The sequence below is a fragment of the Gavia stellata genome, chromosome 31 (assembly GCF_030936135.1).
Source record: "Gavia stellata isolate bGavSte3 chromosome 31, bGavSte3.hap2, whole genome shotgun sequence".
In the NCBI taxonomy this organism is placed as follows: Eukaryota; Metazoa; Chordata; class Aves; order Gaviiformes; family Gaviidae; genus Gavia; species Gavia stellata.
Genome location: NC_082624.1, coordinates 966,416 through 1,110,594, shown reverse-complemented (window position 1 = coordinate 1,110,594; position 144,179 = coordinate 966,416). Strand labels below are relative to the sequence as shown.

General features: G+C 42.6%; 3 protein-coding genes across 3 annotated transcripts in view; 2 read left to right on the top strand and 1 right to left on the bottom strand.

Annotated features, from left to right (window-relative positions):
• The window catches only part of GKN2 (gastrokine 2), a 3,529-nt gene extending 2,638 nt beyond the window's left edge, over positions 1-891 (bottom strand). The window contains 2 exon segments of the mRNA XM_009812734.2: positions 276-329; positions 880-891. Coding sequence (XP_009811036.2) covers positions 276-329; positions 880-891 — 66 coding nt within the window.
• Positions 892-13,357: 12,466 nt separating this feature from the next.
• Positions 13,358-18,336, top strand: GKN1 (gastrokine 1). Its single transcript, XM_059831563.1, has 6 exons — positions 13,358-13,369; positions 13,972-14,025; positions 14,397-14,537; positions 14,763-14,873; positions 16,891-17,032; positions 18,242-18,336. Exons 1-6 carry the CDS (start codon positions 13,358-13,360, stop codon positions 18,334-18,336), a joined length of 555 nt encoding a protein of 184 aa, XP_059687546.1.
• A 7,637-nt stretch (positions 18,337-25,973) lies between these two features.
• ANTXR1 (ANTXR cell adhesion molecule 1) lies at positions 25,974-131,768 on the top strand. The gene is made up of 18 exons (XM_009817077.2): positions 25,974-26,145; positions 35,309-35,380; positions 36,089-36,160; positions 38,724-38,805; positions 40,016-40,049; positions 41,984-42,063; positions 43,827-43,895; positions 46,012-46,092; positions 53,265-53,325; positions 56,893-56,991; positions 67,631-67,700; positions 67,989-68,067; positions 84,789-84,884; positions 94,850-94,891; positions 103,016-103,111; positions 103,577-103,744; positions 111,111-111,191; positions 131,496-131,768. The coding sequence occupies exons 1-18, from the start codon at positions 25,994-25,996 to the stop codon at positions 131,766-131,768; spliced, it is 1,707 nt and encodes a 568-aa protein (XP_009815379.2). The 5' UTR covers positions 25,974-25,993.
• The last annotated feature ends 12,411 nt before the right edge of the window (positions 131,769-144,179 follow it).

Here is a 144,179-nt window from a genome sequence, read left to right as displayed (position 1 = left end):
AGACTGGCAGGAGACTGCAACAGTCTCCAAATTTTAGCTTGAGCTAAGGGGACCTATGTCCCCCCAAATTTCTTGTTACTGTGCACCTGCACAGAACTGCCTCTTTGGCTTAGATGACTGTCACCTTTGACAATGCTATTTTTCTCTTACACTTGGCAATAAGCATCTTGTTAGTTTCTTCTGTGCTTTTCTTCCTATTATATTCACCCCCTGCCCAGGGATTCAATACATTTTAAACAAGTACATGCAACTAGAAGGCTTATCTGTCTACTTACCTCCAGAGCAGAAGTCTGAGTCCAAAAGACTCCCAGCAAAACAAGAACTGCAGCCTGCAAAAGGAATAAGCATTCTCACTCGACAGAAACACCAGGCAGTGCCATACAAAAACCCCAGTTCATGAATTGAGGGAAGCAGCTCTAGCATCAGTTTTTTAAATTACCCACTTAACACGTGTATTAGTTGAAAACAGTTACAATTCTTCATTGTAAAATTCTTGCTATTAGGCTCTTTTGCCTGTAACTGAAAAAGCAGAATAATAACTTAACCATTACATTTCTGTAATTTTCAAAAGTCCCTCCTTGATGCCGTGTTACTTCTTGATTTGCCTCTACAACTGTAATTACTAAATCATAACTAAATCTCCCTTCTGAATCTTAATCAAGTTCTGCACTCTTTGCTCAAATGATGCTTCCACTCACTCCAAGGGGGTTACTGTACACGCAAGAAATGCAAGTTTCCCACTGAACAACCTGAAGAAACAATACACAGATCATATTAGTCCCAGTACAGTACCACTTGAGCATCTTCTTCTCTGTCCTTTTGTTTTTAAAAATAAGGAACTTTTAATAATATAAGTTCAACAAAAATGGATATACTCACAAATCCGTTCATTTTTCTTTCAGATAAGAACAAGAGGCTGCAGAAAGTAAGAATGCAAGAAAATCCCAGAGACCTTCAACTTTTATATCTTGCTGGAGGTGTGGGAAACACTTGACAGAACTTTTCTTCATGACTCGAACAAGTCCATATCTACATGCCACACTGTGGTAAGCCTCATATCTGAATTTTGGGTTGGCACAGATAACCTGACCCCGATATGTTAAAAGCACTCAGTAAGTCAGTTTTTGTAAAATCAATCACTCTACCAATGGCTACGATTTGCTGGTTTAAACTTTAGAGGAGTTCCCACTCTTGCTGGTTCACTTTTTTAATTATTTAACAGGATATTGTCCAGAATTAAACGGCATCAGGAATAACTCTGCTTTTCATTCATACAAACTGCATTTTGTCTTCTGAAATATAACCCCTAACAGCCTGATAGTCTGCAGACAAATCCTGGAAAGAAATACCTATGTCATGGTGGCCTACATGCCAGCCACTGAACAGCCCAATTCTTCAGCCATTTCTTCCATCTAACATACGCATGAACAAGAAGTGCTGCTCATTTTTGATCAGTTACCGTGATGTATGTAACACACACATTGAAATTAGGAATTACAACTGTGCTTCACAAGACAATCTGGGGAATTTCTAGCCTCCTCAGCATACAAAGGAGTGTCACGAACTTCAGAGGATCTGCGGTTCACACAAGGTCACAAAACAAAAGGAGCAGAATTGGGATTCCTCATTTAAAGCTACCACTGCTTTCTGTATTTTATGAAAATGTCAATGACCGCATGATATGGCCATGAGAAGTATTCTCCTGTGACCACGATCTCACCTGGACTCCTCCTCATCTGTGACTCCACATCAAGCTTGACAAATCACACTCTACTTTCTACTAGAAAGTAATAATTGAGGCCTATTCCTTTCTAATAAAACTAGAACTCAACCTAATAGTCAGCACATTTCTGTAATCTCAGTCGTTGGGAAAAAAGTGAAAGAGATTGTATGGAAATCTCTCTCAGCAAACAGGCCTCAATGAAAAAAAAAAAATTGCACACGTTTGCTTTATTCCACCTAGACTCCGTACGGAAAATGTTATCTCAAGTGTAACAAAGCTGTGCTGCTAAGCAATATATCACAGCACATATAAACAGATATCAAATTGTGACAAGCACGGTTAGATTAGACTAATTAGATTAGATTAGACTGATGTTACCCTCCTCTTGAAAGCTGGCTCTGTCCCTTCTCAAAAGATTCTTTGTTTCTAAGAGTACAGCTATGTCAGAAATACTCGGAGTAGATTTCAGCAGTCAAACAAGCCTTTCATAGCAGGAATCTAACAGGGTTCAGGCACCACAAGCTATAACAAAAAGCTTTAGTAGGCTTTAAATGCTTTTAAAACTAAAGCTTAAATTAACTTTCCATTAGTCATTATGTCTTTATATACTCATTTCTTTTGAAAAACACCCAAGAAGCATGAGCTCCTGCTTTCTTAAGCATCGACATGCTTAGGCACAGGTAAGAGCAGAGCAACATGTGAAATCGACAGTTATTTAGTGAAGGAGAATTACAATAGCCACGATCTCATGATTTTCACCTTACGTTGGACTGATTGAATTTTGCTGCTCTGATCTGACAAGACCAAAAATTAAAGATTAATTTCTAAAAAGCATTTGACTAATTAACATTATTGCAAGAGCATACTCCTAGTTGTCTCAGGTAAAGCCTGGATATACTTCCAATAGGAAAGCCTTGCTTCCTGGAGACTTTTCCCCCACAGTTAATCACAATCTCCCAGTAATACACCTGAAATTAGCACACATGCACTCAGAGGCAAGACTACCCATGCCTACGCCAGAGTCCTCTAAGCGCCCTTCTGTATTAAGTAACTGAAGTAAAGAGCTGCGTAAGAAGGGCTATAACCCTCTCTAATTTCACTTTTGCCAGTCCTCGGGCAGAGTGAGGGTTAGCTTAGGAAGCCGTGACTCAGAACCCCTTGGGGAACACGAAATTTCACAGTAATGACCACATTCTCCAAGTAGTCTTCTTGCTTTCGATGCTTTTGATCTAAGTGAAGACTCTCAAACTTCTCCCCAAATAAAATCACTTTTTCCTCAACTTTTACACTTGTAGTCAGATTGCTCTTATCAGGGAACCAGCAGAAAATGGAATCTGAGTCATGTTCAGAACAAGTTGTTGTTACAACATAGCAACGTTTATTGTTGCAGGAAACTTAACTTCTCTGCTATTTTCATAAGGCCAAATATTTTCAAACACATTCTAGTTTACCCTAATGAAACAGGATTAAGCTACAGAATTACTCTGAATCTATGTAAGTAAAATTGCCAGAAAAATTTTACCCGTTATTTGGCACTGTCATCCACTAAAAATCATTTGATGTTCAAGGTTCTTTTGTTTAAATGAAAAGAATAATTGTACAATTTCAGTTCAAATCTGATTACCAAACAGGAATTTTAACACATAAGGCAGATGGATTCAATTAAGTTAAGGTGAGATTATACTACCACAATAAACTCTCCTTGTGACTCATGGGGTTTTTTTCAGGTACTTTTCATAAATATTTACTTTATCAGGGAGTGAGCAGGTAGTGAGAGAAAAGTAAAGAATGAAGCAACACCTCAAAAAATCAATAAAATTCTCTATGCTTCCATTTGCATTCAGCTGGGCATGCCCCACACTAGATAAAGACGGGGTGACACAGTCTAGAAAAATCTGTGTGGCACAAGGACGTGTCAAGCAGAATTAATCACATTCTGTAGTTAAAAAAAAAAAAAAAAAAATCAAGTTTCAAGGATGAATCCAGAAATCATTTCAGCAGTTTTATTCTTGCTAGACAGTAAGGCATAGAAAAACACGTGCAAATGTGTGTGCACAAAATGAAACACTAATTTGAGAAAAGGGTTAAAACTGGAACGGCTCTTAGCCTTGGGAGTTTGCTGCACAGTGGTACAAGAATTTAGTAAGGAAACAGAATGCCTTGAGCACAGCTTTAAAAATGAGACAGAGACAAACTTGTACTGGAAAAAGGACAGGGTCTTATACAGTAAAAGCACTCCTCCCTGCCCTTTTTCCTGGCTTCTACTATTGTAATTAGTTTTGTAAGCTATTCTTAATGCCAAATGCTCTAGCTGCATGTGTTTGCCATACAAACTACTCAAGCAATCAGAAGTTGATGGAAGATTTGGAGATTCAGGCTTCCAAGTCTGACGCATTACTGTAATGGCCAAATTGGCTACGGCTGTTGGAAGAAATGGACAAAACTGCTCTCCAACTCATTGCTAACGACACCACAGAGATTAGCATTATACAATTCAGTTTCTCAATGTCTTTCTTGAGAACTAGTCAATTAATTAGATTTCCAGAGACTATGAGAGGATTTCGTGACATACAAAGTAAGACTTTCACGTGTATCTTGGAGGCTAAGGACATACCTGTCTCCATTTGGCATCCACAAATCAGTCCGATTAGAAGAACTGTAAATCTTTTCCCTTAGTAATTTATTACTTTAATTCACCATATTTTACACCTCTTGCAAATTGCAAAGTGGGTGCAAAATAGATGAAAAACAGAGCTCTCAGTTCATGGTGCTGGCAGACTGCCACACCTCCTCTGCACTCAGGGAGTCCGAGCAAGGCATCAGTTAGTAGCAGAATGATGGAGCATGGCCCTGATGGGTGTAAATGAGAATTGGTCCTCACCTTCTCAACTAAAGTAAGATTCCCTGTTTTTTCCAATAACAGCTGCAACAATGATCCTCAGCAATCGATGACAGTGGAGAACTTAGTTCAGAGACATTAGTTTATAATGACACTGAGTCCCCATCATGCCATTCTGGCAACAAAAAAGAAACTTCAGCGTGCAAACCTGTACTGAACTACAGTAAAGTGCACAATTGGTACACAGAGGGACTGACAGAACTGCTATTAAATAAGAAGCACTTCTGGAGTAGGTAAATGAGCACCTCTGAAAGTGCTTCTTCTGTAACAGGCACTGCTAAGAAACAAATCCAAATTATCTGAGGAGACAGTTTATTAACCAGCAATGGACAATATTCCTGGGCAAAAAGACTTGGCATCTGTACTGGCCAATTAAAAAAACTAAATATTTTGCAAAGTTTCTGCAGCAAACAAGGCAAATAAGCTCTTTTGCTGTGGCTCTGTATATACTTACCAAATTCAGAGAAATATTAAAATCTACTTTCTAAATAATAGTTGACATAAAGCACCCGTTGTTACTGCTCCTCCCTTACTAATTTTTTGCAGTCTTTACTTTATGTTCCCTTTCTAGAAATAGCCCTTAGTCCATAATCAAGTACTAATTTTGTGAAGAGGCTCTGTGAAGACACATAGACCATGCCTGAAGACTGGAAAGCAGATCCTAACTGAACGAGCTGAGAAAGCACAGTTAACAAAAGAACTCGGTAATTTCTATGATTTAGAACCAACTTCATGATTTCTGGGGATGACTTAACATTTTTAACACAGCAAGATTACTACCTCCGTTGATTCAAAAGATGGTATCAGCTATGGATAAAATATCAGGCTGAGTCCTTTGCCACGTAGGCACAAAGAGTTACTACAAAGAGTCACTACAAGTTTTATTAGGCATCTATTCTCTGGTTCTGAATTTTTTTTTTTAATTTAAAAGTTACTATAGAATACATTGAACTTACCATGACAAGTTTTCTTTCATCTTCCTGCATACAATGAATTCAATCAGCCTGGTCTCAAAGCCTCCTCTTATCAGAGCACTTCCCCAGGAAACCCGTCACGATTCTGTGAACACAGGGCACGTGCCAATAAGGTAAACCCATTTTAAGATTTAACTTTGGGATATTACTGTATAAAAAGTAAGAGTACACATCAATAACCAGCAGAATTTGCCTCGCCTACCATCAAAATGAAGTTCACTGTAAGTATATGTATCGCTTTCTCATAAAACTGTTAAGGCTGGACAGTTTTAAAATTATTTTGAGTCTTTCTTGGCTCCTAGCGAACTATTACTGATTTATGTACGGATTACAGAGTAAAAATGCCAAATGGGTCAGGACTGCATGGGTGAAATTTCACTTTTGGCAGTGACTTCAGTCCATATGCCTACTCAAACGTGAAAGAGAGAAGTGCTCTGTTACAAGGGCGAGACGCACATGTAAAATGTTGAAAGGGCAATATTCTCTCATTCACAACTCAGATGCAAGTCAACAGTCTCAGCAAGTTATATAAAGTTATGGCACAGCTGTCTGATGAGAGCGTAGGAGAAGAACCATGAGACATGAGAGACTCCAAGTACATGACTGTAAAGTGGGGGTATTTACAGCAGCCTGAAATTGTTGCAGGACAAATTCCAAAATGTTAGTGCTAAATACTGAGTCACACTTGGATCTTTCTCATCAAACACCTCCTTTGAAGTAGATGAAATTTGTGACCAATTCAATATTAGAGGGATTGTCTCCAAGAGAATAATTGTTCACAATGATTATTATTACAGAATAATTTATCATCATAATAATATTAAATTTCTCAAAAATCTATCAGCAGTAATTTTGACAAATCTGAGCAACAAGTGTTGCGTAACAAAGTGTTTAACATTACATTTTTCTGTACAGAAATGGTTGTGCCTACCCTTATACTATTAGCCCTGTATTCAGAGGCAAGAGATTTACTATGAGGATGCTCAAGTCCTGTTTCTGCTGTGTGTACGCACCCATGTTCCAACTCTTCACAACAGGTGCACATCCACATGGACATTTAATGGATCTGCTCCATGTCCGAAATCAAAAGCTCAACGTGAAAAGTTCACTCTTTTAAACAAAATATTTTAGACCATCTTTTCCCAAAGAGTTTACTGAACTGGGGCTGGACATATTTTAAAACCCACTGTGTTTAAACGATCTTACCTGTGCAAAGTATACTGCTGAGGTTAAGAGTAATTTACATGAATTGATGATCTGATGTAAGCTCATTACCAAAAAATTCTTCTGCATATTTAAAGACAGCTAGACCCCACTTCAGAAAAGTGCTGAGCATGTACAAAGTTAAACAGAAAGTCAAAATTATTTTAAGACAGCAAATACCTTGATGCGAGATAAGCAGTCACAATGTTAAAATGTTGTGAATTTCACACGTTCATTTCAGATTGTGATTGCTTCTCTTCTTGGATTTTTCCTGGCACCAGCTCTTGCTAATGGGGTAAGTATAGAGCTACATGCAGTTATACACTGCTGCCGTAAAAACTAGTGGTCTTTACCTAGAGGCTCTGAAAAACAGGTTTCTGAAAATAAAGCTGTACTTTATAGTCTGATACTTAGGAGGAAACTGCATTTTTTTTATATTGAAGAAAGTATTTCGGTGCTTGATATATCAAGGGGAAAAGACAGTTGCTAGATATGAAATCAACAATCTATCTTGAGATTTGCATAAACACTGTGAAAATAATTGTGTGGAGAGAAACAAATATTAGCATGAAGGATTTGACCACAAAATACAGTGAAATACTGTAAATAACCCTCTGCCTGCAAGTTCCTGCTGGGGAAAGAACAATAAGGAATTAATTTACTTTTCCTATAAATTTTTCTTGCAAGTTTGACTCTGAACATCCAGTTTAGTGTTTATCTTTAAAGGAAATTTTCCAGTGTTTAAATGAAACAATGTCTTCTTTTCCACCTAGTCTAATAAGCAAGGGGGGGGAATAGAGCAGTAATGTTAAAGCTTGTCTATCTTCATAAGGCGGATGCATCAGACATGTAAAAACCAGGGCTAGATAAAGCCTGAACGTAAGGTTTGACACAACAGTACTAACGGCTTCCCACCCTCCCCTCTAAGGCCAGAAATTATCTCCCCTTTAATCCGACCTCTAAGAGCACTAATTTTCCAAAGCGTGGTTACTAGAGCTATTGCTTTATTGCGTGAAAGACTACTGGGAATCCACAAACCTAAATCCTTACTTCCTTTAATCTTTTTGAAAAATCAGAATGGCAAGAAAAGCTTTAAGGGGCAGCACGGTGAAAACTCACACCACTCTCTCACTGACACTGGGGACAGCACCGACTCAAAGGAGGCCTGGAAAACTGTCTGGGACATCGAGACTGTAAGTGGCTGCCACCATGGCTCAAAAAAATGGAAAATAACCAAAATGCTTTTGAAAAACATCTACGTTTCAACAAAACTTTTTGTAGAGGAGATGCTTAAAAACATTCCCATTTAACCATTTCATTGTTTCTGCTGTACTGTATGCTGCACTGGTATTTTCAGCAGTGAATCCCTTCATCTGACTTAAGCAGTCAATTACCTTTTACCAAAGTCCCTTGTCAGCCTCCATGACACATTTACCTAGACAATGTAGTTGAAAAAACAGTATTTTCCTTCCCTATGATTATGTGTACTGTATAAAGCCTTTTTTAACCAGTGCTTTGCTCTGGTAATCCACTTATCTTTCACTGTACATTGTTTGCAACAAAAAGCTTTTTTATATTTTATTTTAATAGGGCTACGTTGCAACCAAGGTCTTTTCAAAAAACACCTGCATCATTGCTAAACTGGACAACAGTTTTTTCTTTGATAAACGGTTTCCTGCACCACTGCAAGGACACAAGGTAGGATGGCGAATGAAAGTGGTGAGAAAGCTAATCGATTGCCTCTGAAAAGTACTCGCTCCCTACCCACAAAGAGGAGAAAAGGCTCCAAGAACTGAAGACAAGATTCTCAGCAGGGCTGAGTCACTCTAAAAGTTCAGCACAAGTTGCACTGCACTTGAATAACCCCTCCTCCATTACCAAAGATGTGCGTACAGATTCTGAACTCCTTTTCTAAATGCTGTTTTCTGGATTTGTTTCTTTGATGCTTTAGGGACCTAGTCCTCACCAACTTCCACCCAGAGGGAATCGCTTCATTATCTCAAGAAAGAGACTCCAAAGCTTGCACCCATACGGAAAACGCATTCAAGCTCTATGCAGAGAAATTCCCTCTTATCTTGCTTACCCAGCTGCTGGTGAGTATACTAGTAACAGTGCTTTCTATACCAAAGTACAGATTAAGATGATTACAAATAAGGATGAAAAGGATTAAAGTGAAGATCAGCAAGTTAATTATTGAAAACCTGTGGTTTTCTATGACTTTTTATAAATTAGCAAATGCGCACGTAAAGAAAAAAAAGCAGGTCTGTCACTCTTCTGCACACAGCTTGGAGACCAGGCTTTTTCAGTAAGGTTTTGGGCTCCAACTGTTGACACAAAGCTAAATTTTTTAGGCAACTTCATGCATATACAATACCTAACTACTATGGGTCCTGCCACAGCATGATTTTGAGATTCAAAACCCAATTTGCAGCTTAGAATTGTCTAAAAAGTTGCTTGTAGTGTAAGCTTAGAAAGATGCAGCTCCATTTTTAAATGGCATTTCCTGGTACATTTCCAACATTATGTTGGAAGAATTTCAGCTACATAGTTCTCTTGTTTTCTCAGTCCAAATCTAATCAGTTTTTCCTTTTCTTTCAGGATCAAACTTCTTAAGGCAAGATGTTTCATGCTTGAAAGTTAAGATTAATGAACAGCCTGTCTATTACTGTAATTAATTATTCCTGACGAAGTTTTGAGGAAGAATATTCATAGAACTGTGCACCCATGAACAAGATTCTTCTCCTTGATAATATTCTCTTGATCACATTTTCAATCGTTTCTCTGTCTCTTCTTCTGCTATGTGTGGAGGCTATTGCGTCTCAGTAAAAATTATCATCAACCTACACTCGTCTGCACCGTGTTTTTATGAATCCTTTAAAAAAAGCGGAAGCAATTCCAAAGACAAGTTGCTAAACTAGTGTTCTTGCAAAATCCCAGTTTTGGCATTTAAACCTCATCCCGTACAATCTCCCAGTGAGATTTCACATGCTGCCTTAAGCAATTATTCACCACTACTAAAAGCAAATGGCACTATACCTACTGCATTAACCATATTTAAGATAACATGGTCTGAAGTCCAGATTTATAGAAACAAGCATAATAAGAGTTATTTTTATTTTAACTTCTTAGTAACATACTAAATATTACAATTTAAAAAAAAAAGAAAAAAAGCCTTGCAATGCAATATGGCCAATTACAAATAGACAGACGCACTACTGCTCTGATCAACCCAGAAATCAAGCTGTGAATAATGGAATTAGCAAGTGTATTAAATGCAGTTTGGAGTTGAATACAGATGTTACTTAACAATGATTGATAAATATTTAACACAGGAAGCACAAAAGCATACCCTAACCAATTAAAAGTTGGAAATTTGAAAGACTCAAATTCTAGTTAGGCCAAAACTAAGGCAAAATGGCTGGGACTAGTTTCTTCATCTAAAACGATCACTTCAGTAGCTTGGTCTGTCTGGAAAATACCAGATCTTCACCTTCCCTCCTTGCTCAGAGGCCCTTTTGTTGGAGTTTGAAAGGAGTTACTCTAAGAGACACTTTACCCATTCAGGAACAGTCAAGGGTTACTCTAAATAAAGGATGCAGCAGACTGTTCTGATCAGGAGAATGTTTTTGGGGTCTTTAATAGTTAACTGCTATTAAAACCAAAGCAAAACTGCACCCAAATATATTTTAGCACCTCAAAAGAAAAGCAACCATATGGTTGCAGTATTTAAACAGAAGTTCCTGTCCGACTTGCCTGGGGGTTCCAGAGAGAATCTCCTTCTTTTCCAACTTTACACTGCCCTTTTCCTGAGATAAAACAGTCACAACCCTCTTCGCTTATCCGATCGCGTGTCACTGGAAAATGTCTTTCTGGGGGCCTTTGAGCCCTTGAAGACTACGGGCCAGACTCTGTTAACAGATGATGATTTAAAGTCCCCCGCGGCAGCGAGGATCTGACCTGAGCAGGGCCTACGGTACAGCACAACATCCCGCAGCCCCAGCTGTCACAGCCCCGTGTGCAAGGAGGGCAGCAGCCTTGCAGGGATACAGGGATTCCCTCAACGGGGCTCAAACCAGAGAGTCCACAGTCCCCTTGGCAGGGAATACCAGCGCATGGATGCTTCCGGCAAGGGATGACGCCTGCTCCAATATCACCTCGTTTAAGGCCAAAATCTCAAGTAGAGGGCACAAAATGTTTGCAACAAGGGCCAGCTTCTCGCAAAACTACTTTAACTTCATGCACATTTTAAAATACATTTTTACTACAATATTACATATTGTGATGCTTAATGCATCTCCAAGCTTTTATTTTTATTCCATGAAAAGCTTAAATTAACCATTAGTAACGATTAAAACTTTACAGAAGACAGGGAACTACTACTGAACCGATGAAGCAAAGTATTTGCTTCTTCCAGACCGTAAGAATTTAATTGCAGTATTACATTCTGGCAGGTTTCTTGCTTTAACTGGGATGTCATTACATTTCACAATCTTCATTACTCAAATTTAAATTGATTCAGGTTTAAACTGATTAGGAAGATAATAAGACTCAAAAAGAGATTGCTAAGCAGAGACATGAGAGCAAAGACGCCAGTGAACCTGAAGAGACATCAATACTGGGACTCTCAAAATGTCCATACAAGTACAGAAATACATAGATATTCGTAACAGCGTAGAAAATCGGAGTTTTTTACCTTGCAATAGAAGAACCTTCTCAGCAACGATGAGGCAGGCCTGAGTTTTATCACTAAACACAATTTCTGTGATCTGCAACAACCACTTCAGTAACTTGGGCTGCCTGGAAAATACCAAATCATCACCTTCCCTCATTTAATGAAAATTGTAATTTAAGTTCTGAGGGCCACCCATCAGCATGACACATCAGCAATACAAAGTCACAGATTTTATCCTAAATCCTACCGCTCTGTTTTAGCCAACAGCAGGCAGAATATGAAGGTTCAACTGCATTTACATTTTAAAACACCTGAAAAACTGTATTGACAGAAAGAAGTTCAAAAGTGTGACTTGAGCATCATTAAAAAGCCATACTATAATCTAATAAATTTATTTGAATATCCTCATGTCTTTTAAGACAAATTCAGGATGCTGAGAGAACCTGATTTGTGAGGGATTTTTTTTTTTTTTAAACACAAAAATAGATATTCTCATTTGAGACACCGACAGCAGGTCTAACAACAGTCTTTTGGGAAAAAAATACTTCAATAACTGTAAATTAATAAAGCTGAAATGACAGAAATGTGCCGCGGCTGCTCCCGCCAAAGTCACTGCGGTGCGGCGGCCCCGGCCCTCGCCGCCTCAGCAGGGTTTTCCCGCCGTTTTTCCCGCCCAGCGGCCCCTCAGGGCGCCCTCCCGCCCGACGCCGCCTCAGGGCTGCTCTTCGCCCGTCCTCCGCCTCGGTTCTCCCGCACCTCAGCAACCGCAAGCTCTTTGTGCCTTCAGCAACGGGTTAATTCCTGTCGAGCTGCGCAGGGATTTTTCTCTACCTTTCTCTTCGGGGTTTTCCGGTTTTTTCTCTCTCAACCCATCGGCGCCACAAGCGGGCGACGGTGAGCGCGGTTTGCCCTCAGAGCCCGGGCACAAACCTGTGTTTTTCCACACAAATCCATAGAAGCGCTGCTGCTTGTAAAGAACCAAGAATATAACCACCATTTGGCGTAATGGAATGCATCGAAAACGTCCCTTTGGCCTTGCAGACTCGACTCGGTGAAACAGACCGGAATTTAATTTACTATTGCACTTGCAGCACTGGTTAGTTATTTTTATATATTGAAAACCCCTTTTTTAAAATAACATACTGGATTCCAGTTGAAAAGTAATTCTGGAATCTTTACAGTGATCCCCTGCCACAGACTCAGGTTGTACATAAAATGAAACTGAGCAACTTGACACAAAAACCAAGTATTCAAAAACCTCCCTAACTGAATGATCCCCTCCTTCAATACGTATTGACATCACCACAGAAAATAAGCTGAGGCAAGGTGAAAAAGAATTACTGTTGCCACCTGAAATAACAGACACCCACAGACTTGCAGGTATGTGTAATATTTCAGCTTGAACTGCCTATTTATTGTAAAACAATTTTCAGTGGCAATGCTGTATTTGGGCCATATATTTTGGTGGTCCCTGTGGTTACATGGTAACATACAGTCCATGTTGGAAGGTACAAAGGCTCTTATTTTTTCTACTGCAAGGCTTTTTTTTTTTTTTTTAACCCTAGGCTATCTCTGGTATTAAGTTTGATGTGAATTTTCAAAAGTAATTAGTACATGTCAGAAAGTTACTATAAAACTTATTTAATTTTTCACTGCAAATGGATTCTTATCTGATAATTATCAGACCTTTGCAGAAGTACAATCCCCATATTTAGGAAGTAGTTACAGCAGGAAATAATTTTCAGTGACATGCAGACAGGGATACAAATTACAGAATAATTTTATTTCAACACTTAACCATTCCACACCTAATTCTGAAAACGTATATAAGGTGGACGGTTCACATCGTTCATTCCATCTGCACTAGCATCAGCTCTGCAGTCAAGATGAAATTTACTGTGAGTATGCATGCTTTTTTCTTTTCCTCCTTATAAACTAAAACTTTGATTCAAAACCATTGCCTTTATCTCTCAGAAGTGCCTATGTCTGTCTACAGCAAAAAGGTATTCTCTGGGGAGATTTTTCTCCTCCAGGGTGGGCAACTCAAACCCTATTAACCTAATCAGATGAAGACGTAAGGATTTTTTTCAAGGTTTAACTATTCAAACTCCAGGAAGCCTAATCCATGTCCATTTTTGTCAATGCTTTTGCAAAACTGGAGCAATGCACAAATGGATCAACCACTTTCTCGTAATGCCTAAGCAGAAGAAATTTAAATTCCTTCTCCTCATTCTTGTAAATTATCTGTATATGACTATACAGGTCTCAGAAGCACCTTCAGATTCAACTACTAAAAAAGCAACCTACTATGTGTCTAGTTTGCATTATTCTAGGGTAAAGCAAGGATGACTCTAGGCGACTACTGTAATTCCAGTATGAAAGCAAAAAAGGATCTAAGGAGTACACAAACACCAGATTAGGAAAAAGGCACTAAGATTCTCATGACCAGATTTGTCGGCCAGACCTGCAGTTACACTTTTGTTTTCAATTTTCATTTCAGATTGTGACTACCGTCCTTCTTGGACTCTTGCTGACTCCAGCCCTTGCTGATTACGTGAGTATAGTGACCAAGTTCACATGCATTGCTGCTATTTCCATATTCCCCGCTTCTTGAGTTTTCCTTGCTTCTTTCCCCATCCCTTTGGAGGAAAGGTATCTAAAATTTCTTTCACGCATAAAACTCTAAAACCACCAGATGACAGTTTTAAGATACAGAAATTATTCATTGAATCTATTAAAAGAATTCTTACGGCTACTCCAGAATGCCACAGCCTTAATTCTTTGTCATTTTGAAAATACTGTGGTCACTAAAGGTGCTCCCTGTGAGCCAGCATTTATTTTATTACAGCAGTGATTTTCTAAAGCTTTGGGGAGATAACTGACTAACTTGAAAGTCTAAAAGTTTTGTTTAATTTTGTTTTCTAGCCTCAGAATACTCAAGTAAGCAATCGAGTCACCATTGTTTCAGGCTCCCAAATTCTGATCATCAATAGGGAATGGCGCGTGGCAATTATTGAGGAAAGGAGCACCCAAGGGTCATGGAAAACCATTTGGAACTATGATACGGTGAGTGGCAAGGAGCATGCTTTTTCAGAAAATGTACAAGGAGACTAGCTCCTACAAAGCTGACCAAAATACAGGACTTGTTTCTTTATTCTTAACATTTTGAGTTCAAGTTTTGGGGTAAAAACTACCTGCACTTACTACTTTTTTAATACAGACTTTATTCCCATCTTAATTATTGAAAAACTGAATTGTCAAGACCTAGTTGTCAATAACTTTATTTTACAGGGCTTTATTGCAACCAAAGTGCCGGCAGAGGGAGCTTGCTTCATTTCTGTAATGAACAGAAAGGAGATGCCGAGCTTTGATGCACTTCCCAGACTGGCTGAAGAGACCAGGGTAAGATTAAAAAGGAGTAGTTACTTGTGAAGTTGTACAGTAATGCAAAGTAAACTGATGTCAGAGACATTGCTATTTTCAAAAGCTTTTAAGCCAATAGTTACTTTAAAAGCCATTTAGATCACACCATCGATTATGAAATTGTATCAATTTCAATGACATTTTACATTAACATAATTTGAAACCATTGAAAAGTTAGAATACCCTGGTTCAGACGCTTGTAGTGGGAGGCTTTCATGTTTTTTCAATGTTGTAGATCCCTTAGATTATTTTTACAATGTTTTAAGAGATTATTTAGATTGACAGCTTTCTAATACTGTTTTATGTTTATGAGATTTTAGATTTTTGTCATGGTACTCTTCAAAATCTCACATCTTTTGCGGGCTAAAAAAAAACCCACCATTTTTTTAGGCAGCTCTAGTTGAGGAAGAACAAATAATCCAGTAATGAGGAAAAAAGTTTAAATAAGATTTCAAGCTTTCAAAACTTTTTCAAAAGATCTAAGCACCATATTAGCGTGAGTTCAACCCACAAACTTAGCACAGACATTTTAAAAATGATCTCGGCATTCAGCATACTAACCTTTTGTAGACACTGGCTTCTCTTGAAGTCTGAGAACTGAGTCCTTATAAAAATCCTGGCTTTAAAGGGCAAGAAGGCATGGTGGGGAGGAAAAAGGGGAGAGTTACACAAGTACAGGCTTGAGCAAAAACATTCACCTCTAGCTGTAGTTCCAGGCTTGCTTGTACTAAGGTACATCTCTGTGCCCCCTGAAGCTTATCTCAACTCCTTGCTTACCAGCAAGAAGGAAGCATACTGGAGTGGGCTTTCAGGAACCCTTTGATAAGATTCCACCAAAATTGTGAAAGCCTATGTCAATCCCAGTCGTCCCTGCTAAGTGTGCCTTTACCCTGGAGTTCATCAAGCTGTTTCTTAACTGCTTTTTCTTTCTTGAGAAGGTGAGATTTTCACAAGCAGCAGGATTGTTTTTCTGAACAGTAACGTGGCTTGGGAATTTGCCATGGGGATGGTTTTTCAAAAGAAAAAGAGTAGGTGCATCATTCCCACCCCCTTCCCCCCTCCCTCCCCAGCTACATTTTCTCTGAGGAAGTTTAGGTTTGCAGGTTGCTAAGAAACTGTTTATATTAGGAAACCTTTAATGGCATCAATTATTTTCAGATAGCAATATCTAAAAATAGTTCTGAGTCATTTCAATACAAAGTTGCGTTTTCCATTGCGGAACATTGCTTTGCAGACGCTATTGTTCAGACCTCCATTTTCCTTTAGGGCGTAAGAACGCATCTCTGTATTCAGCAGCCTTTGTTCCATATTAACTGTATGAGCCAGAACGGGAGTCCTGTGGCTGTAGCTGAACGATGAGAGATACAAACCAGCAGGAAGCCTAGGTCTTAAGAGAAAATACGGGCATCCAGACAACAAAGCACTCAAGTAGGAAAATATATTTGAAATTCATTTGAAACAAAGCACTCTGGAACAGTTCAGAAAAAACTGTCCCACTAAAACACTCAGAGTTCTCAAAGAGGTCATAAGCACTACTTGCAAATAATTTTAGTGTAAATGTGTCTGCCAAGTGTTGCTACTGCCCTCTTTGGTTCCAGTTTTAGAAGGCTGAATGAGTAGACTTCTTCCACGCTTCCAAGTTACAACCTGAGTACCTCTAGGGTGAGAGGTTAGCAAGTGACTGAGGAAGTACTTTAGTAGGAGGTCTGTGTTAAAATACTGACTGCACTACTCTTTTCCTGTTCAGCTGTTTAATTAATTCAGTTTCCAGTTCTCTTTAGCCTCCCTCCTTGACTCCCTTAGAAAGATATGCCATAGGAGCTGCCTTCAATGCTTGCTCATGGTCCCATAGTCACACAGTGGATTAAAAGATTGTACTAAATACAGGTTTGAGTAAAACATCAAGCACTGGGTCATCATCCCAGAAACAGGAGTATGCATAGCATTAAATGGATCAAGGCACCGATCTTGCTGAATGATGTTATTTGATGTTTAGAACCTGAAAGGTCAAGGACAAACTACAAAGGAGATCACATTCGTCCTCATGAAGAGACTTGTCCGTGACCTCAACTCTTACGGACCAGACATCTTCGCTATGTGCAGAGGACTCACAACCTATATGGCTTATGAAGTTCACGGTGAGTGCAACCAAATGAATTAAGTCTGTAGCTACCCAGGCATTTTTTTCGTTGGGGAACGATACGCAAATGCTGCTGTTCCAACTACAGATGGACACAAATTGAGAACCTCAGGAGTTGCAGAAAGGGTTCAGTATCTCTGCAGATCAGGATTGGAATAGTGTTGAGTCACAACCTCCATAAATGATGTGATCCAAACCTTTACTACTCCTTTTAGTCAAGTTTAAGGTGGCTTAAGTTTTGGCCCAGAATTTTGCATATTGACCTCATCTGTGATGCCAAGGTAAAGAAAAAGGGCAGTCCTAAGAACCCCTATCCTTCAGTTCAGAGATTGCTCATAAGTTTACCGAGGAATGGCACCAAACCCTGGTGTTTCACAATACTAAGCCAAGTTGCTTCATTCCCTGTAGGTTTTTCAGAGGCGGAATGGTCATGTTACCTAGGAGTTTAATGACCTGCACTTCACAGGATTCCCCGATAGGCCCTGACAGGGCCTGTTACCTAGCACTAGCATAACTGTATAATGCACGGTAATATATACTAACAGTATAGAGTGTAATAGTGCCCCTCTGTACTGCAAAACCAAAAGAATATTAAATAGCATGTCTTTCTGATCATTCATTTCTGAGTTAAAGATCCAGTTGTGTCAGGTACAAAAGAATCTTTCACTCATACACATAAAATATTTCTGTTGCAGCAATTATTAAAAACTTTGCTCACTCAGAGCAATAAAAATACGGTTGTAGAATGCCAGCTATTACTATGGAGACCAGTATAAATCAACTGTCTTGCTGTGGGTGCCGTAACTGTATTTTGATCACTTGCAATAGAATTTCTTGTATTGGGGGGAAAAAAAGAAATTCTTTTTAAATATATATAAAGGAACTAAGTTTTACCCAGAGGAGTTAATCTGAAGCACCAGCAAAGTACTCTGAGCCTTACTGCAAGCTGATTGTCTGCAAACCCTGTCATGAGAAAGATGCTCTACAGATCAGGCATAGGGTGTTGCATTCTGACACAGCAGCATTCCCACCTGCGCGCTGCTTGCTTTGCTGTGATAGTTGCTTTGGTACGTGAGATGGCTCAATTTGATTAAAAATGCGAGTGCAGTGTACCAGGTTTTAAAGGCTGCCAATGAATGCACAGATCACTTAACACCATCTTAGGTATAACCTCGTGGTGTTCTTTTTTCTTTTCTTGTTTTTAAAGGACCCCAATACATATACAATCAAGGATCATGCATTAGACTTGATGTCCTGCAACTTCTGGACCTTAACTACTGTCATGGCAATAACAAGGTCTGAAAATCTTACCTTTCTTGAACCAAGCATGGATGCCCGATAGCTGCTGCACAAAGCCAACCCCGATGCTGTTCTTCCCTGGCATCTCCTCTTTTGAAAGTTTCATTCTTGATGATTCAGATGCTGAAACAGATCAATTGGTGACCATATCTTTCAATTAAAGACCTTTAGCATGAATTAACTCTGGCTAGTTTCTCATTACTATACCCTTTATCCTCTATGAATACACCCAGAAAAATATTTTGATTGCATCTCTTCTACCCATTTTGAGCCCTTCGAGTGCTCTTTTAAAAGCCTGCTCTTAACATAGGGCACACCCGTAGAGGTGGGCAAGTGTCAGAGTACGCGCATTACAAATAAGGCATACAGAGTTAAGACCTTCCTTTCCCTTTTCAGGGAAAGATGCCTCACATTAAAAATCTTGATTCATGTGTCACGAAAAGTAGAAAGAAGGAGGATGCAACAGATTTGCCTTTTTTAGGGGAAGAGGAGTCTAATTTGTAGATTTACAGAGTTGTTCTGTTCCTAAAAGAGAGTCCTCCATTTTTTCCAGTGCATAGCAAGGACTGGCTAGAGGCATCACATTGAACACTCAGGGGGATGAAGCTTTGCTTCAAAGATGCGTACACAACCGAAACACCATTATTGATCCACATAAGACAGCGCAAGGTTCCCAGCTGTCTCCTCCCAAACAACTCTACCTCAGCCTTGAAGATGCAAAAAAAAGCAGGCTTAGTTCTCCTTCCTGAATGCTGCAATGGCACTGTAAAGGGAGATGAAAAATGTATTCCATTTCTGCTGCCAGGGACACGTAGAAAGAGCCTTTGCACTTTCCCGATAGCTGGTCCTGGATTCTCTGTATGTCCAATCTTCCAGTAGTATAAATTTGATATTCATCAAGCTAGGAATACAGTAATGTTTCTGCTGAATTAATGAGGGCATTGATGAAGTGTTTATGTCAGATTTGTCAGCTCTAGGCTAAAGACAAACAATCCCCTATCTACTTTGAGCCAGCATGAAGCTTGCTGTTACAAAGTTAACGTGTTTTGGGGTTTTTTTTTTTGAACAAGTGGGGACTGAAAGGATGCATTTATCTTGGACTGTTGTCACCTAACAACAATTTTCCCCTCCCCGATCCTGCAGTGGATGCCTAACCCCAAATTTCTTACATGGCCAAGCCACTGTCATAGAGAAGAATCAAAACTTCAGAGAGTAAGAAGCCAATCCCAAGCATTTGGAAGTAGAGAAGTTGAGGGGAATTAAAGTACAATTTTTAAAAAAGAGTAAGGCCATCAAACACTAAAGCTTTAGCAAGGCAAGGTCCCTATTGCTCAGAAATTCAAAATCAAGATTGAGTATTTCCTCTGTTCTAACAAAAACGGCAGGATGCCCTGGGTCATCCAGGTGACTACAAATCTATCTTTAAGAAGACTAACAGCCATGCAATGTCCCTCGGTTTCCACTACCCTCTCACTGATCCAGAGGCTTTATTCCACAGCAGTTTGAAAGGATATAGAGTTCACTTGGGCACATCTCAGGCAAGAGCATCCGAGTTACCCAGATTAGCACACGTCAGTCCTAGCAGAGGAGGGAGACAGTAGTTTGTTGCTGCTCATCTCCTTCCTTTTTGGTATTACACAAGTTTAATTCCTTTACACGCCATCAGTTCTCATTTTACTCAGGCTGAGGCTAAATATGACAGAAAGAGGCAAGAATCAAAGTTTAGGAGGGATTTTCATTTATTTTTAGTCATTATACAGTATCCTAACAAAATCTTTTAGCTCTTGTCATGCCCTACTTTGCCTTCTTATTGGCATTTCTCTATTTAACTCCCTTTCCTGTAGGGACTGGAAAGAAACTTTTTAATAGTAGTATGTGCATTTTAGTGCCAAACATACGTGAGTGAAAGAAAAGGAACCTTCATCCGCCCAACAAACCAAAGACACTTCTCAGCAGCAACAAAACCATACCTGTGATGCTTACCGCAAACCAGAGTACAAGTGATCTGAAGAAACAGAGTTAAGACGAGGCCTCAAATGAACGTGATGCCTCGATAGAAACTTTATTGCTTGTTACTGAGTGGAGCTCTTATAAGTCTTGTTACCCCATCCCGGAGCCTGGGCCTGCCAGCACACCCCCACAGCATATGTACACATTTGCTTCACACTGCTGGGATGAGAGTTCTGAAGAACGAATACAGGAAGAGCAGCCTCATTACAAATCTTCCAGCCCATACCATCGTCCAGGCCTGCAGAAAATTACTGTAGTCCAGCAGGTGATAATGGCAGAGAGCCATTCATGGCAGATGTCCACAAAGCCATCTCCCAGGCATTGATATACAATGATTTGGGCTTTTAAAAAGCCACGGTTGCACCCTGCGTATACTCTTCCTGCATTTTGTCCTGTAAAATCTAAAGGATGCGCTAGTAAGTGCGGTACTAAAGACAGCAGACAATACTTGGTCAAAGGAGATCTGTAAACACCGTTAGGAGAAGGATAATTTGACAACACAGCACAGGCTGAAGAGGGAAAAATCTTCCATTTATCACTCCCATCCAAACTGCAGTTTGGAGCACATGTCAGTATAATTAACCTCTTCCAAAGAAAGTCTTCAAGGAGGAACAGGATCAGTTAACATACAATGCCTTGCCTCATAGATAAATGGTCACATTCTCCATGTTTACAGCACTTTGAAAAGGGTGAGTCAGACACTGCAAATCCAACAATGCGGTAGGATTTATTTTTAAATCCCGTAGGATTATGTGAAATGTAGTCAGTAAATCTGAATCTCTCATTCTGTGCAGCTCTGCTCCCTCCTGCTGGGCACGTGTGCTTATCCTTTTGCCTTAAAACCAGTGGAAACCAAACTGCACTGCAGAAGATCCTAATATTCGTTTAAACAAACAGTGCTTCATCAGTGCTGTTTGCATATTCGCTTGCTCAAAGTTAGATGCACGTTTGTAATCATTGTTCCTTTAGGCTTAACTGTTTCAGGATTCATGCACCATAATGTCTCTAAGGGGTTAATTACTGCTGTCTAAATATCTGATCAAATTGAACAGACTCCTAACAAGAATACTGAATCTGAGTTCTTGTGAGTCACAGGGGACTGAGAATGCGGACACCTGTGCTGTGGTTTGGACTTGGTCACTAGAGCATTTAGAGTTTTAAGCTCAGGTTCTTAGAAAATACTTTCAACTGAGTGCTTTCATTTAAGAAGGGAGGTCAAACTCAGGCACCCCATTTTCAGAAATGCTGAAAACCAGAAGCCCCGAAAGATTTCCTCAACATTTGCTCCAAACTCAGGATCAGTGGGAACCAGGCTGATCATCTTGTCTAAATTCAGTTAGAGAGAAAGAGACCACTAATGATAGATGCCCCTTTGAGTAGACTGGGGTGAATTTTGTCCGTCTCTAAGTGAATGTAAAAAAAACATTTTGCAGAGGTGCCACAAGGATGCTCTAGCCCTGGCAAAGTGCTTGGAAATGGTTAAAGTAAAGGCAAACAAAAGCAATATATATGCAACAGGGAGTAGAGGAGGGAAGGCTGTTGAGACGCACATGGCCTTATTACACAACCCTATTTCCTACAGCACTAACCAAAGGGGACAACAGCTTGTCTGACTACACCCCTGGCTCCTGGGCAGGTTTAGGCGGAAATTTAAAAACAAGACTTGGAAGGGAACTGCATGGCCTTCTTAGATTATGGCAGAATTACTCCCTACACCATATTTTCTCCTATTTTGTTTAACACATTACAAGCAATATATTTTCATCTGTATACTTAGCCTGATACTCCTCTTCAGGAAGAAGTTACATACATATGCAGAGTTAGCAGCCCTCGTTAAAAAAACTAGTGGAACAAACTCTAATCACCAGAAAAATAATGCAGTACAGCCTTACATGTTACAGCAGAGGCAAATAAAACCAAAGCAGGGCAAAGGCAGATAAAAGCAAGAGACAAGGGCATTACTGATCCCTTGAAACATTAGAGCAATCCAGGGAGGAAAAAAGCCTCCTTGGCCACTGGGTGTCAGCCTGGAGTTACATGCTGTGCATTTGAAATGTAAAGGCACACAACTCCTACCCAGAGAGGTCTGTTCTGCACCACGTCAGGCAGCGTAGCTCTGCTGATACTAGCAGAGCTGTGCTGAATTACACCATTTGAAGATCCGGCCAGTGAATTTAAGGATAACGTCTACACTGAAGCACTGACGACAGGGAGGTAATTCCTGTACAGTGATGATATATTTGTGATTATAACACTGGTCAGCGTAGGCAATTTGTACATCTCAGTTATCTATGCAGACTGCTGTAACAGCTTCCTGAAGTGCCATGAAAACTAGGGAACATGATTTTGAGATCTTGACAGAAGCCATTATCCACTATACAGGTCAGACACTTGTGAATCAAAGGGAACCACCCCAAAGACACCCAAGTGAGCGCTCACAAAACCCATACCATGCTGTCATGCGCTACCTCTCACCTGTCAGCAACACCACTGTTACCACAAACTGACAGAACCAGCTTCTTCCAAGCTGTGAGTTTCAGAAAAAGTCCCATAGGTACATATAAGGGAGTAGATGATAAAAGAAGAAAACCTGCTGATACCACTTCCCCCATCATTTACATATGCAAATTCTAGCTACACACCAAGGGCATCACTTGGAGCTTAATGACTTCTTGAACTGCTGTATGCAATTAAAACACCTTACTTCTTACCTCTTTCACACAAAGAATACAACACACCCAGTCTCTCCAAGTACTGTTAGGTCTTTCACACAAAGCCATAGTCTTCATAATATTTTTGTTTCCAGCATTTTTAGGGAGGGAGGGACAGGCAGAAATTCCAACACCCCCTCCTGTGTCTTACATGAGCTTCCTATTACAGAGCTGCTTTTCTCAGAGTGTCACAATAATTATGCTGCTGTTACCAGGTCATAAACAAAAAGACACATTCTTAAGATAGGCATATGAAGAGGACTAGCCCTGAAGAAAGTCAGAGTTACAGCACAAAGCACAGTGTTTCACTCTGTCAGCAGCTCCCTCCATCTCAGAGTGCTCTAAGCTTCATCTGATGCCTCATTCCTTGGCTTTTTCCCAAGTTTTCCTGGGCCTTCTGTCAGCCTGAATCCACAGCTACACAGAGAATCTGATCTCTTCCTCCACTCCCCCTCCTTTCCCTCTGCTAGCTTCAGGCCAAAATTATTTTCCTGAGGTACTGCCTTTTTTTTTTTTTTAACCTCTAGATATTTGTTCATCTCAGGGGCAGTCAGAGACAAATGAAAGAGATTATCAGTCTGCTTTTAATCTTTAGGCAGACACAGGGCATAAGCTAGTGACAAGAAGATACTTTATCAGGCTGCGGCAGGAGCCCTAGCTGTACCTCAGATCAGAAGCTGGCCCTAAGCACTTTTCCAAAATTTCTCAAAACCAGCACATCAGTCCCCAGAGAGGAAGCTTTTCTTCTATCCTTCCTATTTTTACATCCTGCACTCAGCTCATTTTCTTTTAAAACACCAAAAAAGAATCCATGGACTAGTGTCACCCCCTTCCTTAGGCAGTACGACATTCAAATACATACACAAAACTCTCTGTGCATAACCCCATGATTTGTGCAATTCAAGCTTCATAACCATGAACAGATTTGTTCCAGAGCATCCATATGAAACTTTAAAATCCCCAAACCCTACTTGCTCACCTAGCACAGCTCTGCTGGCTGCAGGAACTACATCTCTGTACTTTGATACCTCACAGGACTTAAGCACCCCAACCACTCAGATCTGCAAACAAGCAGGTGGCAGCTCTGCTGCTACCAGAAAAGGAGCACCCGCCCGCACACTTTGCCTGCCCAGGGCTGGTGCAGGTGCTACCCCTCAGCTTGGGCAGCATTGCATCTACCTTAGCAAAAGGGTCTCGTACATGCTCCTCACATTGTGCCTTGTTTCCGTTCATTGTAGGAAACCTGATACCCTGACGTAGATCTTTTGCCTATGCTGTAACAAGCTGTGTTACTACTCTCCTTTCAGGCTAAGAGGTAAACTGAAAGACTCACACCCACACTCCCAACTCCCCTTGAATTTAGGTATTCAAGCCCAGAATATCCATCTACAAAACACCTGGTTCCGCTCCTGTATAGCCCTAGAGAAGCTTTGACTTCCATGGGATCTCCACTTCCTTCAGATCTGATCAGGATTTGACAGCAGGACTGAGGAGGTACCATTTGCCCATGTCTCTATATTATCCACATTAGAGGTGATGGCGCTGGTGTATTTGCCGAGCATAGCCAGGTGTGGGCAGGAGAACACTCCCAAAGTTTTAATCATCAATGCAGCAAGGTGCCTGACTAATTTATAATCCAGATTTTTCCACTTATGTAAAAAGTCTGTTATTTGCTGTTTTGTCATTTTCCCTTGATACCTATCCTGCTGCTTTTCCTGGTCTTTCCTCAGCTTGTTTGCTTTTGCTAAGAATTTTTTAAAGACAAATTGAGCTCTTTAAGTAATGAAGAACAGCTTGAAAGCCTGACTCAAGTGCACTTGCATCCCCTGTCAGAAACCTGACCTGGTCCCCCCATGCTTGATGCAACACCTGAAGCTGCTCCGCTAAGCAGCAATTAGTAATGGGGGAACAGCTGAGGTGCTCTAGCCTGAGAGGATTTGAGAAGGAAGCCTAGAAGCCCCAGCTCCTGTGATCTCTAGTTTAGCTCTTGCTGGTGTGGGGGGCTGCTCCTACTGTGGAATGCTGCTTGGGTTTTGGAGCTTGTGGTGCCCTTTGTGGAAGGAGACAGAAAATGCAAGTGTAGCTGAAGTTACATTTTCCAGCAAGTTTTCTTGGAAGAGGGAGGGTTTAGTCTCTAGTGGCTGAAATAAGTTTGCTAAGGATGGTAAGAGGGGGAAGCCTGTTTCATAGGCACAGATGTTGCTTGCTATTTCTCAGGACTGAGAAAACACAAGGGATGAAACCTGGCATGGGTTGTCACTTCAACTTTTGTGAAGCTGCTCCAGGTTTTTAAAGGTCTTTAAACTCAGATGTTGTCTATGTGGGAAACAAAGATGTCTCTGCACAGTGCTGTGTGACTGCTGTAAGCAAACTGCTTCTATGTTCATATCTAAAGCTGCTGTGGTATGCGTTTAGTACGCTCGGTGTACGAATGATAGCCTTAAAACCAGACACTCCAGTCAGCTTGAGTTTGCGCCACAAGGTGGCATTCTCTGAGCTTTTTTTGCTAAGGAAAAATAAAACTTACCATCCTTAATAATAACAATAATAATTAAGGGGGGAAAAAAAACCTCAAACCCTCCCTGTATTTTCTGAAGTCTGTGACAAAGCAAGATTTGTTAGGAGGCTGCTCCTTCTCTTGCAAAACAATGGTGCTGCTTTGAGAGAGCTGCAAGTGAGACTGAGGGTCAAGTCCCTTTAAAAAAAAAAGTGAAATACAGTATTGTGCATCTTGAAATCTGAAACCAAGAAACAGAAGTGCAAGGGAAACAAGGGGGAAAGCCTTGCAATTCCTGAGGACAACTGTTGCAAGTGGAGTTTTAAGGAATAAAATATACATATATACATTTAAAGGTCATTGAATGGCTTTTGTGGAGAAACCTGTGAAATAAAGGAGCCTTGGAAGAAGACATTTCTTTTTCTCCTCCTCTCTGGATATAATGGCCATTGCAAAGCAAAGCATCTTGAGATTTGGCTTCAAATGGCTCTTCCTAGCAACTTTTATGCTAGCCTGTGATGGACAAGGTGGAAAGAGAGAGAATGGTGGTCCCGCCTGTTACGGAGGATTTGATTTGTATTTCATTCTAGACAAGTAAGTCTGTTCTGCTCTGTTCTTTTTCAAATAAGTCTTTCTCTAGGCATGAACTGGAATGGCATATACTGATACCAAGGAGGTTTTCTTTGGATTTTGGTTTTGTAGAAGTCACTGTGTCCCCGAGGGACCTGCGAAACTCCTTACTACTCTGGCTTTGTTTTTGTTGTGGTAACTTCTTTGGTAGGTCCAGTATATAATCCCATTGTGCTCTGTAAATCAAATTGTTATGAATTTTGCTGTAGCTGATACAGAAGCTTTAGTATGTACTTGACCCTGTAGTTTCTTAAAAGAGTGGTTGGGAGAAGGGCAGCAGCCTGGTCACCTCTGATTTCCCTACGGACTGTGAAGGTTGAAGGACTCATGAAAGCAAGGGTTGGAGAGTTATTATTGCAGGCATTAATTCTATAGTTGAAAACGTGTAGGAAATGCTCGCCTGCCTGGAGGTCTGCTGCTGTACCGCGTGCTCCTTAGCTCTGAGCGTTCTAGAGCAGCAACTTGCAAGTAAAGACTCGGCTCTGAGAGGTGGCGGCTCCCTTTGAAAGGGTCTGATTTTGGCCGTTGTGATGGAAAACAGCTAGAGTGCCTTATTTAGACAGAGCTTTATTTTCTCTACGCTGAGTCACATTTTCTTTGTTTCCTGTTAATCAAATGCATATTTTGACTGTTTAACTGTTTATACTGAAGATAACTTCCTACCTCGCTTTTCTCATCATTAATTGTCATAGTGTCATCTTCTTGGCAGTGGTAAATTTGCCTCTTTACAGGCCTTCAGATTGTAGATGGAGCAATGTGAAATAGATATGTGTTGAGCTTTGGAAAGCTTCATATTGAAGCAATACAACAATTTACAAAAAAGTATTAAAAAGTGCTAGCTAAAATGATTCTCCTAATTTTCTTGATTAAGAATAGTTCTTTTGAACCAAAGGTTTGGAAAAATTGGAGAATATGCATGCCAGAGCCATGGTACTGACATTATGAACCATAAATTTCAGAGACAGGAAAGTATTTGCACGTTGCCAAAAGTGCTCGCAGATGAAGCTTTCTGACTGATCCTCTGCAGTGTTTTGCAGTAGCTCCCACATTCCATTAGTATAAATGACTTGGAATTACATAACGCTTTATTACAAAATACTGGGTAAAATGTAAGACTGAGACACTGGATATTTTATTATGCCAGTTGTCCTAAATCTTCAGGGGAAATTTTTTTTTTTTACTTTATTCAGGGGAAAGATCTACCTGTCTAATGCATTTTATTACTTTGGCTGTTCAGTTTTTAGTTGGAATACTTTTATTGCTACATATGAAAAAAAAACAAACACAAAAACCAGAGCATGAATTGTACTGCAAACAGCTTTTGCAAACTGCATTTGCCTGAAAGTTGAAGCAGAATTGAAGGTTTTCTCAAATCTGATGGATGTGCTATGTTATACCTCGGAGCTAATGTGATTTTAACAGACACTTGTTTCAAGTTCTGTGCTGTCCTCTTACTAGAAGGCATGACTTTCTAGGCTTGCTCAAGGGATTATGAATTTGGGTGGAAACGTGAAGCTTGGCACAAAGTTTAAAGTAGGCAAGCTTACCTCAGTGTACGTATCAAGGTATCCAACAAAAAAATATGGCTTTGACAGTTGTAGGATCCCTATTTCTGGGATTTTTCTGGTGTAGAAATAAACAGGGTCTGATGTAAACCTGTCCTTGGTCTCTAGTGGGATTTGGAGGAGAGTTGTGGTGTTTCAGCTGCTATTGTGTACAATGTGCCATGGACCCAGTTGTTCGGTCTTTGAGGAGGCGGCTGAGAGACTTACTGTGGTGGAGTAGGTTTTCCCATATCCTTTCTCTTTAAAACTTTCTTTCATTCCTCAGATGCTAAGCTGAAGTTCTAAAAACCTTGAGTCTTATTTAGCCTGGGTTTTCTACCTTCTGATTGTTTAGAGAATGTTTTCAAAAATGCTGCTGAAGTCCTGAATGCAGAGAGAGGTGATGCCTATAGAGTACTTCAGGCAAACTATGCAATTATAATAATAGATTCAGGGCTCACTGCTTTTCTTTGAAATAGCTCTAAAAGTAATTAAGAAATATTGAAAGTGATGAAGGACACTGAAGCAGAAGAGATTTAGATTCTTAAACATGAAATGTTAATTTCAATGGTGGAAGAAAGCCATTAAAATATTAAGCAACCTACTTTCTGGGATCAAAGGAGTAATATAAAACCAGTAAACACAGCCCTGGAAGTCACCAGTGCTAGAGCCCTCTATTGACCCTTTTGCCTTGGTGCCTGCCTGGATTTTGTGGCTAAAGTCCATTTAGCACCCTGATGTGTGCTGCTCGTAGGATGTGTTCCAGCTGCTGCACTACAGGCAGCCCTTGTCACAGCACTGACTCTTGAAGCATACTTCTGGTCATAAGAAGCCCCTTCAAAGTGAACACGTAACCCTCTAGGGAAGGGGCACGTGTTATAGGCTGTTCTCATGAAGTGATGCTCTAGCTCCCAGCAATGTTCTCCTTAGGAGACTCCTGCAAACTTTCTGTGTGAACTGTTGAAGGGAAACTAGGTTTCCTCCGGCTGTCTGCAGACAGCTGGAGACATGACTTGCTGCAGATGGTATGCTCAGAGGACCTGAAGCAAATCTCCCATTTCTCATGGTCATGAAGAAGAAGAAAATCCAGTATTCAGCCATTCAAAAATAATCCTGTTATGCTACACAGCCTTGATGTGCGTGTAACAAACAGAACAAAAGCTTGAACGGTACCAGGTATGCTTGAGAGGTTGCAATAGCACCCTTAATCTCTGTGCGTGCAAATGCATGTCTTTTATCACTTCCAAGAGTTCTCACACAGCTTAGGTAACGATAGACAAGGCCTTTCGTGCTGTGACCATTGGACCTCAGGCTAGCGGAGTTATGTTCCAAAAGTGATGCAAAGGCACCCCAGAGGACTGCGGTTCAAGTCGGGCAAACTCCTTGCCAAGTAAAACCGAAGTTGTCACGCTGTTGTTGGTGCAGTGCTCCAACTTTGGAGGAAAGTAAGGTTTACCAGCTCTCTTGAGAATGATTGCTTGACAGCAAACTTAAAAGGACAAAAATAGTGTTACACACACAACACCTAACTTGAAATTCTGAGCTGCTGAAGGAATTGTATTCACATGAATTAAGACTGAATTAATCCATTTCTCTTGTGCTTTGATTGAAAAAAAAAAAAAAAGAAAAGGTGGAGAGGGCTGCAACTCAAGCTGTATGCTATTTAGAGTACAGTTGTATGCTATTTGCTATTTAGGTTATATGCAGGATCTAGTCGTACAGGGTGCTGAGCGTCTCAAAGTGGAGGTCATACCAAGATGAGCCCGGTGTTGTGGAAGGTAAGGCCCGCTTATCTTGGGAGGATTGTTGAGAGAGCTGGTCCTAGATGGCATGTCCTTTTGTGTTACTGTGGTGCTGAGGGGTTTCATGGATGGAGAGTCCCGTAGACTGAATGGTAGCAAAACCTATGGCAGAAGATGGTGCCAAAGAATTTACAGCCTGGATGCAAGATAAGATATAGGGCCTTCATTAAGAGGGAAGAATGAGGAAGCAGCGAGATGTTGATAGACATAAAGCAAACATTTGTTTTTGCTGACACTGTCCAGTTACTCTAAAAATATAATCCATGTGACTAATTAATAAAGACTATGACCCACTCTCTAACTGACTTGGTATCTAGTACTGTAGTATGTAAACACACCCCCCCACACACAGCTGGAACATTAGGTAGAGGCAGCTCCCAGATTAATTTATTTGCAGGTAGGGAGAAAGGAGTAACAATGAGTAAGTCTTCTCAGTAATCTTTTGTTGTATCCCCTGTATGTCAAAGGTGTTATTTCCTATGCTCTTGCCTGTTGTGTGCAAATAGTAGGCATTTTACACCCATGTGCAGAAAACATGCAAGGAACTGTACATGTGTGAAAGAAAACTTGGCTCTAAAAGATGCTTGGCAAAATGAAGCAAGTAATCCAAGCTGTTTCCTGTGATCCCTTCGTTACTCAGCCAGACAGCTGATCTATTTTTAACCAGTTGTATTGAAGTGAAACTCCTGCTCTAGAGAGGCTAAGAGTTGTTTCTTTGAATCTAGCTTTAGTAGCTGTAGTTACCATGACTTTAACAGGACTAAGTCCAGATTTACACTCAGAGTGTAGAAGAATATAGGGGCCACAGTGGGATGGAAAGTAGAGAGACACTCTGCATCACCAGGCAGGGAGACTGACCTACATGAACTGCTTCCAGTAGTGGTGACTCTTCCCCTGGGAAACGTGAGCCCTCCAACAGAGCTAACCACAGGACCCTTAAAGAGCTGAATAATACCCTAGCTGCTCTCTTCTGAAGAAATACAAGCCTTTAGTAGGTAATGGTAAAATTGAGTGTCTGCGGAAATAGATTCAAAATCATCTCTGACCTTTGTTGATCTAGTCGGTGATTCCTTCATTGTTTTTCTGGAATCACAGGCCTGAATCCAGAGCAATGTGTGCATTTTGTTTGGATGGCAGAGGGCTGCAAGTATACGGAGGCATAGTTTTCCTTTGTTTTAGCATGAGGGTTGAGGGATGCTAGCAAGGTAGTGTGGAGAAATTTGTGCAGTCTTGTGTCTTTGTGCTTGTTGCCTGAAGAAATGTAATTCACTTTTAGCCAGTGGTGAATCTAAGTTTAACTAGTCCTTGGTAAAAGGGGTGGCTGGGAGCTGCCTTACATCCAGGATTAAGTTGTGTGCCTGCAGCACTCTGCACTTTTCTTGATGTAAGTTCATGTGGTTATTTGTTTATTAGGGTTTTTTTTCACGTATCCTGTGCCAATCAGGAAGAGAAGAATGTTCTTGGACTGGTAGTGGGCTTAGAGGCTTATCCTGCTCTGAGCTGGACCTCTGTAGACCCTGTAATCTCAAATGTTTGACAGTATCTCTGGTGAGCTGTCTCGTGTGAAGTGTGGCACAAGATAGTAGTGTTTCCTCGAAGAATTGCATCACCTCTCTAACATCTTTGTGTTATGTAGTGTTTTCAAAATTGCTCCTGAAGTACTTGGAAAGACAAAGGACACTTTTTGGCTCATTTGTGTTATTTTTAAAGAGCTCAATAAAAAGATGCTGCAAAACTTATTGGGTCAATGCCACCTCTGACAGCTATGAGGCTTCTCAAAGTTAGTCCAAAACTGTGGAAATTTAAGGAGAATTTGGATCAACGTCAGTCTCTGTATCAGGTGTCTTTACGTACTTCTGTCAGCTGCAGTGCATGTAATTGGTGTGAAGTCTTTGTGTAAGAGTTTGTGGACTTGATTCTGTTTTATTCTAGTTTGTGAATTAAATAAAACCATGGGTATTCTGAGAAGGTGCAATGGCAGAAATGGAAATAAGGAGTCTAAAAAGTGCAAGAAAGTCAAACTGTAAGCCGTTTTGAGTTGCTGCAGCTTTAGGTTACGGTGCACCTTGTCACAGTGAGTAGGAGAAAAGCACCTGCTGGAGGGCAGGGTTTAGCCGGAGTGTGGCTCTCCGTGTCTGGAACCAGCGAGCCATGTGGAGTGTCTCTCTCACCCTTGGATTTAGTTTAGATGTATGAAATGCCAGCACAGTTAACCACAGAATGTATCATTCTCTTGTTAAAGGCATAATGGTTTACTTAGTCTTAATTTCCATTTATTGGGCTTTTCTCCAGCGAGAGAATTTGGCATCCTCCCGATGAGCCTTTTCTTAAATTGCAAGTTTATAGCATCAACCATTCAGCTGCAAAGTGTTGGCTCACTGATCATCTTGTTTCTCTTTGGGAATATGAAGAGATAACAATTTTAAATTTGGCTTTTATTGTCTTGCAGTTAGGCTTTAGAAATACTTGTTCTATTCGGAGTTCTTGGCCTGCCCTATGAGAGGCTTTACAAGTGACAAGTGTCTTTTACTGTGGAGCTTCTGAATAACACAGCCGAAAGCTGTGGTAGTGAACACTGGAAGCTAATCCTGGTTTTGTAAACTTTCTGTTGACTGTAAAAAGGTTAGTTTTATTGGTTTTGTCCATTTTATGCCAAGTGAAGACTGTAAGAAGTCTGAAGTGTGTTTCTGAAGATGTATTTTATGTATTAGAGGAGCACTTTTTTCTAAATGCAGACCTGGGCATTTATAGCCACTGACACCTGGGCTTGACTAGATGGAGAAATTAACTGCAAGTAGGCTGCAAGCTGATGGAAAACTTGCTGTGCTAGGAGGAATGATGTATGGTCAGCAAAAGTGTGAGCCTTCATTTTGGGACCCTGTTATAGCTTGCTTTGGTAGAGATGAAGGATAAATGGATTGTAGACTATTCGAGTTGCCCCACCTCACTGCCTTTGGAACTGAGAGCAGAAATCATCCTCCTTTTGTGGGACAGAGAGGGTTTGTTTTTATGATTGTAGCAATGGTGAGAAGTTTCCTTAAAATAGATATTGAACATTCTGCTACTCTTGAACTTCAGGTTGTTCCTCTTGTGTGTTAATAGATGTGTGGGAAGGTTTCACAGAAAAAGAGCTGTAATTTCAGATGCTTGGAGTTTTGTTCCAGAGGGCATAAAGATGGGACTGTTGGTGGGAGAACAGAGCAAGGATGGTGAAGTGGAGGAGGTGCAGCAGGAGCTGAAGCCATACTTGTGTGAAGAATTAAGAAGTACTGCTTACCTGAAAAAACTGCCCAAGCAAGTTAAGACCAGCAGAACAACAGTTGCAAATGCAAACACTTAAACAGGATGTGCTGTTGACCGACACATCATTGAATTGAGCTATTGGTTTTTAACCTTTATTCTGGCAAATGCTGTTTTCAAAAAATGCATGACTTCTCAGAGCCATGGAAAATGACAGGAGTTTTAGTTGACGACCTACATACCTTATGTGCTCTGTGGCTGGATCTCATTCCCAGCTGCCTTGCTGCAATAGTAATTTTAAGTGATGATCGGCTTTTGTTCAGAGGCTTATAATGACGGGGAAGAAATAACCATACTTTTAAAGGCTTATGCAGTTTCTAGGGCAGCGTCCTTTTGCAGGCGGGGGCTGGCTACAGCTTCTGTGTTGGCAGAGGCTGAGAGCTGAGTTCCCCCTCAACATGAAGTGTAGTATTGTCGTCTTATCTGATGGTTAGGAGAAGGTTGGTTAGGGTGTACTTGTGAAAGGGTCCTAGCTTCACATGTGTGCTACCAGATGGTTCAGAAGACATGTGAAACTTTAATGAGGTGTACTTTTTCTGAGAGGTGGGTGTATGATCTAAAGCAACATACAATTACTACCTCCTTCAGTGAAATGTTTTATGGTTAACAAAGCCTTGGCTTCATGTGTCTTCTGGAGACTGATGTAACCATTGCTATAAAGTCAAGTGTTTCTTTTATGCCTCACCATATAAAGACAATAAATACTTATTTTCCAGGCCAGTTCTCGGAAATGATTTGGACTATTTGGCATTGATGGGACTGGAGTGCCTGTCTCATTCAAGGTCTCAGAGTTATTTCATACATCTGAGAGGAATTTGCACCTGGGGTTGAGCTTGTGTGTCTCTGTTCTATCAGTTTGCAGTTTGGATGCAGCGAGCGTTAAGTTTCTTGTTTGAGAGCAAGTCCTGATATACCTCGTCCTTCATCTGTTAAGACACCAATTTTCCCACTGTCTATGGGGTGTAATTAGTTTATCAAGACCCTTGCTATTGGTGTTTCTTTGGTCCTCTCTGATACACATTTGCATGGAGAACAAGTCATGATTTCAAGTCCTAGACTGATGAAAGGAAAGAGAGCCAAGAAGTAATCTGGTACTGTTAGCATTTGGTTATGATCAATCCTCTGCAATCTGTCCCTTACAATCATGGACAAAATGGGGGTGCCTGTGAGGTTATCTTTAAAGAGGTGCGTTCGGTATCCGGTCCTTTGTGCAACGAGAACCAGAGCGTTCACTGTTTTTCCAGATGGCCCGTATGCTCTTGTACCTGTGCAAGGGTCCTCATTGCATGTCATCTAAGGTTGCCTTTGGACCTTTTGGGGTCATATAGAGAAAGAATGGCTTTAATGTATCATGGAGCAAGTGGATAAGGCCAAGGTTTTTACTGAATGGCTGTTAATGAAAACCAGGTGTGGGGAGAATAGGGAAGGAAATTTGTACGACCTGCACAATGTGGTTTGCATGCTTGCTAGGAAGTGAAGTAATGGTCTTTGCAGCCAGGCTGGGGTTGGCTGTACCAGGTGTGCAGTACTTGGGTGAACCTATTCATGGCTAATCATTTGCATTCTCAGATCTGAGGTAGAACAGAGTCAGGTCAGATGCCTTTTCTTTCTGTGAAGTGAAAAAACATCTTCTCAAATGTTCATCTTTTCTTCCTTAGGCTGCAGATCAGTGAAGTTTCTGTTAAAGCTGGAATGGTTATTTCCCCTATAAATATTTTTAATTGTAGTCAATGAATTAAGTAAGTGATGACACATTTATTTTCCAACTCTAGGAAGGAATTTTTTTCCAATATTAATATTCCAGTGTTCATAGAAGTATTTATGCCAGAAGGGGCATTTAGTGCTGAAAGATTCTGATTAACCTGATTTTTTCCTGGTTCTTGCAACATAAAGAATAATCCAATCCCATTATAGTCCATGATTTATTTTCCTGAGGAGCAAAATTAGTTTGTTTTGCCTTTAACTGAGGTGTGAAAGAATTAGCCAGAACAGTTGAGATGTGGACCTAAGGTGTTTTACTTTTCATAGTCTCTAGCACAGTGGAAATGCGAGAGAAGTTTAGTAACCTGTTCCTCCAACTGCATTTTATTCTCAAAATACGCTTCAGCTAAAAGCTCTGCATAATGGTATGGCAAGTGAGTTGGTGGAATTAATCTAAAATACTGTGCAGAGAGACAGGTCTTCACTCACACAGGGTTTATTTGTCTAAGGCTGTGCTAAAGGTCTAGCATAACTGCCATACGTTATTGCCAAGTGTAGCCTCAAACTCTTGCATGGAGTGTAAATTATTCTTGCTTTTCAAAGTTAAGTAGGAAATGTCATTTAGAGTTTAATATATCTCTAACGGGAGAATATGGACAGTGAGTGTGAAACAAAATAAAAACAAATGACTAGCTGAGCAATGTGCAACAAAACATTAGGCTGGGAAAACTGCAATAGCAGCAATTAAACTAATATCTCCCGTAATAATTGTTTCCCTAGATCAGGAAGTGTCCTGCACCATTGGAATGAAATATATCATTTTGTGGAACATTTGGCCCGCAAGTTCATAAGGTAAGAAGTGCTGCTTTGCAGATAACCGAATGCGGAGGTGCGTGTGTGCCAGCGACCTGCTCTCAGCTGCAGTCAAGTAGCACATGCTACCAGGGGACCTGATGGAGAGAGAGTTCTTAATGCTTTTCTCAGATCATCCCATTGACTGCTTTTCCCCAGATTTCTGTCATGCAGGAAATAGGGGTAGATAAGCTAACTGGTTGCTTTTTTCCTGTCTGACTTCCATGGATCAAATCATATTTTTGTGGGGAAGGAATCCTCTTGTTTCTGAGATGGCTGGCTACTGCCTTAGGTACAGAAGTTTGGGGCTGGAAGGAGAGGTCTGAGGCTGTAGCTTTCAGGCACTGAATGCCTTGAGACTGGATAAAAAATCCCACAGGCCAGGGGTGGAATGTGTTATGATAAACATAATTAGCCTTCTTTTGTCTCCATGGTGATACCAGGGCGAACTTAAGCCTTTCTTGCTTTAGCAATCCTAAGGTCATGATGCAAGTGCTATTTACATCTTTTAGAAGGATTCCTCATGGTTTGCCTTGACTAGGAGGGCCTAGGGCAAAACACCTTTTGCTGCTCAGTCCTGTCTTCTATCCTGTTGAGTTATAATCCAGATAGCAATCAGAGTGCCCTGTGTCTTTGGTGTTACACATACAGTAAGCTCTGGTCTGGACCACCAAAATTATTTACTTTTTTCTTTCTCTCCTTCTCCAGCCCTCAGCTGAGGATGTCCTTCATCGTTTTTTCAACTAGAGGGACAATTCTAATGAGGTTAACAGAAGACAGGTAAGAAGAGTTTTAAAGGTGCACAGCAGCTTTTGTGTCCTTGTTGTAGCTTGCTTCATCTTCCTTGCTCGATGATTGCCAGTCCACTGTGACCAGTGTTGTGACACCTTTGTGCTTCTCAATTTAATTGTGTGAATCACCTGCCCATTTTCACCTATGACACTCATTCTGCTAGAATGCCTCAAGGCCTCTTAAGGCAGAGGTTGCCTTCTTAATTTTAACTTCTAAACGTCTTTCTCTCAGCAATTAGGGTTTTAACTCAAACTGCTTTCACTGAGGGAGTCTGCCTTCCACAGATTTTCAGGCTTTTGTCAGAGAACAAAAGCCTTGTTGCCCTTGAAACATCCTTAGGGAGTTTATTCTGCAAACAAATAAGTGAAACTCCCTTCCCATAAAAACAAACTTGAAAGCCATAGGTGATACCCATACTCTTGAGGTAGAGGTGAACATGATTTCTTAGGAGGTCTGAAGGTATGTTGTCGGCAAACAATGTTTAGGATGGATTGCAAGGGTGTATATTTTTTGGCAATGACAGTTTGATTGCCATGTTCTGAAGCATGTTCTTGTCATCTCCTTGTAGATACCCAAGTTAATCCCACTAAAATCGATGGGATGGATTTTCTTTTTTTTTACTCTGACTTCAAGGAGAGCTGGATGAGGTCCTTTAATCACTCTTGCTTCCTCTGTTAACTTCATTGCCACGTGGAGCAAAAAATATATGTAACACATGTGAAGACTGTATAAGTCAGCATGTGTTTTACATATTGGATGTCTATGAAATTGCATACCAGAGCAGCTACTATAGAGGAAAGAATAGTAAACTGGCTGCTTTCCTAAAGAGCAGTCCACATACATACCAACCTTGAAAAATGGCATTAGACCCAGCCAGCCTAAGCATCTCTAGCCACTTACTGCAACAGTAAGTATAAAGAAAGAGAATTAACCATATCTAACTTGGTGCCAGAGGAAAACCTGTTCCCTGCCTCTTTCTGTCTCCCAACCTGAGAGCATACCCCATTGCAAAGACCTCTAATCTGTTAAGGCTCTGAGCTATGAGACTTATATTTCCACATGGGAAACACTTATTTCATATTTATCCAGCTGTCCTAGAAATGTTGACTGAGAACAGGATATTGACATGGTATTAGCCTAAAAGCCAGCTGACTGGAGAGCTGCTGGTTTTTATCGGAGGACTGACAAACAAGGTGTGGGTGTCATGCCGGTCCTTTAGTTAACACTGGCCTTTCTTAATGGAGTAGTGGCAAAACTTTTTCTACCTTGCCCATGCCTCCATGTGGCGTATCAGTATCTGAATGTGAAGATTGAGGGTGCTTGGCATTCCTTTGGGAAAAACTCTGTGCATCTAATGGGACTGGATTGACATATTTTAAAAACCTTTGCTGTCTATTTTAAAATGTCAGTGTTTGCATTTGAAAGATAGTTCTGATAACAGGAAATGCTCTTGATTTTATATTCAGCTTTGGCTTGGTATGTTCATGAGTAGCTGAATGGAGGAAATACCTGTCCCTAGCCCACCTATGATATACAGCTCAGTGTTTAACTAGTTTGGGATATCACAGGTACAGAATGAGTTCTTGAATGTTTGATAATTCAACCTATTGCAAAAGCAGATACTCTTTTGTCCCTGTGGGAGTTACTGCTCTGTAGACTGGCTATGTTAATGCACTGCTGCAATCAGACTCACAAATGTGAGATAGAATATGCAACGATCACACAAACTAGATTTTCTGAAGGAGTTAAAATATGGAGGGACAAAACTGACTTCTGGCATTCAGTCTTAAAATGTCAGTGTGGTCCTGCATGCAGTGACTGAGTCTGTTTCCTGTGAAGATTGTGCAGTTTGCTGAGAGATACACCCCACATGTTGCAGGGTTTTATCTTGATATTAGACTTCTGGCTTCCAGAGTTTGATGTCTGCAACTCAGTGGAACAACAAATGGGTGCCCACCTCATTTAGCCTGCAGTTGATCTGTCACTGTGCCTGGGATTTCTAAAAAAAAAATTGAAACAGATAGCCTGAATCATAATAAGCTATTGGGAAAGGCTTTAATCTTCAAATCAGTTTGAACAGGAACTGAAGGTGTAATGTCCAAATAAACTGGAGTTGCCAGGATGGTTTGAGGTTGTGTAATTTTTTGTGGGTGTTTGATGACATTTGTATGGTCAAGTCAGCAAGTGAGGGAAGTGAGGCAGGTTCAAGTCAGCTGCTCTGCTTCTTCATCAGAGGTTTGACCAGAGTTACACAGGGAATATTTATTTAGAAGGAAATGTATGGATATTGACCTAGGAGATGCTGCTGTTGTGGTGCTTTCCCCAGGCTGTGGGAACACTGGGAGCACATCTGCTCTATTTTCTACTTCCTTATAAAGGTATCTACCCAGACACTACCTTAGGCTAAGGTAATGTTATAGGCTCTATAAACATTGGGTTAACTCTTTTTTCCCCCTCTCTGTATCTGGTTCTGCCATACATGTCCTCACCTGGATATCAGCTCCTGATAAATTTGATCTTGGATCTAACAACGCATCTGCATTCATTTCAGGGAACAGATACGCCAGGGTCTAGAAGAACTGCAGAAAGTCCTTCCGGGAGGCGACACGTACATGCATGAAGGATTTGAAAGGGTAACTAGATGCATGCTATAGTGCCTCTAAACTGTGTCTGGGTGCTCCTCAGGAAATGTTAAACAAAGGAATCTGGTTAATAATTCTCTGGTAGGTAAGTGGGCTATTTCCCTTTTATGCAGTGAAGTGTATGCATTCAGTGTTGGAGCTGGTACAAGGGAGCTGCAAACCCTACTACTTACCTTTTGCCGTTAGCTTTTATGGGAGCAGCTGCCTTTTGAGCTTAGATCAAGGCAGAAGGTGTTGGCATTGCAATCCCATATGGAACCATGTTCATGAAGAGTGGAAAGCTGTCTGGAGTCCTGCATGGGTGCTATAGTAGGCTTGTTAAGAGTTGAGTGGGGGCAGAGGCCATGGCTCTAACTTGTTCTCACTGGTGGACAAACAATGCTGCACAGAAGTTATTGCCTGCTCTGATCCTCTCCTTCTGTATATTTTTCAAGCTTAGGAGTTTCTCTAAACCTGAACTCCTGAACCCCTTTGCACTTCTATATTACACATGCATTTGGGAGGATTGTGGAACTGTCTGCCTATCGAAAATGCATGTGAACACGCAACAGAAATTCAGGTGACCTGGCAGAGATGCTGGCTCTTAACTAGGACTCCAAAACCAAATCCCAGAGTTTGTTGACTTCAGAAATTTTGCAGGCAAAGTCCAAAACCCCAAATTTAAATTCAGAACAGAAATGGAATTCATAAGCCAAATATGTTCGGGGTGGCCTACTTTTTAATTTTTAATTGATGCACTCTGGAGCGTTTGCCCTTCTACCTTGCAGAATATGCTTGTTCATAGATCAAGTGGGAGACAGAAGCATAAGAATATCTCTCTGCAGTTGGTTTATTTGCTATTAGAGTAGTTGATATAGAGGTGCTGGGGAATATTTATCAATGGACCTAGGATGTTTCTTAAGGAGGAAGGTGAATGTGATTTTCAGGTAGCAGAATAGTGGGAGACTACATTACTGTTGGCCAATGGCCTTAGAGTTGGTTTGACTGAGTTATGCTTCAGATAAGACCTTGAAGTAATGCAATCAAAACCATAGGCAAGAAACTTGTTCTATGAAACAGGTATCTCTGAAAGCAGAGGTTATGTGCAGACTACAAACATGACATCATCACTGCCATATTCTCTTTCTTTCTGGTGCATGTGTAGATGCCCATGAAGTATTATTATTCATTTATTGCTAATAATCTTCTGATTTAATTTCAGGCAAGTGAACAGATTTACTATGAAAATGTTCACGGTGAGAGACTTTCTTGATCCATTGAATGTTTTTTTTCTCTTTCTTTTGACTGATAACTTTAATAGATTTGAAATGCAGCTTCACTGTGGGGAAGGGGCGGGGGGCAGGGGTGGCTCCTATTCTTACAGAAATGCAATGCTATTCAGGGTAATTGTTCCTGAAAAGGAAAAAGAACAGGTGGAGCTGTAAGAATCCAGAGCTGGAATGAATGTGTTTCAGGCCAAAAGTGAGAAGCCAGGCTGACTGAAGGTGCCTACTCTTACCAAAACTGTTTGGTACCTTATCTTGTTCTTTTTGCTTGAGGACTCAGGTAACCATTTCTTCTTCCTTGAAACATGGGGAGATGCTGTTAGGTAAAAGTTGGTTTTTTTCAATAAGCAATTATTAAATCCAATATTAAGTGCAGAAAATTGTAAAAATGTTTGTACTTTCCTTCCTTGTATTTAATGTAAAAACTTTCTGCACTGCAAAGCCTGAAGTAGAAATATAAACATTGCTTCTTGGAAACCAAGACATAAGTGACCAGATGTTTGAGTACAAAGCCAGTCCTAATGGTTTTGCAGGGCCACTCATGAATAAAATGAAGTAGTGACTAAGTCTGCATGGCTTTGGGACTGATCTGTAAAATACAACTGCAGCAGAATGGAATAGATAGCTAGAACAATTTGATTTGGAATTGATAATGCTTTTACATGCTGGTATACATATCACATATAAACAGGTTGCCACTATATGCAAGAAGCAATGGACAACTGGGTCCTCAAGTCTGAATGTCAGCCTGTGTATTTTGTCTTTTAGTTCTGTGTGTTTGTGCTTGCTCCACTAAAAGGAGTGTTTATACCACCTGCAGTAGGTCCTAAGGCTCCTACAGTAGTCAACAGAGGGAGAAAGGCATCTCTGGAGGTCATTCGGGCTCCTAAGTTTGTACAAGAAGTGCTCACTTTTCTCCATTTCCTACAGAAAGAGCCTAGGCACTTGAGTTAGGCATCTGCAACATGAATCACCCTGCATGTTGCTTATTGTTTGTCAGGCTCTCGACTTTGTTGTTGCATCGTTACCACATTATTTAAATTTGGGTATTTCTAAGCAGCACCAAAAAAATTAGGTATCAGATCTCTGTTCTGCAGTAATTGAAGAAGTTGCTTGTTTGGATTTTTGTGTGTTCAACAACAGCTTGTTAAAGGCACAGCTACTCATAATGGCAGGAAAATGCCCTAGGTGGTTGAAGAAATTTAAAGGTTGATAATTTACACGCCTTGACATATTTAGCCTTTATCTTTCCATAACAGTGCTTGTGCAAGATATACCTACAGAGCTCCTTCAGATCTGTAGCAAGTCTATTGTCAGAAATACTATTCTATTAATTCTATTTGGCCACTCCTGAAAAGTAATACAAGCTTGTAAAACCCAAGCTATGAACAGTACAAGGGAAGACTGCAAGATTTAACTGTGTTGCTGAAATACGTTACATAGGAAGGTTGAAAATTTTAGGCCATTTTACTGCCATATTTGTTTAAATCCCAACTGAGCTTTTTATCACAAGCTGAAAAAAATCTCTGGATTTCTTGAATTGACAGCATTAATAAAATCAGGAAATAACTAGGAACACTTTGCATTGTTTTTTTTGATGGCTGCAATCTAATCTATTGGTCTGAAATGCTGAAATAGTTAGAGGGCCTGTCAATTAAAAATCATTGGCACATCAAAGGAGCATGTTATAAAACTGGTATTGAAGGCAGGTGCCTGAGTGGAAAAAGTGTGCAGAAATTAATGTTTTCTGAAAACTCTCTGTCTGGAGGGAGGTAAGGACATGGGCTTGATGTCTACTGTTTCTGGCCCTTTAAGTGTGTTAGCAGGTTGCTAGCCGGATGTTTTCTAGGCTACTTTAACAAATACAACTCAGAACAAGAGACTAAAGAAGTTTCTGTATTTAGGTTACAGAACTGCAAGTGTCATCATTGCATTGACAGATGGAGAACTCCATGAAGACCTATTTTTCTACTCTGAGAGGGAGGTAAGTGTCTTACACATTTTTAGCCAGGGAGACAGTGAAATGTCTGGGCTTGCTGCTTTGACGGCAAAAGATAGGGAAAACCTTTTTCCCTAGTGACGAAACTTCCCTTTGGTGCTCTTTAGACGTGAATCTTAAGGATAAACATTAACAGCAGCAGTGCTTCTGACTCATCAAAACTGAGACTGCTCATAGGAAAGGAGGGAGGTTTAAACTTCCAGTTAAAAAAAAAAAAAGAACCCAGAGGAAGGAATAGTTTGCAGCTGAAAAGTTTCAGTATTTACTGGATTGTTCTAGGAAATACCTGAATCTTCTTACTTTGACTTTTCTTCTTTCACAAAAAGTAAAGACTGCAGGAAGAGGATGACTGTTGTTCCTATAATCTTCTGTCACATCAGAAAGCCTTTCAGCTGATCAAATCCAAAATTGCCACAAATGTTTCCAAGATTCAAGCATGTATTCTCAACACCCTCATTAAATTAGCATGTTATGCAAAATGTTAGATAAACAGTATGTTGAGCACTGGAAAGCTTTGCTGTATAACGTTCCTGCTGATGTCCTTTTGATAGTCATCTCTGAAGAGATGAACTAATTTTCACTTGTCAGTCAAACAAATTAAGATGACCTAAACTTGGAAGATGGTATTGTTACACGAATTTGCTATGGACAGAATTTTTCCTCTCAATCTGTCCAATGTGCAGCTTTAAATCCAATAAAAACAAAAAGAATGGTCTTGTAGAATAAAACCAATATTGCTACAGCACAAACAAATGTCATGAATCTAGAGTTCCCCTCCTTACTGTTCATCTCCTTTTCTTCCCTTTTGAAATCAAAAATCCGCAAGAAAAACAAGTTCGGTTTTCGAGGTGAATGAACAAGTTGAGAGGTCAGAAGTTTTATTTGTTTTGGTTTGGGGAGGAACAGTTAGTGAGCTAGTAGAACAGAGATCCTGAACTCAACTCGTACTCTGTGAGTTGCTTCAGTTGTTTGGGTTTAAGTTTCTCGGTGTAAAACTGGAACGATGCTTTTCTTGTGAAGCGCTTTGCTATCTAACAATTTGAAGTACTACAGTCTTCTGATACAATCTGACTTGCTACCATCTTTTCTGGGAATGGGGTTTCAGTCAGGTGTTCCTCTTCTAATGAAATATGATTAAATGACTTAATTCATACTTAATGCAGGCAAGATTGTTTTCAATTTAGAACAGTTGCTTTTTGAATAGTAAGTGCAACTTCATCTGCATGTCAATGAAATAGTCTGGAAAAATCAAACCTTTATTAGTTTGAGATGCTGTGTAAATAGTGGGAGTGATACAGTTTTGTAGCAGATGGAGTGAAATGTCTCTTCACCTATGGATATCATGAGTCCAGGCACACATGTCTGAAATAGAAAATACCAAAACTTTTTAGGTTACTGTTATACTGGGGTGTGTCCTAAATGATTAAAAGAAAATGGATTTAGTCTGTCTTGCATGTGTTGGACAGACAAATGTTAGGAAGTTGGAGTAGCTAGGAAGGTGAGCTAGTTAGGTTTAAAAAAAACCCCACCAAATAGCTTGGGCTTTGCTTTACTAAACAAATAGCTACTCTAGAGGCAGATAAAACCTGTTTCTGCAGAATCAGGGAGGAAAGCTTTTAAAGCTCTCTTTTGACAAGCACCCCCATTGCTCATTTTACAGAGAGAGACTAAGTTTATGATTAAGTTCTTTCAGTAACCTGCATCCCATCGCATTTGCATCCATGTCATCCTACCTTTCCTTGTTCCAGGCTAATCGGTCGCGTGACCTGGGAGCAACAGTATATTGTGTTGGTGTGAAAGACTTCAATGAGACCCAGGTAAATGAGGCACTCACTGTGTTTGCTGAGGTACTTGGCAAAGGTGCGCATTGACCACAGGCACACGCTCCTGAATCACTTTCTCAAGCTCCTGAATCACTTTCTCAAGACTTCTCAAGTGGTCTTCCTTGCCTTCTTTTGGCCATTTGACAGTCTAAAGTGACTGCCTGAAGTGTCTTGGTCTGGGTGTTGGATTTAAGCCCCTTTCTGTCTAAATTTCTGTATGTGGAGAACTGTCCCTCTGTCTGCATGCCACACTCTTGCTTATGGTGGAGAAAAGCATAGGAAAAGACACATGAAGAATAGCAAATCAGTCTGGCTTAAGCGGTAGGCAGAAGGAGGTTGTGGGGACTTTTTTTTTTTTCCCCATAAAATTGAGGTATTGCCATATAACACTTCAGTTTCAGTCCAGCTTTTCTTTTACAGGAAAACTATGCTGTAAAAAGCAAACAGCTTCATTAGTGCCACTAATATTTTACAGTGTTTTTCCATTTGATAGTCTGACTTCTAAATTTATCATATGAATGTTAGTATGTTCATGAAGTACATGTCACACCAAGTGTAACAGTTGACATTATATTTTTCTAACATGAGTGAAACACTCATACAGCCCCTAAGAGGAGTTTTGAAATACTTATTGTATAGAGCTTTTCCAGGTTTTCAACTTTCTAATAAAGCTTCAAACACTGATTAAAAAAGGAGTCAAAACAAACTTGGTTTAGAACAATCTCCTTTGAATCAAAACCAGAGACTAGTGTAACCCAGAGTAAGTCATAGAAAAAGCAAGGAGGGAATAAAAATGGCAAAGAGACTAGCTCTAAAGTAGCAGACCTCAGACATCTGCTACTTGAAGTCTTTTAGATGCTGAAGAAATCAACTGGAATTAGATGACTGTGTCTGAAGTCTCAGAAAACACTAGAAGGAGGACTATGGGGAATGAGTTGAGGAAACTGTAAACATCCTGGTTTACAGAAGCTGCTGTATCTTGGCCAACGAGCAGTAAGCAGCTTTAATACCCTTCTCAGAGAAGGCAGGGGAAAGTTGCCTGGAGTATTTCTCTGGATGCAAACCAGGAGGTTGGCAGTTTAGTGTTTTGCTTGAGAAGTGGGAGTTCTGAGTGACATGAGCTGGAAAGGTGGAGCCAGTGGGGTTTAGGGAGGAATGTGTGGCTAGTCTGCTGCCTCCAATTTGCAATGCTACAGGAAACGCCAAAGAGGCCTGCTGGCTTGATGTTACCTCTGCCATGGGAGAGAATTGCTATAACAAACGTTGGCCTTGCAGTAAAACTTGATTCTGCTCCAGCAGATGCATGGAGAGCTCATTACTTCTGAATTGGGCTTAAATTTTTGTCTTAACCCTTAGCATGCTATTGACAAGTGAACCTGCATGTAGCTCTTTACAGGTGATGTCCTGGTTCCCCTTATCTTACCACCGCCTCATGAATGGCCCTCTTCCTTGTCATGTAGGCTTCCAAATGCTCTTCTGCCCCCTTTTTCTCTCCACTCAGAAAATATCTCCTGTTAGCTCCCTGCTTTCTTCTTCTTGGCTCTCTAATGGTTGTGCCTAGGACAAATAGTCAAATCTCTGTCCTGACAGGAAAGGTGAATTGGGCCTATATCTCCAGATGGGGTATAATTTGCATTAGTCTTCTCTACATGTGAAAATACAGAATCATCTTGATTAGTTCCCTGGTTTAAATGATTTATGTGCTGAAGTGTTTTGCTGCATTAGTGGCCTGTCATGTTGATGCTGTGGCCTATTTTCATTGGGGAGTTACTGTGCTGGGTGATTTACGATCATGTGGGAGACAGTTTTTGCAATAAAGATCATAAGGCTCTGGGCATCAGTGAAAGCCGTGTTCTGTCTTGTCTTCAAAGTTAAGGGAAGCATTTTCTGATTCCCAAGACAGAGCTTTCCAAAATCAATCAGGCTAAAGAGATAAACTTTTCAATGCTTGACAAACTATAACGCACTAGCAATCCACACAGAGTACTTGGAGTATTTGTTTTTTTTACTTGCAAGTGGATGAGTCTGGAGAAGTCTTAATTTGCTGTCTGCTGGCTAATTTATCTCATTCTTTGCATTTCTGTTTTATTTACTTTTACCGCTCTGTCAGCTGGCTAGAATTGCCGACAGCAAAGATCATGTCTTTCCAGTGAATGATGGTTTTGAAGCCCTTCAGGGGATCATAGACTCTGTAAGTATTTTTAATCATGTGTTTGCATGTGTGCATGTTAGTTTGTGTTAGCTTGCACAGTTGAAGGTTTAGTTTTCCTGTGTTCACAAGGACCTGCTGACTGCTAGTAAATCACTTAAACACTTGGTCCAAAGAAACTGACCTTTGTTTGTATTAATATTGCTACTTCAAGGTAGAGTTTATCAACAGGTCACAATACAGGAAGCTTTGAGCCCAAATATTATCTTTGTACGTCTCCCTCCTTGATGGGAAGTAACTGAATGGACTAGGCACATGGTGACAGTTTATAAGTGGCTGCCACAGACTGGGACAGCAGAGATGTGTTAGAGCACATTCTGTGTGAAGGATTAGGGGACTCTCTGATCTCCATCTTTCTGCTTGATTAGCATCCTTTCTGTCCTGATGGATGTGCTGCACTGCTCACCCGTTTAGAATGGGGAAAGGGGTCCTGCTATGTATGCCAAAATTCCCAAAACTCGGCTTTCTACATTCAGCCGCCTGACAAATGGGCTATTTTTTCCATCCCCCAGCCCTAGGTTTCTCAAGTCAGATTGATCAATTCCTGGCATTTCCTCTAGGGGCTGGGTGCAGCGTCTAAGAGCTGGCCCGTTCCCGGGTGGCTGGGATAAGAGCTGGCAGTTCAGCTGACGGAGGGAGGGGCATAGATTGACTCCTTTCCTATGGCTTGTGTACAAGTCATGCAAATAGCTCCGTGGGCCTTACTGGCAAATAAGGATGCCTCGTGAGGCATTCCTATTTCTAGCTCTAAAACTTTGAGCGGCCTAATACTGTCTCACCTAGGACCAATGCTTCCCTTGACTGAGCAGGAAACATATGAGAGGATGTGTGCACAGTTTTCATCGAAAGTGCAAAATGTGCCAAGCATTAACTAGTAAATGGTATGTGCTCAGGTAACTCTCAGTATTTTTTCTGTTCCTTTTGTTCAGTAGTATCCCATAACTGTTCTAATTAGATTGCTTCCCATGGCTACAAAGAAGGATGGGAAATCCTTTTAAGAACATGTGTTTTATTCATTTTGGTATAGGCTTTTTAGTTGATAAAACACAGATGAAATATGCAACTTGAAGCTAGGGAGGGTAGGTTCACGAGGGGGGTCTCAGATTTCTGTGTTTACAGTGGTTACACACTATTCTGACCATGTAGTACCACGCAAAACTGTTCCCTCAGTGCAGGCTCAATTTTCCCTAGTGCTCTTGCATGTAGATGGAATCCAATCCCCGGCTTATTGGTTTTCCTGGCGCTGTCCAAGTGTGGGGCTACTGCCTCAATTCTCTTGGACAGTCAGGTGTTGTATGTCATTTAAGAAAGCAACAAAACAACAAAAAACCCTAGTTTGCTTCCCAGCCCTGCATTCCCTTTGCAGCTGTTTTTAATGAATTCCAGGAGCAGTTCTGACTCCCTTTCCAGTTATACTGAAGAGAATGGGAAGACTTCAGCCTCCAGGAACCTAGTCAAGAACTGCTTCAGCTGACTGCAGGATTTACCAGCCCTGGAAAGGAGGGTCACAGGGAAGTGTAATTGTACAGTAATGAATCTGTGACCTGGTCACTCGCATTTGAGTTGAGTGATTGCAATAGGCTGGGTAGAAAGGAGGTGTGTAAAAGGAATGGCAGGAAGGACATTAATCACTCTGTAGAATACCAAAGAATCTGTAGATTCCTGTTCTAGCTGGAAAATAAGGTCCCTCATTCCTTCTTTTTGCATCCTTGCAAAGCACCTCTGTCTTGGAGCAAACAAACAAAGCATTTGTGGTCACAGGAAAGCATTTTAATGTTGAAAGAGACATGAGATTTGGAAGCTTCTTTCAATTCCTCTGTAAGAGTTGGTATAGCAAGGATGCTTAGCCATGTGTAGAGGGGATTGGTTAGGCTACTAACTGCTGATTGATACAACAGGGGAAGGAAAGATGAAATGATGAGCCTGGAGGAGATTAGTGTTTGAAATCATTCTAGAGGAGTGAAGACCTGGGTTTGTTCTGGTCTGCAGTGATTTGGTGTGAACTGCCCTGTATTCCTGCTGAGGTGGCCTGACTCTTCCCTCCTCCCCTTGTCCTGAGAAGCAGATCTTTTTTGACCCTCTGTGTGTGCAGAGGCAGTGGACTTAGAAGTCCCTCTGGAATGAGGAAGAAGGTGGAAGCTGGGAGTGGTGGACCTTGAGGCTGGCCTCCGCTGGGCCTCTACATCTGCTGAGCAAAGATGTTCAGGGTGGTGGGTCTGCAAATGTTTCGGCACACCTGCCCTTCCTTTTCTGCGCGAGCCAGCAAGTTTTGAGTTAGCAGCTGCAGGGAGATCTGCTCGGTACTTTCCAAGGAGGACTGTCTCCCACTGAGCACCACCAAGCTAGTCAGGCTATGCCCTGGAGGCTGTGCTTAAATGAGCTGAAAATATAGTCCTATGCTGAAGTCATGCCTAAAACATGATTTTTACAGTGGGAGCTGAAGGTATTCAGTGCACTGTAGGTTTTGGTCTTTTCTCTCCTGTGAGTTCCAATGTGACTTTTTTATTAAGCAAACCAATTGCTTTTTCTCCCTCATAGTGAAAAAGCCACTGCTAAAACTTCAGCTTCCCCCATGCTTAATGGGGATTTTGACTTTGGTAGGAGGGAAGAATCTGGTAGAGAAACAGACATCTGATTGCTGTAAGCTGGGAAACAAATGGAAGGAACTGAAGTAATTTATTACATTTTTCTTTGCTGTGAAAAACTTCTGCCGATCATAACCTGTTAATTTAAAGCAAATGGAGCAAGTCTTAGGAGGAAAACCTGAGACTCAACTTCAGCTACTCCTCAGTATGTCTTTGGTAGGAGTGCTGGAGGCAATGGAACACGAAGCAACGTGAACGTCAGGATTAGATCCTGTCATTGCTTTGCTTTGCGCCTTCAGCAGAAACTGACTGAAAGAGCAGTTGCTTGGAACAAGAATACTCCCTGATCCTTGCCATGTGTTTAGCAGTGACACTAGCTTGGAGTTTATCTCAAATGGAGATGTAATTGTGGGTCGCTTAGGAAGGATTCTCTGAGTGAGCTGCAGGAAGCCTCATGAAGCAGTTGTGATGTATAAGAAATGAAGTAGTATGAACTAGTCTGTGAGACTGTCTCCTATCTGTATAAATTGCACAATTGATTCACCCTTTTAATTTCCTGTGTACTCCTTTCGGATCATCTGGCAATGATGTCCACCTACCCTCAGTATGTTTCAGGTCTTGTGTCAGCTCTTTGAATTGGTATGGCAGTTCAATATACTCCTCCACCCCAAGAAATTTTAGCTTGGAAATATACTATCTCTGAATACTTTTGTTACACAATTTTTTTCTGAGGCAAACTGCAGTGGTGGGTATGTGTAGCGTGGTAACTTTTGTGAGAACTTCATGTGAGTGTCTGATAAACGTAAGTATGAGAAATGTAGTGATGCATTTATGTAGTCACCCTGAGCTAGTTGTTCAAACTTCACTTGCAAATATATTCCCTGTATATTCCCTGGTGCAGGGAGAGGGGCCGAGACTCCATGAATGGGGGAGAGACATGAATGTTACTTCCTTTCCAAGACATGTCCTATATGCGCAAAGTCTGTAACGTACACAAAATTTCCAAGTCAACTGTCTGTCTTACTGCTAACATGTAGTCTGAGCTTTAGATGTACGCTGCCCAGGGTCAGCAGGCTGGACTCTTTAAGCTTCTGCAGTCAGTATGGAAGGGTGGGATCTCCAGAGGGCAATTCTGAGCAGGAGCTTCACACAGATATTCTGAATCTGTCTTTCGTCAGAGCCAGGCTTTCTACATAGGCCAAAGAGAAAGTCAACAACTCAAGCCTCTTGGCTTGGGTGTAGCTAGCTAGCTTAGCCATCTAAAGTAGAGGATGTGAATCCCCAGTCAGTCTCAACTGTATAGTGTTTCTCGATACTTTTAGTGGTATATGATAATGCTTTCTACTTCTTTATTCCCCCAAATGCATCTTTAAAAAGGACTTAAATATATTTTATTTCACTTGCTTCATGCAGATATTATTGGACAGGAAACACTTCATAAGTAAATTACTGTTTTGTAATTGGTAACAGACTTTGTTATTTAGTAATTCAACAGAGCTTGATAATGAGTACCTAGCCTCAGACTGTAGGTCATTCACACTAGCACTGATTAGGCAGTAACCTTCTATTAAACTTCAGCATCCTGTTTGCTAATTAGAATTCCCAAATTTGGTGAAAAAAAATTATAAGAAATATGCAGCTGCTGTGGTGAAGTAATCTGTCTGCATGCTTGTGGACCAGAAAACCAAATGAAAGCTTCCAGCAGCTGCAGAATTTCACTCCCCTCCTTCCCTTTGTTTCTAAAAGGGCCCAGGTGACCTGCAGAGCCTCTCCTGGTCCTTGGCCTTTAATGCGTTGCCTGGTGGAAAGCTGAATTAGTCACAGGCAGTGCTGAATTCAGTTCTGTCCTGATAGAGATAGCTGTGACAAATAAAGCCATGCTTCCACAAGGATGTTGCATTTTTTATTTAGCATGGTAACAAATATTAACAAGAGATCCTCCCAGAAGCCTGCGTGAAACTGGAGCATAATTGGAGCCCCATAGAGTCCAACAGGAGACTGATTTGGGAATCTGAGCTTGGTCATTAAGTGTGTGCTCTAAAGACAATGGGTTGCTTCCTCACCAGAACGAGCACGTGCTTCAAATACTTTTCTGCATGCATGCCAAGGCAAGCTGCCTTGGGGCCTGCAGTTAGTTACCAAGTAAACCAGAACTGTTGTAGTTCTCCCTATGAAAATGAGGATGTGGAGTCAGTTCTCCCATGTATGCTCTTGGAGTGGTTTATAGACACTCAGCTGGGAGATTGCATCACCACTCTTGCATGTTATTTTGTTTTCCTGGGGAGCCAGCCCGCAGTGAATGAAGTGCACCTACAGCCCACACATGGCTGTGCAGTCCTTGGGAAATGAAAGAACAGAAGATCTGATGAAATCTTCTACACTGAATATGTTGAAGTCCTTTTTGAATTTATTTTTATGACGAGAGACATAAAGGAATTCTTTTGCAATAGTTACTGCTGCCTGATTTTCACTTTAAGTTAGGGTGGGTGCTTGGAGCACTGGAAACTTATTGTTATCCTAAATCAAAATAAATATTGCAGTTGGCACTGTACAAAGCCATTAAGGCCAGCTTTTTATAGTCACGTGATTGGATTGGATTGGACTGGAAGAGAGCTCTGCATCATCTAATTGAGACACCTGCTATTCCACCCCCCCATCCGAGTTGGCTTACAGCATGAATGTTTGCAAATGACTGAAAAGGAGTAATGAATTTCAAACTCCGTCGTGAGGTTTTACTTGATTTTTAAAAAAAAAAAATGAATGTATTGATTGTATTTTTCATGCATTTGTTCTCCAACTCATTTGCCTACTTCTCATCTTTCACTTGCTGAAAGGTAATGAGGAGAAGAAATATATATTGAAACTTTTGAGGGTGCTGAGGGAAAGGGGAACAGAATCTAAGGGGGAATTTGGAAATATGTGAAAAGATTCTCTTCTTAAAGGAGACATTTGTCAGTGGAGAGGAAAAATACCTGGAAAAACATCAACTCTTAGCTGTGCTCATTAGCCCCAGCAGTCACTTTGGGAGAAAAATGCTGTATCTTCAGAGAAGCAGAACCCGGACTGAGTAAGGGGCGGGAAGTAGAGGACTGACAGGAGATGGATGGATGGATCACTACAGATGGATATTTTTTGTGTATTTTCCTTATTCTGCCTTTCAAATTCTTCTCGTGCTTTTCAGTTCAGTTCTCAACTGTTGACTTTCTCTTCTTTCCACTTGACAGTTCCTGTATAACCTTGTTCCTGCAAATCTTCTTTCTCTTCACTTGTCAGGCTGCCAGCAGCTCAGACGATCCTGGTTCCTTCAGTCCCTTGGTACTCTTTCAGTCTCTACCAGCCCTGCTTCTGAGTAACTCAAACTTTTGTTTAAAAGTTTTAAAAAATAAATCATGGCTCTATCTGTACCTTTTGCAATTAGGTATTTGAGGCAGAGGCCATGATTGTGGAGAAAAAATAGATTATATTTTTCGTACAGAATTTATTGTATTGGTTGCTGTTCTTTCCTTACAGATGTTTCAATTTAAAGTTGGGAAAATAATTTTCATGTTGGATTTGAGTCATGATGCTTGGCTGACATTTACTTGCCTCTTGGAGCTGACCTAAATTTTGATCAGTATTACCTCGTCTAGGGGCTGCTCAGCCCAGCGCTGAACACCCACAGCTCTCACTCGCTGCTGCCGTTCTTGCAGGGGCTTACAGACACTGTCACAAGTTTGCTGACTGTGTACAGTGAAGAATTTGAGTTGGTCTTCAGAGCAGGAGAAAGGCTGTTGCATGCAAATAACAGCTTGAGCAATTTTAGCGCCGCATGGCACAGTATCCAACTCTAGCATGCTCCTCCTGCCTTGCAAGCAGTCTGCCAAGCCTGATGCTGAAGTATTTGTGTAAATCACTGTCTACATGTAAAGTGGTTAAAGGCAGTGCCGACTCTTACGAAGACACACTGCTTAATTTAAGTTTGGTTTAAATAAAGAGCAATTGTCCATACATCTTGATTTCAAATCACAGTGCAACTTTGAGGACGCACTCGGGTATGCTCTCATAGATCAGAGTAAAAACTTAAGTTTGAACCCCTATGCTGAGACTTGAGAAGTGTCTGTGTAGTTATATCCTAGGATGTTTTAATGCAAAGGTAAACAGCTTAGCTTAAACTTGTAACGTTTTATTTGGAGTTTTGGGCTCCAGAATGATTTTGGGGAGGGAGATGTGACTGCAAAGGGAGGGCAATGACATTCCCTTGCTAACACTTCAGAGTGCACCTTAGTTGTTAGAAATCATAGTCTGCATAGTATCTTGTACCACAGACAAAGACAAGCTTGTCCTGAGATACTGGAGAGCGTCGGCATCCGTTGCCTTCTTCCATAGCAATAACTTGCTGTGGAAGAGCAATGACACCAGTGTGGTTGGTTTAGAGTGAAAATCTAAGATGGCATAATTGTGACACGAGTGCAAAGTGCGATGTTGAGTTAAGCGTTTGTGTGAGAACAAGTGCACTCTCTCATGCTTTCAGATTTGTGTTTCTATAGAAACAAGTCTGAGATACTTCATGACATTTTTTCTGTCTTTTAGATTTTGAAGAAATCCTGTATAGAAATTCTGGCAGCAGAGCCTTCCAGTATATGCGCAGGCGGTAAGTATAAACTGAGGCCCTAGTTGTTCATGTTGACTAAAAATACATCTTTCTGTCCATCTCTAATTGCTGGAGAGTGCAAAAGGAACTAATTAACTGGAGCTAAGTCTTGCTGTTTTGGTGAATTTTTCTCATCTTACAGTAGCTTACACGCTTCCCATTTCCGCCAAATGATGTCAAATGGGATTTTCTTACAGGAAAGGCTTGAATTTGACAGTTTTGCCTAACTGTTTTTCAGTCAAACCAGTCTGTCTTACTTGGACTGTGCCAAACTTGAAGTAGATATGCTGCAAAATTACAAACCAAATAAAAAATGATTAAGTTTAGAGTTTTGCAAATTCATCGTCTCAGAGGATTGTTGAAGGAAGTACTTCTTAAGAAACTAGCAAGACAGTTAAATGAGCATACTTTGATCTGAAGGCTTCTAATATTGTTTGAAAATTTCTTAGGCATTTAGGGTTGAAACAATGACTGAGAGTAGAATTTAAACATCATTCAGCTGACTTGTGTGAATCATATGCCCCTTCTTTATGTGCTTGTTCTAATATGACTGTGCTGTGTATACTGTGGCTTTAAAGTCCTGGCAAGCATGTCTGCATTCAGCAGAACCCAGCCTTTTTTGAAGAAAGCTTGAGAACCATTTTAGCCTCTTCTATCTGCTTCCTGTAAATTCTTCACATTTTATGAAATGTATCCTAACTGTTTGTTGAATGTGTAGCAACTCATTAAGTAGAGGGGTTAGGAGCAGAGCTGAGGTTTGTGGAGAAGGATGAGTCCCTAACAAGTTCTGCATCTTCCTTTTTCTTGAATCGGTAGTCCAAATAAGAAAGCCAATTGCCATTACTTCTTTGTTTTCACTTCCAAAGCAGCTGCTTTAATCATCCTTCCTGCGTCTTCTGTTCCTGGAGCAACGGCTTGTATACCTAAACATATATAGGTAGTCATATTTTCCTAGCAGATGCAAGACACCAGGCTAAATGCCCAATAAGTACCAGGCATCAGATTTGCATTCCATGCGTGCCGCTACAGTAGTTTTGTTTTTTGAAGCTGGGATGGCATAATTGACATGAATTATAGTACTTAGTCATCTATTTCTCATTTTGGCTGGCTGTTTAAATAGTTCCTTTGTTAAAAAAGGCTCCAAAACAGGGCTCTGTCTACCTGAGCATGGTAGATGATTGTTGTCATGACAGTCTCTCTGATATAGTGCAGTGATGTTCCATAAATGCTTGGGAAAGGAAATGAAATTGTGTGAAGATTCAGATCTACTTTACACACTTAGAGATTATTTAAAAAAAAAAAAATATTTACATACTTATACAAATGATAAACAATGATGCTTATGTAATGTCGTAAGCCAGGACATTACTTACAACCATCATTACAACCATCTTTAACACTTTCTAATATGCTTGTCAGTTGCTTATACATCTTATCACTCCCATTCATTGTGTCTTAATGAGAATGTAGGGGTAATGTACAGCTGTATCCAGCAGAGTCAGCTGAGAGGAAATGTAGGGTTTTATATAAACCGTTCACATTGGAATTTGGCCAGTACTTCAAAAACCTTGAAAAATGCCAACAGTTATTTAGATGCTCAATTCAAGGCCTCATCTCTGAGTTTGGGCAAATACTCCATTGCTCTCAAACTGCAGCTAATTCCATCACCTAGGACTTTGAGACTAATGGAGGTGCCATTGAATATGGAAGTTAATGCATTAGTGTCTTTTTGACGTAAATTTTTGCAGGTATAGCTCTGATACCTCGTGTTTTCTTGTTTCCGTGCACATCCTTGAAGAGTGGTGGTGATTTAGGGGTTTTTTTGAAAGGAGAGAACATGAGGGCTCAGTGTTACCTGAGGCCACTCTTGCGCTGCACGCTGGTCCCAGACACTTGAGTAATGAATTTCGGCAACAACACATCCTTCTGAAATGCCAGTTTCTTGATTATTTCGTTTTGCATCAGTACAGACATGCAGGGTGCATACTGTATCTGTTCATTTCAGTCTCAAGCAGAGACAGGATCCCCGTGGTAAATCTGACATCATTGATATGCTGTTCTTTGACTGTATTTGAACTCTCATTCCGCAGCAGTTGAGACTTCTGTGATTTCTCTTAAGTATTCCTCAGCCCCCGCACTGCAGAACAGAGCTCTTCTCTCCTGTTCTTCCCAAATGCTCTTGGACAACACATAATGGGCCTGCGAGGCAGCTTCCCTGGCTAGATGTGGTGGGATGATTTGCAACTTGGCTGTAAATGAGTGGGACCTGGAAGAGAGCCCAGATTCCAGAGCAAATCTGCTTTTTTTGACAAGTACAGTGTGTGAGTCCTTAAGGGAGATGAAAGAAGAAGGGGACTGTAAAGTGCAAGGGGAAAACTTTGAGTCTGCAAAAACTAGGTTCCTTTGTTGCTCCTGGGAATTTTAAAACCAGAGTGGTGCTTCTGATGCACTGTGATTACTGCTACATGGTCTTGGACAGTGAAACATTTTGTGTTCAAACCACATTCACCAGCGAAACATCAGTGGGGATTATGTGAGTGTCTCTCCTAGATAGCAACAGGAATTGTGGGGGCTGTTTCCTTTGCCGTGGGGAACTGCAGAGTTTAAGTCCCTGTGTCTGCTGCCAGAACTTTTCTGGGACTATAGCCCTGTTTCAAAATCTGAAAGTCATGGTGCTTTCCTTGCAAAGCAGTCTTAATGCTGGCGGCTGCAGGAAGTTCATAAACCTTTCCCAGTTCTAGGTTCAAGTAGTTGGAATAACAAGGGACGGTAGATAGTGGTCTGAAAGACTTGTGAGGATATGATCTCATTGCTCAGCACTGCTTGTTCCAAAAAGGACCGCTCAGTTCAGCGCTCGGGTGTAGGTGACTGTCCTTGATGCTTTCTGCTTGCGCCACAACTTGTGGTGACCTTGTAGAGTTGATCTGGAAGAATAGCGAAGAGGAAGACTTTGGGAAATGCTCACAGACTCTGAGATCATAGCCTTTGTCCAGAGACTAGAAAGCTGATCGGTTGATGAAATCCCCTGCCATTGTATGGAAATGAGTCCAGCCAAGGACTCAAGGTCATTATACAGGCTAGCAGGGCAGGATGTGACAAAACTCATGGCAACTGATACAACTTTGCAGTTACCTAGGAAAGTAGCACTTGAACTTCTCAAAGTTATCTTTGGATAACTGGATAGCTATCTGGAAGACTATATATAGCTGGAAGATTTTTTTTCCTTTCCATGGAAAGATACTTTTGCCTTTCTTCACCAAAAACTTTCTGCCATTTAAAATGGCAACCTGGGGAGGGGAAAGCTCATTGTCTCTGAAGCTTAGGGTTTTCACTGCAGGTCAGTTAAAATGTTTCTGTTGTGCATTAATTCCTGTTTCTAAAAACTCAAGTTGAAATTGGGTAGGGAGAGAGTGGAAGTTTAATTTTTAACAATTTTTAAACTAATTGTTAAACTGCAAATTTGAACTCAAGAGATCTCAAGTGAAAACTTTTGACATATATGCCTTGTCTAAATGACCATTCTTTGCCTTGCTACGTATCAATAATCTACTGTCTCTTTTGCTACAGAGTCGTTTCAGGTTGTCGTGAGAGGAAACGGATTTCGACATGCCCGTAACGTTGACAGAGTGCTCTGCAGTTTCAGGATCAATGACACAGTTACTCTCAGTAAGCTGTTCTGATTTTTTTTTTTTCTGATTCTGCACTGGCAGGCATTTGCTTGCAAAACATTTTGGATCTTCAAATATCTTCATGGTGCAGGTAATAATTATGGGATGAGGAGCTATTGAATTTGCAGAATGGTGTGAAGCTAAGGGAAAGCCAGCCTCAGCACATGGCTCCGGGAAGGGCTGAGACAGGTAGGAATGCTTAAGCTTGGATCCAAGGGGAAGTGTAATGGCATGTACTAAACAGAACTGTTCTAAATGTAAAAAGTGCTGTGAACCTAAGTGAAAGCTTATCTAGTTTTTTTACTGCACAAGCTTTTGCTGTAGGTGGCAAGGATGGAAGAGAGCTGACCCCTTTGGATTTTACAGCGAATGCTGGAGGGTTCATAAAACTGGCCCCAGTTTGGGCATATCTGAGACACAGGTGAGAGGAAAAGGCTGCAAATAAGTTTAAATTTAAATGGATCCTGCCAAGCAGTGAAATTTAAGAGATGCTTGTGATTCCTCTGAAACCCAGCATCCATCCTTGGGATCCAATAAAAACTTAATCATCTGTTCCATTTGAGTAATAGGCCTATTGCAAAGAGATTATTTTTTTACTGGAAGATTGATGGTGGTATTGTATGCTGTGACTCTGACAGCAAGTATGTGAATAGATGGAGGGGACAAAATATAGAAGACAAACATGCCTGTGAAGAGTATCTGTATATGTCTTGCTGGGTTAAGTATGTAGTGAGATCAGATCTGTTTCTCTCCTTACCTATATTTTGTGGTACTTAGCAAGCCTGGTCATGCAACTTAAATAAACACTATTGTTGGAAGCTGTATTGGAGCAGTGGCTAAGGCATTGCCGTGCTCCTATGGATGCAGCTTGGAAAGATGTTTCTTCCAGAGAGCACCCAGCAGAAAAACTGAAGTAAGAGAAGCAAATTAGACCCTGAGTGTCTGGTGAAGTGTAATGAGAGCCATTTAGCTGGAAGAACTAATGATCCTATTGTTCTCATCTGGCATGCCTGAAAACCCACGTAGGAAACCAGATAGCATAGCTTATAGCTAATACCACCAGTGACAGCAGAATTCATCTTTTCTAATATGGAATCTATTCAGAAGCTGCCTGATCATTTTGGAGGTGGTCCTGACCCTTTTGAGTATAAAATAAATGCATGAATTAGTTTCTTACATGTGGAAGTCTAATGGCTCAATGTTGGACTTGCTGATGCTTTGAGCATCTGTGTAATTTGGTCTTCGGAGCAGGCAAACAGTTTGCTAAGGCTGTTTGCTCTGTGAGTAATGCCACTGAGCATTCAGGGCAGGTATAGGACAGTGAGTGTGTGTAATTTGTCCTGAATGGCTTTTGTACTGTTCTGCTGGCCTCCTCTGTAGTAGGGAGGTTCTGGAATTGCCAACTCTTGTGTCACTAAGCTGAAAGCTTGGCTGGCTGTGGTTCACGTTTGCTTAATTCAGATATATGGTGGGTGTTGAGGAGATGAAGAGCAGAAGCTGGAGGGCTAAATGTCCAGGGAGGAACAGATGGCATTGGAGGGGGGAATAGGGAAGGAGAGGGATCCGAGTAAAAGCACTAGGGTTGGGGGGGATATGGTGAATTAACTGCTTTGGAGGCACCCCTGTGCAGCCTAGAGATAAGTGCTGGAGATTTGTGAACAAGTGAGAGGTGACTTTCAAAAAAGAACAGCAGAAGCAGCCACAGATTCATGCTTTTCCTTTTAAGCTCCATAAAATTGGACCCGAACCTGACATGTGGCCAGAACTCCGTAAATCTGGATCACGGTTGCATTTAGGTGTTGAACCATGTTTGGTCTCTCCCCAGAGTTCAGATCCAAAGTTTTGTTTGGATCATATGTTGTTTTAAAGTCTCTTGTGGTTTCCTGCCCAGCTCTAGAGAACTTTCCCTTCTCTTTCCACCTGGAAGGTTCCAATGGAAATGAAATTGCTGTTCAAATATTTAGAAGTTTTCTTTTCATCAAAAGTCTGAAGCCATGTGGTGCAAAACGAAAAGCCTTTGGGTTTGGTTGCTGAAAGCTGACAGTTTGTAGCATTCTTAGTTTGCATGTCTGCTGCCTTTTTTAAATTAAAACATTAATATCCCATATCAAACATATAATTTGGGTGAAAACTTCCACTTTGTGGAGGAGCTACTTTCAGTTCAAGAGAAATGTTAGTGGAGGATTGCTGAAGCAGTTGTATTTTATGCTAAGAAATGCATGGACATGTATAATGGAAGTTATAGGAGTTACAAGACCACCACCAGAAGCATGACAGAAGCCCCTAAAGTTGCAAGATTTAGGAGTGCCCATGTCACCCTGCTGTAGCTTGGCCTGGCCTTGTTTGAAGTCCTTGAAGAACCCTCAGACCAGACATCCCTTTGCGAGACTTGTGCTGTTGATGATCCCTAAAGCAAGACTGGCTGGGTCAATGCGTGCAGCATTTCAGTTTTAGGACCACCAGGGGCCAGATTTGCAACCTGTGTGGGAGGGGGTAAGAGCTCAGTTTGGTCCTTCCTTGGTGGAAGGACATCGTTACTGTCTTTCCCCAAAATGCTTTCCATTTCTTCTGTAAACTGGTTTCAAGAGCAGCAGCAAAAAGGTCTTTGAGCATGAGTTCTGAAGGCCTGCAAAACTTTGGTCTTGGGCTTAATTTGAACTTTTTATTAGGAGCTTTAAAATAGATCTGTATCTTGAAGAGAAGAAGCATTGGAAGCTGCGTATGAAACGAGTAAGCTCTACTACCCCTGGTCTACAGATGGGGGAACTGAGTACAGTCCTGAAGGTTGCTGCTCCAAGTGAGCTAATCACAGACAAGGATGCAGATGTCCTGACACCCAGCCTAGTAATCTTCATACTGGTTTATGGAGCCTCTTCAGAAGCTAGAGATTTGGTGCAGGTCTCCTCTCTTGATTGCCTGTTCTTCTTTCATTTCTGCCTCCATATCCATCCAACAATTGTTCTTCTCATGGCCCCCTTTGCATTGTGAGTCCAGGACAGGACTCTGAGCCTGAATGGAAGGTAAAAGTAGCTACTGTTCCTGCCAGCTTTGTGAGGTAGGGAAGTGATATTAATACTATCCTCCTTTTCTCTCCTATGTAAAATCTTTTCAGCACTTGATTTACTGTTCCACTTATTCCTACAGAGAAGACTACTTGCTCACTACTTGTCATTGGCTTGAAAGTTACCTGTTACCTGAGGCTATGCTAGCTATGACCTGCCGTTGCAGCCCAATTGCTTCTCAGCTCAGCTTCCTCAGAGCTGGCTGGCTCTGGAGCAAGACATTCATTCCTGGAAACATCCTAAAGTCTTCACAGAACTAAGAATGTCATCCAGCAGCTTTCCACTATTCAGTGTGCCCTGTCTATGGAAACACAAAAACATCCAGGATTGCCAACGGGAGGAACAGTTTGCATGGGTTACCTCACTTGCAAACACTGTGACCTGGTGTTGGTGGGGGTGAGGAGGAAGGCTCCTTTCTCTCTTTTTTTGTGCTGACTGCTTGTCTAGCTGAGTAATTTATTACGGTGTCTGTCATCATAATTTTGTAGCAGCTTTCAGGAAAGATTAGCTTATTTTAGCACAACCCATAGACTTCTTTGTTTTAATCTGTCTTCCTGTGTCCACAAAATGACTGTGGAAAATGAGGGTAAGGGCCAGATATGTTCCCTGCCTTCTGACCTGGTGCATTCGTTGTGTCCTGAATCGATGCATAGGTGAAAAATGAGCTCATTCTCCTTGGCACTGCACCAAGACTTCTCAGTTCATTTTGCACAGCACTAGATTGTTTGATGCGGTGACCTGGAAGCAAGAGGCCACAAACTCAGTTTCTGAGTTCAAACTGTTCCCTGATTGAGGGAACTCAACAGTTGCTCATCAGTGTTCTCGAACCCGAGTGTCTCCTGGTGGGAACTGGCACAGCTCTGTTACGTTTAAGTTGCTCTATGTGAGAATATATCTCAGTGTTTCGCTTTATTGGAGCCTGCAGCTCCAGCCTGCATTCTCAGCGTGCCTTTGTGACACTTAGCTGCGAACAGCTTGACGTAAGAGTTAACCGAATGAGAATTTTATGGAAACCTTATGGAGATTGGATAGCTCAGCTGTTTTTGTTTGCTTGAAACCTCTCAGCCTCTGATTGTATCAGGGAGGGAGGTATTTTTAAAGATAACACTAAGCCAACAGTTCCTGAAACCTTAAATTATCCCAGATGAGATGTAGACCAGCACAGCTAGGACTTGCTGAGCTTAAGGGCATGAGCTAATAGATTTTTATTGGGATTATTGGCAGAGAAAAGTGGCAGGTGAAGAGAGCATCAGCTCATAATGTTCATAGCTATGGGATAAAAAAAAGGAACATCTGTAGAAACCATGAAGAATATTTGGCTGAGCAGAACTGTAATCAGATTCGTGTTCAACAGCAGGGTGTTTTCTGCCAGCAGCAGGACCTAGGAGAATTGGTTTCAGACTGCACAGAGTTAAAAGTAGTTATCCAGTGCAGTGACTTATGTCTGCTTTGTGGTGCCAAAATGTCTTTGTCTGCCCAGATTGTGCAGGATCCAGCAAAGATAGTTCTGAGCATAGAAGCAAGCTCTGTCCTAGGCAATTTAAAACTGAAGAGAGAGATGAAAGATTGGTGAGGAAATGGCATGCTCCACAGCAGAGGTGGGGCTAGATCTTTTGCATTTTAGTGAATGCTCTGGACGCTTGGTCAAAACTGATCCTTTGCACAAGCCAGCCTGATTTTTTTTTTTTTCCCAGCACCGAGTACCAGAAACGAGGGAAAATGAGGCAAAGACAGCTCACAGCCTGGTCACTTTTAGCACAGGAACGTTTTACTTTGCAGTTTGACTCTCTAATCCCCGATTTCCCCACTTGATCATGTCACTTTAACCCTCCACTGAATCTTTTCCTTTTATTTTCTTATAGTAGCTTTTCCCTCTTTGCACTGTGGTACTAGAGAATGTCCATCACTGTGTACAAGCTCCATCGGGTGTTTTTGGGAGTGTGACCTTTACGAAGGACACAACCTATGCCTCTTAATTTTTCCTAGGTGAAAACACACACCAAGGTGAGCTTGGCTTCGTACTTTGAAAGGTGGCCCAAGTCATTGCTGGACAAAGAATATGAAAACAGGAGAAACAGTCACACTTCCCTCAAATGCTCTCCTAGCCTCCAACAAACTGCAATGTAGGAACTTTTGAAACAGGATTCCTGTGCATTTACCTCCAGCAGACTTCTCTGCAGGTGTCCAGGCCAAGTGTGGAGGAACAAGCCCAGAGCAGTCAGGAAACCTGGGCTGACTGAGGAGGAGAATCTCTGTGCAATGTGGAGTGCTTTACCAGGCTCACTCATTTATACTGTATGCTGCTGGGTGACCAAGATGGTTTCTCACTGTGACATTAGTGTATCTGTGCAAATAAGCATGACGGAGCTTATGGTAACAGCGCTGAGATTGGAGTGGAGCTGTTGCAGTGCTGGGCCAAGGCTCCTGCCTGGGAGTGACCCTGTTGTACTGCAGCATGTGCTGCTCTCCTGAGCTGCCAGTTGTGAGCGTGAGCAAATTAATAGTGCGGTGCTTTGCCAAGTTCTATTAGTAGTCTTGAAGCTGTGTGTGCTTGTTGAACAGAACTGTATGCACAGCAGATGAACCCATCAGAGAAAAAGCGATTCTTTCCAGATCCCTTCTCTCCATCTAGAGATTGTTATGAATGTGATATCATTGTTCTGTGCTTATCTGTCTCTTCCCCCCCATCCCCTAACTCTGCTCTGAATGGCTTTGGCATTCAAAGCTCATGTGTCCCTACACAAAGCAGAGCAATTATAGCATGATCTCAATGTGGTTTTCATTACAGCATTAACAAAACATTTCTTATTTATGGGTCTTTCTCGTTGGCAGTTTCTCTAGCTCAGAGAGTGTTCCAGTGTCTTTTTACATTCCTATCTCCCCACAAAATGAGTTTGAAATAAAAACTTTGCTTGCAGAGTTGTCACAAGGAGTGGCATAAGAGGAGGAGTCAGCCAGGATGAACAGAGATTGTGCTTTGGTAGGCAGTGCAGAGAATTACGGAGGTATTTTGCCTCATCTGAGGTGACAAAGGGACAGTGCTCAGGCTCATGATGGCTCAGGGCTATCCATCGAGTGGGCTGAGGCACAGAAGAGAACAGCCGCCTTAGCACAGATGTTCCTGAGGGAGACTTCTGTGAGAGCAGCCAGACTCCCACCCTCAATTTGTCTGTACTAGTCTAATAGACCAGGATTTTCTTTCCTATGGTAACAGAAGACTAGGTCGAAGCGTTTTCTGAAATGTACTTTAGTTGAATGCCAATCATAAATACAGGGATAACAGAAGGAAATTGTTAGTCTGTGATATATGGGAAGTTTGGCAAACAGCTTTTGCAGCCTTTTCTAGACTAAAATATTGCTGATATTGCGAGTCCAACAATCAGCACTTGGGATATTGCGGTGGTGATTTGAAAATGTCGTGCTTTCTTAAAGGCTTCTGTAAGGGATCTTTGCAGTCAGTTTTTCAGTATGCCAGTCGGTTCTTGGATGAACCATTAACCAAAGAAAAGGCTGCTAATTTTAGCTTGCTTATATGGCTAAAAGAAAGTACTATGATCTGTCTTGGTCACCTTCTTTGGGTTTTTGTACCTCTCTTATTGAGGTTAGCTCTTCTGTGTTAAAACATCATGCATATATTGAGGCTTCTATTATTATGGTTGGGAAGTACTCCAAGTCCTGGCTTGCCAAAAGGTTACACCCTGCTAATGGCAAAAGAAACGATTCACTAATGCTGGGAATAATAGATTTTACAGGCTACAGATAGCTGTTAAAAGGTGTAGGAATGCTGGGTAGTGAATTACAGGAATTTGAGCAGTAGAAAGTACCTTGCTGAAAGGGCATCTACAGAAAACAGATGTACTTTCGCAAGATGTTTGACCCTTCTCCATTTCTGCATGCTGCTCTGAATGGCTTATGCCTCAGGACTGAGTAGTTTTAGTTGCCCATGAGTGCAGTGTCCTGGGCGGGGGGGGCCTTATACAGCGAGAACCTTATTTTGCTTGATAGAGTGATTAGAGGTGCAAATTGTGCCCATTACTGTGGGCGGACTTTCTCAAAAGTGAGGCATTGCAATATTTCCTAAAGATGTTGAAGCTCTGCCCTTGATTGGTGTCTGAGATGCGATCAAGGCCTGGGCATCCTTTCTATAAAATTGGCAAAGGAGGCAAAGTGATTTCTTCACGGTTACACAGCTGGCTAGCGGCTGAGCCGAGAACAGAAATCACTTCCTGGGCAGCAAAGTCAGCGACATCGAGTTGAGCGCTCCGCCCCCCGCCTTCCACAGCTCTTCCACTAGTATTGTCAGCTGAAAGGAGTCCAAACCACAAAATTCAGATTTTGGCATGAGATCTAGAGTTTGGGATTGTTTGGGCCCATCTCTTACTGCACAGGAATACAGCAAGTTTTTTCTGTAGCAGACGAGAAAAGTGGTGTTCTTTCAAATGCATCCTGCAGATACAGATGCAATAGCAGATGAGAAGTGTTGTTTTGTTTGGTTTCCCTATGTAAGTTTTCCAGGAAGGAGTCAGATGGCCAGAGTTATGCAAACCAAATGGATCTTCTTTTGTTTAGAGCAAAGGAAAATAGTCACTCATTTTTGTGGTGAAACACAAACATTCTCCAAACAAAATAATCTCTCCCTGTAGCCAGCCTGGCCAGCCATGAGTCCCCTCTTGGGACTCTGAGTCTGATAAACTTTCTAGAGAGGCATAGACTTTAATGCAAGTTGGGAGTGGGAAGGGTGAGAAAGAGAAACGAAAAGCTAACGAGATCTAAGTAAAAGTCCTTGCAAAATTAAGTCAGCTTTTGTTTTAGTGAATGCTGGCATGGAGAATTCTTTGGCCTTTGCTGCCCGTGTTAACAAAGGAGAAAACAAGACATTGGTCTTCATTCTCTTGGCATGTGTGTGCTGAGACAATACCATAAATTTATGGGAGTTAATGATATCTTCATAAATCAGGGTGCGAACAGAACTGTAGGGCCAGATTCAACCACCACTGTGCATCTGCCTTGCTTGTGCAAAGTGGGAAATGCTGCTGGTTTGCTTTGGTAACGCCATTGCAAAACTGAGTGCCTGCATATGATGCAAGCTCATCATCAACCCAGTGCCTGTACTGTAGGCGATAAGAAGTGTGGGATGTGCATTGTATCACTGCATTGCATGCTCTAAATCCTATTGTCTGTCCGCCTGTCTTTCAATGAGGAAGTAAGCTGGATAGTATGGAGCTAGCTAAGGAATACGCTGTGCTGAAAACATCTGCTCGTCATGTTTAGCATAGTGGAAATGTTCGTACATGTTCTTGCACTGAGGCTGTGGGAAAACAGCGATACTATGGTACTTTCCAGGCCAACAGCAGAAGCAGGGATCTAGCAGGAACATAGAAGCTTGAAGACCATTCTCAGTAGGTGAACCGTGATGCAGAAGTGAAGCCTGTCTGAAAACCATATGGCTGGCTAAAATGTTTCACTTTCAGCTGTTTGCTGTGTCAAACAGTCCTTAACAAAATAACTACTGTGGGTAACCCAAAAATTCGAGTGTGTATATGTAGGCATGGGATCTGCTGGAAGCTGGAAACATAAGGAAAAGTTCAGTGAAGGCTACAAATTTCATTACCATTTCATTTTTTTTAATGGAGTGTAAAAAATAAACATTTCCTAACCTGCCTGAGGAAATAATCTTTTATATTGCTGCCAAAGTAAAGAAAGACACTGCTCTGAAATAGGGATTATAATGTGTGATAGGAATTACTAGGGCAATATTACTGCTTTCTAAAATTTTGCATTCGGTGGAAACCTCTCTTTTAGGAATGTGGGAAAGAATGCTTGACTTGGTGAGTCCTGCTTCTGCACGAGAGGACAAACTCTTGCAGTCTGTATCTCTTTGTCTCATCCACTGCAGTAAAATGTGCTGCGTGACCCTGCTCCTGAGTGGACCCTGCTCCTGAGTGAACCCTGCTGAGCTAACCACTGAGAATGGGGCCAGGATCAATAGTACTCTGCTGCTGTTGTCCTAATCATTATTAGACACCATCCATGTGAACAAATTTATCTCGGCAGCCAAGTGAAGAATGAACAAGGTTTACAGCTGATGCAGAAATTACTTTAGAGAAGGTTGCTGCATTCTCCTGGCTTGTGTCTCTTCATGGCTTTTCCTCTTTCCATTGGCACCTTAAATGGAATTGTAACTTGCACAAGTTTCCTCAAAAACAAAAGACCAGACAGTCAGAAGAGTTCAGCTCTTCATTAAACTGCTAAACAATTTGGTTAAACTTTTATCCTTGCTCCTTTCCATTCCCTGTTGCTGTCAGTGATGCACTGAATGCTGTAACCTTGCTTCCACATTGCCAGTGTTATGTGTACCCTGGGAAGTTAAGTGTGCTGTGCAGTCGTGAAGAGACATTGGCTGGCTAGAGAGCCCAGGTTTACTGGTGGTGATGGATTGTACTCCTGTTTCAACATTGCTCCAGAGAATGAAGGTCTCCTCCACCCTGCAGTATATAGAGATAAAATTCAAGATTTGGACTGAAGATGAGATTTGAAACCTACAGGTTTGAGAGGCAAAGAGGAAGGAATCTGTCAGGAGAAGGGCTTTCAAACAAAATTAAAATTTTAACTGGAAAACTTTAGGAAGCTGGTAATGTTTGGGAACAGCTCTCATTTCAGGTCTATAAGCCTCTATAGAAGACCCTAGAGATGGTTATAAGTACAGCTGGTAGAAAGCTTTCTGATGCAGTGACATGCTTCTGGAAAATGCTGATTCAGCAGAATCTACCCCTTCTGTGGGAACATGTAGTTTCCAATCCAAAAAACAAAAACCACCCAGCCTGTCTGCCTGGTTTTCTGCCAACCTGCCCGATCTGTAGTCAGCTGGCAAATGGGCTGGGAATTTCCTTGGGATCCCCATCTCTGTCTGGTCACCAGAGAGATGGTAAAAAATTCTGATTTAGGTCTACAAAAGAAGAGTATTAGCTAATGTTCTTGTTTCCCAGGCAATTGCCTAGTGATAATTTTTCTCACCCCAATTTTAAAACCATAGTGTAACTTAGGTTGGAAGGTTTAATTTAGGTTCAGACGAGTTTGCCTAGAAGATGGGCAGTGCAGAGCTTCCGATTGCCCTGAGGTGTCTGGCTCTGCAGGGGCAGGTAGTCCTCAGCCCTTTCGTAGGACTGGTGGCACAAAGGGCTTTGTGGAATGATGTTTTACAGTGAGAGTGACAGAGAGCTATGGCAGCCTGAAAACAAGACAGTTTTCATGAGGGCTCTGCAAAGAAATGAGGAAGGAGGGTCAGCTGCCACATTTCTCCATCTTTCATGAGAGGGTAAATGCAAGGTGTTGAATTTTTTTTTTCCCCCTGAGGTGCAGGATGTCTGCTTTCACTTTGTATTTGCTCTGTAACTCCATGGGCTAAAAGCATGCGTACAGTTACCTTGGAAGAACTGCTGTGCAGTAGCTTTTTATCCCTCATACAGTGTTTGATCTTGTTCATGTATCAAAAGCGAGGGAAAACATTATTTAAGCTTGCTCTTTAAGGCCTCTATTACTGATCAGGTAATAAATCCCAGCATTTCTTTTTTCCAGATGAGAAGCCTTTTGTAGTGGAAGATACCTACTTACTCTGCCCAGCACCTGTGCTACGAGAAGTTGGCATGTATGTTTTTTTTTTTCTGCGTACTCAAATATTTACTTTGCCTGTGGGAAAACGAGTCTGTGTCATCTCACTATATTCCGTTGTTCTTAGATGCATCTGACATTGTCTCTTGTGCTTGTTGGGTTAATTGGCGGTAGTGCATTAGAGCAAGGGGAGAGAGCACCAGCAGTGTGAATTAACTTGTACAAAAGGCTTTTTCTGTGCATCAGAAGCCAAGGTTCCGGAGGATATTATCTATAGAGGGTTGTGGACTAGCTGACCTGACTTGTTTCCTGTGTTTTTTTTCAGGGAGGCAGCTCTTCAAGTCAGTATGAACGATGGTCTGAGCTTCATCTCTAGCTCCGTCATCATCTCCAGCACACACTGTGTAAGTTTCGATTCATGTGCCTAAAATGATTCAGTAGGATGGTGGTACTTAACAACAGATGTTTGTTACACCGGTATTAGGGCTTCCAAGTTGAGTAAGCCTGGTGTGTGAGGGACCTGTTTCCCTTTTTAAAGGTGAGCTTGTGAGTGTGGTAATACGACATTCTGTGTATCGTGTGTGCCGTAATGTGGCAAAGCTCTTGAGTCTTCAGTAAACACCTCAGACTCCGTATCTGCTGTGAGTTGCAGACCAGAACAGGACTAGCAGCCAGTGGTCTGGAGGTGTTTATGCCTGCTTGTCCACTGCACAGCAGACAAGAAGCAAGTCTGCTAGCTTTTGTTAGCTGCTCTGTTTCCTCTACAGCAATGATGCTGCTCATTGTGAAAGGCATATGGCAGTTGTGATCACACCCTTTGTCTGGAAACCAGTGTGGTTGCCAAAAAAATATGGCGGTTTCTCCACTGAAGTAGCTGGCTTATAGCTGACGTCCTTCGTTGCCAGTAGTGAATTGCTGCACTCTGTCTCTGGTGGAATCAGGCAAAGGACCAGGAAACCATTTATAATTCATGGCATTGCTGAAAGTGCTGCTTCTGCTAAGTCATGGCTGTTGGGAATAGAACATGAAATGACTTACGCCAAAGGAGGTAGTGGAGGAATTCACTTTGAGCTCAGAGCAGTCCTTCATGCTTCAGTGTATTCAGCTTTATGCATATGTGGGAATACCTATCTTCTGTACAGGGAATGGTTGAGGCGCTGCTTTACTTGTCCTGTGTACTGACTTAAGCCGTTTTTTGGGAAACGAGAGTAGTCTCGCCAGAAAGACTTGAAAATCTGTCCATGGCCTGCTTTTCTCCCTATCCAGTAAAGGCACATTGTGTTTCCATACAAAATAAGTGAAAAGCAAGTTGTATAACATCGGATTACCAGCAGTCTTCTATGGTCCACAAAGGCTGATGCACAAGCTGAGAAAAGTCTTTTGTGTCACTTGATCTTGATACTTGTTCAACAAGGACAAGATTGTATGGAGAGACAGTTTTCAGAGCTTACATGAGGGGTTATATTCAAAGATTTACAAAGACTTCCTTATGCCTTAAAAGAAGGGAATTTATTTTATTAATTAATTTTTTGGTTCAAGTTCTCTTTGCTCACTGGCAAAAATGTATTTGCATGTTGTCAGCAAATTACAGGAATATTTTCCTATGTTTTGTTCATATGAGGCAAGATCTTGGAAGGAATACTTAAAGAAAAATTATTCCTTCCTGATATGCTTTCTTCCAGGGATAGAATTATTATTTCTAGGTTATAGGAGTTGAAATATCTGTTCTTTTTCTATTATTTTAATATCTGTAAGGAAACTTTCGAAAATGCCTATGCTTCACAGCAGTGCCTACTACTCTGATACGTCCAGACTGGGAAACTGGATTTGCAGTGCAACTAAGCAGCCGGAATTCAAATCCAGACCCTACATCGGAACCTAGATGCAGCGACATTCAGTGGCTGCTTTGAAAATTATATCACAGACTTCACTAGCCAAGAAAGTTTCTTCTGGGTAAACAGGCATTTTGTCTTCATAGTAGTGTTTATTCTTTTGAAGTTCTTTTTAACGGTGAAACTGTTTACTGAGCCTACAGTCCCCTCTTTAATTAGGGTTACAAGGGCTCCAGTCCTGGAAATACCCGTATACAAAATGTGCACCAAATGACTTGTTTAATTGATTTCAGACCTGAAAGTTAGGTCTGTTTGAAGATCTGCAGCCAAAGTGATGAAAGCCAAAGTCAGAAAGATGTGGAATGAAGTGATGCTAACAAGCAGGGAAAAAACTAAAGTTTTCTTCCCTGTGTGCAAACTAGCAATCAGTGCTTTGGGTTTTCTCTGTGTTGTATTTCAGAAATGATCAGGTTTGGAAAGAGGTCTGGAGTGCCATCTTCAAAAAGCTTCCCAAATGGCAACTGGCAGTGACTTAACATGGCAGCCCCCCACTCGCTTTGATGCAAGTGCCTTGAACACCAAACTCATTGCTCTTCAGAAATGGCTATTTAATGGGAGAAGGAACAAAGCAAGCGGCTTGCCAGCCTGCCAAGCTTTACCATTTCTTTATTTTCTTATGTAGGTCCACAACAAAACCTTCCTATGCAACATGTAAATAACCTGCAAATATCCCGTTTTCCCTATAAACAATGCCTGCCCTGTTCTATAAACTACCCATTTTCAAGGACTATCTGGACGTAATCCAGGGAAGAAAATTCAATTAAGAGCATAGCTGAAGCAGACAGCTACATTCCCAGCAAGTAAAGACCAAAAATGAACAGTCAGAAAAGTCAGTCAGACTTTGACTCCTAAGTTATGAATGTAGGTATTTGAATATCAGGACAGATAGAGCCCAGACATTGAACCATCTAATAAGATTTTTTTCTCACCCTAGCTAGCAAAAATTTTAGTGTAGGTTTTCATGGTAAGGAAACTGGGCCAGTTTCTCATAGGTTAATAGAGCAAAGCTATTTTATACTAGTGTAGGTCCTGACTTTTATGTGATATCTAAAGAGTCCTGGGAATGAGGCAGTTTTATTGAGCAGTGAAAACTCTAGAAGAAAGAAAACACTTTTCATCTTAGGCGGATAGGTCACTTTTTGGAAAGAAACAAGGGATCAAAGCCTTTGCCTTCTCTAGAAGCGCATCACGGCTTCACTGCTGTAACTCAGCAAGGCCCAACTCCCGCGATTGCCAGAAATGAGGAGGGAAGAGCGCTTAGTACTCCTGTGCTCACATTGTGTTTTCTAACACCAAGTGCCAGCTGCTGAAAATGGGATACTGGGATTTTTTGCCTTGCCCAGTGCTGTCATTTTTGTGAGGCTGCCAGTTAAAAGTGCTTTTAGCAGACTATGCTGCCTTCGTATTCAAATACTGATTGCGTGGCAGAAAGTGTTCTGTGTGCTTGTCCCCTTTAGGAAATGTCACTGTTTTGTGTCTCTGAATGCAATAATATGAATGCAATGCACATACCTCTCTGGTATAAACTGACTCCCTCTGGGAACAGACAGAGCTTTTGCTTGAGCCTGTATTGCCTAACTGAAGTAATTATTTGCATTTTTTCCCCTTGAGGTGTAAAATCTGCTACAGCATTTCAAGGGGGAGAAAATGAGGGAAGGTTAGGAATGAAGGCATACGTAATGACTGATTTCATCTTCCCCTTAGTCGGAGAGACACTTACATCTCACTTTCCAACATTAAGTGATACTACTTGTCAAATCTGTCAGTACCAAATTAGATCTCACTGTTTGAACATTGGTTGGGGTTTGGGGTTTTTTGTTTTGTTTAAAGGAGTCATACATACAGCTAAAACAACCTTAGAGCTTCTACCTGTGCTTTCAAATCTGGGCACTTTGGAATCCACTTGTCTGGGCTGCAGGTGTCCATTGTACTTTGAGGGACTTCTCATTTACCTTAGCTTTCTCCTTCCTGAAACGTGGCAGGCTTCAAGGTTTGCAGCCCAAAAAAAAAAGTGCAAGGGGTATCAGAAATTAAACTGCATAGGTTCTTTTGTAGTCTTCCTTTTGCTTAATTGCTTGTGCTTTCCAGTATCAGAGTACAGGCATGGCTGTATATGCTTTTATACCTCCTTTTCCATGGGACTCAAGGAATTGCTGGTTTAGGTTCCCAAAATAAAATTGCCCGAAGTGCCTAAATTTTCTTTTTTAAAGTGAGTCTCTAGGCTTTCCTGGTACTTCACTGCAGTTCTTTCCTCTGTGATGAAAGGTAATTGATTTTTCATTTAACAAAAGAAAACAGAAGAAGGTGTGGGAGAGACTTGTAAAGATGCTTTTGTTGCAGAGGATCTTTCAGCATTTCCATTTTAAAGTATATTTTGGGTAGACTTGCAGTCACATAAAAGTGATCTCAGGTGGCTTTAAAAAAGAATCAAAGTTCTTCTCAGTTGGCCCAGTTACTTTCAAGCCCAAGGTATGAAACAGTCCATAGGAGGTCTTTGGGGATTTTGTTTTGTTTTTCTTCCTCGGGACTTTCAATGTGAGTTTTTAGAGGCAAGAGTCGATTACACATGGGAGGCCCTTTTAAATCCCTTGTGTTAAGTATCAGTCCGGAATTTGTCCGGGCACATTAGCCAACAAATGAAATTCCAAATGCAAGGTCTGTGTGCGTAAAGAAGTATCAGTCAGAACAAAGCTTGACTCCCCGATCTCATGCAGGGGTGGCCTTTCGTTAAAGGTGGAGATGTCATTTTCTGGAGATAGTAAAAAGCATTGACTGTGGAATTGCATGGGACTGCTCAGTTTTCAGAGTGCAGTCTTTATCTCAAAGATGAGTGAAACAGAAAAAAGATAGAACCAGGTTAGTAGAGGAGAATTTTTTTCTTCTGGCGAATGCGACTCCCTCTCCCACCCTCATGTTAGTTCCTCAGGAATAGTGCTTTTGTTGTAGTTTGTTACCATCTTGGCTTTTCTGATGGTTTTGGTGGCTCTAAAGTCTAATGGGAAACCTGGCTGGACAATGCCAGGTGCCCTCAAGATGATAAACTATCAGAGCATATATCTGTCTGTCAGGAGTGGAAAATAAAGGCATGCTGGAGAGAGACCAGGGTATTGCACCTGCTGCTTTGAGATTATAAAGCAAGCCTACCCCAGTTAATCATGTCCCCATGGGTGGTTAGGGCTGCAGCATACATTCTCACAGATTCCCAGGTGGTGCAGGGCAAGAAGAGGTGTGTACTTCATGGGGGGAGAAATTGGGAGGGCTGTGTCCTGCTCGCCCTCGCAGGGTGCCTGCAGCAGCCCTGGGGAGCCAGGCTCAGTAGGCAGGGGCCCGTACGTCTGTAAGGAGCTCTGTGGACAAAAAGGGGTTTTGCTTGATGGAGGAATGCAGTGTTTTTCACTTACCTGTCAAAAATGGGCCAGACACAGGAGCTGTTGTGGTTGGGCAAAGCATTTGTTGTATTAAATTATGGAAGGCAGGTGAAACCCTCTAGCTTAGGGCAGAATGATATTGCATGTAAATACCAAGCTTGCTTGTGCCCTCTCTGTGGATGGCCAATACTATTTTTCATTCAAAGGTTTTGCTGACTGCACACCCCAGACTGAGGATTACTGGCTGGCTTCTGGTAAAGCTGCTAACAGTGGCTGGGTTTATTTCAGAAGCAAGAGGGTAACACTGTGTAAATCAGGGGCTGCAGACAGAAGTTTAATCCTGCTCCCCACTCACTTACGTATTACCCAGTTAAACTAAGACAAGGCTGTCCTGAGTGTAATTTAGGGTGTTATTTGGCCCAGGCTATGTGACCACTGGCAGCTACCCCAACAGAACAGGGGAATGGCAGGAATGAGAGTGTTCTTAAGGTTGGGAGACAGCGTGCTGTTTATACGCTTAGCTGGGGGATAAGATGCCAGCATCTCCAGTATGACAAAGCTCAGCTGGCTGGAAGTATTTGATGAATTTGTCTCTTGGCTTGCTTGTCTTCAAGAGTTACTAATTTATTTCTCTGAAGTTGTTTTTTCAATATCTGTACCTTTTTAAATAATGTTTTTCTTTCATTTGCAATTTCCCCATGGGGGAAGGAATCCTCGTGTCCATACAGAGGGCAATGAGGCTGCATTGTTACTGCATTACCTAAGCAAAAGAGAGCAAAACCATGCAGGGATATCCAGGTGACCTCTGCTGCTGGCAGAAGGTGCTAAATGGCAGCCCTGAATACTGAAGCCTGCAAAGGCCAGGCATACGTAGGGGCAAGGCATTGCTTCTAAAGAAATGTTCTTAAGGCTGTGGCATCACACTGGCCCAGAAAGAAGCTGGGCTTGTTCCTCTGTGTTCTTCTGGACAAGTTAATCTCTTCTCTATAGAATCCAGTCTGGATTGAAAACCCTTCCTCTCTCCAACCCTTGGAATCGGCTGTGACTGCTTGGACTGAGATTTCAGGAGGAGAATACCCTTGAAAGCATTCTTGAAGAAGCTTGTGGATCTATTGTGGAATATAGTTAGTGGATATAGTTGTGGAACTATTTTGGTTATAAATATTGTTTAGGTATCAGAACTTGCCACTGTCTGTCTCTGTTGCTTGACTCAAATTAGACAGAGGCCCCTTTGGGGGTGGGGGGGCAAGACACTCCCACCCCACCCACCTTCTGCTGATACTCTTTCTTACTTGGCCTTTGTACTGCAGTCACACGTACGGATCTGACTTGCTCCAGGTGCTGTGTAACCACAGAAGACCGAGACAGATCCTGCCCCCAAATTGCTGCTGTCTAACTCCTTGCAGCAAGGCTATTTACTTCAAATGTTACAATGCTCTTGCTGTCAGCCAAGTGCTCTCAGCTTTCCAGTGCCTCGGAAAGACATCGTCTCCCAGGGTGGGCTGGGCTGTCTGCTTTGCAGGTAAACGAGGTGCCTTTATTCTCCCTTGCAGAGGTCTCTGTACAGTATGCTAGCAGAGGCCAAAAGTACCCAGTAATTGAATAAAGCTGTCAGTGACTACAGTAAGGGCTTCAGAAACAATTGGACACATTCAGGTGTGACTTTACAGTACATGAACAGTATATTTTCACATACCATGAAAGACTGAATTCTGGTTGCCATGATCGTTTTCCTCTCTCTTAGCTTTTAATACTAGAATTTTTTTAATGTGCCTGCATTTACAAAAGAGACTTTAAGGCAGACAATAAAGATTAATTTAGCCTCCGGTCCCAGTCTGGAAGTTGACAACTTACATTGCTACAGGTGTTACCGTGTGGTTGCACACTTTCTACCTTTTATCTGACAGACCAGAATATCTTCATTGGGTGGCAGATAATTAATGATGAGAGTTTAAAAAGTAGTTTCATTCTAATGCTGATGCCAGTGGACCTTTGATAGTTGAAGGCACCAAGAACTACAGTTTAGTCTCTGCTAAACATAAAAAACCGTCTTGTGACAGCAATAGTATAAGGCATAGGACCACAAATGCAATGGCAACCGAGCAGCCTCAGCCTCCACTAGTGCTAAGACTTTAAAAAAAAAAAAGGTAAATGATTTCTTCTTCCTCAGCTGTTAGTCTCAGCATACCACAATTTCATATGGGAAGTTGCCCCACATCAGGCTTTAGTGGTATGAACACAGTGTGCATTGCTTTCATTTGCACCTGTTAATGCCGGGCGAGTGTATGCTGCAGTGGTTTTCCCACTGCTTGGAAAAGAATTGGCAAGTAATGGCTGGTGGAGCTGGGAAGCTCTTAAAAAGGGATTTATTCCTGTTCGCATGTCAGGAGTTTGAAGAACTGAAAGAGGGAGAAGGTATTAAATACTGCTTTATGAATGTGGATGCATGCAGATGTGGACAGAGCAGGTTGCGCACCAAGCCTTGTCAGGAAAGGGAATGTACAATAGAGGAAATAATTTACAAGGCAGCGTTTAGAGGCAGGAAGTCAGTCCTACTCTGCTGACTGGAGCGCTGCTGCCAAGTTCTTCAGTGCAAAAAGAGAGCATCTCGGAGAGAAGCCAGAATGGGAATTAAAATAAGTCTTTGTTCATTTTCTAAAATGCTCCCAGAAGACGAAAAACCACTAATGACCTCTTGCACTAGTAACTCTCAGACTCAAAACTGGAAGGGAGGTGAAAACTGCAGGGCTGCAGTGACAGCGTGAAACAGGTCTTCCTGGGCAGCTCTTGATTGGAAGAGCAAGGAGTATCACTAGGTGATATTCCTATACTCCCTATATCGCCTAGTGAGAAATATATGATGCTTCTTTGCAAGAAGGTGAGACAATGGAGGTACCCACACATGGGCTGGGAGAATATTTCTGTGGCAGGATATTAGACTTGCCTTAGGCTTGTATTGATTGAAACTCATTTTTATTTATCGTGTATCCAGTTCATAATGGATGTCTTCCCATGTCAATTCCTGTTCCTTCGGGAGGAGGGCTGGGAGAATTATGCTTGTAAAAAGGAGCACCTTTCAGCTGAAAAGGGAAATGTTGGGTCATGGCAGTTTGGGGAAGCAATTGCATTTGGGGGGCATATGCAACGCCTAAACTGGGCTTGCCCTTGTGACCTAGGGTCCTATCCGGTGCCAGTAGCTACCAGCCCCTCCTGACCTGAGATGCTGGTGCTCCAAAACCGCTCTTGGATGGGAAGATCTCAAGGTGGTTAAGCACACTGCTGGGCAGTTAGCCCTTCCACAGTCCTGGATAGGATTTGAGATTTTGGAAACCGGAGGAGAGCTGCTGGCGAGAAATTGGGCCAAGCCAGTCCTTGGCTGTGGAAAAGGGGCTGCTTGAAGATATACATGTGGAAGTGAATGGATGCAGTGGCTTATCACACCTGACAGCAACTTGGGGCAAGAGAAGGTCTTGCATAGGCAGATCAGAGCACTGGTTATCTTATAATAAAGCAGTTATCTTGGTGGCAACCATTAGTAAATGTCTTGGCATGATAGGTGAGGTGACAGATGGGGAACAGGCCCACCATTCTGGAAAGAAGTAGTCCCTCTGTTCTCACATTTCCAGTTGCAAGGGTGCAGGAGCCATTGAAGTCAGCTAAAAAGGAGAACTTGGTCTCTTAACTTCAGCAGGTTTTTGTTTGACAAAAGGAGGTTGGTACTGGCACAGCTTTACTACATCTAGGTGTCCCGGTTTTCTTCCTGTGGCTGTTTGAAAGACCGAAGGAATTTGCACCTTTGTATTAAACAATAGTGGATGGATTTGATCTTTAAATATGGAGAAAGAAAAAGTTAGAAAATCAAGAAAGCACAGCAGGCTTGTAGTAAAAACTAACGATGCCCTTCACTGAAGGGTTTTTTTATTCAAAAGGAATGTAATTCAGTGCTAAAGTAGGTTTTTTTCAATTGTGACTTTGTTCTGGGCTGCATAATTAAGGCTCTGCTAGTTATCAGTGTTCCTAAGTCTGCAGGCAATTAAAGTGCATTCACTATAGTATCAATAGAGGCTTTATGGAACTGCAGAGTAAATTTAATGAGCACTTTCCTAGGCCCTTGGCCTGTGTATTATTAGTTGAGGTATTGCTCTGGGGGAAGTCCAGGGCGTACGATTTCAGGTTTGTTTCGAAAAGAAATTGCTCTTAAATGCTTTATGCTACAAATATAATAGGCAGTGAATGTTTTTGCTAACACAGGTCACCCTAAGAGTTAAATGTGCAGAGATTATTTCACTCTAATATTGCTACATGGGCTGTTTTATAATACCCTTAAGTGTGGTAGGCATATTACAAACAGCATGTTCCTATGGTTTGGAAAGTAGGTATTCACAAAAGAGACCAATAAATTGGGGATGGGAGCAGAATCACAGAATAGAAGTTTTGAAAAATTTTAATTTGGAAATGCCAACATAGTTTGTGGCTATGCAGACCTTTTTCCTGTGACAGTGCTGAAATTAACTACAAAATATGTGCTATAATCTCTGTGCACATGTACACCTCTAATAGCGAAATCCCATTTAACATTTAAGTTGAAACAGAGCACTTTGAAACAGTGCATTTGAAACAAAATGGTTTATTTTATTGAAATGTTTTTCCATTGAAAATGTGATTTCAATTTAAACTGAGTTTCAGAAGGAAACTTATCCCAAACACGTCTTGTTGTATGGGTTCAGGTCATGCTGGCGTGCTCTTAACCTTGTCAGAGTCATGGCAAGCCGCCTGCAATGGCCTGTGAGGAACTTCTGTTCAGCTTGGGGGTGGGATACGTGAGTGTCAGCTCAAGGAAGGTGCTCCTGAGATTTTTTTTTAAGTGCTGCTTAAATGCTATGAATCTCATAAACATGCACAGAGGCAAGACATTCCAGAGCTGTAGCATGTTCTTTTCCTTCCTTTCCTGCTTCACAAAGAAGTAAACCCAAATCAAGCCATAAATGGTTGCTGTTACGACAAAGTCTAATTCCACAGAATTTTGTCTGCTCTTATTCCAGTTGCTATTCACCTCCTGAAATGGATTTAATATACTTCTTATTAAGGACTGCCTTCAGGCACAAGGGGAAACCAAAATAACTGCTTAGGTTTCACCTCAAAGGGTTTGTTCTTTAGCTACAAGTGTTGGGGGACAAGAAGTGGCTGTTTCAGAATAGGAGCTCCTCAGTATTTCCTCAGTCAAACCAGAAACATCTAAAACCAAACATGCACTGTCAGGGGGAGCACTCAGGCTGCTGGCATTATTTCAGTGCAAGTGTGTGCGCAGATTGAACCGAAAAAGAACACTCAAGAGGCCTCTGCCTTTGTGCTAGCTGATTTCAGGCCCGTGATGCCCCAGCCCCAAAGCCAAGGCTCACACACCCACCTCCAGGGCAAAATCTGACGCCTAACAAGATACTATGACCTCTGCCTGTAGCTGTAGGGTGTGATTATTAAGATGCTCATCTGTAGTTAGAGCGCTGAAGGCTTGCAACTAAGAGGCCCTGCTCCCTTTGATCTCTGCTGCTTCCTGCAGCGAGGCTGTTAAAATTGTGACACCTGAAGTTTGACGATTAACAGGTAATAGCATGACTAGTAGAGACCTGAGCAGATGTTCAGTGGCATGAAGTCTTACAACTATTTTTAGCCTTTGGTTCAGGATACATCTCTTGGCGGTGAAATTCAGGGTCAGGAGCTTTGTATCAGAAAGAGTAACAGAATTTGGAGCATTTTACTAAACCAGACGGGATGTCCCAGGGAGCTAGAAAACCAAAGAGGAGGGAAAGGCCTTTGGACCTCAAGACCTCTGAATGGGGAGGTGCCTGTCATCAGAAGACTACTGAATCCTGGTACTGATGGAGAGTATATACAATTGAAGAGGGAAAGCTCATCTGTCTGCAGAGTTTTGTCATGTTGTGTTTTTTCATAAACTATTCCACTAGACCCTGTTGTAATCAATGCAGGATCGCCGATGCAATGCCTTACGGGTGAGGCACTAGCCCGGGACTGGAGAACCTTGAATTCTACCATTAGTTCTGCCATATCTGCCTTTCAGAAGTCTTGCTAACATTTCTGTTTAGCTGGCAACTTCTAAGTATTTCTTCTTAAGGAAAAGTTCAGCTTGTTTTCATAAGCATAAGCACAGCAATAGGGGATTAGAAATTTTTTTTTCCTGACCAAAGATCCTTGTAACAGAGGGAGTAATGATTGCTCCTCCTTCCCACCATGTGTTTGTCTGCTCTCTTTGGAGTGTGAACTCTTCAGGGCAAGGGTTGTCTTTTGCTCTGGGTTTATACAGCATGTGGTGAAGTGAGGCTTCACTGGTGTTTATACTGGGCTTTAAGCAAATAACATAGGATGCTGGAAAAGTCTTTTGTAAGCAGGCTCTCATCTCCTTTCAGCTCTGGAAGGAGAAGAGGGAAACAGATCATTGCCAGCGGGGCACCTCATTTCACAGCACAGTGAACTTTGGAAAAAAGGAGCTGAGCACACCTATACTGGGTGACCTAGAACAGGTGTTTCTTGCTCGTGTCCCCTGCTGAGCTTGGCTCCCGCTCAAGCAGCTTCACATAGACACCGATCAAAGAGGCTAGCATTGCAGAGCAGTGTGTTCAGTGAGTTTTCATTTCCTTTTAGAAATTAGGCCAGATTGTTTCTGTTTTATTTTATCACACACGGGATTTTTAATGTATGATAGACATCAGTTTCTCTTGCTGTGGTGGGAGGAGTCCCCAGGAGAGTCGGGCAGAAATAGAGAGTTTCCTTCACAATAAAAGCTGCCTGACTGTCTCTCTGGTGTGAAAAGGCAGGGTCATCCTTTGTCTTCCCCTCCCCTATTGACTAAAGGACATTAAAACTGTTTCCCCTTTCTCTCCAGAGAGAAAACCTTGTCAGATTTTGGATGCTTATTCAAAACTGTAGTCAAGATTTTCACAAAGCTTTTTAAAAGCACTTCATTCTTTTCCTACTAACACCTCTGGAGGCTTTCAGCATGTTATTGCTCTTCCTGCTTGGAAAATGTAAAAAAGAACTGGGATACAGGAGATATTCTCATCTTCCCTGTCCCTGGAATGACATGAACCATGTTTCTTCTCTTTGTAAAGCACCTAAGGTTTAGCAGTGGTAAGTGTTATTTAAGTTGTTATTACTGTAGAATCACTCTGAAGTGAGACTTGGCTATATGGCTGTCTTCACGCCACTGTTCCCAATTCTTGGTAGCAGTGCAGATGGCTCTGCACTCCTAGCCTTGACGCAGTGATGACGGCAGCTTTCCAGCCTGCCCTGGAGGTGACATCACAGGGCTGCTGCAGTGAAGAGCTGGAAAGCCTTCCACAAGCCCTTCTGCACAGCACAGGGGACTGATAGACTGCCTGTAGTCCTGAGAGCAGCTAGCTGTTAGAGTGCATCACTCCTGTTTGCTGGAGTAGTGAGTGCAGAACCAGGTTAAACGCAGTATTTAGGCTTCTTACTTTCCCGTGAAGTCTGTAGGAGTTAGGACTAAATCCTTTCATGAACCCAGCCTTCAAGGCCTACTAAAGCCAAGCACTTGATGCAGGTATTTAACAGAAGTCCATCCCTCTTAGGCACAGCATGAAGTCAGCATATTTAAACACATGCTTAAAGTTAAATCCATTTAGTGCTGTGGTAACAAGCATGCATGTTACCCATCTCCCTCTCCCTATAAATCAACAGCGCATTACTTTGTCAGCTGCAGTACATGAGCACATTTATTAGATGCACCTAGTACTTCATTCATCACTCCTGAACGGCAGTAGTCAAAGCTTTTGGGGGTCTGGGCACTTTGGGGTTGTTATTCCAGGTTACCTTTCTGGAATAGCTAATGTATGCGGCAAATGCCAGTGCACTAAAGTGAGAAACTAGGAAATAAAATCTTAAACAAAAATAAGAAGATTGGAAAAAACAAACCAAACCAAAACCAAACACAACAAAAAATGCCAATCTGGTGCATAGTAGCGTTTTTTGAAAAATCCTCAGAAATAAGCCATAGTTCCATTGAAATGCCAATGAACTGATTTACATTTGTTTCTATGTTAGAAGCATTGAGGATGTCTAAAATGAAATAGGAGGCTTAAAATCACAGATTCTGTCTTAGCTCTGTTTCTCCGCATGATTGCAGACATGCTTCCTGGGGCAAAATTTTAGGTGCTTGGTCTTAGGCAGCAATCTCAGTAGGCAATAGCAGAACTCTGGAGGATGAGTCATTTCCTCTATGGCGTGACCATCCCTGGAGTGGTCCTCCCTGTTCCCTGGCTGTTAGAGGAATGTGCATGCACCTGGCTTATACTAACCGTTTTGTTAGATAGGATTGTCCCAGACAGGATCGTCCCAGGGATTGTATGCATGCCTTAGAGGAGTGCGTTCCTTTGTAGGACAGCACATATCTGAATGTTTGTGGGTAGATGTAAGGAAATATCCCATGTCATTTACTGGATCAGACTTTGCCATCCCTCCCCTCTTCTCTCTAGGAGTACCTACAGCCCAAGAGGTGGGCCAGGTTTCTGTCTTGTGACAGAGGGATTCCCCCAGTCACAGTCTGACTTCTCACAATCCATAACAGTTCCACAATAACAGCTTAGTGAAAGAGTGTGCATATACCTATGTATGAGGAAATGCCTCTAATGTGTCCTGTTTCAGATTTCTTGATATCTTTGTATTTTACAATATCTTCCAGAGGTTGTTTTCCATTGTACTTCAACTGCCAGCAATACTTGTAGCATTTTCTTGCCCTTGTGGGACTCTGGCAGGGAAAAGGAGGCTTCAAGGCACAGCTGCCTTGCTTTCTCTACCAGCGTATTTGTTTCAAAGTCTACACAGTAGACTTTTAACACCTCAAATGTGTAGCACGTTGAAATGTCATTTAATGAGCCTGCTCTTTTTCATATTACTGTTTCTTGATACTATAGCAAGGCGTTTCAAAACAGTGACTCCAGGCATCGTCTAGGTCTTCAACAGTTGTCAAGAAGCCAGTTGCCAATGTTTTACACTTAGCGTCCTGACGGGTACCTTAGTTGTCTGGCTTTTCTCAGCCGTTCAGGTGTAATGGAGTTTTAGGCTGTTGATCTCACTATGGGTACAGGCACCACAGTTTTATCTCGGTGTAAGGAGTCAAGCTGAATCCCTATGGGAAAGTAGTACCGATTTCAGCTAACCATGTGCATTTAGGGGCTAGTCACGCTTTGTCTCCATAGATAGTTTTTTATGGAAAATTCACTACTTTACTGTTAAAATGATCTTTTTTGTCTTTAATTTTAAAGTTGTTTTCTTGGTCTGAATTGACAGCCTTTAGTCAATAAGTGTTAAACACAGCTTATTGAATTATTCCATGGTTCACTGTTTCCATGAACATTTGTATTGTTCTTCCAAATTTTGATTTAAAAAAATAATGGAATGAAAACAGACGCTTCAAATGCTTCAGCCCTTTTTAACCAGCTATAAGACTAGGAGAAAGATTTCAAAATGTCAGTGGAACTTTTGTAAACTATTTTAGCAGGCATGTTTTCCTTCTTATTTATTATTCAGCTTGGATAAGGGCGGTTTCTAGCTAAGCATAGTTCTAGCTGTATAAAACCATAGATATTACACAGAATGATAGCTAAGTTCTAGCAGAAACTGACAAAATAAAGATAAAACAAACAAAAAGCAGAGTTCAGGCCACCTTGGATGATTATAGTGGGGTATATTGTGTATATATGCTTTCTCCTGCTCTGACTTGCTAGGGTTTCCTCAAAGCCTAGTTTACAGCAGTGACAGCACAGTCAGAGTAGATGAAGGTAGGATTTGCAATTCCTGATTAAGGGTCTCAGCTTGACACTTTGTAGCTATGGCTGAGCCCAGAAAATTCAGTTCATATTTGTCTGGCATATTTTGATGTTTGTTCAAATATAAGAAAAGGAATTAATCCAACCAGAATTTTTTTTTGAGGAGGGTGGTGGTGTTCTGGTTTTGATATCAGAAGAGGGCTTATTGCTGCAGACTTGCCAGGCAACACTGCCTTTAGCAAGAGGCATTACCTGAGTGAGAAATGTACGATTTGGCAAATCAAAGCTTTCTAAGTCCTCCAAACTGTTTTGCTGCTGTGATACACAGAATACCAGCTGGCCATATCAGCTGCCTTGCAGAGAAACAGATGTGTTAGGGTGATGTAAACTGGTCTTTACAGATTGTCTTGGGGGGGGGGGGGGGTGTAAAAATAAATTCTGTTAAAAAAACAACCACCAAAAAACCCCAGAATGAAACAGTTAAAAGGCCACTTTAGTTTGTTTTGATTTTTTGCAAACTGATTTTAGAGTATTCTTATGACAAAATACTTGTTTCAATATAGAGGCAAAAGGGGCAGACAACAATTAGACATAAAAAGCTTTATTTCTGCTACAATTTCACGGCAGCAAAGAGTCAGGATCACATTTTCTAAAGCGTTGAATATCAGCAGGTTCCATTTGCAGATGATGGATGTGACTTTATGCTGTCTGTCTAGAGGAACCGCACCAAATGTACAGCTCTGTCTTCTCAAATGAGCTTTTATTTTGTGTTGGGTTCCAAGTTCCATTTCCAGACATGTCTTGGGTGAATTCTTCTCCTGTGTGGACTATCTCTCTTTTGTTTCCAAGTGTCAAAGGTGTCAGGTTGTCTTGATCCAAGTTCTTCAGAAATTCCTTCTACACCAGAAGAGAGTTTGGAAAATGCTCTCAACCTGATTTTTTTTTTTTCCATTACTCTTCTCATTATGGTATGATGGGAGATCATCTGGCCATTGAATTACAGTTACTTAAGCAGGCACCCAATTTTCCCATCCTACAGGTCAGTCTGCTCTTGAATGTGTCCTTAATCTGGCATTGTGATCTTGACACTTGGGTGGGGTTTTTTAGATGTCTGGCTCTTACATCAAGAACGTGTCAAACAGGCTTAAGTCAGGACTGCCTGCTTGCTTATCTGGGATAGGATGATACTGGGGAGGAGTGGTACAGGGAAGATGGCATGCCTCAGGAAGCCAAGAACATCTGGTTTGGGTTATATCTAAGCAACACTAAGTAATGCACATTCGGTTTTGATTCCTACATTGAGCTGGCTTGTGCAGCAGTTTGCATTGTTAATCGATATCAGAGAATTGCAAATGCCTTTTTACAAGGGGCAAGTATCCCAGTTAGAGAGAAGAGGATCTTCTAGAGTTAATGGCTTCTGATGTGGAAAACCCCTCCATACTGTTGCGATGGTGTGTATGTTCAAATCTCCTTGAAAAACTCATGGCAGAACTACCCTGACTCAGCACTACTAAGAAGAGCAGGATGACCTGAGTCGTGGACCCATCAAGATCTTGCTTCCAGTTTTCTGTTTGGAGTAAACTTTAATTCTAACATTGCTTTCAAGTTTATTCTGCAAGAGGGGAAAAGAGTTGCAAAGAAAGGACAATGCTTAAACTGCAATGAAACATTATGTTGTGAGCTCTTTTTTTATATATATATATATATATTTTTCAGTCTTCACAATATTCTGAGGAATATGGAGACATTAATTTTGATCTGAAGTGAAATGCATGTTTTACGTATTTGTGAGGTTGTTCAGAAAATCAAGACAAAACCTATAACTCTCTGGGAAGTGAACTAGAGGTCTCAGCCTCTTTGCAATGAGGGGCGGGGGTGTGTGTGTGCGCCACATTTGTATGTATGGGGAGGGAGGAAAACTGCATTTTGTCTGAAAAATAGATGGAGTATGGCAATGGCCTTTGGGACGTGTACATGCCCGCAAGCAGGATGCACAGGTGAGGTACCGTGGAGAGGGGAGTTTTGTGTTAGTGGTGCTCACACGCTCTCTGTGTTTCTCTTCCAGTCAGATGGGACCATCCTGGCTATTGCTTTGTTGATCCTCTTCCTCCTGCTGGCATTGGTTCTTCTCTGGTGGTTCTGGCCTCTTTGCTGCACAGTGGTAAGTGATAGAAATCACTAGCACAGAACAGCAATTCAGTGTTGCCTGAATGTAAGAAATGAGTGGGAAGGAGGCAAAGTTTTCCAGTAAGAAAGAGCATAGGACTGGTCGTTGAACAAGATGGCGTTTCCTCCATTGCTGGCACTGTTTTGTACTTCTATTTCATCTGCCTGACCTTTGGATTATACCCATGAAATAGCAATGTTGCTAATATACAGACCTTGTCCGGAGCCTTTTAGTCTTATTTGTTGGTCACAAAAGTGGAAATGTTTGCAGAAACGTATTAGTTGCTATGCCTTTTTAGGAATGAATGGCTTTTCTGGATGTTCTAATACCTGTGTCAGTATCCCAGTGCTCAATGGCTCCTGTAACAGGGCAGGCATGCTGAACCCAGGCTGGAGTCTTTCTTCTGCCTCAGGTACAAGGAAAAGACATTTCTAAGTGTGCAAACTTTTGCAAGATTGACTTTTTTTTCCCTGGCTCACCATGTCTGAAAAGCACTTTGAAATATCCAAATGACAGTTTCAGTAGAAGTATGCCTATGTTTCACTTCACTGAGCATTATCGTTCCTCCATGCTTTTTCACAAAATGTTCTGTGGAGTCAAAAAGCACAGTCACAGAGTTAAAAATTAAAAAATGCAGACAGAAATCAGTGGAAAACAGGAGAGAAGGAAGAGGTCAAGGGAGGCAAGAAGGAAATCACAGGACTTCAGAGAAGCTTTTCTCTCACACGTGACCCTGCTGTTTGTCTGCAAGGACCTGTCATACTCTGGTACATCTCTGCTGATCATCCCCTAGGGCTGCCTTTTCCAATGAAGATCAGGGCAAAGGCTGATTATTGTGGAACATACAACACAGTGAAGATCTGCTCTTGCTTTGGGTCTTGTTTGTGCTGCAAATATATAACAAGAATTAGGGATGTACAAATGTCAGCGGAATTGGAGTCTGGTTTTGGTGACTAGCTGCACGTAATGTTTCAGATGCTTCTTTTAAGACTGCCCAAAGTGTCTCCAGTTTCTGGGTCACTGTCATTATTCCTGATTTTAAATCACTTCCCCAGTGTTGTAAATTTGCACCATGTTGTAACAAACCTACGATCCGGTGCCGAGAGCTTTGAAGCCACAAACTGCAGGAGCAGTCACATTTGAGGATGAGTCTTTGTGGTGAGATGTATTTCTCTATCCAGAACAAGGATGGAAATCTCGCAGGAAGAATCTTAGTTGTCTATTTCTGTTTCTGGCTGGAAATGCTAGGGGTAAAACGCTTCTTTTCACAGTAGTTTGGCACCTCTGCCCTGAGATGAAAACCAGAAGGGAAAAAATATTTATTTGGACTTTTCAGAACAATAAAAATATCAGTTCTAAAAATGGATAAAGGATTAGCAGTGTGGTAGGTTGCTCAAAGATATTTGTCTAAACTAGATGGCACGTTCCCAAAGAAGCTGGGCCAACTTCTTTGTTGGCGTATCTGTGTAGAAGTCAATGGAGATGTGCCCTGTACAGATGTTTATACTGGGATTTCGGGGAGAATTGAGGTGATACAGAGGAAAGCCTCGAAGTGATGCTGCCATTTTAAGGTTCTGCTACAGGAGAGGGCTGAAGCTGATAAGAAGAAGGCATGAATAAAAGCAGCAGGGTATGGAGTAAAGGGAATATGGAGCTATGCATTGCAAGGATAGTATGGGTCTGCTGCAGTGGAATGATATGAGGGTAGCAGTCATATAACGGCATTCTTGAAGTGTGAGAAATACAGTCCAGATAAGCAAGGCGGGTACAGCAGAGATAGGGAGTCTCTTGTCCACATGAAACTTTATAAGCTTAATATTTTCCAGATTTAAATTCTGTACTTAAAAAATTTGTTGTAGATAAAAGCTTTTCCTCACCCTCTCTCCTCCTTTACCTCCCACATTCCCTCTTAGCAAGGTCTCCAAGTGGGGACTATCTCAGTGATATTTTCCAAATGTAAGTCAAACACATCCCTCTACTTGCTGGAAAGATTTTACTTCAAGAGCCTGTATGAAATCTCTTCCATCTCTCCAGGATGGCAGTCCAGTATGTTTGGCAGTAGATCAGCAGCTAAGATACCTCACTGTGTGTTGCTTACCCAAAGATTCTGTAAAATTAAAGATAAATCCACATAGGAGTACCCAGCCTGTTTGGCTTAGAGTAGGGAGAAAGAGAGCAGAACAGTGCTTTTTTTACCGGTTTGGTAATGGCACGTTAAGAAATGCAGCGCTGTCAGAAGCACAGAGTGGATTAAGGGCAGAGGAACTGGCTTGCACAACAGACAAGAGAGGCAGGCAAGCAATAACCTCTAATAATCAAACCGCAGACCCAGAGACACTGCTGTGGATTCAAGCCCAGGGATGTTTCAGAGATAATTGTGTATGTGTCCAGGCGAAAAAGAAAAAAACACAACAAACTTTTTTCTTACCAAGTATAAATAAGTTTCTGAGTGACAAGCACATTTCTAAACCCTGAAATTCCTCTTGGCACACTTTTTAATTAAATAGGAATCATTATTATCCAGCAGTTCTTCAGGAAAGACACCAAGCCAGCTTCATCCCTGGAGTAAATGGACTGAAGTCAATAGACTTACTCTGGAGATTTATCTGGAACCTAGTATCTCCTTGGCATGCACCCATAAAGAAATGCTGTTTCCAAGTGTATCCAAGTTTATTGGTCTCAGAAGTATTCTAGGATGAAGTCTGGAATCTACCACTCAGTTTACAGTAGATGCAATTGTTGCTTAGTGGATCAGAACAATAATTAGGTATTTGCTGTGCCTGACACCAGCACAGGCAAAGTGTCTGGGGGGCGGGGGGGGGGGGGGGGGGGGGGGATATTATAAAAGCATGGGAGCCAGGTGCTAACCTCTTCAAGAGGTTTCATGGATGTTTATTCCACAACAGAAAACAAAGATAATTCTGCTAAGCTGACAACTCCAACACTGTACGCATTAGAAGAATGATGGCAGATACAAAGACATCTATAGCAGGATGAGCCCACTTTGCCTGAGCAGAGCATATCTGTAAAACAGCAGATGCCGGATCCTGGCCTTGTTGCTGTTAGTGGGCATTTTGCTGTTGTTTTCCTGTTCCTCCTCTTTCCTGAACACAGCATAACCTGAAGGAGTCCAAGGGATCATAGTAGTCACTGTGTGTGCAAGAGGCTATTTAGGTGCCCAAGGGTGAAATTGTTCCGGGTAGGAGGCCAACATAAGGCTTAGGTTTAATATTGATGTAAACCAAACAGATTTTAGTATAAATGTAAGCCAAATAGATAATAAGCCTCCAAAACTGTCTTAAGGAGGATTTTGCAGGCATATTGTTAGATGGGCTTGGAAATAGAGCTCATTAAAGTGTTTTGGATGTATAGTGAGGGCATAATTAATGCAATAGTTGGAAGGCTTGTCTGTGCTGGGACAGTTTCCCTGTACCAATATGAAGCACCACGCTGAGCCGGTATCTCCCATAGACGCTTAAAATTGGCAGGCTGAGTGAGTTGTATTTGGGCCATGCTTTGCACCTGAACAGGATCTGCATGAAAGATTAGCCCTGGCACAGCTGAAGTGGTTGCTACAGCCAGCCTGCCCCGAGCCTTGGGCTGAATCTTAGCTAGGGCAGTCCAGGGGATAAAATGCAGAGGATATGAGTGGAAATATCTCCCTGGTGCAGCTGAGACTCTGAGACTCAAAGCAATTCCCCACATGCTCGTACATCCCATCTCCTTACAGTTTTATGAGGTAAACATGAGTCTTTGCCTCCCTTATGCATCCATACAGTGTGGCCTGAGGCGGGGAGGGAATGAGAAGCTGGTCTGTGTTAATTTCCCACTTAGAATATATACACCATCGTACTCATTTTTATACTGCAGCTTTTTTAAATACAGGGGTGTGGCTGGCATATAAATGAGGTGTTGGTATTTAAGCATCTAACACCAGTTTTAACTTTAAAGCTGCTTTCTGGAAGGAAGCATGGAAGAACCCAGCAATTTGTTTGGCTCTCAGTCTGTACTGCAGCTGACCAGAAGTTTTGGAAACAAAAAGCTGGATGGAGAAAATACAGAAAATATATATTAAAACCACATGAAAATCATGGCTAAAGCTGAGGAAGAGGAGGGAAGGAAATGCATAGACTACAGCAACCCTGAAGAGTCATAGAATTACATGGTGCACGTTGGCTTGATGGAGATTACTTCCAAAGGTCCACGTGTTCTGATTCTCACCCACTCCCATGCGCCCGAGGCACAGTTTTTCTGCAGTTACGATGATTTTGGGAGGGGGGAGCACGGTGTCATGAATCACCTGAAACATTATTGAGACAAACAGAGAGAAAGAGACACAAACGTGCAGGCAGAAGTTGCTTGTGGGCCCTGCAGTCCCTGTCTTCGGTTCGGATCTGAGCTACTGAGGCAAGCACTCCCCTAGTATAAAGTGGTACAGTTTCACTGAATTTATTGGAGCTTAATGTGGTGTCTAACATCCAAGCTCTGAATCCATGCATGCTGTCACAAATGAGTGTCTTCATTTATAGCACAATCAATCCAAAACATGTGGAGGTAGCGCTGTTATTGTAGGTTTAAAATAGTGTAAATAACAGAACCTGACTTTGCAATTGCTGTGCAGAAAGGGCAGCGGGAGGATAAAGACAGTCATCTTAATCATCCAGAGTACCCACAGCAGTTCACTGTTCCAGTTGCCTTTAGATGATATGCATAGACTTCAGACTTCAGATTCCCAAACCGTTTTACTTGCTAATGCGTTTCCTTAAGGCCAGATCCAGAGGCCAATTACATTAATCTTGACCAACTTCAGCACCCTTTGTTCCAGACCACAGCAGATACTTAATGCAGAGAAGGCATTGTTGTTTTTTGCCCCAGTCCTGCGTGGGAAGTCATTAACTCAATAAAATGACTTCTTCCTTTGCTTTTTCCCTGGTCCCATGTCACCTCTTCCAAAGAAAGTTGGCTCAGCCCAGCTAAGGAGAAATAGGTCTTTAGGACATAGTCTTACTTAACCAGAAAATTCACTAGCAATCAGTGAGTGAGAGCAAGGGCTTCTGGATGTAGCTGAAAGTAGCTATGATGTTTTTCTTTCATCCAGAAAATGGATTTCGTTTATGTAGTCTTCCAGAGAAAGTGGGTCAGACACTTGGAGCAAACCCCACTGATTCTGGCCTTGTTTATCTGTGTAAGTGAAATAGCCTAGGAAAAGGAATGACCTTTGCAGATGCTACATTTTTTTCATGCATTCCCTGGAGAACTGCATGTCAGCCCCATTCAGTTGCAAACTGTACCAGAGTTAATTAAATGGAGGGTGCTTTTTTTGTCCATGATGTCATGTCTTTTTTGACTTCTGCTATATTCTGTATTGAATGTGGTTTGTGCACATCAGCTTGAAGTCTTAGGAGTGGAACAGCCTTGTCCCCTAGTTTTAATGAGTTAAAATTGAGATTCCTGGATCTGCTTCCAGGCTGACAAGAGAGGTTAACTTAAAAGTATGAGTTAGATTTCCTATTGGACTTCATTTACCTCTTACTAGTATATCTAGGAAGAAGAATGTATTGTATTGCAGATGAAGAAATAGGGACAGGCTCCTGCTTGTATTAGAAACTTTGAAGTGTAGACCAAATCTCCAAGGATTTAATGGGTACTTAGAAGACACAGCAGATATGAAACAAATAAAAAGGAAATGTTCCTTTACACAACTCATAACTAAACTATGTAACTCTGTCACAGGACTTAGAGGAGGTCAAAACTATAAATATGTAAGGAAAAAAAAAAAGATGGGTCAGATGGGTCATAGTTAATGCTATTAGAAAAACCCTGCTTATTAGGATAGCAAAAATACATATTCTGTATTTTCCAGAAGAGTGAAGGTAAATAAGGACAAAAACTCTGTTCAGTTAACTGCATGCTCCCTTCCCAAATTTTAGTCCTAATTAGAAGCAAAGTCCTTTATTTCTTATTTTGTACTGTTTTCTGTGTAGTCCTCATTTTAAATGATGATCTGTTCCATCTTAAAGGAGATACACTTCACTGACAAGAAACATATTGCCCCAATTTATCATATAAAACTCCAGGGAGAGTTACTGAGTATGTGCTTGCTGGACACTGTAAACTGGTGGAGTTTTCTGGTCTCCCAAGATGGAAAACATCCTAGACACATTCCTGGAATATGCAAAATTTGGATTCAACATGTGCTCTTTTATGCCTGAATGGCTACAGAAATTTCAGGGCAACAGAAAACCAGTCCTCTCCAATGCTTTTAAACTTCTAGGAGGTGGCTAATAGCATTCCTCTGCTTTTACACAGGGTTATTCATCAGAAACAGCTGCTTCTCCGTGCATCTGTGACATCAGGGTGGGTCAGCTAACAGAGACCTGTCTCAGTCACATGTATGTTGAGATCTGTGATGAAAGGCAATAGAAAGGCAAAGAATTACTTTAGTGTCCTGAATTTTCACAGCTAAGCGTGTAGAAGCACTGACAACTACTCTCGAAGTTCCTTCCTCTGCCAAGAAAAGCCAATGGCCGCCTCTCTGTCCCACAGGCCTTTACTACTTGAACACAAAAGACTGCACTGTAAGGTTTTTATAGCATGGCGATGATGTAGAAACCCTCAGGTATTCCTCACCTAGCGAGCAAATATGGCTGCTGAACAATCATATTTTTCTTCTTTCAAACACAGGGACAGGAGATACAGTTGCTGCAGCAATCACAGAAATGGCTTGGGGTTATCAAAACAATTGCAGCACACATGAACAAACACTTCAACCTTGCCAAGCTAAACTAGCCTAAGCATTTTGCTTGGCTGAGCATGCTCCCAGCTGATTGTGTTCAGCAGGTCCATGTGTGTCATCTGGCAAGGCAGAGGGAAGGCGAGAGGTGCAGCCCAGAACAAAACGTGGCGGACGCGAGTCTTCTGTGCCAGTGTGGGCTGTATCCCTGTAATGGCATTTTCTTTCTTGTACTTGAGTAATTGTTTCTATTTGTGCAAAATGAGCAGGTGTAAGGCACTGCCTTTCGGCTCTGGGACCTTGTAATTCCCACTTGGTGTTTGCTTTGCTCACTTGTGTGAGATGGCACAAAGATCCCATTTGCTTCACTGCCTTCAGTACCCCAGAATAAGGGTCTTGGGCATATACAGCTGTAACTATCAGAATCCAAAAGGGAGAAGGAAAAGATTTGTACTTTTTGTAGACCAAAAGCCTTTCCAGACCTGGACAGGGAGACAGAAAATATTTTTTTTTTGGTAAGGCTTGAACTTTGAAAGTTCGTACAGGCTCAACGGCGGAGATGACTAAACTCTCCCCATCTCTGCACTTGTCCAAACTAACCAATCTATGTTGCCAATTTATGGGGTGTTCAGTTGCTCTTATAAGTGCATAGCACTTAAAAATGGAAGGAATCTTTTTTTTTTTTTTCCTTTTGGACTGTGATAGAAAAAACTTGATCTGTTTATAGAAATCAGTTAGTTTGCACGTACGTGTGTGCATACATTATGAAAAGGAATGCAAATGTATGAAAAACACAGCCATCTCTTCATTTCCAAGTCTGTAATCTCAAGAGTTTCTAGTGATACTGGCTGAGAAGTTGTGTTTGAATGCTTAGCTGGACCAAATATGTTGGACGGATTATCCCAATGTTTCACGCCAATGCAAATGAGAGAAACTCCACTGAAACCCATGATGTTCCACCAGAATAATGTTAGAGGAGGGAATAAGGCTGCTTCCAGTAGGTATATTTTGGATCAGATATCTGAAATTTCTCAGCATCCAATGGGTTTGGGTTAAGGGGTTTGATTCAAAAGGAGACCTGCTGATGTGTCACCCCTCACACTGACTAAAATGTGTCTCAAAATGTGGCTAGAAAAGTTTTCTGTGTATTTTGGTGTGTTGTACACGCTGTGTCAGTATTTATTGTGTCAAGGCATATAAGAGATTATGCTGTCTCCATCTTCTTAAACCAAGGAGCAGCACTTTGACTAAACCGTACTGATATCCATGATTTCCTATGATTACCTATGATACCCAGAGCAGTACTCTGAGGCAGACAACTTTTCATCATTTGTTTTCCATCGGGGAGGGAGCTGGCCTCCCCCAGAGCTGCAAGCACAAGCTAGGAATCACAGGATGGACAGAGAGATGGGTGCTGTATCAGACACTCACCAGCTCTGCTAGTCAGCCTGAGCTCCTCTGGGACATCACCCCTCCTTTCTCCTTTACAGCCCCAGCCTGACCCAAGGTTCTGCTGCATCAGAATGAGCAGTGTTGTCAGCAGGACAGCGGGTGCACCTACCACCCTCCTCAAATGTCATTTCATTCTTCCACATGTGCTTCTGTGCATACAAACAAAGAGTCAATGTTGATTCCTAAAGCACCAAGATTCTTTAGCAGGCGTTCCCTGAGGGCACTGTAGGCCTCCAAAAAAAAGCCCTGCTGCCCAGGAACAGGTAGCGCAGAGCTCTACAACCATCATTGCTCTGGGCTGAGATACAAACAAAGGACTGATCCAGCCCCGATCTCCTCCCTAGCCAGAGGCACATGCTCTTCATTAATGGCCACATTGCATGACTCGGGGTTTGCAAAGAAAAATAAAAACAGTGAGTTCATCAGAGAAGGAAAAACACGAGTGAGAGGAATGGTTGTAAATATTTATATCTTCAGGGCCTTTAATGTGATTGTCATTTTCCCTTTCTGCATTTAAATAGCCAAGCTGTTATTGTTTGGGACTGTGATTGGGGTTTTTTTGAAGGGTAATTTTTATTCCTACACATCTGTACCCCATGCCTAGCCAGCCTCCTCACCTAATACTCAGTCCTGAGAGGAGCTAAGGACACTCAGTGCTATCTTCACAGATGCTCAGCATCTGACTCATGGCCTGGTGTGTAAAGAAAGAGCTGCCTCATCCAGAGGGACTTTAAACTACTGAAGAAAATCCATCCCTGGGGTAATTGCATTGAGGTGACTGGCTGGATTCAATCTGTTGACTGCAATGGCTGTGCATTGGGGTGCGTCTCGTGTAAGGGAGAGATATTTGACGTGCCTGTATGCAACTGCTTTCCCTTTGGAAGGCTCTCTGTTGCTCTTGGAGTGGAGGGCTGTGATAATAGCCAACTGCTTGCTGAGCCCTAGATGCAAACTTTTTGCATGAAATAATAGCCTCACGCCCACATAAACTTAAATTGTTTCTATGGAGAATATCCTGGACCAGTCTAAAACCTCACCCTGCTTGCTTTATTAGAAACCCTGGGAGAGCCTCAAATGTATACATATTTTTATATTTTTTTAAAGGTTATAAGAGTCAACTATATTAGCCTGAAAACGCAAAAAGCATTTTTTATGAGAGCATGAGGTGGCACAGCCTTCTGGAATGAAGTACAGGCCTGGGAGACAGAGGCTGGGGGTTTATTACTGCTTTGCAGTGTTTCCAGGGCATTTTACTTCACCTTGGTTTCGCTTTCCAGTCTTTGTTCAGACTGTAAACTATTTGAGGCAGGATCTGTACACGTGTGCAGTGGCCAGTAGAAGGAGACGATGGTTTTAGCATGGTTGTTCAGGTGAAACAGTGATTGCTCTCTCTTGCTTAGAGCCAGCACTGACTATGGCTCCTACTGGGATTAGGAGGCTGGAGAATCAAAGATACATATGACTTTGAATTTGCTGTTACCTCACATAGGGCAGGGGTTACCTAATGAGCAAATTAAGTCTGGAGCTGTAATTAGGACATGTTTGTATGGCAGGGCTTTGGGACGCCTCCTGTTTCCCCTCTTACTCTCAGTGACTGCGACACCAGTAGCACACACAGCTGCTCTGTAATCACGCAGTATTGTAACTAAGTTCAGAGATGTTCACAGCGGCATATCCTGTTGTTTTCTCATTTGTTTTTTTTTTAAGTGACATTTGAATTGTGCTAAAGAACAAAGTATGGATTTACTATTCTGTTTCTCTTTGATCCTTCTAGATCATCAAAGAGCCCCCCCCACCTCCTGCAGAAGACAGCGAGGTGAGTAACGCTGACAACCTGATTTCCTTAGTGTTTAGGACAAGATTTTGTTCAGTGTCCTCACAAGAGGTTGTGATTCTGCTGCATGGCAGAGTATGGACCATTTAAACCTTTGTGCTCAGCTTTGTAGCCTTAAAGTCAAACTAAACTAGGGGCTTTTTAGCTGATGTCTGCCACGTGTGTTTCACTCTGCTCACTTTGCTTTCTACAGAGGTAGAGATGTGTTTTTTATTTATTTAAGAGTGCCTGTAAATCTATGTACACAGTAACTCCATGGAGCAGGTAGGAAAGAAGGACAGAGGCAGACAGTACTTCTGCTTGGTCAGAACAGCACTACAGACTTAGGCTGTGATTCATAAAAAGGATAACTCTTAAGCGTGTGTTTAACTTTGAAGTTAATGGAACCTACACATATGCTTAACTGCCTTCCTGGAATGGCACAGTAATGATTTTGATGGTTTAGTATATATAACTGCTCTTGGCAGCTGAGCAGAGACTCACAATGCTGATGCCTTGGAATGCAGCTGCTGTGAGCAAAGGCAGCCCACAGTCTTTGCAATGACAGCGGACCAGATTCTGAGCACATGTAAAACCCCAGTAAAATTGTCTTGACATCAGAAGAGCTGCAGTAGCCAGGGAAGTGTTAACGGAGAGAAACGATAAAGCAACATTAAAACCTTCATCTTGATTTTGCTTACTCTTTTTAGATGAATCTAGCAACAAATGGTTTAAAGCTGTGTCACTATTACTTAATTAGTAGGCTCTGCCCAGAAACATGCCCAGATTTTCATCTGCCTCTTTCTACGTCCTTCTGCTTTCAGCACGCAATGAGTCTCTTACTTGCTTTCACTGTTTTGCACATGGGATTTCATTGAAAAGTCACTGGGCTGTGTTCAGGGTGCGTTGATGTCAATGGGAGTTTTTCCATTGACTTCACTGGGGTTTGGATCAGTTCCTCTGAACTATGCAAGTAAGAGAAGACTTAGATCTATGCTCAGAGTGATTTGGTTGGTTAGTTTGCCTTGCTTTTTGCATCTGGAGATAAATTAATTGCCTGCTTCAGCTTGCAAGTGAAAAAGCTTGCTGAAATGATCTTCTCTGTGCTCTCCATAAAGTCTGTCCCCATGAGTGTGCTGTGCCAAGGCAGACAGACACCCTTAAAGCTCAGTCCTCTGCAACACTACAGAGCTGAAATCCAACCTAGCTTCTGCCTGCACTGAGCACAGAGAAATAGTTCAGGGCAGCTGGAGTCAAGGCCAGTACTAGAACTGGTGGCACTCATCCCCTTCAAAACAGGCCTGAAGCAAAACTTCAAATCTGAACATTCCTGGACCCAAGGGAGATTTGCATTTGGATCCAGTGCTCCCCATGCCTCTATATGTGGGCATCTGGCCTATTTTCCTAAGTAGACATTTCTGTTTGGGCTGTATGTAAATCCACTAGCTTTGATAGCTTCTAGCCTCTGAATGAAAAGGAAAATATTAACCTAAAATTGCACGTGCTCTGTTCTGCATCACACATGCCTCCAAGCCAAGAATTCAATTGCTGAAATTAATTAAAATACATAATTCTGGAATGCTGGCTCACTGGCCAAGGACTGGAAGGGGAAATTACGTCTCTGTGCTAAGAGGAAAGGCGTGCTTCACGTATAAGGAAACCTTTTATCAAACCAATAAGTGCTGCAAAAGCAGACCAGTTGCTGCAAAATAAACTGGTTGCAGAACACAAGTTATGCTTGCCTCAGGTTAAGTTTAGCTAAGCTGGTGTAAAGATATTTCTGGACATGTTATATTTTCTCTTGGCCCTGATTCTGACAGAGAGGAACTGTCTGTGTAGCTCTTTGGATGAAACAGTCCTCAAGTCATCTGTCTGTTTCACAGCTTTCCATTAGCAATGTATTTGCCACTCCCTTTTTATTTTAAACTAACCTGGTCTTGTACTGTGGAGAACATGGGGCAAATCCTTTTTGCATAGAAGCAGAATGTTGTTCTGCTTGCTCTCAGGCTTGCTCCCCGTAGGTGACGGCTTTAAATGCAGATTTGTCCAGGCTTTGGTTGTACCCAGAGTAGGGCATTGCACAGTGCCTGAAAAACTGCAGTAACTCATGCCTGTAGTTTACCTGCTTCCTCGTTAATACAAGAAGAGATCTGGGCAATCTTTTGGCTGCTATTCTTACTGTTTTGGGACCCTGGGATGGGGGGCTTTGGTTACAACAATGTGCCAACATTGTAGGGACTAGTCTGATGGTATAATTTCACACATACTTTCCACCAGAGCACATCCCCTAAGCTCAATACCCAGTTATCTTATAGCCATCTTATACAATTAGCAGCCAAAGGTTTCTTAAAAAGGAAAATGTAGTTTATACTATTTTAGAAACTGTATAGCAACAGAGCAGTGCTCAAAAATTAGTAAGGCTTGAAGCTGTGACTTGTACTATGCGTTTTTTCCCAGACAAAAGATCTTCCCACTAGTGGAAAAATAGCAGAAGCTCTGAAAAGATGCATTTCATTGGTCCCATTTACTCTTATAGAGCCTGGTCCAAAGAATGGGATTGGCAGTAGTATGATGCTTTCACAGAAGGTTGGATACTCCAGACTTTCTACTTTGCTCAAAACAAATAGAAGATGGAGTTGATTTTTTACAATCCAGTTTTTCAGATAGTTGCAGATAGTTTTCTCCCTTGCAGAAAACCTAGCAACTGCTCGTCTCCAGCATGAAAGAGTGCTAATCCCTTAAGCAGCAGCATTACAGTTACAGTAAGATATTTTTTTTTTCTTCTCCCAAAAATCTTGGCAAAAAAAAACCCAGGAGGAATTCTTGCATCAGCAGATTTGGGAGCGGAGGCCCATATGTCTTTGCACTGCAAGGAGAATGCATTATACTGTAACAATGAAGGGAAAGTAGCATTGCTGTCAAACCCGCCAAAGGTTTTATTGAACTCTACTTTAAAGGCCTTTTGAGACATATTGGAGACACGCTCACTGTTGGTGAAGGAAATCATTATTGGCTAGAAGCTTCCAATTAATTCATTCAGAAATTGCAAATGTCGTCAACTTACCGCTGTGCTTCTCAGACAACGCAGGATACTGGAGAAGGTTAAGCCCAGATGAAGGACAGATGGTTTTACTTACAGCCAGGAAAGATTGAGTTAATGCCAATCGGAAGAGGTGAATGCCTCGAGGAGCCAGTGAGCACCTTTCTGGCTTGTGATTAGTCATTGATGGTGGATCAAAACCACATTCTTCTGCCTCTAGTGAATAGGAAGGCTTTTTCTAGCCCTGTTGGAGGAAGAGACAGCTGCTTTTATTCATGTGTCCCATCACCTTCAGGCTGGGCTTATTGGAATAACTCTTACTCAACTCAGACCAGAAGCTTACTGCAAGGCTGAAGCTGGTTCTCACTATAGCATGCCATCTTCCACATCAAAAACCCCCAACCTGCACAGCTCTGCAGCTTCCAACAATTTCCTATTCACTACCTGACCCATTGCAGAGGTCTGCTGCTAGTCAGTCCCACAGAAGGACAGACTCTGACTGCAGTCACAGGGTGCATAAACCAGAACCCTCCGAAGTATCCCCAAGAGGCACACTCTCTTCTCATTGCTTCCTTGCCCCGTAAACAGAGACCAGGTGATGTTAAAGTACACTGCTGGATCTTCTTTGTCTGTCGTGGCAGCACTTTCTCCTGCAGAAGAGATTCAGGGACACATAGTTCCCTGAAGTGTGGCAAAACCAGGCAGGGGATCTACCAGATGACCAGAGAGTGCCCTTTCCTCATCACTCAGATCGTTTTTTCCATGCTGCTCTATCACCCGAGCTCCACAGTCACCCCTAACATGGCACCAGAGCCAAGCCACCAACCAGCCTGTAATTGGATAATTCTTATGTCTGTTGTCATCTTACCCACAATACACCAAAGCAAACACACACAAGAAAGTCCTGGAGAGAAAGGACCATTCAGCAGCACAGTCATGAGATGCTGAAGGTAATTATCACTGTCATGGGAGGCCAGCATGAAAAGGAGGAGTTTAACTCACTGCAGCTATTGTTCAGCCAACAGATGAAACCACCTGTTCAGCTTGAAGCAGTTTGATCTTTGTCAACTAATCTTTTTCTCCCATAACTGAACATTCATGAGGCCAGAGAATGGCTAAAAGGGATTAATCTGCTTGGGGAGCTGCTTGCACCCTTACTTATTGGTGTTTATTAATCTTTTCCAAATTGTTTTCCTCTCTCTTCCTGAAAAGCATTGCTGGGGAGATAGCAAAATAAGCTCCACAGAAAGGATCTGATAGGAATTTTTTGTAGACACCAAGGCAGGAAATGTATTCTGTTTTGCCTGAAATAATGCCAGGTCACAGTGGTATGCCAGCTCTTTTCCTTCCCCTTTACTCCCTTTTTACAGTGAGTTGTGGGAATATGGGAAGAGGAGAAAAGGAACCTTTCAAGAGACAAAGAAAAAGATTTGGGATGTTATTGGCAATAGATGAGGTGTAGGTATTACACCATGAAGGTGTGGAATTTTATAGCCAAATTCCATGTGAAACATCTAGGCAGGCCTAGCACACCAGACTCTGTAACAGTGTAGGGGCTGTTAAAGTTGGATTTAATCACATCACAGTTGCAATGGGAGTGCCAGTGTTAATTCCCTTGGCCTTATAAGACCTTATTTCATCCTCCTGTAGCTCAGTGTCTGAGCTATATAGTGGGAATAACTCAACATCCTTTCTTTGTCTTCATCAAAACGCATGCAGTGCTTTGCACTTGGAGGATATAACTTCAGGCAGGATGTTTAAGAATCTGTGCCATAGATAAACTAGGACTTTCTGTGATCAGTAAAACCAACAAAGGCTGGTTTTCTAACCATTTGTGTCACAAGGATAAGCTTACCTGTGGATTTTTTGGTGCCTCAGGAGAGTTGAGGTCTTTCTTCAGCCTGCTCCTTAGTAGAGCACCAGTAGAACATTTTCTCTTAGATGTTCTTATGACCTGTGAGTGCTTTCTGGTAATAGTTTGCAGGCTTGGGCCAGTGACAGGCAAACATGTGAGAAAAACCAAAGCAATGAGTTTATGCAGTTGCGATTTAGATGCCTGGCAGAGTATAATGTAACAAGCAAAACCTGCCACAGCAGGAAAGAAATATTTCTGGAGAACCGAGCAAGGTGTCCTTGAAATGTAACAATGCCTCTGCATCTGAGAGGTGGCCATGCAATTTGGAAATGAGTCGGGCGTTGGGAGAAAAAGGAGGCAGTAAGGAGTCAGAAACCTTGAGGACAACCTATTCACCTCCATGTTTCCTCAGCTGTAAAATTAGATGATAACGTCTCTTACTCAGAGGAATGATTGTCCTGTCGTGTCTCACAGCACATTGTGCAGGCAGAGCTCTCTATAAATGCTAAATTCTGACAAGATTCAGGCATTGCAGAGGCAACTGTGAAAATAATTATAAGGGCGGGGAGAGGGGTAAGTTGTCCAAACTTTTTTTATATCTGGCCAAATTTAGTTTGAATTCTTACCCTGAGTGGTTCAGATGTCCCTAGCGGATCCTGAATTATCCTTGTGTTACCCACAGATGAGGTTCCCTCAGGTCAGGGTCAAAGTATACAGAGCCCGGCATGGACTCTGAGATAAACACAGATCTTTGTTTTCTGAAATCCAGCAGTTAAGAATCCGGATCTCTGACTGTGAAATGTAGCTCTGACTGTGAAATGTAGCTCTGTCCTGCTTCTTCTTATTTTTTAAAAGAAACTCTAGCTCCATCTAAAGCAGATTTTGAGGGTGGAAAGATGCCAAGTTCTGTACAGTCAATTTCCAGCATCCTTAAATGCACTTGAATTTTCCGGAGCTGTTTTTTATACTGCTGCTGGGTCAGAGCTGAAGTTCCTTATGCAGTTCTTCCTCAGGCAGAAGCCCCAGTGTAGCTAAGCGTAGAAAAATATGGGCAAAACTGAGCCAGGACGTGAGAATTCAGCTCTGTTTTACAAGGTCGAGATCGCTCAGATCTTTGTGAATGGGGCAGTGAGCTAGGATGCTGGACATGGGGAATGTATGCCTCTTCCTTCTTGTGTTCCTGCTGTCTCCCTACCCTGACCCCCAAGTTGCCAGTTGCTTTCCTTTAGCTACTCACGTGTGTTGTGACACATTTGCCAAGTGTGTAGGACATGACTGGTGGGGTTGTTTTTGCTTGTATTGCAAAACCTCCCATGCCCTTCAAAACATGTAAACAGACTCATCCTGAAGAAAGCTTGTGACTCCTTTGTTTTTCAAGTGTCCACTGTTGTCTTCTTGTGCGTGTGCTGTTTCTGTTGTTGTTCTGGCAGAAACACTCCTATCTTAGATTGAAGTGACTTGCAGGGCTTTTAAGGGCTTGTGGGGAAGATTTCCTAAACCTTGGTATTTCCTGTTGTGAGAAGTCCAGTCTGTGCTAAACTGAAGAGAGAGAAAGAGAATTGCTGAAGGAAAATATTTAGATGGCTTTGATTCCAATTTTTTAAAAAAAGTCCTCATGGAAAACTTCATGCAGAGATATTAAGTTCTTAGGTTGCAGCAAAGAGCCTCAGCAGCTCTAATCAGAGCAAGAGAAAGAGGTCAGCTATGAAGGAGAGGAACCTTGTATTTATGACTCAATTGTTCACTCTTCCTTTAGATCAGGACAAATTTTGCAGCTGAATTTATGTGTATTTTGAAAAACAGAAATGCTTTTGTTTGACATGAAAAGCATAGTTTGTCTTGGATTTTTTCCCCCAGTTTTTCAGTTTTCCTACTGGGGAGTTCAATTTCAAAGTATTTTTGGCTTTTCCAGTTTTGGAAAGCTCCTAAGTTTTGGAGTTTTGCCAAATCCCTGTGAAAAATTACAGAAAGAAAAAAAAGAGGGACCATTTTTCATTTCTCTCCACATTTTTCACAGGAAATACTTCACGTTTTTGATGAACTCTGCTTTTCTGCTTTGCCAGTTCACAGCCTGAACTGTAGAAATTAAAGGGAAAGGCACTATATAGGTCAGAGCCTATGTGGAGTTGTTATATAGTGCAACAAAGAATAGAGAATACACTCTCTAGAACTTTAGCTAGTCTCATTTTAAATAAATTTAAGGAAATTTTCTTGATTTGTTAATTTGGCCGTATCTGAATGTCATCATGAAGGCCAGGGCCCTGAACACGTTGAACTTTGTGTATGGTGATGCACCACAGGTTTCTGCCTGCGGTATGTAAGGGTAGAACACATTCAAATTTGTATAACATTTAAGTCTCATTTTCCACACAGGGCCTGGCTTTCTGCTGGCATAAGCCTATGAAAATCACTGAAGCCACATGGACTTCCATGGGCAGCCTCCCTAGCAGAGGCAGAAGTTCATTATAAGAGCTAATTCCATTCTTGTAACTTTTCCATTAGACTTCTCCATCCTATGACACTTGGCCAGCTCATCTCAAAAAACCCTCATCTCCGTGTTGGGCATTCATGCTGGGATTGTTTCTAAATGTACTCCTAATTTGCCTTCATTCAGGAGCAAATTTGACTTGCTTGCTTTCTTGCTTTTCCGCCCATTCTGTCAAATCTGGACTACAATACGATGGTTTATCTGGGCCCTGGAGGGTTCCTCCAGCATGGGGAGCCATGAGTCAGGGAACGCTCCTCGGAGCAGCAGCTGTTCTCCCCCTAATCACAGGCACAAGGGAAGGGATGCCAAAGAGGTAAGTCCCTGCTACCATCACTCGTGGCTAGCATATCAACCAGACTTGCAGTCAAAAGATCCCAGCTCTTGAGCTATGCTGAGTGCTGTTTTGGTGGTTGCTTCAATGATTTTGCAACTTGGAAACAATTTACTTCCCCGAATTTAACGATGATGAAAGACAGAGTCTCCTTAATAAAAAAAAAAAAAAAAAGGCAAAAATCGCATTCTTGCTGGAGCTGGACCGTACCTTTCAAGTGGTGGCGGTGTTTATATCGTGAAACATTTTCTTTTCATGAGTGTACATCCTCTGGAAAATAACCAGGGAGAGACCAGAACCTTGACTGCACTGGCTCCAGCAGGCTCGAAGGACCATATAGCCTGTGACTGTTTATTCCTTTCCGTCTCTAGTCATGCTTCCTAACAGTGCAACCCCTTCTTTCTGTTTTGTAGGAGGAAGATGATGATGGCCTTCCAAAGAAGAAATGGCCAACAGTAGATGCCTCTTATTATGGTGGACGAGGAGTTGGTGGCATCAAGCGAATGGAGGTAATTAGATACCGGTTCAGGTATCAGAAGACGTTATTTGTGAACTGACCTGTGATATCACCCTGCAATTTACCTGGAAAGAAACTCAGGAGATAGGCACAAACTTCTTTAAGCTTTTTTGTCCATCTGAGCCCAGATAGATTCCTGAAGTTTGGGACCATCTTTTTCTTCTAGTACAGTAAGATCCTGGTCCATGCCTGGGATACAGGGGCAGTGATGCCATACAAATTACAAGGAAATATTTTTAGTTTTTCTGAAAACCTTCCCCACTCTCACATTTCTTATAAATCACAAAGAAGGAGAAGTTTGGGCTCCAGTTTAGAAACAAGCTTCACAGCCTGTGGCTCGCTCTTCACCGTGGATTTGGACGCTGGGAAAATATGGATCAGGATCTAGTTATTACAACAGGGATGTAACTCTCTGCAGTAGCTAGTATTGTAATATGCCCTGATGCCATCTTTTCAGGTGCGCTGGGGAGAAAAGGGCTCCACAGAAGAAGGTGCTAAGTTAGAGAAAGCCAAGAACGCCAGGGTCAAGATGCCAGAACAGGAGTATGAGTTCCCTGAACCCAGGAACCTTGCGAACAACATGCGCAGGCCTTCCTCTCCTCGGAAATGGTACTCTCCAATCAAGGTAAGTCCAGTGCAGCGTTGTACTGCATAGGACGTTTCCAGGAGATCTGTATTAAGTGTTTTCACATCCAAGGCTAAGGTGTAGAACTGTCCACAAACCTGTGGTCTCAAAATGCTGCTAGAGCAGCTGTGCATGAGGGAGTCCCGCTGAACACATGCCTAGGGAGGTGCTGTAGAAAGGAGCCACGTGGGACAATGGGAGTTTCCCACCAGGTCGATCAGGTTTTGGGGTTGCATTGCTTTCTTAGACCAGACTAGGTTCCTGATCTCTTCCGGAGGTGTAGCTAGCTTCTGTAAAGTGCTTACAGATTCCACTGCACTTCCAAGGGCAGGCCCTTTAGTCCACACTGCATATTCCCTGAGACGTAGGGAATAAATAGCGTCCTCTTTCCTTAGAAAGAAGGGAGAAAATAGGAAGAAAATTGCTGCTAAATGTCACCAGGGAGAGTAGTCCTCAGCAGATCAAGGACTGCAGTGCAGCAGATGGATGTCTGCCAGCAGGCATGGGTCACAGGGCCAGGTTTGCTGCAGGGCAGCATGCTTGCCTCACAAGGAGGGGATGCTCTGCAAGAAATGTTTGGCTGAATAAGAGTGCCTCAGATGTGGAAGGTCAAATTCACACTGATATCGGGTCACATGCAATGCAAAGCTGCACAACAGTTGCCCACAGGAACTGGGAGGACTCTCCTCTGCCGTCTGTCCCAAGGGCAGGCAGCTGTTCTTCAGTTTGTCTTCACTAGTACAAATGGTTGGCAGTGTGCAAAACGGATACAAGCAAGCAACTGAATACTTCACTGAAGCAAAACTCTTCATTGCACGTATGAATGCTTTTTGTGGGTTAAGAGAAACAAACCACACAAAACAGATACTAGTTGCATCGTCCAGGGTGTGATATGAGGGCACTCCAATGTCAGAAAGCTAATCTTTTGCATTCAGGACAAATTAAGTGATCCTCAGGAAAAGAGGACAGCTTAACTACTGTAGAACTACTCTAATGGAAAGAAAAAAAATAATCCCGCACTCCTATTTTTCAGGTTTAACTCTTTTGGGAAATGCTAATACACTTCTCGTCTCCTTTCAGTCTGGGGCTATTTGTAGCAGCACTGTAGTTATCAGTCTCAAAAAGGACTGAAAATGCCCAATTCATATCCAAGTGCAAACCTTGCACCGCTGGAGCTGGGATCTCATTTTGGAGAGTAGAGATGCTGGTTAGGGTCTTAGAAACCCTCTACAGGCAATTTGTCTGCAAGTACTCTGCAAAGAGCGTGTGTGTAACAGATGTAGTACACCTTTTGGTGGATAGAGCTCGCCTTAAACTTTATGCTGGGGAATGGAGAAGCACCTCGCTGCTGGAAATCAGAGGTTCTGTTCTCCTGTTTTCTTTCTCCCCAGTAGCAGTCCATCTAGTCAGACACATTCTATTAGACAAGTTATTGCAATGCAGGTATACTACACTGCAGTACACCCAGGTTTCCCTGCGTTGTATCTTATTAGTGATCCGCTCCAAGCAGTGCCCATAGGAATTTGGGCAAGTCACGTGTTCTGGCTTTCCTCAGTCATTGATCTTGCAGCTGGTTCAAATCCAGTGATGGGAATGGCAAGGATGCACAAGGGAGTAAGAGTGGTTTCCGGAGGATACGGAAATGTGAGCCTCTCTGAAAATTTGGTCCAATGCCTTCTCTCTTTTCTCCCTTAAAGATTATCGTCTAATAAACTTATCCTACCAACAAGTCATTTGCAATTGTGTTATAATGACTTCAACATGTGTTCGTGAAGGTCATTCATTCCCACAGTGGGACAGGTTAGAGACTCAACTGTTTTCAGTTCAGAGTGGGGAATGCAGTAAGCACCATCCCATATAGCTGCTCCTTTGTTCCTAAATGCATTGCATTGTCATTTTGCATCAGTGCAAAGCATTTGTAAAACACACTAGTCCCATCTGGGAGATTTTCACTCCTACTGTGTGCTCATGGAAATGACCTCATCTAGCTGAGAGACGGGGCTCAGTTGCTTTTTGCATGCTGCAGTCAGAAGGGTTCACAGCACACAAAGCTATGCTCTAACCACTAAGGAGCTGACAGAAACACTGATTTTAGCACAAAGAGCCCTGAACACATGCTTAGGCGGCTGGAATCCATGCGGGTACAACTACCTGAGATCATTAGTTGAGAGCTGGGTTTTTCCCAGAGAAGATACTGCTGAGTTTCTCCCCTCTTCCTTCACCAGTTCACGCTGTTGGATTACAGCCTCAGGAGACTTTCAGTTAATTTTCAGAGTTTATTCGGCATGGTAGGAAATCAGTGCTGAACAGAGGAGTCAAGTTTGTTGCAGATCTGTGTCCCAGCTGGAAATTCTCCAAAGTTCAAGAGAGGCTTGGAGAAAAGATTCAATGTACGTAGGGTTCAAGTTCAGTTCTGACTCTGAACAGCTTTTGCTTCATAACAGCAAGAATTCAGTTCTAAGGGGGCCTATAAATATTAGGAGTATCTCATGGGTGATATATATATTCTTAATTCCTTTAGAAATATCTCTCATCTACCATTCAAATTGTATACAGTATAAGGACAGTTCCAGTCCAAGACCCCATATCCAAATACTCCCATAACTTTGGGGTGTTCCACATCTGGAGAGTATTTAGCAGCCTGAGTCTGTCTGTGGACAAGAATTTACCTAATTATTAATTGCCACCACACCTCTTATTGAACTGCACCCAAAAAGACAGTGTATGCAGATGGGATAACTGTATCCAACACTTTCCCCATGTACAACCATGAGCACCCATCAAAGACAGAAGGGATCATTTCTATGAAGCAGGGGTCCTGCTATCACTCTCCCTGTGCAGTAAGGAATTAGCAAAATTGGCAAAATTCATCAGCACTCTTGGCAGAAGCTCTTGTCCCGAAGATGTGAGCATATGAAGATGAATTTGCATTGTGTTACGCAGGGAAGCTATCACAGAGTCAGAACAGGCAGAGGGAGGTGAGGAGGGATAGCCTATTAGGTCATTTGGTCTGTACTCTCAGCCAAAGCAGGACTGCTAACTTGAATCTATCCTTCACTGCTTTTTCCAGTCTGGTTTTTAAAATAACATAGAGGCTTCCACCACTTCTCGGGGGGGAATATTTCACAGACTACCAGACCTCACTCATAGGAAATGTCTCCTGATACTCAGCTTAAATTTTTCCTCATCCCCATGCTCCAAGTGCACTCGTCTCCTTTGGTTAAAGCAGATGTTCAATTTCCACCCACTCCACTGGACTGGTTGAAACACCTCTTTGGAAGGTAGATAAATATGCATGTAACAAGCTACTTAAAAAAAATCATTGGTAAAGGAGGAGGACGAGGAATTAAATCTCAGGAACAGGGAAGCAAGGTAGCTTGAATCTGACAAAGAGCCAGGAAATTCACATTTTAGGGCCAGTCATCTTGCTGGCCAATAGGCCTCCTTTTCTCCATGCAGCACAAGTGCCAGCCTTTACTTAGAGTGTTCTGCCTTTTGCCAGTTTATCTGATGGAGTTTTTCTTCCCTCTCTTTGTTACTCTTCCCAGAGTAACATTATATGGTAGGTAGACAGCTGAGAGTGGATAAATTGCTTTTTTAAATGCTCCAGGGATTGATTTGCTACCAAATGTGGCTACTGACACTTAACAGATTGTTGTTATTATTATTGTTATTATTCTTATTTGCTGCTGTTACTTCTTAGCACAATTCCAACTGGATTATCCCGCTTTTAAAATATCATTTCAACAGTTTGAAAGGTCAGTGCAAATAATCCAAGGAGAATGACAAGTCTGAAAACTTCTTAAGAAACTTGCCAAATCCTCAATTCATGTGACGGAGGGAGGGGCAGCACAAAACATAGATGCAAGTGAAGGATCATAAAGGACCATGCCTTTAGTTTTAATCTGATTCAGGACATGCTCCCTGCTACAGCCAGCCACACAGCCCTGTATGCTTTGGTTTGGTTAGCAGCTCTCCTCCTACCTCTATTTCTACCTCTGCTTTTATCTACCTGTCTACCTAGCTACGTCTCCTTTCTGTCTCCTCCTCAGAGCATTTATAGTACTCATTTGACTTCAAAAGAGCCCCTATCAGTCTCTAGGAAACAATGCAGAAAGGACCACAAGACAAGGCTAAACTCACTGTTCATCCACAAAAAACCACATGCAGGACCTGCCTCAAGGCTGAGATTGAAGCAACAACTGGTGCTCTCAAAATGAAACCTCAGGTGACTCCTAAGTCGAGGCTACTTAAGCATTTACTAAGCCATGTGTCCCTGGCACATTTTCTAGCCTTTGTCTCTCCTGTCTCTAATTACAAAGCTGACATGGCACAGCTTCTTTGCTAGAAGAGGCCCAAGGGCAGCTTGGATTTATAGGCAGCTTACAAAACTGCCTCTACCTGACACCACCAGGTACCAGGTCTCAGGAGCACTCTAGGTGTCAGGTCATTCATTAGACCAGGGTCGATACAGTGCTGAATTAACCATTAATTCAGGAAGAGTTAAAGCAATGGCTGAAGCTATGCCCTCCTTCATTTATCATCTGCTTTGATTGCTGCTTCTTTCTGGACTTCATATCTAGTAGGACTCAAAGCCTTATTTGCCTCCAGACCTTTTTTTCTCCAAGCGACCTTGTGCTTCAATTGCAAAGGAGTTCCCAAACACAGAGACACAGCCCATCCACTGGAGAGCACAGAAGTGTTTATATTTCCAAGTGAATGCATTGCGATTTTCATTTCTTCAAGCAACATCATCCTTTCCATAATCCACTCTCCCTCTTTTCTGCCCAGATGTCTCAGGCAGACCCTGAAGCTCCATTCAGACTCCCAAAGATGGAGCTCTTGGCTTTTCCCGAGAAATCCTGGTAGGCTCTTGGCAATTAGGACTGTGGAGTAAAAACGACTTTTTTGTTCCATGGAAAGTTGTAGTTTTCCCTCTGGTTTCCTAAAGGAAAAATGGAAGAAAAAGGTACTTATTTCTTAAGTTGTCAGAGGGGACAGGAGATCAAGAGCTTCAACGAGCTCTGGTGTAGGGGGAAGATGGACTGGGATAGACAGGGATGGCTTCCCTCAGGTCTAAGAGGTTGTGCTGTCCAAATGCAGAAGAATCTGACAAAGGAGTTTCTTGCTTCTTCCTTTGAGAGCAACAGACTTTCCTGGCTCTCACCTTAGGAAGTCTTTTCCGCAGTATCCTATGGAAACAAGATCTATGCAGTCATTCTGTGTGTCTGTCTGTCTCCACCCATGTATTCCTCCAACTCCCAAATACGCTTAGAACCATTGGCTCAACACAGTGGTTGGGGAATATAGGCCTCAAAGAGGGTTACAGCCCTAATCGTTTCTTGAAAAGGGAAGAGAAAGACTATCTCCCCATGAAAGGAAGAGTATGCACTGAGCACATTGAGTCTTTAATTAGATACCAGAGAACCAGGGTCACAGAAGGACCTTCTAAATACCCTGGCTATCCAGGAGGTCTCACCTTCACAGACGCTGAAGTTCATTATCATCTGTGACACCCAAGCTCTCAGGAAAGCAAGCTGCCTTTACTGCTAATGAAACTACTTGCTTTTTTCCCACCACCACTGCAATATTCGGCTTGCATTTCCATTTGCTTATTTTTGTCCCACGATAGTTATATGAGGCAATTGTGCTATCACAAAATTTTTGTAGTCTTTATTTCCAGGAAACAGGTAGCAATCGTACATGAGTTTCTGAGTCCAGTCAGGGGTAGCTAGGTCTTTGGGTTTGATCCTCTCGACCGCAGGAAATAGTTTTGTACCAAGGGACAACTCTGTACATTCTCAGAGTACCTTGTCTCCATCTCTGCAGATACAATAAAGCTTACTGAGTATTACTGGCAGGGGATTCACTCATGGTGCCTGCTCTTATATCATTTGTATCAAATGCATACAATGCATTTGTAGCATCCAGAACAATACTAATGGAAAGCTTAATAAATACTGCCTGTTGTTAACCCTCTCAGGAAATTTTTAAAAATCTCTGGGTATCATGCACTTAACAGACCAAGGGTCGAATAAAGTTTGAGTATGAAAGAGAGTTTGATAAATTAATCTTCAGCTTGTAATATGTCTGTAGCCTTCCACTGAGCCAGCCAATGTGCTGCACTTGTGTAAACCCTTCTGCAGGTCTCCCAGAAGCTGAATGCATTTTGAAAGTGAAACCCTGGCTATTAGAATGGGGATATAGCAGGGAATCCTTCAGCAGCAGATGTATGTTTCGGAGCACATGATTCGGTGGATACTTCTACATTGCAGAGCTCTGTCCTCTTCCTTCTGGCCTTGTTCAGCTCATTTGGAAAATAACCGCAGGCTTGGCATTTTGGGTCGCTGCTGAATTTCAATCAGGAATGAACGCTTTGTCTGCATTGCAGAGAAGCATTGCAGGAATGGCAGGGAGGGTCTGACCCCACATCTCAACCAAACTTTCCATCAACAAGAGATTTCAACACGTTGGGTTTTGAGAAAAACTCATCTGGGTCTGTGCATGTGCATTTGGGTACGGGCTGTTGGGTATGAGACCACACAGTGAGGTGAACAGCTTGTCAAAACCAGTGCAATGTGTTGAGGGTGGCATCTGTAGGGCAGCTGACATGAGCTCATAGGAATGGAGGACTTTGAAAGATGTGTGTTATTGCCTGGAAAAGTTGCAAATATTAGCTGACATATGGGGTGGGACTGGGGAGCCTGTGTGAGACCCAGTAACCTGATGCTCTCTTGCTAGCGTGTAGCTGACATGAAAGATTAAGTGGGTCGTTACACAGCACCTAGCTGTGACTCAGCTGTCTTGGCTGTGCGAAGAGACAGTTTTTCAGCCAGTGCTCCCCAGCAGATTGTTTTGACGCATAAATCAAAATTATTTCTAATATGTCACAGTGGTCACCTAGAGCTAGAGGCAAGCCACTCAGCCAGCCAGAGGAGGAGGCAGAATAGTTAGGAAATGCATCGTATAAATTCACCTGATGGCTTTCTCCATTGATTTAGCATTTTGCTAGCAATGATGTGAGGAGCTGAGTAGGTATTAGACTCTTTCTCAGCCCAGGAGGAATCCAAGTCACGTATTCCCTTTGGAGATTTTCAGAAGAATACGTAAAGGCTAGACACATGGATACTGTTGACTGTCAGACGTATCTGCTTATTGCTCATCTGAAAGCTTCTTCCTTTGCACTTGCAGCCTGTTAGGAGCAAGTTTCTGTGAGAGAAAACATTGCTCTCCAGCACCTTGTACAAGCACAGGAAATGATTAAGTAAAAAATGTGTAGGTCTAAGCTGCATTGTCCCTGCACTGCACTTCACACAGCGCACTTGTTCTTGCACAGAAGGTAACACTGTGTTTCTTTTGATTGCAGGGGAAATTGGATGCTCTCTGGGTCTTGCTGCGGAAAGGTTACGACCGTGTATCTGTGATGCGCCCACAGCCAGGAGACAAGGTACTGTGCCTCAAAACATTTTTTTACAGCTAGGGAAAATTAAAATCTCTCTAAAGTTTCTGACTGCCTTTACGTGTGGGACTGAAGGCAGATAGTCGTGACAGCTTAGAAACAAAGATTCAGTCACGTCTCTCAGCTTTGTTTGCAACTGCAGTTCATGCAGTTTGACTGATACAGTTTCAAGTATGGAAAACTGTCCAGGTGCAGTGACAGAAATACCTATCGAAGAGCCTAGTACTGTCTTGCTCTTAGATAATATAGCTGTTTTCAATTAATTATGTAAGTAATTCTAGTGAATAGTAAGGAATATTTCTGCATATTTTCATTCATGAAAATCTTACATTCTGGAATAAAACTCTGAACATACGTAAGTTTATATTTTGCTACATAAATTTAAATATTATGGGCACTTTTACAAAGCAAGGTTTGCAGGATGAGGTTTGGACTGTTGTGTGAGAGGGAAGAAGTATTCCCATATATTTCTAGTACAAACTGGGTTCATGCAAATTCCTATACATTAATGTGTGCTTATGGGTGGAAACAGAAACCACTGAAGAGAACGGACCAATGACACTTTACAGGAATGATACTGTCTATGGCAGCAGGACTTTATAGAGCTACCTCTCATCTGCAAGGTACTAATCTCCTCCTTTCCAGTGGAATTAAATGTCTGTGTGCTTCCTGAATAATTTCAGGGCAGTTATGCAGAACTATCTCTAGAGGTACCTAGCTGAGCACTGAAGTGTCCAACACACACTCGTGTTGTGTTCAGCTCTAAGGACCCAGCAGACACACAGAGACATACAGCTGGGAAGGGAGTGCGAGAGCTGCACCTGAGCTTTGCAAATTTAGTGTGTGTTCAAGGTACACAACATGGCTGAATTGAAATCCCTGTGGTAGCCATAAGACACTCCCTAACTCCTTGCAATTTAGATGGTTACACCCAGTTGCCCGGGGCTGTTCCCAATCCAATTTATTGTATCTCCAAGGGTAGAGATTCAACATCTCTGAGCCGCTGTCCATATTCACCTCATGGTGAAAAATGTCAGTTATATTAATGTCTTATGTGGTCAGTTTACAAAGCTCTGACATAAATCAACAAAGGAGCTTGGAGTTGCTTCAGGAATATATTTGGCCCAAAGCGTAAGTAACTGTGTAGCATTGTGAAGGCTTCAGGAAACTCAACTGCACATGAAACAACAATGTAATTTTTTGGTGGAGAATCATAGTTCTGTAACATTTGGCTCCCTGTAAGGTTTTCCGCTGAATACAGGACCAATGAACTTCTGTGAAGAAAAAGGTTTAATATTTTATTCCTTCAGGGGGAAGATTTTCTAAAATGTCTTCACGGAGTGTGATCCTGATTTCTGGGAGAAAAGTTCATAACATACAGATTGCTAAAGCCTGGCAATTTTCCCACAGCAATCAGGGTTTGAAGAATGCCCGTTCTGTGAATAACTTTTTTGACTTGACAAGCTAAGATTATTTACATGAAAGATGCCACTTCCATTTACACTAGGGAAAATCCAGAGCAGTTTAACTGAAGCCAATACAGTTAACAGCAACTTATATTAGTGCAACTGACAGCAGGTTCCATCCCTGTTTGGTGATGTATCTCTGAGACATGCAGTTCTGTGTCCTGTCAGCATAAGCAATAGCAGGATTAGCCCATATAGGTGTTACATGATCCAGCCTCGAGTAAATTAAGCTCTTTATGATTCTGTTGTGCTATAAAGGATCTCTGACTTGGGTGCAAGTATAGTTTAGTGTGAAAGAGAAGCTGGCTGAAAATGCACCCAGGCTTATAGCTGCTAAAATGCCTGTGTCTCTCCAGCTGACTCCTGGAAGATTTGCAAATGGTTGGGCACTTTCCTGTGTAGTTATGAAGTGCTTCTCAGACTTTCTGTGAGGGTAGACTGCTCTCGGAACGTTTGTTTCCCTTCATGTAAACAAAACTGTGAGCCTGAGTGTTTGTCGTCTTTGAAAAACCATGTGTGACCCTCCTGATATTTTCAATCACTTTCAGACTTAAGTGAGCAGTTTATGTTTATTCCTTTGCAGTAGTGACGTAACTGCCAGGTGATGTCACTCCCAACAGTACAGGCAAAACCAATATGAGAACACATTGTAAAACACTAAAATGACATTCATTAGTTTACACAGCTGAAATGGCAGAATTAGGCAGGGTTTTCCCCTCCCCTATTCAGCAAAAACATGGGGGTTATTTCCCTACTCTGGATTTAAAGTAGGGAGAAGAATCTAGCTTTCAAGCACTGGGTTCAGCTCTGAGATTTGAGTCATCTCCCATCTTGCTATAAACGTTCCCTGTGATTTGGATGCTGGTTTTAGTCTGTCATACTTCACTTTTCTCCTTTGTAGACATAGAAAGTGATTTTACCAGAGCTGGGTGTTAGGAAGATGGGCTTTACAACATTTAGAGGCTTCTGCGCAAGGGACTGGGAAGGAACGAGGCCATATTGCTGTTAACTGAACTACCACAATCTACAACTGTGCCTTGGGAAACAAATCAGTCAAAAAGAAAAACAAAAGGTTGCAAAAATAGTTGCAAAATTTGCACCTCACAAAATAAGGAGACTCTAAGCCCTATTTGATCCCTGCCAATCTGCCTCTATTCTTCTCTGTGCCACTGTTCTTCTAAGAGAAATTTAAATGCATGTCCAAACCTTAGGATAAAAAGGCTGCATGATTCAGGCTACCTTAAGGCTAGTGGCTTCTTCCAGGTCAGCAAACATCAAATATTATCTCGTAAAACACATTACTGTGTTGGTGTAATTGGAAATCCAGTGGGAAGGTGAATTGGTGGGGACGACAGCATGGAAACATCTGCCAGTGTGGACTGCAGCTGTCAGTGCTTTCAATGCAGGTGGTCCTGAGTCAGTGTGAACAGTTTGCTTTCCCTGCAGTAAAAAATATCAAGGAAAAGGAGCAATTCCACAGAAAATCTCTTTCTAAACGAAACCTGTGTCTGTAGGACAGTGTTGCAAAAGAAAAGGATTGGATGAGTTGCACTGAAATGATGGGAAATTTCTACCCATGCAAACAACTGTGTGGCCAGAATCCCCCGCCCGGGAAGTCAGGGCTGGTTTTGATGAGCTTGGATCCAATCCCTCCCATTAGCTTGGAGACTTTTCACCAGTATCACAATGAGAGGGCCTCTGGATTACTTATAAACACAGCCCTTCCTCTGAAGTGGATGTTTGATAATACAAGTTTAATAATCTCTTCATCATTTACTTAATCCAATCTGGGACGCAGTTCTTGGCATCTCTCCAGCTTGCAACAACACTCACAGCAACAGCGTTTCAACCCTTTGCTGTCCAAAGACAGGACCGCTTTTGTGATGGATGCACGGCCTGTGCACTGGGTCACTTAGCAGGCACATTTATACACCTGGTCACTTGCCAGGAATACTGCCAAGCATATGGTATGGCTGACAGCTAGTGTGAGGAAGGTGCCTTTTGACACAGTGCTCTGCGATAGGGCACGTCACCTCCTTGACCTGACATCCAGACTGAGGCCAACTGGCTGTATCAAATGGGTTTACATGTTCCTAGTGCAGGAGATGCTGAAGGACAGCACTGTGGAGGACATTCACACCCAGGCAGCCCTGCACATTCACACCACACACAGACACCTAGATGTTCTCCAAGCCATGGGTTTCTGGTGTGGGGTTTGCCAGCGCTAAAGATTAGCCAGTGGGGTAGAGCTGTAAGACTCATTTTGGCAGTGGTGAGCTCAGCTATAAACTCCTGTGGCTTCTCCACGTGATTCCAAGTATCTCCTTTGGACCAGGCAGCGTGGACCAGGGGCACAGCAAGGACAGACTGCAAAATCTTCAGCATGAAGGTGAATGGCAGCAAGTCTGCAGGCTTTCATAGCTGTCCACTGGCAAATTTGGATTTAATCCTGTTCTACTGGGAAGCGTAGGTAAAGGAGTGCTCTACCCAGCTTGTCAGCAAAGGGGGCCCATCACAGATAGGATTGACAACTCCAAGCCAGTTGTGTGGTTTTAAAGTGGAGGCACAGCTGGTTTGAAACTTCAGCCCTGACGCCCTGGTTTAAACCCAGCCTTGCCAGCTGCAGAAGACAGGAAGCTTCAGGCAGTCAGACGCGGGGCTTTGAGGTATTGCTGCACAAGGCAGGGCAGCTTCAGCTTTCCAGCTTTTTACTGACTGCTTAACTTCATCCTGATGCCATCCTTTCACAGGGTGCCGTGGTGCATGCTATCTGCTGTGCCGCAGGGGACCAGGCCACGCATCACTCCTATCCAGGGTCCTCTGCAGGAATGCTAGGCAATGGAGGCTGGGCTGGGCGCTCTGGTTCGTTTACCTGGTGGTCACCCAGAGGAGTTTCAGGCTAACTACCTGAGTTTCAATCATACCGGGCAGCTGCTCAGTGTAGACTTCACGACACGAGTTGAATAAATAATACTCCAGAGTTGCTTACAGCAAACTAGCATGCCCATGCTGCCAGCCAGCTGCCCATGTACAAACTGCCAGCCATAGCAGTCTTTACAGCATGGACATGCCCTGGGATTGAGAGAACCAGTGATTAGCAAAGCATCCTACAGTGACCAGCAGCCCCAAACAGAGCCACCAGATTAAAAACCCACCACGTGGTATATTCTCAGGCTAGATAAATATTCAAACCCTTGCAGGCAAAATTTATGGCTAGTAAAGAGGAGCCTTAAATTTGCAGACAGGAGCCTTTGACTATATGATAGTCCTAAAAGCTACAAGGAGGAGCTGTTTTGAAAGCAATTTGTACCTCTTTCCTGAAGAAAAGAAGGAAGCGCATTTCAGACTCTTGGTGTTGTCAAATTGGCACCTTAATTCACCCACTGGTCAACATAAAAAAGTGAAGCCAGATGAAAAATATCTGAAAGGCATCTCTGTTTGCTTTGGAGCCTGAAAAGGAATTGGACTTAATCCCAGGGTTACATCATTTTCATATATAAGCAATCCCTTGCTATAATCAGTTACTTTATCCACTGCCAGCACATTAGCTGAGCTGTTCAAAAAGATCGCTTGCGTAGAATGAAACACGGATTCAGCTTCAAACACTGTGTTGACTAATTGTTACTGTTTATCTGCTGTAGCCCACACAGCTTCCTAGGTACCATACAAATTGTTAAGAAAGACGTCCCCTGCCCTGAAGTTCACATTGGTCTATAACAAGACATTGGTTCAAGGGTAGTGACTAATAAATTTGCAATTTATATACATTGCAGTGGATAATGTGGGGACTGAAGCTTAGATCCCAGTCCTCCTCCTCTGTGTGACCTCAGACAATCCCTTCTCTTTGCCTCTTGTCTGTTCCTGCCCTGAACCCTTTAATCAAGGTTGAGATGTCTTGTACTGGGACTGTTTCTTCACTACAAAAGGTGCAGTTACAGAAATAACTGACTAGTAAGTGCTGGATGCAGGGTTAGATGTTTCTGGACAACAGAAAGCTGAGACCTCTTTGAGGAGAACTGCCAGAAAGGATACCCGGCCATAGCGTGGCAGCAGCCTGAGCCAGAGTCTTACCTGGCTTTGACCACTATAGCTCTGTGAAGATATCAGCAACAGGTCCTGACCAGCGTGTTGTTCTATCTGCAACAACTGGCCACATGCCCACCTGCATTTGCAAGAACAAACGATGAAGCAAACTCTGGTCTGGTTTGCAGAAGGCTTTTAAAAATGCATCTTTTATCCCAAAGCAAAAGGAAAAGGGAGGGATGTTCAGGACCTGTTTTGAAGTGCACCCGGAGAGGCTGAGATGCACAAGAAGGTTGTGAAATTCTTTTTTTGGAGTCAAACCTGGAAATGGTCTGAGGTTACCAACAGACACAGATGTTTCCAATAAGGCAAGGAAGTCAGAGTCACATGGGATTCCTGTGGTCTTCTCACATTTTCAAGAGACTAGGTTTGCATTTTTGTCAGCGTTAATGAGGTTATTTTTACATTGGAAACATCATCAGATAGGGGTGATTTAAAAATACATATATTTTTTAGAAAACTTCATCGCTTTTATAATGGAATAAGGGGATGCTTATTTGTGCAAATTGCTCACTAAGCGCAGGATCCAAATAATTAGCGTCTCTTTGAAATATCGGTTGCATTTCCTTGATAAACATTGTTCTGTCAGGAATTTATGAGGATATTATTAAAATGTGTTTCAAGCTCAGATTTGGCCAGGAACATCTCAATCTGGGAGCAAATTGTATTTTAAATCTTTATTGCATTGCACTAATTGCATTTTTATTTCATGTTTGTATAGGTAAATATAAAATATGGAGAAAAAGTATAACAAAACCATGTGTAATTATGTGTAAAGATGTATCCTACCTAAATTAACAAAGACGCAAGGACAGGAGCTTTTTCCAGAAACGATATAGTTTTGCAAGTTTACTGGTGAAATCACATAAGCTCATATCTTAGAACTCAGTGATATGGTTCTGGTACAAATTGTGGTTAGTTATGATGAGAGGATGAGGCTATGAAATACATGAAAATGTCCCCATTAAAGGAATTGCAATTGTTCTTTTTACTATGAAAGGAAGAATGTGTGTGTGTGCATGTGCTGACATAAAAAATTGATCTTAATATAAACAGAACAGTCAGAGTATGAAATCAGCCAAAATGCATGAATCTTCATTACAGAAAAGCAGTGTTTTTCAACAAAAGCTTACAAAACTCCCTCTGCCCTATGATCACATTGATGTTTTTATATCACAGTGAAATGCCAAAATCTCAAATTATCTTGATTTCAGGCTTCACTGTGAATGTTTTGTGCAGCCTAAGGAGTTCAGATGACCGCTCTGGATTATATCAGCCATTCATCCCAAATGATCGCTTTTTGTGAAGGGCCCAATTCTGCAAAGCAAGGACTTGCTCCTGCATCTGAAGTTTCACTGCATTTCTGGAGAGTCACTGGAGCACGTGCTCCAATGCTGCTGACTGGGGGCCTACCTCCACACAGCTGTGCAACCCCAGCCAACAATGGTCTGAAAGTCTTAAGCTCTTTTAATTTGCATCCTGCTCTTATAATTCTAGATCTAAGATGTCCAGCTGAGCTGGAGGTTTGTGGGCTATTCTCATATGGCAGCAGGGAGATCTGAGGTTTGGGCACTAGGCTGGGAGTCAAAGCCTAGAGTCGCTCCAGTCTCTGCCACTGACACACAGAGTGACCTTGACCAAGCCACTTAATCACCTTCCATTTCTCAGAGGCTTTTCCTGTCCCTAAATAAGGCTGATCCAACGTATTATCTTTCCCAAAGCATGTGTGAAAATGGCTGGAACTCAGTAATAAATTTAAAGGATTACTAAGTCATGGCTGTGGGCAAGTACCACCGTATTTGCAGGTATGTGTATAGGTTTTCACAGTGGCCTGTGGGTTCCCATGGTTACAGTGTGATGCTAATAGTACAGAGATTCAGGGTTTGGAGATTCAGGTCTGTGCATTTTAGACCTGTATGATGCTCAGGTAGTTTAAAGTAGAAGTCCGGCAGTGTTTCTGACATGGTGTGCCAGAGTTAATTTTTCTTTTGCAAGCTGAGGTGTTACAAGAAGAAACTCAGTGGGAACTGGGAGCTAGCTTTGCCAAGTCTGTCCACACGCCATCTTTGGCACCTGTGTCAGGAGTTTACCTATTTCAGCAGACCATGATTCTCAGTTCATGGGACAGCCCCCCTGAGCGCTCCCAGCTGAGTGGGCAATCATCATTGTGTCTAAAAAATGCAGAGGAGGGAAAAAGCAGCCTGAATCACTGCCATGTTACAGTAAAATTTCCTTCTCTGTCCATTCTTATGCTTTGAAAAAGCTGAAAAACCTTTAATCTGCTGCTCATAGTTGGGTGTTTCGCAGAGGAGATTAGCATTGGCTGCTGTGCCGTTTGAGGAATGTGAGTGTCTTTTTATTTCTGGCAAATTCAAACTCTCAGAAAACAAAGTCTCCTTTCCAAGACTTTCCCTGTCTTGTGGAGAAAGCTGTGTACTTGCAAAGACCTATCTGGGAAATAACTAGTTCTCTCTCACTCCCCACACAGTGCTGAAATGGAAGGAAATTAAATCTAAACTAAAAAGAAAGGGACAGTGCTGCCACATAGCCTGGGGCCTTGCTCCTTGTTCGTTATAGTGCTGTATTCACATGCTCCAGGCATCAGCTTAATTGAAACCCATTGTGTCAGATGCTGTACAGGTGTAAAATAAAATCAGAATCTCAGCCTTGTTTGAGGTGTGGGGCAAGAACAAGTATAGACAGATACAGTGAGAAACACTGAGACAATGTGGCAGTACTAATTTATCTGAATGCTAAACAGTGGAGCTACAATACCAGCTGGAATAATCTGTTAATGGTGTTCAAATCTTCTTTTAACCACAAGGAACAACTCTTCTTGCTAGTTCATTCTCCCTCAGCACATCTCCCATGCAGCTTCCAAAGAAGGAGCAGTGCAGAGTTCCAGCCAAAGCTGAATATATGTGTGTGTGCACACGTGCATGTATGTTAGAGCCCGGAGCAGGCACTGCCTCTGGAGATTGGGCCATAGGAGGGGGAGAGTACAAAACTCTTGCTGGGTCAGAGCAATACTCTTCTGGACTAGTGGGACAGGGAATTAGACCATCAGGTGTGTCTAACTGCAGACTTGCAGAATATATTTTTGTTTGCCAGAGGACAGATGTCTAGGTGCAAGCACTTGGATGGTGATGTGGGTTTCTCCATCTAACTCAGTACCACCTCCTCTCTTGATAGAAAGGCAGGTGTTTGTGTTTCCACTCCGGTTCCTCTTCCCCTCCCATCCTCCCTAGCCTGAAGCACACAACTGCATTTTGTTCCTCTGAGAAACTGTACGAAATAGGGTTTGTCTGGATTTTAGTACAGCACTGAAACCGTCACAAGTGCTGAACTTTACTGTAAAGTGTGATTTGAATTGAGGCAAGAAATTGGCCTATTTAAGCGTTGACTTGAGATTTCCAGAGCAGTGAGGGACTGGGCAGGCTCTCTACTCAGATGATATTCCTGTGTGGGGCTGATAGAAAGGGCAGCCTTTGGTATAATGAGCTGAGAAACAAAAGGGGTTCCTAGTTTGTTTTAAAGAGCAGAAGGCAAAACAAGCCAATGGAATAGCATAGTTCAAACTTTCCTCTCCATGGAGTGAGTAGTTCTGCAGCTGTGGGGTGAATTAAGTAACTATTGGAGTAAAACCCTTACTGGAGCAATGCAATGATAATAATGCTATGCTATGGGGGTAGAATTACAGAACCCAGGAGACCAGATGCAGAAAAGTGTCTAGGTATGGAAATTCCCACAGAAAACATTGCAAATTTGTTCAGTAGGTGTTGAGGTTCTTAGAAATCAGTAAAAACATAGGATGTGAAACTCCTATAACAGAAAGAGTAGGATATTGATGCAGAGAGAATCACCTTGTGACAAATGTCTAGAAAACCCATCTCTCCCATGCATGTTTCTTGCTGAGTGAATGTTGATGTTGCATTTGTGTTGTGTTTCCCTCGTGCAGCTTCCAGCAGTGGGCTGGACTTACTCTCCTTATCCTTATGGGAAAGCGAGGTCATTGTTTCCTGTGGGATTGCAATAAATTCCTGAAAATAAGCAGCAGCCCCAGCTGAAAAATTTGGACTGTGTCTGGGTACATCTGCACTGAGAACTTGTGAGGGGAACCCTAGGTCTTACATCAGCGATCAGAGGGCCCTCAGGGACTTGCTAGGCACACAAAGCCAGCCAGAAACAAAAGCACTGACAGCAGATGCTTTACCTGTAGTCTAAGGCACAAAAAGGGATGACTTAAATGACAGCTTAATTCAATCCTTGTCTTTTCCTGGTCAGGCCCCCATCCTGGCTGTGAAAGCATGTGGTACCTGCAGGAGCCTGGGCAAATATCCCTCACGAAGCGCAAAAAGAGCAAACAGTGTCAGATTGAAGATTTAGGATGGAAGTTGTGAAGACAAAGGCACAGTGGATCTAGGAGTGGGACGATCGGTAAAGTGGCTCCCACCATAACAGTGTGTCACACAACAGACACGATAAAGCATAACGTTGGTAGTGTTAGAGCCACACCTCTCTGGTCAGCCATCGCTGGCGTTGCACGTGCATAGGTCCTAATAACTGCAGGGCCCTGCTTCCTGATCCGTTTTTGTTAATACACATACAAATTGCAAACATGTAAGTGGTATTTCGGAAGAGCCATAAAGAGACACAGCGGTGCATGGCTCTCCCTCTTACCTCCGCTGTAATTGGTGTCCCACTGAAACCTGCAGGTACTGTGCTGTGTGTGCCCCCCCTTGCCCAAGGCAAGTGGATACGCAAAGCCCGGTCTCTTTCAAAGAGGAGTGCAGGACTACCAGTAATGAAGAACCCCTTCTTGTATGTCCCTACAAGCAGTAGGCACCTATACTTGGTAAATCATGGCCTACGTCCCACCCGGTACCACCAGCAACTGGCAGACCATGGGGAGCACAAAGGCAATTTATTTCAGCATTAGCACCAATGATTGGTTGTCAGCCGTTATGCACTTGCAATAAACTCAGCCGTTAGCAGGTTCATGAGGAACTGTAAAGCGCATTAAGTATTGCTGGCACACAGGAATACTCTTTTTAACTTAAGACTGCGTTATTAGAGCTATGTCAAAAAATACAGAAGGAATGTAGCAGTTAGCCTGGGCTGGGCCTTTGCTTGGAGTGCATAAATCCAATGAAAACATCCCCAAAGCTGTAATTATTTGTTCATAATTGGATAGTGAGGAGCAAATTCTGCCGCACAAACCTCCAGTGAGTGCACTGAAAGTCATGAAATCTGTTTCATTATAGAGTAGGCAAGATGAATGGTATTATGGAGAAGGCTAGGTATTACTAATTAACTGAACAGCACAAAGCACACGAGCAAAATCTATCATCCTGGGAAGTCCCCTGAGTCCTCTCTTATTTTGAATTAGGAGTCTGGTTTAGAGATGAGGAAATTCAGATTTGAGGAAATTCAGATTCAAGGTAATTGTCTGATTTCACACCATGCTGTTTCACAGTGTCATGAATAGAAACCTCCTCCTGCAACAAAGAACAGAAACTAGGTTTCAAATTCCCCTGCTTTAAACACTAGACCATGTTCCCTTTTCAGACCTGAGAATAAAACCAGTCGTGTGGACTCCCAAGTCACCCCACACACACCTATACGTTGCCATGTTGCTACTTGCTTGATGATTCTTCTTTCTGCAGACTCAAAAGCGCACAGGCACTAATAAGGAGCTATTGTTTAACCCGTCGTTAAGTCTAAGCTAGCAGGTTGCTGTTGATAGGCTGCAGAGCTTGAGAAGAAAATCGTAACCTTTCCGCACATACTATTGCTGTGTGGTTTTCCATTAATAGCCATGGAAAAGTTAACCTAAACATTAGCTCTTTTTCCTGGAACTAACAGCTCCAAAGCCAAAAGCCTGGTGATCTGCTCATCAGCTTGCAGGACTACTGCAAAGCAGACTGCTCGTTACTGTAAAAACAAAGCACAGAGCTGGATCTTGAACTGCCAGACCTCTGTTTCTGAAGCAGGGAGTAGCCAGCTCATAAAGGGGAGCATCCCAGTCATATCTCCATCCAGGGCAAAATTTCCCCTAGAGAGAATTACAAGGTTATGCCTTTAACATTGACGGTCAGCGATCTGCCTTAGAAGCCAAGGCAAATCTAGCAAACAGGGATTGCAGGGACGGGAATTATTTCTCACTAAATACTGGTAGGACAATATTCAGCAGACAGCAATTCCCGTTTCCTTGAGCCATTAGCACTGCCCTGCACAGGGTAATTTTCCTGAGTCACGTAACATAAAAACAGCCATTGAGTTGTGTTCTCATGTTCACACTGGGGAAGATCTTGTCCTGAACCATGCCCTGTCCTCTTTGCCCAAAGACAAATTGCACCCAGAGAGATCCTCTTCAGATCACTGATTTCTGCAGACTGCAAGATCCTGCAGGCTTTCTTCCTCTCCAGAGGGATGTTTACCACTGCCCATGATTAGTTGTTCCAGTTATCACTGCCAAAAGAATGTGTTTCATTTTTCATTTGAATTTTTCTCTCTTTTCCTCAGTAGACTTTGTTATTCAACCTCCAGATGAAAGATTACAATCCTGTGTGAGACAGTGTCTTTGATGTGTCACTCAGCATTTCTCCAAGACTAGCTACCTCTTTCCAGAAAGACAATGGGAAGAATGACCAGATCTTCCTGGAAATGACACCCATCCCACAGCGTAAATAAGCCAAAACTAGCCCCTGCAAAAGTAATCAGGCCTGTTTGCTGACAAATGCCCACTCACCACTGGAAGAGCCATGCTCCCGAACTCTGGCATGAGCCAAAGATTGAGGCTATTAAGCTCATTCCCACGCTCGAATTTGGCAAGGTGGAAGCCTGTATCATCTTGTTTCACTTTTTGTAGGAGTTTGCTCTGAATGTCTTCTTTTCAGTAGGTTCCCCAGCTGGTTCAGTCCTGCATAATGTAGTTACAGATATCAAGAACCAGAGGCTGGCAGAGCAGTGGGTATTATCTGGGTTGTGGTAGGTCTGAAAAGCCAGGCACAGATGAGAAGTTATGAGTAAGCTTATGAGTAAGATTTCAACTGGAGGTTGAACTGGCAAAACCACTCTTTGTACTGGGGCTCCTCAGATACACAGTGCTATATACATAGGTATATGCGAGCTTTAGTCATAAGCCAACATGACTGAGCTGATACTCTAACTCTAAATAAGCTCTTACTTATTTCAAATTCTGTGAGAGATCTGTGAAAATTGCAATACTTCATGGTGTTTAAAGTAGTTTCCTCTCTTCTTCAATATATACCGCTTTTGGGTTGCTTGAACAGAACAGGATCGTATAAATACAAATACGAACCATATCAAGGCATCAAAGAAAGTTAGGTAGTTTTTCTGCTTCTTTTTTCCTTCTGAATTTAGACAGGATGCTTGTCGGCAGTGTAGGAAATTGCCTCTGATATAATTGGAGTCCAGTGGCCCTGTGTAAAATCACTTGTCACTGGTTTTGATAATGTGTTTATCATTCTCATTTGGGGTAAATCCCACCTCTTTACTGGCTTCAGAAGGAAAGACCATTCTGTACCAGTCTGTTCCTGGGAGTTAGAAAGTCAAATCTAGCATGGCATGTAGTACTGAGGCCCGACAGAAAACCCTGGGTCTTTCTCCAAGCTTTATCAGTCTGCAGTACTTTTCACAAGGTGTTTTAAGGTAAACCAAACTGTCCATAGTTTTCAGTGCTGCCTTTGCAATAAGAGACCATGTTATTAGAACCCTGTTGGAGTGATGATCTTACCAATGGAAGACTTCCTCTTAATTTTGGGAGAAAATAGATCAATTCCTCAAATTTATTATTTACTGAGTGGCCAAGGTGGCAGGAATGCCTTGGGAATGGTAGGTTTTATGAGCAACGCTGAGTTCAAGGTTCTGTATTTAGTAATGAGACACAGATGGGAATGGTTTTGTTGCGGTGATGTTTTATCATGAAATGAGACAGTTTTAATAGTTGTTTGGTGACTAACAGATACAGAGGTAGCCGTATAATTAGTGTGCTTGCTGCAGGAGGCAGTGTTTCCTGGCATTACCAAGCATACTCAACACAGACTGATCTCACTGAGAGAGGCTGGCTAACAAAGCCCAGAAGCTAGTTAACAGTTTCCTAAAACTGTCTCCAGACACCCTTCTGTGATTGAAAATGCAGCACACAGGGACAGGGTGCTGGGGGATATCCCTGCAAGCAGGGATATTTCAAGCTCGCAGAATCCTACCATGTAGCAGAAGCCACCTGGTATTTTGGGGGTTATCTTGATGGGGGTTCAGAGCAGCAAAACCCTCTGGGAACCCAAGAGCTCCCTGACCAATGCTGTTCCCAAATGATAAAACATTGGTGGGAAGCAGCTATGGATTACTCTCACCCCGGTCCTTTCCCAGTATCACCTTTGTCCAGGCACAAAGGGTTACACTTTTGGAGAGAGGTTTTGTTAAGTACCCTATGCAAAGACCACTTTCACAAGAGGGGATCCACACCACGTTGGCTATAGGCAATTTTTCTCCGTAGCCACAGGAGATGCAGCGTGAGCTGTCTGTGCCATTTGGCTCTTGCGGGCTGCAGGCAGGCAAACTGCCAGTTTACCGCCCTCCTCTCCCTGTGGGGCTCAGAGCTGCCATCAGATCCGCTGTGACTCTCCACTCTATATTCCTCCTCTCTCCCCACTCATCACCCTCACAGATGTTTGTGGAAGTTTCGTGCCTGGACTGAGTTCAAATCAAGCACCCGGGATCTTTGGTAGGGAGGCTTTGGCTTGGAGAATTTAGCATTAGTTTCTCTCATCCATGTATGTGCTTTGCTTTTAAAGTAGCTACAGTTTAATAAATCATGTATTTGCAGAGACTAGTGGTAACTGTTACATATATTTAACATTTGCCTGTTATTCATTTAGCCAGTATCTCCTACAAGTTTTTATGCATGCTTAATTCAGAATCAGGTATCAAATCACAGGTTAATTTTCACTTTTTTTTTTCCTCTTTCTTTTACTTTTTCTCTTTCTCTTGTCTTTATTTCTGTTTTTCTTTTTATTTCTCTCTCCTCTTTCTCATAACAACAGGGTAAAACAGGATATTGTTTATGGAAGGTTTGAATTACTAATGACCCATACAAAACAACATTAAGGATCATATCTTTTCCAGTGCCTCTCTTTAAACCCAGGAGCTCAGAAGCCAGTCCCAGTGTTTTATGATCTTGAAATGTTGATATTTTTCCAGGTATTAATTCCAGCTTGATAGGAAACCAAGAGAAACAGAAACATTTTTCATCCTCACTTCAGAAAAATGTTCTCCATCTTCCTCTGCTAAAGAGATATCTTTCCAGTACTGTGGAAGTTATGCCACTGCTCTGGGACCAACTTCCCTTTCCTAAATTACCTTTCTACTGTGCCATGTGTGAGCCTCACCCTGAACAGCTGGAACTACAGAGAGCAGGGCTGAAATGAAACAAAGAAAAAAGCTTCCTCCTAGTTTGAGTCCTGCTGTGATGGGGCCGGAGAGCTAACTGGTGAGAGGAAAAAAGAAATACTGCGGTGTCCCAAGAGCAAGGTCCATCCCCCCCGCAGCTGGATTCAGTGTGCCGAATCCCAATCAATGTCTCTGTGCAGGTAGAGATCTGGGGAGGTCATTGTGCAGTGTGTTCCAAGTGACAGTCCCTCTCCCAGTTAGTGTCCAGACTCAGATAAAAGCAGAAAGAGAGGCAGAAGGTGGTGGGAGGTGGCTTGGACAAGGCTGTGGAGTTCCTAGGAAATACCACAGCTTGGCTGAGGCATCTGCTGCTCTTTGCCCCCTCCAGCTCGCTCTCTTGAAAGTTCAGCAACCACCACCCTGTGCTACGACCTCAGTAGCCTAATGTTCCCTTCACCCCACATCCCACCCTTCTCTTTCAACCCTGGCAGTGCTCCTCAGGCAACCAGATGTGAAGAACAAAAGGAAAAGCTTGGATCAAGTGTGCAACCCTACAGCACTCCGCATGCAAAGAGCTCGCAGGGCGAGGCCCATGGTCAGAGGAGACGAGCCTCCCATGGCTGGGTGCTTTGTTGTTCTAAAGGCAGTGCTGCCTGCCTTCATCCCGAAGACAATTAGCTGTTGAAGGTGAAAGAGCAAGGCCACTCCAAGCAGAATTCATTACGCATATGCCTGCGAGCAGTACTCTCTAGAAAAACAACAAAAAATCCGAGAGTGAGTTGCCTTCACTGATTTTGCTGATTCCCCTAAATTTCAGATCTAATAATGTCTCTGTATTGCTTCAATTGTCTCTTCTGAGGCACAGCTGTGACTCTACCCCCCGAAGCGTTGTGGCTGCAGAAAGGGAAATAAAACCTAGCCAAGGCATTCAACACAGCAGCCTGTTAATATACAGCCTGTTCTCTGCGTTCATACATTCTGTATCTCCAACTACTGTCTCCCTGCTAGAAAGACCAATAGAATTGGCTCACCTTATTCTCAAAGCTGTGGTATAATCTGGTTAAGGAGTTTCTTCTCCTGGGGTGAAATGTGATTTCTATTTAAGGATCCAAAGTAGCATTTAGTGGAAATGGGCTTGTTTCCTGCCTCCTGGATGTTCTGCCACCATCTTCCACATCTACGCCATCTAAATTTGGACACCTACATGAGGTGATAAACGTTGGTGGGTAGCCAAGAGGGGCTGCTGACTGTTGGCCATTGAGACCCTCCTAAAATCACAGTCATGTGAAGGTCCTTACATTTCCACTGATTGTAGTGAGATCCGCACTCCTCTTACCTGTAGTACCTCAGACACTCGCTCTGGTTTTGCTTCCAGATCCCAAGGCTGAACAAGGCATTTGGACCCATTTATTTAGAGGGTCTGTTACCGCTCACGTCACCTTCTGTTATCTGTGGCATGAACTGAACTGTGCTGGCAATGGAGAGCCCTGTAAAAACTTGAATGGATGGGTGATTAGCCAGCCAACTTGATCTTCATCCAGACAGTTTTCCAGATAAAACAGCACTGAACCATGGAGTAGGTCAATGATGCTGATGTTTTATTTTTCTATTGCAATTGCATGGTACAAAGCCCAGCTGTGAATCAGGGCTCCCTTCTGGTAAGTGCAGGTGGGAAAACACATCTCTTGCCACACCATTCAGAGAAAGCTGGGTCTTCCGGAGCTCTAGAATTACTTATTTGTGGTCACACTCTGGCTAGCACAACCTCTGCACTTTTGTGTCTGTTATCATATTGCTAGATACAAGATGAGAGCCCTGTTTAACATCCAGCTTTTTGGTTAAAGTAGTTCTTTTCCTCCTGGGTCTGCTTTGCATTTGTACCCAGGGCACTAGTGAAACATTTTCTGCCTCTCCCCTGCAATGGCATAGTAATTTATTTCCTGGATGTCTCCTTGTCATTCAATCTGACAGTTTTCCTCCCCTAGGAGATGTTGGCTTCTCCATCTCCTCTGGGGCAATGTAGCTGCCAAAGTCCATCTCAGTCCATTTGGACTGAAAACTCCTATCTGGTATTCTCCCCCGCCCCATCTGCATGAGTGAGAGAAATGTCAAGAAATGAAACACAAGAACTCTCTTGGTCTGTCAGTTCACGTGAAAGGAGGAGGAAGCCTGAACTGTGCATCTGCCCTTCACACGCTGGATGCCCTGCAGAATTACCCATTCCAGTTGTAGAAAGTGTTGCCAAACAGGTCACTGTCGATTCGCTGCAGAGCATCTGACCCAGGCAGCAAAGGAAATAGGAGGAGATAGGGAACAGCATGCTTGAGCTGAGAAAAAGGCACACTCTATCCTGTTTTAAGGGGAAGAAGGTTTGAACTCCGAAGTTAGACCAGCATAATGCACGAGGGAATGAGGAAGAGGTATCTGATGAGTACAGCAACATGCTGTGCTACCTCTGGGTCAAGTCTGGCTCTCGTGTCTGCACTCCTGTGCTGTCTGTTCTCTGGTCTGCGTTTAAGTGGCTTATGCTCAGACTCCAGTCCAACTACTTGGTCAAACCAGACAGCATGTCCACAAGCCCGTGTTAAAGCACAGTTATCAAGGACAGTGGGGATTTAATCACATTTGAAAACAGAGCTCTTTAATTTCAAAGCAACCCTATTACTGGAGAAAAAGAGTTATCATTAGTGATGGGTATAAGCAGTAGCTCATGGACCCAGGCTCACTAGGTCGTAGTTGACTACAAACACTAGTGTAAACATAGTGCAGCTATACATTGGTATGAATTGCTAGCACCTTTTTTATGATAATGGCACTGCTGATCTATCCAAGCCAGTTTTCATCAACAAGAAGTCAAATCTTTGACAGTCCACAGGATGCACAGGATGTACTCTCTTACCATTTTGGACTGTGCATTGGGCATTGCTGTGAGTACTAGATGGTTTTTAGTCCTCAAGCCCTGCCCCAGACCCAAACCCAAAGATTTCTGAGCCTCACTGCATCCTCTTGAATGCTCTTAGGGCGGTGCTCAGTTCCATTTGGATCAGCAGCACCATAACCTCATCCCTGGAGCATCCAGACAGAGTATCTGTCCACACAAAAACAATTGCAACTTTTTGTTCTCTGGCTGGGATTCCTGGACTGCTGCTTTTTGTTTGAGTTTATTTTATTCTCAACATAAATAAAGAAAACAAAACTAGTGCAAGTAATAGTCTGAAACTACTGAAGTTGCATTGCAGGAGACGTGGAACTAGAACAAGGAAAACATTCTCATGGGGGTTTTTTTCTGAGTAGAACTGGTGAATCTTGGGTTCAGACTTCCACTCACTCAGCAGGCCTGCCCCACAATATTTACTTAAAATCACAGCAAAGTGCATTAAAACGACGTTAAAGCAGAGACATCAGCCCACAAAGAGCAAATAGAACCAGGGATGGTCTGAGATGAGACAGCGGTGTGCTTATTTCAGGTTTTCCTCTGCGTTATCAGATCGTCCCCCCTTTTTGGTCAGCACCAGAGATGCTGGGATGCTGCGGAGGGAGCGTGGCATTTCTGGTCAGGGGCATTGCCCACTCTGATGCTTCATTTTGTATTGGCATTTTGTCCTGCGCAAGGGATGGAGGACATGTCCCCGCTGCGCAGATGCTAAAGGTAGCGCAGAGTACACAGCAGTGGTCAAGCCTCTCCTCCCTTTTCCCCTCTATGTTGCCATGCTGTAAGGACAAGCCTTAACTGAGAGAGCGTTAATCCTCAAGCAGGGGCATTACTGTGGGCGTATTCATGACCATTATATGGGTCTCTGCTCTGCCCCGGAGCCTGATTCCTTGAGGAGAGCCTGAGTTGAAGGCAGAGGTTCATCCTGCTGACAGAAGGCCAGGGCCAAGCCATGCAGAGAGGGTTCAGCTGCCGCCGCGCTCCGAGCAGCCCTGAGGTGATGCTCTCATCTTGAACTTGATGCAGTTCAAGGGGCTGTGAAATCTTTGTTTTCCTTAAACGACCTTTGCTTGCACAAGACAGCCTGCACTCAGCTGTGGGCTGCTCTGCATACTTCATCGCTTCAGCAAGGAATCCACTTTCCTCTGCTGAACGGCTAAGGCTCAGACAGATGTTTCTTCATATCCACAGAGCGTGATGATATAATTGGCAGAACTTTTGGAGAGGAGCTGTCTGTGTCAGCCCCTTCCACGCCAGCTCCTCTCATCCCTGTCAAATCCTTCTCCAGCACCCTTCTGCCTTTCTACCAGCATCTCCCTTACTTCATTTTGGGTCCCTCTTCTGCAGAGCATTTGTCAGTAGGCTGGGTGCAGCAGGGAGAAGATACAGAGCCCTGCAGAGGGTTCCAAATGGCTGATGTTGTTACCCCAACAGACCTGTTCCAGCCTGCATGGGCTCAATGCTCCATGTGGCATTTTTTCACCAGGAAAAACAGTTACTTTGGGAGAGGAAAGAGGAAAACAGAAAATAAGCTCATGCGCACAAATCCAAAAACAAAAACAAAGTATGGACTCAGAAATCCTCTAGTGCCTTTTTGGATGATTTCATATCTAAAAGAATGAATCCATAATACAATAGTGCTGATTCTGACATTTGAGTATATACAGTGGGATTTTTCGCAGGTGGAACTTAGGAGGAAAAAGCTTGGAGGGCAAAGGTTTTGTTTAAAAATGAACAACAAGCTGTAGCTTAGCACTGAAGAGCGAGAAAAGCAGTTTATTGGCTTCTCCCAAGCACTAGAATATCAAGACATCTCAATGAAGAATGGATGTATTTCAGGAAAAATTCTGAGCAAGAAATTGTCGTGGTTAAACAAATCTTCCCATATGCCTGGCTGGTAAATGATTAGAAATAGGACACAAAAGCCCAGTATTTGAAGGAGAGAGAGGCTCCAAAGGTGCGAAGTCCAGATTTCATGCTGTTGGAAGTTTAAGACTGAGGTCTGGGAAGAGGCATCTGTAGGGCAGGGACCACAGGTCACGCACTGACTGAGACGCCAGTTCTGAAGAATAGGAACGGCTTTGCCAGCTCGTGCAGCTTCAGTGTGACTTGAAGTACTTGATGCTCTGTTTAAAGATCCTGGAGTCAGAAAAGAGTAGGAGAGGATTTCACCCTCTTTCGCTACAAAAGCTGTTATTAGGGTTTAACCTCTTGGTTGCTCAGTAAAGGACTTGCTGTTATAACATCCGTCTCTGCGAAGGAGAGGGAACAAAGCGATGTGCCCAGGAATACTTAAACTGACGTCAGATTCGCACACAGCCAGGCAGGCGTCTCAGCTGTGATGCCATTGCCTCGATCAGTAACTGTGCTTTTCCACTTTGTTCTCTTTTGTTTTAGGGCCGTTGCATCAATTTCACCAGAGTGAAGAACACGGAGGCCCCACCCAAATACCCGCTCAACAACGCATACCCTCCGTCATCTCCACCTCCAGCACCCATCTACACCCCCCCGCCCCCCGCTCCGATCTATACCCCCCCTCCACCCAGCTCACCCACACCCCACACCCCATCCCCGTCCTCCACGCTCCCACCACTGCCCCCACCGCCCCAAGCCCCACCACCCAACCGGGCCCCCCCTCCGTCTCGGCCCCCACCTCGCCCAACAGTCTAGGGGGTCGGCCTTGCTCCCGTCTTCCAGAAGTGTTTGAGAGGCTTTTTCAGCAGTACTGTATCACATCCATCTTCCGGGGGGGTGGGGGGGCCCTAGAGGAAGCCGGACCGTTTTTGAAATGGGTGACAACAGAACGAACGACTTCGTAGTCGTCTTTCTCCTTTAGTTTTCTTTTATTTTTAAAATCCCTTGTGCATCAGTGCCACCAAACTATCGAAGCAAGAAAAGCCAAGAGACTGCAGGAACAAGGCAAATAACTCGAGTTCCATTTCAGCAAGGCTCTCCCCCCTCTTTGTCCCCAACACCTCCCTGTGCCTTACCATGGTGATTCCAGGACACATTGAAAAAAAGGAATGAATAACTAGAGTAAGCTCTCCGGAAAGGCAATTCTCCCCAGGGAAGGACTGCAAAAGACTCTTCCAAGTGCAGACATCCCAGCTAGCTACCTGGAGACAACTGCATAAACTTCATGGTACAAGACTCAAGGTATGAGAGAAAGCTGATCACATCTCACTCACGTGCCAGCTGCCAAGCAAATAATGACAACAGCAGGTCTGCAAGTACAGAAACCCTTGTAAATCTGAAAAGAATTGATGACAGGCAGCTGTTCCCATGGACCATGAATTGGAGAAGGGAAGGTATTGTCATCTCGGAGGGTCCAGAAAGGAGAAAGGGTAGGTCTCTGGTGTCTGGATTTGCGTATGTTGGTATGTGGAAGTGCAGGTGAATGAAAATGGAGTGCCACTAGGAAAACGAATTACATGGAAAAATAAACCAGTCAGTATGTCACAAGGCTTTGACCCCATCCCCTGAGGACAAGGAATAATTGACGACAGGTCAGCCTTCAGCGCTCCCAGTGGGACAGAGGAGTTCATAAAAATTGAGCAAAGGAATTTGGGAAAGGTGTGGTTGACAGAAGAGTCTTTGCATTCACTTTAGACTAATTATGTCCATCTAGTTAATAGCTCTGCAGTTCAGCAGTGTAATTGAATGCAGGTTTCCATTTTAAAAGGAAAGTTTCTGAATATAAACAAGAAGTTAGGTGTATCAATTTCTCTAAATCCAGTCTGCTTGGGCTCCTTGTTATTGTCAGTTTGAAATGGTTACCACTGATGCGTTTCTGTTTTTTCTGTAAATTGCATTCTTTCGCCCTAGAAATGTTTCCACATGGATTTTTATTTTTTGTTTTCCTTTCCTGAATAAGTAGCAGATGCCTTCCAAACTCGTAGTGAAGAAGAGCCAGTGTGCTTACTCACTCTTGTCAACTCTCAACAGCATCACTTCTATTAGCAGTTGTTGACTAAGGCAAAAATCAAAACACCGGACATGCAAGATGGGAATCAGTCTTCCAAGAAATGCACTGGCTGCATTTCTCCATGCTTTCTCCTCGCCTTCATGGGACCCCCACCATATTCCACAATATTGCGTACACACATGTTTTATCCTATAGCAAACCTTCTGAGCACCTGCCTTTGCAACACAGTGCTAGAAATAGGTGAGATCACTCAGCACTTCAGTCAAACTTCTGGCTCTCTAATTTACTGTCAGGATCAGTTCTCACAAAAAGACTCTCTCTCTGGAAATTGCGAAGTCATAAGAGGTCAACCATCTTTGTAGCTGCAGTTCTATGAATATCTAAGGGTTCTCATAATCATATAATTTTTTACCAGATAAAGAAATGCTTTGCCAAGTACTTACTTCAGTGCTGTTGGAAATATTAATTCTAGCTTTTCTAGAAAAAAAAAAAAAAGAAAAAAGGAAAAAGAAAAAAAATGCTCAAGGAAGAAAAGGAACAGACGAAAAAGACTCAGTGGAGACGTGACCTGGGACCCTTTTGGTAAGGACATTTGTGAAAGAACCCTTACCATGAGACTCAGAGTCAGACTAACTGTCATTCACCAGCCTTACCCACCACTAGATCAGTGTGTCAGCTATTAGATGAGATAAATACATCAGTCACGATGGATCTGAAGACTCAATCTACAGCCAAAGCTGGCTGTTCTGCAAAAAGGCTGATTAATTCACCCACAACACTGTTTTGTCTGCAGGCAGCACAGAGCAGTCCCCAATTAGGAGCAAAACCACCAGTTTTGCTACTCGCTATGTCAGATTGTATCAGCTACAGGCCATGGTTAGTTCAACAAGACGACTTTGTGATTGTCAGGTGGGAGTGGGAAGCTTTTAACACCCTGACACAAGTTTGGTTGGACTCCCTCTTGCGATGGATGGGATCTAGTTAAATAGCTGTTTGACTTGGTTTCATGATGAAAGGTGTAAAAACTGGGAATAGTGTAATACAGGATCAATAGATATTTCTCTTAACAGATCCTCAGTATTTAAAAAAAGTTTGGAAAGGAAATTGATTTTCAACAATATGGCATTGAAAATTTTATTTTTTTTAAGTGTCAATTAACCAATAAATCTAAACCTACTGCTGGGGAAAACACCAAAAGCAGTGTATACTCCATGATTAAAGCTAACTTCTTGCAGATGTAAATAGAAATTTTCATTCTCCCCAAATTAAGGGAAAAAAACCCCTACAGTGTTAAAGAAGCAAAATAAAACCTAGATCAGGCTGGAAAAATCGTAATTTTAAAATACCCCATATGTAATCATCCAGTTTATGAATAAAAAACAAACTCCAAATTTTTTGTTGTACATATTGTTACTGCATGCTTACCATATGTTAGATGGAAGCATTTCCTGTCCATTGTGGATAAAAGAACATTTTTCAAGTTGTAGTAAATTATTATAAAGCCAATGACATTTCATGGCATGTTATCGTATCAAGCTGTGCTTGTTGTATTTTTTTCTTTATGGTTGTATTGCTTTTTTATAAATGTACAAATATTTCCTGTAGTGACGAACACCTATTTTACATAGCATTAATTGAAGCACTAGAGCTCCAGGCTATACGCTCCCTTGATCCATTGGCAAAGAGTTTTGCACATCGATCCGGGGTGGGAAACGGCCAGAGCACCCTGGGGAGAGGCAAACGAAACTGGACACCGAAGGGGAGCACCCATGCTGCTGCCAGTGAATCGGTTTTGGCAGACCCTTGCTAATGTTGTCAGAAAAATTAGAGCACGTTTGGTGGCAGACTTTGTACCTGGTCTTGGATTTAGGATCAACCTAAATGTGGCTGCTAAAGTGGCTTCCCAAAAGTACCGCACATGCTTTTAAAAATCATACTCCTTTTATGCCGGTCCCTAAAGATTAACTTAGGAACTTAACGTAAAGCAATCAAGAGTGAAAATTTGGCCCTGAATTTAAATAAGCTTCCACTGACGGTTAATGCTATGTAAATGAGGTTGAATTAGCTGGTGTACCATATAGTGATATATGGTACCCTATGTATTCTCTGTCTATAAAACTTTCCTAGAAACACATTACACAGGCTATCAATCCACACTAGCCAATTTTTAAGTAAACGTTCATTATAGATCAAAAGGAGTTGAGTGGCACTACATCTGCTCTGCAATTTCAAAAGACTTCAGCAGGTCTCGCTGTTTACTAGTTGCACGTGCTGCTATACAGCCTGGTCTAAACAGCAATAAACAGATGTCCGACGGCGTTAAATGAACAGTTGTGTCATTTGCTCGAAATAGGTCACTTTGATTACTCCCGTTGTTTTTCATTCATGCAAAACTTTCTGTCAGTGTGTCGGGCAGCCTCAAAGGACTAAGCAGCTGCATTTGACAAAGATTCAGATTTTATTTTTAATTGCTAAAATGTTACAAATTGTTGCTGCCTGTATTTTGAAGCATTCACCCACATGAACTTAGCAGTCGTTTGAATTCTCTCTCTACTCCTTGGTGTGTGAAGGCATCTTCTGTCACTGTTTATTTTGGGGAAGGGGGGGAATGTCTGGATTCTGAGAGCTCTGGCAAGATTTGAGGGTAACCAGTCGGTAACATTGCCTTATATGTGGTGCTGATGCAGCAAAGGAAAAGAAACGAGCCTTCTGTTTTGATGTTGAATTACATTTTGTCAGTTCAGCCAGTGCTGTGCAATGATGTTTTACTCCCTCTGTTTGTTGCATGTGTCATTTGTTAAATTCAGTCATTATTCTTGCTGACCTTGATGTTATTATTAAAGAACTACACAAATTTGTGTTGGGCTCCAGAAGATTCATTGACTAGGCAAAGTGAACGAAGCAGGAGGCCGGAGAATCCTGGTCAACAAGTTCTCTCGTTAAACTGGCTTTCCATCATCCTGGAGAACTCAAACTTGGTGATTTTCTTCCCGACAGCCCAGAGCGCTTCTGCCTGACACAAAAGCTATTTTCATTCGGACGTGACGCAGCCTAAACTGTCCGCTCCTCCGCTGATACCCAGAGCCTCGCCTTCCAAACGCAGGGTAGCTTCTCATTTCGTGCACCTAACTCAGCACCCTTTAACAAAGGCATCCTTTAACAAAGCGGAACGACTACTAGAAATAACTAAGCCTGTTTCCTCTCACATTTGCTGACAGTCCTTTCTTCCTCTCTGCTTAGCTCTCATTAACTCATCTGGATTTTTGATATGGTTGGAATATTTTATTCCACAAGGAAGATTAACAGAGCATGAAGTCCAGCCTCAACACCCTGCCCTCTTTCAGCAAAGCATGCAAGCCCAGGCTTTTTAGCTTCCTCTGAAAATGTGAGCAAGCAGTTTCCTCAGCACATCAAACCTTGCAAGTCTAGGCTCAGTCTGGATTTTTCTTGCTGTGTTTTATTTAAATCAAACTTGTATCTGGTAAATGCAAAGAGGGAAGCCACGGTACTCAACAGGTCCTGCTCTCTTGCTCTGAAAAAAAGGTGCTTTTTAAAATGGAGACTATCAAAGAAAATCAGTTGCTCTTCTCAGAAGAGAACAGGTGAAAAACAATGCAAGGAAAGTTAAACCTCAGCGTAGCTCAAACTCAGAAGAGATGATGCAAACCCACCAAGCCTCGATGGTAGCTCTGGGTCTCTCAGAGCACGCGTTTACACAGAAGTGGCTGTGCAGCTAGGCTTCGCGTAAAGCCCCATCGCTACATTGATGAAGAAAACCTGAGCAAAACACTGTAGCAGGACCCAGGCAGGCTTGTTTGCCCTTTCAGTCAGTTGCCAGCCCTGCCGCCCCAGGAAACTCCCCGAGCCTGTTCCCGGCTCAGGGAACCGCATGGTGCTACCATCATGGCAGACTTCATCACGATACATACAACAGGATAAAATTTCCCCAGACAGAACACTTTTTTTTTTTGGAGCAAAGTTGCTCCAAAGCGAGGATGTGTGGACACGATGCTGCTAAGTAGCCCTGAGCATGTGGCCACCCCCGCCTTGGTCTTGGTCCTAATTAGCCGCCTGTCTCCCTCAACAAGCCCCACCTGGGAGCAGGGCTGGGCTCCAGAGCCGGGGCTGCCGAGGGAGGGAGCGGGTGGCTTTGTGAGGTGATCCTGGAGGGGTTGGCGACAGAGTGCCTTGGCACCCAGTTTGGCCGCAGAGTAGGGAAGTAAAGGAGACCAGGACGGTGCCTGCAGCAGCTGGAAGAAGCCAAAATGGTGAGTCCTGGCTGGGCCGTTCCCAGCAACTTCTTTTATTTTTGTGTTGAGGCTGCGAGGGAGAGAGGTTGCTTTCTCCAGGGCTTTGCACCTCTGGCTAGAGGCTGCGCCGGGGTACCCGGTAGCCAGCAGTACCTGCCGTAGCACACAGCTACACGAGTGGGGTGCAGCGGGCAGCCCCTTCTCCCCTGTGTTTGTGGGGAGGGGGTCTGCTCACAGGGCTCTCCTTGCAGCTGAACCCTGCTTGTTCCTCCAAAGGCTCATCCGGCTTTGGGCAGCTAAGGTGTTCCTTGCTTGGTGGGGAAAGAAATTACTGGGTTTTCTAATTCTGGCAGAAAAAGCCCTTTCTGAGTCACAGATAAGGCTTTTGTATGGGGGCTGGTGGAAACACCAGCGAGACTCAAAGCATGGTAGGATCCTCTCTTTGTTGTTAGTCTTGCTGGAGAGTGTAATGCACGTTTCTGAAGAAACAACTACAAAATAACTTGTAAAAATAACATGATCTGCAGAATAAATCGTGTCGGACTCGGAGAGTGGCTGAAAGTCTGTAGCACATTGCCAGAACAAACTTAAGATTATTTAAATATCTTTTAATATTTAAATGCTTCCAAAGTTCCTCCTTGCTAGCAGGGGAAGGTAAAATATCTCTGGAAGGCCCAGAGCACCAGGGAAGGTGTTTTCTCATGCAACTAGGTCAGTGTCAGTGTTACCCAAAGCACCGTGTCCCTGAGAGTGAAGGAGTGTCCCCTCCACCGAGGGCATTTCCCGGCTGGTGCTGGCTGTGGCCTGGAGCTGTGACCTGTGCTGCGCTGCCTTCGGCTGCCATCTCGTACGATCTCATGAGCTGCAGCCCGAACAGGCATTTTTCTAGTTCTTCACAGACATTAAATGGTGGGGGCTTTTCCAGAGCTGGAGGAATTAATAGGGATGGAGAAACTATAGCATGCAAAAATACCACAGAGAGTGGAAAACTGAACTTAGCAGATGAGGTAACGTTTACTTGCAAGAAAGCTGGGGATTTCTATATTCCACTTTCCATTCCCATTTGAAATCCTTCCTGGCATATCCTTGAGGCCTGCTGCTGCTTGCCTCTGGGTGTGGATGTCTTTAGCTGCTTCTAGAAGATGCTTAGTGCTTATTTCTTCCTGCATGTGAGATCTTGTGGTCTCTTTTTACATCCAGGGCTCACTAGTAGACGACTGGGAATGGGGGTGTCAGGATCCTTTTTCTAAGTATTTCTTACTCAATGGAAAGTCTCTGGGAAAGTAAAAGCCAGGCAGAAATAGAGTATGTCTGCATTCCTTAAATCTGTTTTTGGTGATGGGTGACATGTGAAATGTGAGCATCTTTGGCCTTAGAAAGGTTTGTCTGCCTGTCCCATTGCCACGCGATATCCTATCTGGCCATTGCTACAACCTGTGTAGGCAAACCTTGAACTGTTTTTAAGAAAAGCTGGGAAGAATCCTCTGGGAAAGGGAGATTTTTTTGATTCATCAGGGCTCTGCAGTGCCCGAGTTCAGATAAAATTAAAATTTCTGTATATCTCAAAAGCTCCAGACAGGACTGAAGTGGTACGGCCGAGGAGAATGCTGGGTTTGTGTCCCAGGTTTTATTTAAGTTAGGGCTCACAGGCACCCTGAGGGGCTTTGGTATTATCATTTTCAAATGAAAATCAGAAATCTGTGTTCCTTTTCTTCCACTCAGCTGCTCGCATCCTGGTTTGGCCCCGATATTCAAATGTTTAGCCCTGCTTTTGGCACGGGGTGGGGATCAGAGCCGTGGGGCAGAGCTGGGGAGTCACTGGGAGCAGGGTCAGGGACCAAGCTAAGCATCAGCAAAGGGTTATTTCTTGGGGACAGCGAAGGGGCAGCGGCTGCTGGTTTGGGAAGAGCCCCTGCTGCTAACGGAGCCTGATTCTGGGTTTGCCTCTGCTCCTGGGAAACCATAGCAAATCCTGCCTGCGCTCAGAGGAGCTGCTGGGAGTGTTTCACAGGGTGCGTTTCATAGGGAGATTGCGTTTCTGGACAGTTCCTTCACCATTCATGGCTGAGCAAAGTGCCTCACCCTCCCTATTCCGAGTGGCATAGCAGGCTCTGGTAACTACAGCAACGGCAGATGTGGAAAAAATACTAGGAATGGATTGAAGGTATTTTTAGCTGTCTCTAATGCAGTGCAGCAGCACGGAGCCAAAGGAGTCTGCATGGGATATATGGGCAGTGTTTCCATTGACTGCCAGAAAAAAGCCCATGGGGCAGAACTTGGAATTTATGTTTTGATGTGATACAGTGTGAATTTGATGGTAGTTACTTTTTTGGGGGGGTAAGACTAGTGTTTTTCTGTGTGTGTGTGATACACAGTTGGCTTAAAGTAATAGCGATTACAGATGCCTATTTCACAGGCTGTCATGGAAACTGGAGAGATTTGCCGCTGCTAAGTGTATTGAAATAACTGTAGTAGCATCAGACAGTTTTTTGTTTGTTTTTTTAACAGTCCAGCTCAGAAGGTCAAATTCTGAAGTCATTCTCACTTGTCTGCCTCTGACTCTGTTCCTGTCTGGGTAGGGATGTGGATGGCTTGGTCCAGACTGCTCCCCCAGCCTGCCTGAGATAATCTGGTGAAAATAATTGGCTCAGAGTGGCACGCAAAATAAAATAAGTATTAATTTTTTTGTTAGAGAAGGATGTGGATTTAAATAACCTGTCAAGGTTGAAAGAGGTAGTTGTTGGCAGACCTGTTACTTCCATCCTAGGTGCTTAGACTCCTACGACAATAGCCTGTCCTCAAAACATGACAGCAAACCATTGTTTTCTTCTTTTCAGTTGTAGGAGATCTTATAAGCTGCTTTTTTAGGAAACTGAGTCATTTGCATTGACTCAAATAATGCAGTCGGTTAGACACGCGGTTTTAATTCTTGACCGTGACACTGGGTGAACTGAGAGCACACATGGCACCGTTAGTCTTCAGTGGCAACAAAAGCAGAAGTCGTCCTCAGTGATTTTGTTCCCAGTCCCTCTGGCTTTACAGAGCAATAGGGCTTCCCTGGCCGAGGTCAGTGACATTACAAAATCAGGTTCCCATGCGGTTTCCTTCTCTGTGGACAGACCAGTCTGGAGGTGCGTCCACAGCAAGAGAAAGCATCTATATCCAATGACTGGTGATGGCACCTATTTCCAGGGCAGCAGCAACCTGTGTGAGCCCAAGGGGCAGCCCCGCGTGGATAAGAGCGTCCCCTGGGTTTGGGAAAGCCAGATTTGGAGGATATATAGAGGTAGCTCCTGGAGCAGAGCTGTTGGTGGCATTTGTTGCTTCAGAAATAAAATTGGAGCTCAGGTGACTGGAATAACAGGTTACAATGAAAGCTTGCTTTCTTTAACAGATAGAACCTGGCCATTGGCTACCTCACAAGCTGCTTCCAGCTGGCACCCACATTCCTTTGGCATTTATGGTTAATGACCCGAACCGGGTGTTGCACATGCACACTGAAGAGGTTTGTGCTCTGACCCCAGGTCTGGTGCTGGCTTTGTGCAAGAGCCTGGGCATCCCTCATGGCGCCCGTGTCCTTCAGCCTTGCGGTAGGACCTGGGGCCAGGATCTTGACTAGTGCCATCCCCTATAGCTCAATCTCGGTTCCGTTGCTGTTCTGTTAGGGCTGGCACGACTGCGTAGTTTTGGGGGCTTTTTGAAAAAGAAACCCAGGATTAGTTCCTGTTAAGGGATTGCTGGTTCTTTAAATAGCCAAACATTCTCTGTAGCAGGCAGGGGAAAGTTTAGGTAATGCTGCAAATATGGAGGTAATTCTATCTACTTATCTGAGGCCAAATTGGCAAGGTTTTAAAGAGTGCCCATTATAAATGGAAGACATCAGAGATAGTGACTAAGAAAGCCCTGCTCTGGCTGCTGATCGTGACTGGATGCTATCAGTACCCCATCCCGTCTTGTTTCCATGCAAAGGCCAAGCAGACAAAGGAGTTCCCTGTGTGGGGCTGTTCTGTCTGACATGTGGGAGCAGATGAAAGGCAAATGTTAAAGGGGAGCGAGGGCTTGGGTTTTCCTCCCAAAGCCAAAAGCTTTTCAGACATTCCTGAGAAGCATCTTGGAAATGGGAGGACCAGCATCAGTAACTGTATTAGTCTGGAATACAGCGTGAAGTGATGGTACAAACGTATCTTGATGCATGCGTATGTAATGGATCTAATTGAGACTCCTTTCACCGTGCACCATTGCAAGCCACGGGCGTGCTGTTTCCCGTTGCAGTGCGCGTAGGAGAGGCCACAGCAGCCCTCGGAGCTTTGCAGAGTTGCTGTTTGGCCTCCAGGTAGCATTGATGTCTATTTGGGAGGTTGGTACGGTAGGACTTGGGCCAAGACAAGTGCTCCAGGATTTACGCCTTGATCTATAGGATGCTTTAGAAGGGAATCTGGCTCCCCTTGCAAAACAACTTTTAATATTTATTTTTTTTTTCTCTTGGCAAGAGCTTCCCTTTGTCTCCAGATATATTGATCTCATGCCTGTTCCAGCTGTGACTCCACAGCCATGCTTAGAGCCTTCCAAGCCTGGCCTTCAATAACAAACTTCCTCGTAATACAGAAGGGCTTCATGTGTCATATATACCAGAGAGCTGAGAGAAGCATATGCGTGAATGCCAGAGAAATGCCACGTTCGCCTTGTGCCGCCCATCTTTTACAAAGGAGCTGCTGCGAGCAGGTCACAAGCGACAACAGAGCAGTTTCGTGCCTAGTGCTTCTCTCCTGTTCTTGCAGCAATGGACGGCTGTTGACCTCCGGAGTGAGAGGCTTTTCTCCGTGCTGTTTAGACAGTCAAAAAGCACCAGGGAAATGCAGAGCGGCTCCACCCAGCCTGTGCTGTCACCCTGTTGGGAGATGCATTTGCAGATCCCTCCTATTCATTGTGGTGCAGCAGAATATGGTAACGCCACACAGATGTTCCTGTAGCCTACGGTCTTAGGGCTAAGTACCCCTCAGGGGCTGGGTGGCATAAATCGGAGGGGTCCTGTGCCATCATCTGTGCCTTTTTCTAGCACGGATGTTCCTGTTTGCTTAATTTGTGCATCCCCATCTCTAGAATGGGCAGAGGTGCACAACTCCTGACTACGGAGGTAATTTGTCCCATGCTGACGCAGGTGTCTGCGTTGCAGCGAGCTGAAGAAGAGAAGGGACTTGTGTCTGGAGAAGGCTGTGGGTGCTGGGGTGTCCTGCCCCTCACTGGTCTGCGGGGATTTTTGCCTGAATAAGGACTGTAGGATTTGGCCTTTGCTTTATACCTCTTCAAAATGATTTCTTACTGAAACAATTTGGCTGAAACAGACACCAGCTGAGGCCAAGCACTGGACCACCCAGGCCACCGGCCTAATCCACTGTGGCACATTTTTACATTCCCACAACATAAAATTAAATAAATAAGAAACAGACCAGAATGTGAGAGAGAAAAAAGAAGGCACAAACTGCTGGAAACCCGCCAGAGAATCCATTGATTCAGTAGGATAAACGCAGATCTTGATCAGAACAGTAGGCAGGGAGCCCGCTAGCTTATGGGATCTTTTAATACTTCGGTGTTAGCAGGGGAAGGTCAGGAGATAATAATCTTGATTGCGAGAAAGAACCATACCATTGCAAACACGGATGCCCCAGAGCACCAGCAGCAGAACAGCTCTGAAAGCCGGGGGGAAACCAGTTTAAACAAATCACCGCGTAGGATTGCCAAGGAGGAAGCAAAACTTCCCCCGGCTCCAAAGGTCGGTGGAGAGCTGGGGCCGCGCGCCCGGAGCAGAGCACGCGTGGGAGACGGGGCGGCGATTCTGCGGGGCACAAGGGCACGACGCGGAGCTGCCAAACGGCAGCGACCACTGATATTTTGCAGGGTAGGGCTGTCTGCACAGAGGCAGGATTTTTTTCCTGGAGATCTTATTTTCTTGACTGTGTTTACTGCAGTATTTAGCAGGGAGGGGAATGCTGATGAAAAGCCGAAGGGAAATGTTTTCATTTCCCTAAAAAGTAATTCGGATTTGGGCTTTAACAAGCGAGCTTTATTTGTTTTATTTGTTTAAAAGCAACAACAAATTATTTATCTGAAAAAGAATATTTACTGAAAACCATGGTTTGGCCAAAAATGAAAAATAAACCTTTTTTTTTCCTTTTTTCTTCTTCTTACTAGAGGCCTTTTTAAGGTTGAATGTGTGTTTTAAACTGATAAATGGTACTGTAGGCTCTAATGCACACGTCTAAAACATGTCAGACTTGGCAGAGCCAAGTAATTTTCATTCAGCCTTATGGATCTCTTCTCTAGAAGACTCATCTGATGGGTGCTCATGGCTGGAGGCTGTGGGATAGTTTCTCTGAGTGGTTCTCCCCACCAGTTAGGCCAGTGACAACTGGGGACAACTGTGTGTCATGTGATGGTGTGCTCCTCCTGCAGTGGAGCCGGGAACCTTGCTGCCACCACGAGTGGTCCTGGTCCTTGGTTCATCCCTGCCTGCAAACAACAGCAGTTCAGGAACTACATAAGTTTAGTGCAGTCCTCTTTTAAATAATTCCAAGCTAAAACAAACACAGAATTGTTTTTAAGTTCATTTGGATTGTTTTAATCGCAGGTGGTGTGCTGGTGTGCAGAAGACCAGGCCTGTTAGGGGAAGGCGATAGTAAATTACGCGAGGATGTTCCTTTTCCTGCGCTCCCCGCCTTGTTCGGAGGAACATGCAGATGCCCGCAGAAATGCGGTGTGGATTCAAGTCATGCCTACTCCTTCTGGTCTCGCAGCTCAGCTGAGCTTGCACAGACCTCGGTGAGAGAGGGATTTTGCCACCATCAGGAGAGGAGCCTGTGGCAATGGGGGACGGGGCCCGGCTCCCAGCAGGTACCTGCCCCTGTGGCC

What these genes read in the sequence shown, in the direction of transcription:
- GKN1 (XM_059831563.1), top strand. An exon ending in CCATTTGGAACTATGATACG is followed by an intron (nt 14,538 to 14,762) that starts GTGAGTGGCAAG and finishes TTTATTTTACAG; the next exon opens with GGCTTTATTGCAACCAAAGT. An exon ending in TATGGCTTATGAAGTTCACG is followed by an intron (nt 17,033 to 18,241) that starts GTGAGTGCAACC and finishes TTGTTTTTAAAG; the next exon opens with GACCCCAATACATATACAAT.
- ANTXR1 (XM_009817077.2), top strand. Translation starts at nt 25,994, where the DNA reads ATGGCCATTGCAAAGCAAAGCATCTTGAGATTTGGCTTCAAATGGCTC. An exon ending in TTACTATGAAAATGTTCACG is followed by an intron (nt 40,050 to 41,983) that starts GTGAGAGACTTT and finishes TTCTGTATTTAG; the next exon opens with GTTACAGAACTGCAAGTGTC. An exon ending in AATGGTACTCTCCAATCAAG is followed by an intron (nt 103,745 to 111,110) that starts GTAAGTCCAGTG and finishes TTTTGATTGCAG; the next exon opens with GGGAAATTGGATGCTCTCTG.